Below are 135,090 nucleotides of genomic sequence, written 5' to 3' on the forward strand. Positions count from 1 at the left end.
ACCACCAGAGCAGCCATTCCCAGTGCTGGGGAAAAAATAAAAGTTGACCTAAGGAGGGAGGGAGATCAACTTAGCAAAGCCCTTCATGGCTTTCCTGAGTGCCTGCTCTTCTTGTTCAGCACTAAAACTTGAGACCCCCTTGATTGTTGCCTAAGGCCACAAGAAAAGGATTGAGCAAAGGCAGACTTGTACCGATGCACAGATAGAGTTGAAATGAAACAAACAAACAAACATAAAAGATGAACATGGAGATAGTAAAACTCCACCCACACAAGTGATGTTGTATCAGGCCTCTGTCTCATGCAGCAGCCTATTCTAGTGGGAGTTTCCACGCACATCAGAAAGAAGCCACAGGGACACAACTACATGGAGAACATATCTCCACATTGCTGCCCATGGAGTATCTGGTTTCCAGTGAAACAAAAGCTTCTCCACTCAGCAGGAAAGGGCCCCTAAGAAAGCACGGGGGGAGGAAAGATAGGCAGAATTAGAAATTGCTGAGGTATGCAGGGCAGGAGAAGAGCTCAAAACTGGGACAAAGGTCAGAAGGACATGGCGAGGAAGACGTCTGACTTCATTCTGGAACGACCACCAGAGGGGGAGGAAGTTGACGAGCCTTCATCCAATAGAAGCTACTGCACATGCACTGGGGAGGGGGACAGTATGTAAATGAATTCCCAGAAGAGTAATGAATATGTTAATGGGTCTTGGGTAACACTTCTGAATTTGTATGGATTGGCTTATAAATGTATTAGGATCTTATTCTCTGGTGTGCAAGCTAGGAGGAGTGATCCCCCTTGCACCCCGCGTGTGGCGCAGCGCTGAAATAAAGATGTACTGCTCTTATCACCTTACGTGGGTTAGAGAGTTTGATTCCGCAAATCACCATATCCATACCAGGTCCATCCCATATCCATAGCCCATCCCATCTATGCCCCATTTCCTGATATCCCATTCCGTATCCATCCCACATCCATATCCCCACACCCCACATCCCAATCCCAAATCTCAATTCCAATCCCACATCCGACACCCCAACCCCACGTCCCAACCCCACACCCTATATCCCACATCCCAACCCCAGTTCCAAATCTCATTCCCAATCCCTCATCCCAATCCCACATCCCTAACCCCGATCCCAAATCCCATCCCTAGAGCAACAGGGCGCACCCCGATCCCCTTCTTCACCCCACGCCGCTCCGACCCGCCCCCGGCCTCTCATTGGTCACGGGCACTTCCGGCCCCTCGTCCTCTCATTGGTCAGCGGCGGCTCCGGCCCGCCTCCGGTCTCCGATCGGTGAGCGGCAGTTCCGGCCCTTTCGCGCCTCTCATTGGTCAGCGGCAGCGACGCCGGCTCCGATTGGCCGAGGCGCAGCGCGCGGGAGCGGCCGTTGGCAGCCGGCTCTCCCCTCAGACGACGCCGGTCCCGCAGCCTGGGCAGCCCCGCGCGGCACCGCCGCTGCAGCCGCTGCGCGCCGGAGCTTTCCGGGCAGCACCGAGCCGGAACCGCGGCACGACGGGAGCGGTGCTGAGGACAGCGGCGCCGGAGGTGTGCGGGAGAACGGCTCCGGGCCGGGGCCGGGGAGAGGAACCGTGCGCGGCCCGAGCCGCCCCGCCCTCCGCTCCCCTCCGCTCCCCTCCCGTCCGCCGCGGGATGCGGGGATTTGGGACGGCTGAAGGACTCGGGGCCCCCACCGCCGCAGCGCTGCTGCCCGCGTCCGGGCCGTGCCCCCCCCGAGCCCTCCAGCGCTGCTCCCGGTGCCCCCGGGGCTGAGGTGGGCTGTGGGTCCGGGGGGCGGGGGGGAGATACGGGGGGATGTGGGAGGTTGGGGGAGGTGGGGGATATGGGGGGAAATGGGGGGCTGTGGGGCTACAGGGGGGGTATAGGGTGATGTGGGGATATGGGGGGCTGTGGGGGGTCTGTAGGGGTGGATATTGGAGGATACGGGGTAACAGTGGGCTCTGGGGGGATAGTGGGGGCTATGAGGAAACAGGTAGTTGTGAGGGGAATAGAGGGGATGATGGGGGCTGTCGGGGGCTCTGGGGGGATATGGGGCTATAGAAAGCTATGGGGGACTATAGAAGGGGAATAAGAGGATATGGAAGAAGAGGGGGCTGTGGGGGTAATACAGGGGATTGTGGGGGGTTGTGGAGGTATAGGGCCGATGTGGGGCTGGGGGGGCTGTAGGGAAGGTTTTAGGGCTGTAGGGGGGCAATCGGAGGCTGTGGGGCTATTGGGCTCTGGGGGGGGTATGGGGGCTGTAGGGAGCTATACAGTTCTATTGGGGAGCTATAGGGGGTTGTGGAGGGATATAGGCAGATATGGGGCAATCGGGGGGTGTTATAGGGGGTTATAGAGTTATGAGGAGTTGTGGTGGGCTGTGGGAGGTTCTGGGACGATAGGGGGTTGGGGGGCTACAGAGAGGGATGTTGTGCTATAAGGGTTGTGTTGTGAGGGGGGCTGTGGGCAGATATAGGGTGGCTGTGGGAAGCTATTGGTGGATATAGGGAGAAATGGGGCTATAGAGTGTGTATGGGAAATCTGGATCTATAAGGGACTGTGGGGGTCATAGGGTGATACGGGGCTATAGGGTGGGCTATAAGCAGATGTGGGGCTAAAAGACTCTCCCTACCTTTGCTCCCTTCCTTTGCTCCCTCCCTTTCCCCCTTCCGTAGCAGGGTGGGTGAAATGCTAGTCATGAAATTTAAATTCCAATTGAAGTTGTATTGGAATAGAATATGTTCTGTGGTCTTAAATATGAAACGTGTTTTCTCCTTGGGCTTCAGGTAGAGGTATTGTTTAATAAAGACTTTGGAGAAGGTTTCGCTATTTAGTCTCCTGATCAAGAAGAAAGAAGAAGGTTTCTGGAGGCCTTAATCACGAGTGGAGCTGCTGCTGAACCTCCACTTGCACCAAGCAAGCAGGTGAGGACGTTGTGCATCTCAGCCTTTCCTCACTGCAAGGTACCAGCGACTCGGTCTGTGCTTTGCGGTGGTTTTCCACCAGCACTTGTGCTTGTATGTGAGCACCAGGCATCCGCTGACGTTGTCTGCTGGCTTTAGGCTGGGCAGACATGGGAAGCACTGCCTGCAGCAGCAGCAGCTGAGCTCCGTGTGCCAGAGGAAGGAATGCGGGTCTGGAGGAGCAGGAGGAGGAGAGCCTGCGTGACTCTGCATGTTCTGCAGGGCCGTTCCTCACAGACTGCCACTGACAGACGTTTGGGGCACTGCAGAGCCTGTTGGTGCGGAGGAGGTAAAGCGGTGTTGATCTGTAATGCCATTTGATCTGCGTGCATGCAGAATTTCCCTGTGTTTGTAGTTCTCAGAGTTTGTGGCCGTGGTTCTGTACAAAGATGTCAGACCTCCACACGTCTTGGTTCCCCCTCCAGCCAGTTCTGATGAGCCCTTCCATTTTTGAGAAGGCTGTGGGTTTAGTTCAGCATCTCCAGATGTGTCACACAGATTCAGGGCTTTCAAGAAGTCACTTCTTTGAAGTGTTGAAGATGGTGAATTCTGCTAGACAGAGCGCTTGTCTAATCAAATTCTGCTAGACAGAGCGCTTGTCTGATCAAACCTCTTAACTCCAAGGTTTGTTCTGCAGGTCCCGATGATGGCACAGGCATTAAGCAGCCCAGAGCTCGTCACTGGGGAGAGGCTGCGCATTGTGTTGTGAAGGGAGAGATGGAGGAGGGGTTTGAACGGCGTTGTGCAGGAATGGAAAGCTGGTAAGAGAAGAGGTGTGTGTTCTGAGAGCAAGGGCTGTCCGGCTCATCTCTGTGTTCTAACAGGAAATGCAAGGCAGAGCTCTCTGCTCCCTGTTCTTTCTTGCAAGGTTACTGCCCTTCCAAGTGCGCTGCAGATGGGCAGCACGATGACAGCCCAAGGATGGCAGCAGGAGATGCAGCACAGCCCTCTCCAGCAGCAAGGTGCATTTATCTGTCTTGCTAATTCTTGAAGTAGAAGGTGTGTTTAGCTTCCAAAGTCGGTGGCAAGATAGCATGTTCTGAAGGCTTTGGGGCTCTTCCTCTGTTATTCACATCCTAAGGCAGTGAAGGACTTCCCTTGCTGTGTAGGAATGGTTCCCGTGCAAGGGCATGGTCGTCTGCCTGGAACAGATACTGAAGGTGAGGTTTTGTGACTGCAATTATGGAGTTGGCTTTTTAATGGCAATTGCAGCCCGCTAACGTGCAGCTCTTTCTGACACAGGCAGGAGACGGGCAGCGGTACTGCAGCTCCTCTGGCAGTTTTGCAGCTACGTCAGGAAGCAGAAGATGTGGATTGGAAAGAACTCAGTTCCTGGGACGTTCCCCAGTTCTTCCCCTAGCTGTCCCCTTGCCTCAGCCTGGATTCCCTGGCAATCCAGTGCGTGTCCCTTCCATCCCCCTGGCTGCCCCTTGCTTTCCCCAAGGTAACCCATTACCTTTCCATTACAGCCCACCCATAATTCCCTCAGAGCACCGATACCTCCCTCAATACTTTCCCTGCAAGACCCCAGTAGCCACCCTACAGCCCACCACAGAACCCCATTGCCCCTTAATGACCTCCTCAGACCTGGTACTTCTCCACCATAGCTGGCCCAAAACCTCACAGACCTCCGTAGTCCCCAGCAGCACCCCATATCCCCCACTAGACCCCAACTGAACACCATTATTTCCTCTCTCAAATCTCCCTTACCACCTCCAGGGCTCCTTAGCAACCTCAGAGAACCCACAGGTCCCTGACAGGACCCCTGTCACTATTCCAGGTCCCCAAAAGCCCACCTGGGGCCCCTCCTCACCCCCTTCTCCCTCCAGCACCCAAACAACCGAATAGTACTGGGGCAGGGGTGGCTGCAGCAGGAGAGGAATGTGGAGCTGGAGCAGCACCTACACAACACAGATGTGGGTGAAAGTGATGTGGGGGCACTGGGGATGTGGGCCACAGGCAGCGGGAGCAGAGTGCTGTGCAGGAGAAGGCAACGTGTGAGGTAAAGGTGGGACTTGTGGCTGTGGGGACGTGGGTTGGCGTGGGGATGTAGGGGGTCTGGGGGCACGTGGGGAGGGGTTTGGGTGAGAATGGGGGATGTGGGGTGGTATTGGAATGTATTTATTGATTCCTTCCTGAGAGGGGATTGGGGTTCCCTGTGGCCCAAAGGTGGGGTCCTGATCCAAAACCCCATATGACCCCATAACCCCACATAACTCGGCGTGACCCCAAGGCTCCACATGACCCATAACCCTGTGGACACCATAACCCCAGATGGGGCTGTGGACAGTGATGGGTCTGTTTTTGGGTCGTTCAGGGGACACTCTAGGGTGGCTCTGGGGTCGCTGTAGATCAGCTGCCTATAACATCTGCTGACCCCCAGCTTGCCCCCATCTTGCTGGGCAAGATGGGCGTCCAGGGGGCGATGGGGGGCTATGGGAGAGGTTCCATGATCAGAGCAGATTCACCGCCAGCTCCGTGTGGGGGAACATCAACCCCACTGAGCTGTGGCTGTGTTTCATAGCTGCCCCATAGCAGCCCCAGAGCCATCCTAGAGCAGCCCAGAACAGCCCCATCGCTGCCCACGGCCTGTGGCCAGCAGCAGTTCCACCCCCAGCGGTGTGTTGGCTAAAGGCAGCTCCCAGGTGTAGCTCTGCCCCATAGCTGTCCCAAAGTGCTCCTTTGGGGTCCTCCCATAGGTGTCCTTTAGCCGTCCCACAAGTTTGTAGGGCTTCCCCCCATCCCAGCAGATCCCCCCAGTGCCCATGGGGAGTGCGAGGAACGCTCTCATCACTGCTGTTCCACCTGGCACAGCTCGGTGCAGCAGCAAAGCTCATCTGTTCTTGCTAAGAAGATTTCCAGCAGCACACAGCTGACACACAGCCATGCTGACCACGGCAGGGTGCAGCATCTTGTTGCAGAGTCCCGTAGCGGTGGGTGACCGTGCAAAAGGGGAATCCCACCGCTGATGTTCTCCGTCCTTCTCCTTCTGCACCATGATGCATTCCTTCCTCCTTGTGCTGCGCTGCCATCCAGAGTTCTTTGTCCATTTCTCGGGGTTGTTGCAGCAACTGCTCCAAGTCCTGATGTTGGAGCCATTTCTTCACCACTGTCCCTGCTGCTGCAACAGCCCCAGTCTGGGATGCCTTTTTGTAAGGAGTTCTGCTGTTCGTTCTGCAGCTGACGTGGATTTCTTCTCCCACTGTCTCTTGAAGGAGTTGATTTGCTTCAGTCCATGCCAGCTCCATTTTTGGTTCAAGTCTCCCTCGTTGCCTCGCAGCACTGCAGCAGCCAAGTCCAGTCCCTTCCCCAGTCTCAGCGGGATCGGTTTGTTCTGTTCTCGTCCACTTAGAGAAACAGAATCTTCCTGCCCACCAGACCCTGTGACAGGTATTTCCCTACAGAAGCATTCATGTCCTTCTTCTGGCTCTTTTGGACAGTTCCCATCTCTCCAAACTGAGAGAAATGGCTGCAGCCCACCCTATGTCTTCTTTGGGGCAGCTCCAGGGAAGCTCCACCCCGAGGAGGAGATGCCTTTCCCCACACACAGCTGGTTTAATGGCCACATGGGGTGAGGTCAGGGGGTCGTGGGTCACGTGGGGGTCCTGCAGGTCACAGAGTTATGGGGTGACATAGGGTCAGATGGCATCGTACAGATTAGTGGCATCAGATGGGGTTCTGGGTCACAGCGGTGGGGTCAGAAGGGATGGTAGGGTGAGATGGGGTGATATGGAGTGTTATATGGTGGGGGTGAGGTGGAGGCAGGAATCCCAGAGTTCTGGGGCCACATGGTGTCGGGTCGCAGCATGATGGGGGTAGGCAGGGTCAGGGAGTCACAGGGTCATGTGGGGGTCACGTGCAGCCATGGTGTCACGCACATATAGGGTTATGTGGTCATCATGGTTATGGCTCCTGGGGAGTTACGGCCCGTGGCCCCACCTTTGGGCCACTGGGACGCCCGGTCCTCTCAGGAAGAAATGAAACCACACCAACAACATCCCACACACCTCCCTTCTAACTCCAACCACTCCCCACATTCTCCTGCATCCTGTATGTCCCCATCCTACCCCATATGCCAGTGTCCCACCTGCAGTGCATATCTTGCCTTCTGAACATCATTCTGCTCCTGCAGGCTCTGTTGTCATATCCATCCCAAGTCCCCCACACGTATATCCCACACATCCTCCCACAGAGCCCCATAACTCCTCAAGGACCTCCTCAGATGTGGTACTCCTCCCTCACGCCCAGCCCGGGACCTCACAGAGCCCCATAGTCCTCAACAGCACCCCTTATCCCTGCTCTGGGCTCCTCCAGATACCCCCTATTTCCTCCTTCGGACCTCCCTTACCCATTCCAGGACCCCCCTCGGATCTCACAGACCCCCACAGTCCCTGACAGGACCCCCTTCACCGTCCCAGGACCCCCACAGCCTACCTGGTGCTGCTGAACCTGGCGTCCTCACTGAATTGTGCCACAGTGCTGCACCCTGAGCCCTTGTGCAGTGCTGCAGATCCCAGGGCAGTGGGCACTGCTCTGCAGTCACCGCCCGGCCCAGGAGCGCCATCCCTGCGCTGTCTGTGAAAGTCTTGTCTTGGCTCCTGGCACAACTTCCATCTGCAGAGCACATGAGGAGCGTCCCTCAGACTGCGGCTCCGGGTTAACCCTGCGGCGTCCGAACGAGGAATCCCGCAGCAACCCGCATCTCAGGATGGGCTGCAGCTGTGCCCCAGTGCCTTCATTAAAGAGAGGAGAATGAAGGAGCGTAACGGGGCATCTTTCCTCCTGACATTTCCCATCCTCTGCACGTTGGCTGTGCCATGTGAGTGGCGTTTGGTTACAGAGCAGTGAGTGCAGGTATGTGTGCATACAGGGTGTGCAGAGATTGTAGAATCCTAGAATGGCCCGGGTTTTTACTTTTCCATGTGTGTGTGTGCGCATGGCTGTGTGCAAGGCTGCCGCTGCGCTCGTGTCTTCATGCATGTTGATGTGCAAAGGGGTGAATTTGCACACGTGCATGAACACAGTTGTGTGCATCCAGGTCTTTGCAAAAGGCCGTGTGGTTTTGCACACATTTGCATGCACGTGGATGGAGTGTGCACACAGGGCTGTGCAAGGATGTGCTTACACGTGCGTGTGAATGCACAGGTATGTGTGCGGGGAAGTCTTTGCACATGGGTGTGTGGTTCTGCACACGAATGTGCACACAGATGTGTGTGCAGGGGAGCAGTGGAGGTTCCTGGGAGAGGCGGAACTCACACGAGAGTGCTGGAGAGCACAGGGCCGGGAAGCAGAGTTCTGCAGCTCTGCGCTCTGCACAACAGCCTGCAGGATGGCCTGGAGCGCTGATAGGAGCAGGATAGAATCACAGAATCACACAGAATGGCCCAGGTTGGAATGGACTCTAAGCATCATCTTTAACACCTTCCCACCACAGGCAGGGCCACCAACCTCCCCATTTCATACCAGACCAGGCTGCCCAGGGCCCCATCCAACCTGGCCTTGAACACCTCCAGGGATGGATGGGGCATCCACAGCCTCTCTGGGCAGCTGTTCCAGCACCTCACCACTCTCATAGTAAAGAATTTCTCCCTGACATCCAAGCTAAATCTTCCCTGCCTCAGCTTCAAACCATTTCCCCTTGTCCTGCTGTTCTTTACCCTTTCAAAGAGTTGACTTCCCTCCTGTTTGTAGGCTCCCTTTAGGTCCCGAAAGGCTGCCATTCGCTCACCCCACAGCCTTCTTTTCTCCAAGTGGAACAAGCCCAGCTCCCTTAGCCTGTCTTTGTAGGGGAGGTGCTGCAGCATTCTGATCATCTTTGCGGCACTCCTCTGCACCTTCTCAACATCTCTCTGCCTTCCTTGTATTGAGGGCCCTAGACCTGGACACAGTACTTCAGAGGGGGAGTACATGCTGCCTCAGCTTCTACATGTGGGTGTCTGGGGGAGGATGCACCGAGGTGGGGACCGGGGCTAAGGGAGCCAGGGGCCACGTGCTGCTCTGCTTTGGCCCCGTGGGGCTTCTGTGTCCCTCAGGGCCTCAGCTCGGTGGCAGGAGGTGCTCTGTGTCCCCCCCAGTGGTTCGCCCGCAACCCCCGCAGTCCCTCTTTCTGACCTCCAGAGTCACACCCTCCTCTGTGGTCCCCTTCCCATCTGACTACTGGAGCACCCTCCCAACTCCAGTTCCCCCATTCTCATCCCTGCAGTCCTCCTCCACCCCCCACCTCACTGCCCCCTTCTCAGTTCCCTCCCCATTCCCCATTCTGACCCCCAGGGTGCCTTTCCTCCTCCCCTTCCCCCGACCCACCCCTCCTATTCTCCCATTCTGATGCTCCTCCTCCCCTCCTTCCTCCCTCTCCCCCCCAGCATACTCCCTGAATCCCCCATCCAGAATCACACAATCACACAATCACCAGGTTGAAATCACCAATAGCTCTCACTAATCCGCGTCCCTCAACACAACGTCTCAATGTTCCTTGAACACCTCCAGGGTTGGTGACTCCACCACTCCCAGTGCAGCCCATTCCAGCACCCGACCACTCTGTTGCAGCAGTAATATTTCCTAACGTCCAGCCTGAATCTGCCCTGGTGCAACTTGAGGCCATTCCCTCCCTTAAAGCCCAGCCCCAGCCAGAGAGGCTGGCACGAGTCCTGGGCCTAAACCTGAAGCCACAACACAAGAAGCCAGCACCAGCTTCGGGCCTGAAGCCACAGCCTGAGAGGCTGGTGCCGGCCCTGAAGTCTGAAGCTCCAGCCAGAGAGCCCAGCACCAGCCCTGGGGCCCAAAGCCAGAGGCAGAGGCCGGCACCGGCCCTGGGGCACACAGATGTGCCTTCCTGTTGGTTTCTACTGATTGCTATAGGACTCCACTGACCACTCTGAGGCCATACTGGTCCTCGCTGGTTTTTACTTAGCCATACTGGACTTTTCTGGTCCATACTGCTGTGCACTCCTCCCAGTTCCCACTAGTTCCTCTGGGACTCCACTGACCACTACGAGGCCATACTGAGTTTTTACTGGGCGGCACAAGAGTCATCTTCACTTCTCTGTTGCTTTACTTCAATTAACCCCCCTTCAATTACCCCCATTCAGCCCACTGGGCGGCCCTGGTGTTGGTTTCCTAAAATGTGGGTCTAGGAGGTGACCACTCCCTTTGCCTGTGATGAAAGCACAGAAGTGATGCGGGCACTCGCTGAGGTCACAGTCGTTGCCAGGCTGGGAGCGTTTGTGCCACAGCTGGTGAGCAGAGCTGGTGCTCTCGTGAGCGTGCTGCACGCGGAGACTGAGCTCTGTGCTTTTCTTGAGAGAGATCACCCTGTGAGAGCCCACTGGAAGCACCGCTGCGGCGTGTGTGTGAGCTGGGCACAGCTCAGGCTGAGCAGGCTGACCAGGTGAGCTGGGTTGGGTGCTGGCTGGTTGCCGGGAGGTGTCTCAGCAGAAAAGCTGGGCTGGGGAGGATTTCCCAGCTCACACAGTGCCCTTCTGGCTGTACCCACAGGAAATGGGCTCTTGTTGAGATTCCATCCCACGATTCGGTGAGGATGATGAAACGTCATTCCTCCCCTGGAAAACTGCTGCCGAGCCCCACCTTCGTGTCAGACCTTTCCAAGGAAGCAGAGCGCAGGCTCCATAGAGTGCAACTTGTGGCTCACTGCTCCATGGATTGCTTGGTGTGCCATACCCAGCAGGTGTTTCCCCAAACCGCGCTGCAGTCACAGCAGAGAGCCAGCTGCTCAGCTGTGGCCGTGGACGATCAGCACAGCTGTGGGGGAAAAGGGGACCTGGGGGCACTTGCTGACAGAAGCCATGGCAGTCAGACACAAGCTGGAGCTAGTGATGGGCAGCTGTTGCAGCCAGCTGATGTCCAAGCATTGCCCTCCTCCAGAGGCTACATTGCATGGCAGAAGAAAGCTGGGAAAACGCTTCTTCCTCATGATTTTTCACTTGTTCATACTTTGTGTAGGGTTCCTGTCCAAAAGGAGAACTCAGGAATCAAGGCAGCTGAAGACTGCAGTTGCAGTGCTGTAGGCGATGTCAAGTAAGCATCCGTTTGGAGTGCAGGAAGGGGCAGTGAGAAGAGTTTGTGTCAGTTTGTGTTTGGGCTATCAAAGTAGCATCTTTCTGTTTTTGGGGGAGACGTGGGCTTACTGGACAATACTTCTCTGCCTGCTGGTGTCTGTGAAATCAACATACGGTCTGTTGTTGTAGGGACAAAACCAGTGCATCTGTGGAATGGTGCGGGGCAAGGGGGGAAACGGAAAGCCTCCGCAGGGAAGAAGCTCTTGTGAGCTGCGGTGTGGGTACCTGCCTCTAAACAGGGCTGCGTGCAGGGCTGTGTGTGATGGAGGAGAGAGGAAAGGACACTGCAGTTCTGTGCTGACTGCAGAAGTGGCACAAGGCTGCAGCAGCAGAATGGCCAACTGACAAAACTGCTCTTGAAGACCAGAAGTTTGTGGTTGGCAGTGCTCCAATCTTCCTCCAAAGAGATGCTCTTCATGTCTGTCTTGTCTCTTTGCTGTCAGAAGCTGATGCAAGTGGCCTTCCTCTGAAGCGCAGCCAGGTGGAAAGCCAGGGCAGGAGCACGGAGTGTGGCACAGCACCCAAGAGAGGTGCGGACACACAACAGGCATCGGGGTTTGGTGCACTGTCTTTCTCGTTAGGCTTTCTGCCTGTTCTTTCCTGGGACTGTTCTCATTGCGTGTTGCTTGGGGTCTTAATCCCTGGGATTTACAGTTACCTTTCCTGTCCTGATTTATAATGGGAAGCCGATGTTCGTCCTAGATCCCGTTCTGTGAACATGGTCCGGGAGAGCTGGCATTCACTCTTTGGGATTTTTTTGCTTTTCCCTGCAGTGGCGACCAGCTCAGATGTGCCGGAGGACATCACGGACATCCAGGGTTTGCTGTCTTGGATCGATGGTGAGTTTGGGGGCTGCAGAGCTGCAGGTGCGTGTTTGCGCAGAGCGGGTGTGGGAAGGCTATCATCGCCATTGTTGGGGATGTTCTTGCATTTTCAGACGTGGCAAGAGCTGTTGAGGTCCCCCATGAGAACCCCAGCAGCCCTGCCCCAGGATGCTTCATGGCTGAGCTCCCTGACAACCCCAGGGACAGCAGAGAGCTCAGCACACAGGCTGCCTCCGGGACGCCCGCCGACCCCTTCTGGGGGCTCCCACCATCCCCCGGGTTCCTGCCTGAGCTGCACTGTGGGTTGTCGCAGCTGCGCCCCATCACGGCACCTGCGAGTGCCCGGCTCAGTCCACGGCCGACCGCCTTGGCTGTCACCACGCCTCCCTCAGCCCAAAGCGCACAGCCCACCGAGGAGGTGCAGCAAAGGGAGCCGCAGGTGGGTGAGGCTCACTCGCCCCCGTCACCGGGCTCTGTCCCCAGCCGGGTGGCAGAAAAGAAGAAGAGGGGCAGCACCAAGCGGGCCAAGCGCCCTGCGCCTGCCGGCACCCCCCAGAAACGGGAGAGCTCCCAGCAGGAGCAGCCCACCACCAGCGCTCCAGCCAAGAAAAGGAAGCTGCCGCCGCGCAGGGAAAGAACAGAGAGAAAAGGCCGCAAAGGCCCGTGCCAAGCGGAGCTGTCTGGAGCCAGCGCAGGAGCCAGCAGCAGCGGGCAAGCGGGCACTGCCAGCGAGCTGCGCGTGCACTTGTGTAAATCCATCCAGGTCGTGCACCCGCTGGGGCAGAGGGTGACTGTGGTGGGCCCGGCGCGCCAGCCACCCTCCGTGCAGCCCCAACCCTCAGCCAGCACCGGCCCTGCTGCCCTCCGGCCCCAGCACAGCGGCACAGACCAGGCAGCGCCGGCATCTCCAGGCAGCACGGGGCAAGAGGGGGGCACTGCCGAGAAGACGGCGCCGAGCTGCCTGCGCCCGTCCCCGCAGAGGAGCTCACCGCTGCGGAGGGACCCACCATCACCACCACCACCACCACCACCACCAGCAGTGCTGCACCAGCAGCAGCCTCGGCCGCAGCGCCCCGGGGACTTTGTGCCCTGCGTGGGGCCACGGGCGGGCGGCGGTGCGGTACCCATAGTGATGGAGGAGTCGCTGCCCATCACAGCCGAGCAGCGGCCCGAGCGGGAGCGCATGAAGAAGCTGGCCCAGGAGGAGCGGCAGCGGGCGGCCCAGCAGATGAAGATCGGCCCCGTGCAGTTCCTGGTGCAGCGGGAGATAGACATGGCCATAGCCGACCAGTATGGCTACCCGTAACCCTGCGCTCCTCGCTGGCCCCACAGCACCAGGCAGCAGTGGCAGCGTTCCAGAGGCACCGCCAGCGGCCCCATCCCTCCTTTCCAGAACCAAGCTGTCCTCCGGAGTCATCGTGGCAGTGGGATGGGACGTCATCTGGCAATGAACTCTTGTGGGATGGGAATTTTAGGGTTATCGTCCTTACTGTTACTCCTTGTTTTCTATGTTACGTTATTAAAAGCTTTGTGCTCCCTTTGCTGTGTCCCTCTGCCTGCAGTCATTTGTGCTGTGTCACAGCCCCCCTGCTCCCCATACCCGCCTCTGGGGCAGGATGGGGCACCACAGATGGCCGTGTCCCTCAGCTGCCACCACCAGCCCCAGCGTTCCTCTCTCCCTGCACTCCTTTGTGCAGCAGGATGCAGAGGGTGTTTCACACAGCTCGCCTGTGCTGCCCAGTACCATGCATTGCTGTGGGGATGGGCAGCAGGCACGGGCGGATGGAGGGGAATTGCCCTGGCTCACTGTGCCAGAAGAGACTCCGGCAGGGGCATTTCCCATGGAGGGGTGAAGCAGGGGCAGCTGGGCCTGATGTGCAGATAGGCACAAAGATAGCTCCCATGCCATGGCTCTTCTGCCCCCACCTTGTTTGGGTCCTGCCAGTTTTGTCTTCAGACAGGGACCCAACCAACTCCGTACACACACAGCAGGATTTGCCATCTGGCTGCCGCTCACGAGTGCTGCCCCCCAGGGCTCAGCACTGGGGCTGCTCCTATTGAGCACCTTTACCAATGATCTTGATGAGGGGATTGAGGGCACCCTCAGTGCGTTCACAGACAGCACCAGGCTGGGAGGGAGCGCTGATCTGCCGGAGGGAAAGGCACTGCAGAGGGACCTGGATAGACCCGATCGATTGTAGGGTTGGATTCGGTGATCTTGAAGCTCTTCGCCAACCTGAGTGATTGTACGGTTCTATGATCCCATATCCATTCCAAGTCTGTCCCATATCCAGAGCCCATCCCATACATATTCCCATTCCTGACATCCCATATCCATATTCCCACAGCCCAGTCCCAAATCTCACATTCCAAGCCCACATTCAACATCCCTGTCCCACATCCTATAGCCCACATCCCAATCCCAGTTCCAAATCTCATTCCCAATCCCTCATCCCAAACCCATCACCCACCCGTCAATCTCAATCCCTCATCCCAATCGCAATCCCACATCCCCGATCCCAATTCCGATCCCAATCCCATCCCCTATGGCAATAGAGAGAACCCCGAGGCCCCTCCCCCACAGTCTCTCCGCCACGCCCCCAGCCCCTCATTGGTTAGGAGCACTTCCGGTCCGTTTGTGCCTCTCATTGGTCGGCGGCAGTTGTGGCCCGCCTCTGGTCTCTGATTGGTCAGAAGGCAGCGGCCGCAGTGCGCGGCGTTACAGGGAAGCGTTCTGAGTGCTGCCCAGCTTGGCGCTCCAACTTTGGCTGTAGTCAATAAAAAACAGCCACAATTAGAGATTGACAGAGAGCGCACGGCCTGATTTGTCCAGTGGCATTCCGTGAGCTGCTGCACTACTGCTGGTCCGGAGTAGAAACTACGCAGCTTTGGACCACCAAGCTGCCATCCTGGCACTGCTCTTGTTGGAGGCAGTGCTCCAAGTTCTCCTGCTGTTGCTGACACCTGATGTTGCCCAGGGAGGACTCGGCCACTGCGCTCTGCTCCACCCCCTGTGCCACACACACGTGTGCAGCCCACCACCCTTCCACCCGCTGTGCAAACACACCGTCCCATCTTGCACGCTTCAGCCACGTTGCCTTCCTCCTCCTCCCCCCACCAGTTCCCATTCCTGCTTCCCTTCCCGTGCCCCCCCGCTTCGTTGCTGTGGCCCCAATAGCCTGCCACCCCCCGCAGCCCTCCGGTTTGCACGAGGCTTTGCATCGCTTCCTTTGTGCACAACCTGCCATCGCTGTGCCCCTTGTTGCACCCCTCTTTTGCAGCACAGTTTAGCCATCCCCCCCTACTAAAAGTACAGATAGCTCAGAAATCCAGGTTGTTTTTAATAGGCGTTTTTAATTAAAACACAACCTTGCAGCCAGTGCTGTGAATCTTTATCACTGGACTGTGAGCTACTCCTGGCAGGGAATTCTCTCTCTGTACCACTGGTTCTGTAGCAGTCACTGTTACCTTTGCCTCAGTATCCCTCTGGGTTCTCTGTACGTGTCCCTTTCTGGAATCTTACTTCTCATTGGGAAACCCCTCACAACCTTTCCTCTTTGCTTTTGTGTATGGAACATCCGTATTTTACCCTCCTTTATATGAACTTTATTATAACCTTTGGGCTGCAATACCCCTGACAATGAAAACACAAATTGCATTTTAAAGTGACGCTGCTGTGTTTTGTACCAATTTCCAAATTTTTATTTTATTATCATTATGTTTTAATCAGGACACATTATACCTGGTGTGGAGCACTGTGGCTCCACAGCGGTACAGCACAGCATCTAAGGGACAGCTTTTATTTAGCTGGCAGGTGTAACTGCTTCCTGAGGAGCTGTAAAGCCATAAAAGGCATTCCAAAGCATCTCTTACTCTTACATCATTGACCTCATCTCACTGCCATGTTTAACTTCTAGAGCCAACAGGTCTGTCCAACAGCTCTGCTCAGAGGAGAACCAAAATTTGTTTCAGGCACGTGTCCTGAAATGCTGGAAAACCCCGATGGTTCCAGTGCAGGCAGTGCAGGCAAGGATAGAGTCAGATGGCTGCCTGCCTAACCAGGAAGGAACAGCACCACTGTGTGGCTAAACTGAGCCCATCGGGCAAATGTCTGTTAGTTGAGTCCTCGGAGTCCAAAGCGAGTGGAAATTCACTACAACACTCCAGGCACAATTAGGGTAACTTAGTTCCAGCAAGTTTTGTGTTTCCAATAATGGAAAAAAAAAACAACACCCAAACAATTATGATAGGTGCTGCAAAAGAAACTCCTCTTCAGATAGTCAACGACTGCGTGCAATTTCTCCTGTAAAACCGTGGCGCCTTCTTCCACTTCAGTGTCTCTGCTGTCTGACACAACGGGAGAGCTGCTGTGGCCTCGTGTCCGTGCCTGTGCCTCCTCCGGTGTGAGCAGCTTTGTGGAAGGAGAAGACAGGGACTTGGCCGTAATAAAGAACTGTGTCCTGTAAAGGAAAACCACAGATAAGAGGGAGGATCAGCAAGCAGCAGCACAGCCATGGCAGATGTGGGGGAGGTGCTGTATTTTTCCAAGTCTTGGCTACCCTAGCCACTGGAAGATGATGTCAAAATAACCATTCTGTTTTACAGATTCACCCTTTGGAACTCTCTAAAAAACCCAATTTAAACAGAAAGAAGACCAGAAAAGCTGTGCAGATGTATGTGTACGTGACAGGCCGTGCCAAGAGGCCCAGGGAAGACGTAGGTGCTTTCATTGCCTTGTGCTTACTGAGAACTTCTCATACGGTCAGCAGGGGGTTTGGGAGCTCCCTGAAGTACATTTTGCAGAGGGAGCTCACGCTGCAAATGTCAAAGACAGAGCTGTGCTGGGTTAGGTCAGGAATCTGCTCGGAGTCGAATCCAGGGCTGGAGAGAAGGACACAGCAATGGGCAGAGGGGGTGAAAAATAGGAAAACTACAAGTGAAAAGCAAATACAAAATACAGTCAAGAAAAGGAAGGGGTTCCTGACTTACAGGAAAAAACAAACACTTAGGCACCAACACCACATGAGCCGTGCCAGATGAGGTGTTTCCAAAAGGAGACCTTTTCTTTTTGCTAAGGCATTTCCAGTTACCCTGACAACTGGCCGCCTCGTCTACAATCGCACCCCCGGATCCCAAAGCAGCAAGGAGAATCAGGGGCTGCTCAGAAGGACTCTGCAAACAGGAGGGAACTGGAACGAGAGCTGACAGAGGTGACGCCGCAGTCCCACAGCCTTCCAATGCTCCATCCCGAAGGAGGACTTCCTGCACCAGCAAGTCTACTGAGCACCCTGTGTTCTATGGAACAGCGGCAAGCCGGGCACAGCACCGCTGAGTGCACACTGCCTGCACAGAGCTGCCCCACAGCGCAGGCCTCTGAACGCACAGCACATGGCACGTGCCCCATTCCAGCCCTGCTGACAGCTGTGCCAGTCGCAGCCCTCTTACTGCAGGTTGTGGATGCTGGACGCGACGCCGGACAGGCGGTACATCCCCTGCACCACGCCGTGCTGCTCAGTGCATCCAGCGCCGCTCTGCAGGACCTGGGGGACTACAGAACAAGTGCCAGCCTTTGGTTGAGCTCGTTATTCAAGTCCTGGTTCAGACTGTGCTCTTCTCACTTCCCATCCACCAAGCCCAGCCGGGCTACTGCTTGGTTCTTCCCTGGAGGAGAAAGCTGTCAGAGATGTCACTGCAGGAGCTGGTGAGAAAACTGGACGCAGATGTGTACTTGGCTTTAGAGAAGTGCCAGGACCCAGGAATCAGCCTGGAGAAAGTAATTCTGGGGAAGCCAGAGACACTGCAAGTCTCAACGCAGCTCCCACAAGAGCGGTGGTGTTAAATCGCACAGAATCATAGAATTGCTCAGGTTGGAAAAGACATTAAAGATCACCGAGTCCAACCGCAAGCTGACCATACTCCCCCCCTCTAACAACCCACCACTAAATCATGTCCCTGAGCACCACAGCCAGACGTCTTTTGGACGCATTCAGGGACGGTCAGGGACACATCCCCGCTTAGCCAGGGCTGCTGAAGGACGATGGAGAGCGGCTTTGCAGCCACATCTGCCAACGCCCTCAGCACCCCAGGGTGCAATCCATCCGGCCCCATGGACTTGTGGGTGTGCAGCTTTCGGAGCAGGTCCAAAGCCATCTCACCGTGGGTTATGCCTGTTCTGTTCCCCATCCCCATCTACCAGCACAAAGGGCTGTGTGCCCAGGGAACAACCCGCCTTACTAGGAAAGACTGAGGCAAAGAAGGCACTGAGTACCTCAGCCTGATCCTGATCCTTGCTCACTGCGTTCCCCCTGCGTCCAACAGGGGAGAAGGTTCTCCTTTCTTCCTTCCCTTCTGTCTTTTCCTTCTTTCTCTCTCTTTCTTTCTTCCTTTCTTTCTTCCTTTCTTTCTTCGACTCCCTTCCCTTCCCTTCCCTCCCCTCCCCTTCTCTTCTTTCCTCCCTTTCTTGTCTTTCTTTGCCCTTCTTGCTTCTCTTTTTACTTTCTTTCCTTCCTTTCCCTGCTCCCTTTCAGCCTAGCTCTCACCGTGTTGTCCAGATCCCGGTGCTCCTTTTCCCATATCTCCACGTTCTGCCCGGATCCCGGCGTTCCACTGCGTCTCCCTGCGGATCTCCCACCCCACAGCCCCACTCCCTCCGGGCCGCCATCCGCGGAGCTCCGCCCTCTCCCTTCCCCTCCCCCAGCTCCGCAGGAGATCCCTGAGGGCTCTCCGTTCCCCCCCACTCATCTCCGCCCCCCGCCGTCCCTCGAGCCCCACTCAGGCTTCACGCCGCGTTGCCGTGGCGACGGCGCGCCCTCCCTCGTTGCAGCGCGCGAAGCGACAGCGCATGCGCGGCGGCGTCGCCATAGCGACGGCGCCTCAGCGCGCCTGCGCCGCTCCGTTGCCGTGGCGCCGCGCCGTCCGCGCCGAGTGACGTCATCAGCGCCGCGACCCGAGCCGGAGGCGGCCGTGCGGAAGCGGGGCGGGGCACCGCGGGGCTCCGAGCGCCGCCTCGGCTTCGACGGGTGGGTGTTCGGGGGGGGCACCGGGGCCGGGGTGAAGGGGGTTGGGGGCCCCGTGGGGTCTCCGTGGTGCTCGGGGCTTCCGCTCGGCGGGGGCGGCTGCCCTGTGCCTCCCCGCCTCCCCCACCCCGCGTGTTTCACTGCCCTCCTCCCCTCCCCCTGCCGCTGGTCGCCCACAACCCCCCCGTCCCTCTGTGTGACCCCCGGGGTTGCGCCTCTCCCCCCCCCGTTTGCCCCCCTTCCAGTTCCCCATTCTGATCACTGTAGTCCTCTTCCACCACTCCGAGCCCCCCCCATTCTGACCCCCAGGGTCCACCTGTCTGCACTCCCCCCCCCCCATCCCTCCCTAGCCCCCCGTTCTGGTCCCTAGTGTCCCCCCAGCCCCTCACGAGTCTCCCCATTCTGTCCCCTAGAGTCCCCCCACTTTCCCAGTCCCCTCTATCTGACCCCCAGAATCCCCTCTCCTCCCCCCAGGTGCTCCCACTCCAATTCCCCCATTCTGATCCACAGAGTCTCCTACCACCCCCTATTCCCCTCTCTTTCACCGCCAGGGTCCCGTGTCCTCTGTTGTCGCCCCACCTCCTGACCCCTTTTTCTGACCCCTAGAGTCCCCTGTACCCCCCCGTGTACTCCTCCCTGACCCCTGGAGTCTGTTTCCCCCACTTTGACCTCCAGTCCCCCCCAGCCGGACTCCTTTTCTGCCCAATAGAAGCCCCCCACAACCCCTGTCTCTCTCTTCCCACCCCTCCCTCCAGCCTCAGATGCACTTTCTGCCTTGTAGAGGCTCTGTTCACCCCTTTCCCTTCCACAGCCCACTAAGTCCCCCTCCAACTCTTTTTCAACCCCATAAGGCAGCCCACTCCCCTCTTCTCCCCCCAAATAGTCCCCTGAGGTCTACCCCAGACTCCCCTTCCAACCCGTAGAAGCCCCCCACAACTCCCCAGATTTCCCCTGCCACCCCGTCTCCACTCCTAGACCCCCTTTCCTCCCAGTAGAGACCCCACTCACCTTTCTTTCCCCCTCACAATCCCCCATCCACTCCCAGACCCCCTTTTCTGCCCTACAAAAGCCCCCTTTTCCCCTTTCAACCCCTCAAGTTCCCCTCCATACTATTCCCCACCACAATGTACCTCTCCACCCCCAGGCCCCCTTTCCACTCACAGAAGCCTCTTTCTCCCCTTTCCCCCTCAAAATCCCCTCTCTCTACCCCCAGGCCCCCTTTCCACATCACAGGGCTTCTGGCTCACTACAATCCCCCAGTTTCCCTGTTCCACCCTTTCTCCAACTCCAGACCCTCTTTCCACCTGGTAGAAGCCTCACTCACACCTTTCCCCCCGTAGATTCCCTACACCCCCCCTGTCCACCCACAGACTTTCTTTCCACCCATAGAAGCCTCACTAACCCCTTTCACCCCCACACAACCTCCCCTATCCAGCCCTGGAGTCATGCAGAAGAATCTGGAGATGTCCTAGAGGGGTTTGGGGCATGCGGGGTGTCCCCAGGTGGGTCCAGGGAGTGCTTGGATTCATCCAGAAGGGTCTGGCCATGTCCCAGAGGGGTGTCGGGGTGACCAGAGTGTCCCTAGTGGTTCCTGATGTGCTCCAGAGTTCTCGAGTGGGGAATTTTAGGATAGCCTCACGTAGTGACACGTTCTCGGGCTACTTTGTCCCCATGAGATCGCCCCCAAAAATGTCTGTTTCCATTAAAATAAATTCTATGTTAATTTTGTTGTATTTTTTTCCCTACTTCCTTTCAGAAATGGATGTTTCTTGCCAATCCCCTGTGCTAGGCACCACGGAAACAACTCTCCCCAGGCCATCGGGTGACACCAGCACAACCACTGGCAGTGCCAGCAGTGGGACAACCGCCTGTCCCCAAAGTTCTCCCTGTCACTGTAACCGTGGAACCCGGGGCGTACCAACGTACCTCGAGAGCCCCATCAGCATCCTGCAGCTCCTGGAGCTGGGTGACACTGTCACCCTGGCTGTCCATGACTGTCCCCAGCTGTCTCCCCTGCCATGGTGGCACAACTGCAGCGCGGTGACATCCTCATTGAAGAGGTGACGAGGAGGGGTTCAGGGAGGGGGGCTGGGGGCATTCGGGGGACACGTGGGGTGTGACATGGGGTTGGTGGCGTCACCTTCACTGGATGGCACTGGGTGTCACTATCACTGTCTTCAGGTGACACCGTGACACAGGGTGACCTCGATGTGGAACAGCCGTGACGCTGTTCCACATCAAAATACAATAAAATACAACAAAATTGACATAGTATTTATTTTAATGGAAACAGACGTTTTTGGGGGCGATCTCATGGGAACAGAGCAGCCCGAGAACGTGTCACTATGTGAGGTTGTCCTGAAAATCCCCACTCGAGAACTCTGGAGCACACCAGGAACCACTAGGGACACTCTGGTCACCCTGACACCACTCTGGGCCATCTCCAGACCCTTCTGGATGAGTTCAGGACCCCCCTAGACACCCCGAGACCCCTCTGGGACATCCCCAGACCCTTCTGGATGACTCCAGGACCACTCAGCCCCACACAACGATTCTCTGGACCCTACCAGACTCTACTGGTGGGACATCTCCAGATCATCCCAGTGGCTCCTTGGAACTCCTGGCCCATCCTCGGTGCTTCCAGATCCTTCAAGGGATCCCCGGGACTATCCTGGAGACCCTCTGGACGCCCTCAAGACCCTACCTGGACATCTCCAGACCCTTCTGGATGAATCCAAGCACTCCCTGGACCCACCTGGGGGCCCGCCGCATGCTCCAGATCATTCTAGGACATCTCCAGATTCTTCTGCATGACTCCAGGGTTGGACAGGGGAGGTTGTGGGAGGGAGAAATGAGTTAGTGAGGCTTCTATGGGTGGAAAGAAAGTCTGGGGGTGGGTAGGGGGGTTGTGGGGAATCTACGGGGGGAAAGGTGTGAGTGGGGCTTCTATCAGGTGGAAAGAGGGTCTGGAGTTGGAGAAAGGGTGGAACAGGGAAACTGCGGGATTGTGGCATGCACCGTCTGCACGGGCTCTGCAGCATGCGTAGCGCAAGCAGGGGGAAGCGGCGCGGCGGTGGCAGCACTGCGGGGAAACCCGCTGTGCCGCAGCGCGAGCCTCCGGTCCTCTGCTGGGCACCGCCGGGCGCAGCCCGGCTCCGTCCTCGCCGCACCTCCGTGCGGGGACCGATGGCCGCGCCCGGGATCCCCCCGAGCCTCTTCTGCAGGCCGAGCCGCCCCAGCTCTCCCGGAATCCCACCCAACATTTCCCACGCGGTGCTGAGGAGGGCAGGGGACGCGGGGGGAGGAACGGCGCCGGCGGTCGCAGTCCTACGACACGGCCGTTTGTGCTGCCCGTCCTTCCCCAGCGGTGGGCACGGGGACGGGGGGGTTAATTGGAGCTGCAGGAACGACCGCGGGCAGAAACGTAGCAAAACGAACGGTAAACATTGAATCGCTTAACACACAGAGCAACCAACAGAGAAATGACCGCATTCCCAACCGGCTCCCATCCGAACGATCGTTGCCCCCTCACAGCTTCCCTCCTCGGGGCCAACACGAAGCGGCTCCACGTCGGCTTCACGCAGCTCCGGGAGCTCCGCGCGGGGACAGACGGACAGACGGAAAGCGGCGCTTGGAGACGGCAGCTGCGGGGCAGCAGCTCAGCACGGCGCTGCCGACGATCGGAGCCGAGCGAGAAGCGAAGGCGCCCGCCGGACTCCGTGCCGGGCTCGAACGCGAGTCGATCCGTGGGATCGCTCCCTCTCTTTCGGGGCCGCCCGGCTCAGCCGGGAGCCGCTCCCGGGCACCGGGCGGGTCCCGCCGCTCGCGGTCAGCCGCCGCTTCTCGCAGCCCGGCAGCGCCTCGCCGCCACGACGGAGGGCGGCGCGGTTCCCCCTCCGAGAACAGCTGGGGACGGACGGGGGCGGTGGCGGTGCCCGCGGCCGCGGCCGCCATTGGCGGAGAGCCCGCGCTCGGCCCCGCCTCCTCCGCTCTGCCATTGGTCGGCGTGCCGAGCGGGGCGTGTGCTGCGCGCGGGGTCCTTTCCGTCCGCGGCCGCGCCGTCATTGCGTCATCACCGCGCGCCCCGGACGGCCCCGGCGCGGCTGCCCGCGGCGATGCCTGCGGTCGTCGTGTTGCAGGAACTCGGCGCAGCTTCTCTGGAAAAAGGATTTTTCCAGGTAAGCTCTCTGGGCGAACTGCTCCCTCCTGGTTCAGCCCACAGGGTTCCGCCCATGCAGTGGTTATTCCTGTGCCTGTTTTCCAAAGCCCCGGCGCCGTGAAGGCAGCACTGTTTCGCTGTTATCTTTGTTGGAACAGCTGTGGATCGTAGGAGGCAGTGCGATCCCACAGAGATGCGCCGAGCAGGAGGCAGGAGAAACCCGTTTGTGAATGGCCGTTTTGAGCCAAACACAGCACGTCGCGGTGCGCTGTGGAAGCACAGGATGGCTGATGATGGAAGGGACCTCTGGGTCCATCTGGTCCAGCCCTGCTCCAACAGGACCACCAGAGCTGGTGCCGGGACACATCCAGATGGGTTTGGAGATCTCCAGGAGGAGACACCGCAACCTCTCTGGTCCCTGTGGCAGTGCTGCGGCGCTTACAGTGCAGGAGTGCTCCTGATGTTTGGTGGCAACCTCTGGTTCTGGCACTGGGCTCCACTGGATGCAGCCTGGCCCCGTCCTCTCTGCCCCTCCCTGCAGGGCTTGATGGCCGTGGGTGGGATCCCCCTGAGCTGCCCTTCTCCAGGCTGAGCAGCCCCCTCTCTCTCAGCCTCTTGTCATGGCAGAGGTGTTCAGTCCCTTCACCACCTTGGTAGCCCTCCATTGGACTCTTTCCAGTACGTCCAGCTGTCTCTTGTACTGGGAGCCCAGACCTGGACGCTGTTCTCCAGGTGCAGCCTCACCAGTGCCGAGCAGAGCAAAAGTAATGGTGCAGAATAATGGTCCTTACCTGCTACAAGTCAGGACTGGGGCTATGATGGGAGCACACTGCTTTATGATTGACATGGAGAACTGCTAGGAAGAGGGCCTGGTGGGACTGAACACAGATGGCAGGTGGTCCAGCTTTTGTTTCACTGGAAACCAGATACTCCATGGGCAGCAATGTGGAGATATGTTCTCCTTGCAGTTGTTCCCCTGTGGCTTCTTTCTGATGTGTGTGGAAACTCCCACTAGAATAGGCTGCTGCATGAGACAGAGGCCTGATACAACATCACTTGTGTGGGTGGAGTTTTACTATCTCCTTGTTCATCTTTTATGTTTGTTTGTTTTATTTCAACTCTATGTATGTGTGCATTGGTGCAAGTCTGCCTTTGCTCAATCCTTTTCTTGTGGCCTTAGGCAACAATCAAGGGGGTCTCAAGTTTTAGTGCTGAACAAGAAGAGCAGGCACTCAGGAAAGCCATGAAGGGCTTTGCTAAGTTGATCTCCCTCCCTCCACAGGTCAACTTTTATTTTTTCCCCAGCACTGGCAAGGGCTTCTCTGGTGGTTTGTTAGAGGGAAGCGTAGCTGCTTGCATTGCTCTGCTGCACAACTGCCCTAAAAATCGTTGGAAAGTGGAAACAGAACTGCCCTTCATGTCCCGAAATGCAGCTGCTCTGGTGGTGTGGGTCGTGGCACTTTGTGTGCATAGCTGTAGTCCTGGGGCTGTTGAGAGCTGGCTGTGTAGGGGACTGGAGGTGGCCCAAGAGCAGAGGGCACTTGTGATTCTTGTGCAAGCAGCCTGACTAGCTTCCATTTGTTTCTTGCAGGCACGGATGAAGATGCCAGCATTGATGTCTTGACCAAACTAAATGTTTCCCAACATCAGTGAGTTCTGATCACCTATAAGAGCACCAGTGGCAGGGTAGGTGGTCTGCAGAGATGTGTGAACGTGGTTGTGTCACTTGGGTGAAAAGCGAAAAACGACCCCATCTCCATAAGAGAAAGGTCAGCAGAGACTTTGCCTGACCAAGGCTGTTTGGTTCTTGTTCAGTTCAGAGCAGTTGTTGATGCAAGGAGGGTTGGAGCCTGAAGGGAAGTGGTGAACAGCTCAGTTCCTTCTGTCCTCGAAGGCCGTACCTTCTGCCAACTCCTTTCTCCTCTCTTGGCCTTCTAGGATTTGACTGATGACTTGAAGTCGGAGCTGAGTGGGAGTTTTGAGAGGGTGATCACTGGAATGATGACTGCCACCACCACGTATGACGTGCACAAACTAAGGAGGGCTGTGAAGGTTTGGAAGTCTTCCTTTCGTGTTGCTTAAGTTCTGGCCAAGGACTTACTGCTTTGTTATGTATGTCTTCTTATTTTATATTAACTCTTAAAGAAACTCTTAAAGAAACTCTTAATGTTTTTTTTTCCTTTGTATTTAATCCAGTTCTAATCTGTGGCACTCTGCTTGATGTTCTTCTTAGCAGCCTGCTTTCTGATTAAATTAAAATATTTATGTGGCTGCTCTGAACTAGAAAAACTGGGAAGAGGCTTAAAAGTTCAGGCTAGCGCATTAGTCATACACATCAGAGAAATGACTATACTGAAAGTCAACAAGTGTTTGGCAGGAGTCTGGTGGACTGTGTTGCTTTCTCACACAGAAAATGTCCTAACCAGTAAAATTTTGACTTTGATTCTGAAGGTGAATGGGGACATTTTCAAAGGGAGAATGATAAATGTAGTATGCTTGCATTTCATTTTTTCTTCCGTTTAACCTTTAAAACTAGAAATATGGCAGGGTCTTTAAAAAACACTACTGTTGCATTTCAAGACTTGCTGGTGATGTAGTGAGGCAGATAAATCTGAACAGAGACAGTTCACGCTGATAAGCTGCTGGAATCTATGCCATGGCTTCAGACTAAGAAGCAGTGTTGTTGGGACAGATCTTTAGAACATCTGCCTTTCTAATGCACATAAATAGTTTACTAACTTTTCTTAGAAGCTGGCTGAACATCAGTGATGCAAGTTTTGCCCACCTTTGTCTCATGAAAATGGACTGCAACACAGAGCAGACTGCAGTTCTTCCTATAGAGATACACCCCTGCTCTATAAGCATTAGGTATAGTACATAAAAACAGTACTTGAAGTTACTTAGATCTCAAATAAATGAAACATTGTTGTCTGTAACAAAAGACAGTAGAAGCTTTGGCTATCAATCCTTCCTTTGTGCTGCAGAAGTCAAAGGTATTTGCTTCATGGCTCGGGAGTGCAGAATGTTGTTCTATTGACCCTGTCAGTAGAGTGCCACAGGATGGCAAACTGGAAGTCTTATCCTGAGACCTTTTCCTTTATAAGGTTACAAGGTTTGAACGTGGTGCGAAAAATCATCTCGGTGTATGGAAAAGTGATATGAGCAGCTGATATTTTTCATTGTTTACTTTTTTTGAACTTGAAATGTAGGGCTTCTGTAGCCAGAAAATATTGTCATGCTGTGGCCTAGTGAATTAATTGGTTTTAATCACTGTAAGAATTCCAGAACTTTTTGTTGTTGTGTTTTCATTTTGTAAAGCTGGAGCATTACAAGTACTTCTATTTGTTCTAGTGCACTTAAGTTTTTCATATAGCTGGAAATATTTGTGCCTTCTCTAGAACTGGATGGAAGATTTAGTTAATAATATCCTAGCTTCTAGAAACAGCAGTTCAGTACATTCTGAAAGATAATGAGGAAAAATTCAGTTACTATTCTTGTTTGGCCCATCACCAAGGGAAAAAAAAAAAAAACCAACCAGCTTCTGAAGAGTGTAACTGTTATGTTTTTTCAAATTATATGTTCCAGATGTATTAATGAATGTTTTTGAAGCATCGTTGCACTCTTATCAAGTTGGAGGGCTGGGTGGAAATTGCCTAGGCATGTGTGATACACCAGCACAACTGTCTGAGAATTTTGAGGTATTTATGGACACCTAGGAGATGTGATTAAAAGCTGGCTCTGTACTCAAACTTTGAGGTTTGTCCTGATCAGTATCTGTAGGAATTCCTATACTGAGTAATGGAAGAACTACGTATTTTATTTAAAAAAACGAATACTTGGCAGGGTAGCAATATGAACGTGTTCAAACAAGCTCTTGAATTGTTTGTTGATATGTGCAGGAGCCAGGTCTTTTCAAAGAGAATCGGATGTTACTGATGTGTTCTTAATTCTACTTGTTGATTGAGGCAAAATTGTTTAACACAAATATTTTTGTAAGTTCACAAACATTCATTAAACATGGAGATAACAAAAATAAAAGATGGTCTGTTTCTTTTTTGTTATAAGCCTACTGCGTGGAAGTCTGTCTCTTAAATATTGAAGAAAGTCTGAATGTATAAAGAAAGGTTGAGGGAACTGGCCTTGTTTAGCCTGGAAAAGAGAAGGCTCCAGGGAGACCTCATTGTGGCCTTCCAGTACTTGAAGGGAGCATATAAACAATAGGAGGAATGACGGTTTATGAGGGTGGATGGTGATAGGACAAGGGGGAATGGTTTTAAACTGAGACAGGAAGGCTTAGGTTAGATATTAGGAGGAAGTTTTTCATTCAGAGGGTGGTGACGCACTGGAACATGCTGCCCAAGGAGGTTGTGGATGCCCCGTTCCTGGAGGCATTCAAGGCCAGGTTGGATGTGGCTCTGGGCAGCCTGGTCTAGTGGTTGGTGACCCTGCACACACTACGGGGGTTGAAACTAGATGATCATTGTGGTCTTTTTCAACCCAGATTTATGAAACCTGGTTGCACGTCACGAGCAGTTGTTGGTACCTTAAATCTTGCCTTGGCGATTCCCTTGGGAGCAGGAACAGATGAAGGTTGCCTGATTGAAATTGTGGCTTCTCACACCAAGGAAGAGATTCGTCGCATTGATGAGAACTACAAGCTGTAAGTAGAGCAAAAGGCCAGGCCTTGTCCTGCTGTCTGACAGGCAGTCTGCGTGTGTGCAGGCAGACGTGAAGAGGAAGGAGTCTGGGGAGCTTTTAGGTGTGACGCACTGGCCAACCTGGGTGTTGCTGCTGGTCCAGAGAGAAGCTAGACTAGAATTTCACCAGCATCTGAGCTGGTGTAAATAAAATGGGGAGGAGCATTCTGTCTGTCAGCAGGACGTGTGGCTCTCTTGCCAGTTTCTTACTGTCTGCGCTTCTTAATTGGAGGCTGTAGCACTACTGATGATGGCTGCAGTGCTGCAGTGATGCTGAGAGCCCTGGGCCCAGTTCTGTACTTAGCAGGTTATGGCTGGCAAATGCTGTGGGCAGCACCCGGGTGGTGGCCCTGCTCCTAGCAGATGCTGTGTGTGTGTTCTTGCTAGAATGTGGCTGCTCCCTTGAGGATGACATTGTATCTGACACATTGTCCATGTTTCAAAGGGTCCTCGTGTCCCTCGCAGCAGTGAGCCACGCTGAGGGGAGAAGGGGGTGAATCTTCAGAGCTGTGGGCACAGCTCTGCACTCAGTGGTGAGGATCTCCAGGCTGGCTTTTTCACATGGGACCCTGTGTATCCCATGGCCTGCTCCTCTAACCCAGCTTCTGCAGGGTGAGGAGTCTGACTCCGACTCTGGGTGTGCGTGAATGCCTTGGGCCCTTTTTAAACATCCCAGTAAAGTGGGTTGCTGCTTGTTTCAGAAGGAAGCCCAAAGCACACCTGAGCTGTGTTGGCTGGCGGGAGTGCAAACCATCAGGTGTGTGTGTCAGCCTTTGCTCTCAGGTAATTGCTGTCACTGGAATGGTACCTATTAAAGACTGACCTGTCCATAAGGCACGTCTCATCAGCACTGCCTGATGCCTCATGCTGAGCTGCCTTGTGCTGGGGTCATGTACCAAATGTGCCAGCACCTCCTGCTGGGACTCCTGGATAGCACTGCTGTTAGAAACCCTGCTCGTGGTGCCTTTGTGTGATGTGAAATTCTCTACCAACCTCTGAGATACAACTTTCTCCTAAGCCCTACGCTCCTGCCTGCTAAGCTGTGCGTCCTTATCACTACAGAACATGGTTCTTGTTTGCTTTTGCAGCTGCTTGTAACTGGTGGTGATGTTGGAAATATCCAAATAATTTTCCAGGATGGTATCTCTGATAAAGCAGATTTTAGTTGTAATTGCCATGTTGGCCTCCTGCAAGCAGGAGCGCACAGAAAACAATGTTCCACCTTTTATCCCCTATTGCCCGACCTCTTGCTGATCTCTTTCTGCCCTGGTTCCTCATTGGCTGAGTACTGCAGGTTCACAGTGTTTCATGATGCTTCACTAATCACACATATGCCAAGTGAACACAAATTTTTGCCATCCAAACACAAATACCTTAATTGGTTAATTGCCTTCTAACCATGGCTTTCTTAACAAACATCTGGTCATAACTTTTGGATGCCTGCTTTACTACAGAAGCATAAACCTAACCTCTTAATTATTTAATTCCCCCCTAGCATTTGTGCCCTTTACACTGGGTCATTGTTCTGGCCATCTGTCTGTCCTTGTATAGAGATAAACTTGGAGGGAGGATGGAGGGGAGTATCCTGGAGTCTGCCTGTGGCAGCCTGACATTGCCACAGAGTAGGACAGTTCTGCTTTGTGTAAAGGCCCTGGTTCCTTGAAGGCTGTTGAATGTATTTCACTTTCGCTGGCTTAACAATCTTCCAATAGGTTTTCTAGTTCAGAATACTATACCTACATTGTTTAAGGCATTTAAAATCTACTGCAACTCTGTGAGAAAGAGTTTGTCGCATAGCTCAGTAATTATGTTTCTCAAATACGTTGTTAATATGTATGTGATACTTCTACTCTTCACATCAGCTGCTCCTAAAGACAAGGTACAGAATGCAAACATGTTCTGGTCCACTTCTTTACATCAGTTGTCCATCTTAATACCCAATGCAGAACCAACATGTCATTCCCACAGTGAACAACGCTGTGAAGGCATCACAGAGCGCCTGCTTGTCTCCGCAGTGCTCAGGGGCTTTTCTGAGCTGCAGGCCCTGCACTGCAGCCCCACGGCACAGCCTCACAGCTGGTGATGGACTGAAGCTGGAGAAGCCTGGCAGCAGAGGACGCTCCTGCCCCACAGAAGGGCTCGCAGCTCCATCGCAGCTCCAGTGCCCTCAGTGCTGGAGAGGAGGCTGAGGTGCCTCCAAGCGATGGATGCGGTCCACCCAACCTTCCAGCTCGTGTGGTTCACTGTGCAAGGCCAGCAGGAAGAAAGGTGGGCACAGGTCACACTGCATCCAGAGTGACTGCAGAGCTCTCGGGCTGGTAGTCCAGGCTGGGGGGGCCCAGGTGGTGCTGTGGGACAGGAGTGAAAGGAGGGCACTGGTGGTGCGTGCCAGTCCTTGGCTGCAGGACTGGTGCTGGTGGCAGGGCCTTGGGTTCTGTGTCTGCAGCACCTATTTGTGGATTGGTGTCTGCTTGGAAGGGATGGGACCCACCTCCTTAAGGGAGGTGAGGATATTTTTGTCAGTAGGATGGCAGCCTCGCAAGGGAGGCTTTAAGCTAAGAATGGGGAGGGCTGCTGAGCAAAGGGATGGGGTGATGCAAGGGAGAGGGACCAGAAAATGAGCACTTGCAGGGTGGCAAGGAAATGCCTGAAGGCACCACTATGGGGAGATCCCCCAAAGCTCCAGAGGAGGTTCTGGTGGGTAACAGGGGGAGGCTGCTGGGAGCGAGGAACAGATGGACAGAGGGACCAATGGAGGAGGGATGGTTGGAAAAAGGGATTGAAGAATCATTGGATGGACGGAACAATTGTTGGATGAAAGGATGGATGCAAATACAGGTGGATGGAGGGATCAACAGGAAAATATGATTTCTGCCTCAAAGAGCAGTGTGCCCCCAGGCCCCACTCCCTCCATGTGCACCAGTGGGGGTGGCCCTGGGGGTACAGGACCCACGTCCCATTGTCAGGAGCCACTCCCTGGGCTGCTACAGAACCCTGAACATGTAAAATGAGTTACACTGTAAAAGGAGGTCTCTTCCCAGGCTAAAACCCCTCCCGCCTACATTGAGATAAAGCAAATTAGTCACCGACTCATCTTTTCTTTAGGAGTTGAACTTTCAGTCCTGCACTTTCCTTGACAGTGCAAGTAGTTCCCAGGCATCTTGGAGTAACCTCCTGTAGCAATACTTCAGTTACCTCCTGTGCCTTATTAGTTCTACAAGGGAATGCCTGCAGCCACCCTAAGAAGCTACCAGTACCAACACACAGCAATACCCCCCTTGTCTTGGGAGTTCCGAGAAATCAATTTGCCATTGTTGCCCCAGAAGGTTCCCTTTCCCAATAGGCCCACTTGTGCCCTGTTCCTGGTACTAGGATTGTCCTTTGTAGTGTCTGTTCCCCGAGTATGTTTTATCATTTTCCCTTAGAACCCACTCCCATAAGATACTGAAGGGCACAACAGTGTGTTCATCTGGGCGTGCACCCCTCTGTCAGCTTGCTCTCTTCCCCCCTATATCATTAATTAGATTCCTGTCCTCCCTGGAATATTTTACAGGTTCCGCCTCAGGTTCAGAGATGTTAAGTTTGCCATCTGGAATTAAAGCCTTTGCCAACTGCCTGTTCTCTCACCTGGTCCATCATCTTATTTCCAGTTGCCTGCCCAGAGCCTTGTCTTGACTAAGATTACTTTTAGTAGAGCAAAAACTTTGAATCTCCTTTAAAACACAGAGAAAAAAATAATACTGTACTATTTTTTGTTATATTTTCATATTGTTATTACCAGGTCAAGAGGCAGACATGTCACATCTCAGAAACGACTTGATTTCAGTGGCCTTAAAGGGTCCCTCTGTGATGGTTATCTTCTTACTGACTCGCTGTCAAACACAGCCAGTGGATCTCTGTACGTGCAGTTTGGAGCTCCTAGCTTAAATGAATTGCATAAATGCAGATTACAAATATTCTTAGCACACTTTTGAGATGCAATTGCAATGCTCCAAGACCTTCAATCTACTGTTTTAATCTGACCCAGCTGGAAAACTTCACTACAGTTAGTTTCCTTGATTCCTGTGCAATTTTATTTCAGAACTGAAGCTCGATTTAATTTAAACCATTTTCTGCAAAGTCTGTAAGGAAAGTTGCATTTTTGCTTATATCTAGCCGCTTTGATCCACGGTGAGTGGAAGTCACAAAACAGAGTATAAAGGGAGTTTCTAAACTGCCTGTTGTTGAGTGCCTTGAAGGCAACAGGAGAGCCCAGAATGTGACCTGTGAGAGTAGATGTGCCTCTGCTTCTTACTGAGTTTTGTATTGCACTTTTCTGGGTGTGCATTTCTTCTGACTCAGAAATACGAGTTACAATGAAGGTGAGGTACTTCCCAGTACATTAGAGATCTTCAACAAAAATGCATTTAGAAAACACATTATAAGCCTAAACAATGCAGTAGGACACTGACTATGATTCTATTTAAGGGCAATAGATTCTATCTTTGCACACAGCCAGAAAATCCTCTGTCTACATTTCAGAATTGATTCCAGACTGTCATCTTCTCCATTTTCAGCATTTACAGAGAACAGTAGGGGGGGAAGTCAGACTCCCTCATTTGTTCACAGCAGCTCCAAGCAAGAGGGATCATGACAGTGCAGGGCCCAGCAGTACACAGTCCTTTCTACTTGGCTCCTAGTGTGAATTCACTCTCCAACAACAGCCAGCAAGCTAAACACAACAACAAACTATTCCACCCAGAGGTTCCCAGACTCTTCAGGTTATTACCAACTCCAACAGCATAAAATTAAGAACAATAATAAAACATACCCTCTTCATTTATGGCATCTTTAGGCAGAATCAGCAATGCATTTATTTACTCACATAGTCATTAAACAGCACGGAGCTGCCTGCTACACTTTCAGCCCCAGTTTGCTTTAACTATTTTAGCCTACACAACACAGGCAGTCATCAGCACAACGATCTTCAGGTAAGAGTAGAAGAGGGAAAGAGACAAAAGTCCCACGAAAGAACAAACAGAAAGCCTAGGCAGACAGACAGTGCTACAGCACTGCAGCTCACAACACCTCCTTACCCACAGAGGCTCTCCCTTCCCCCCCTTCCTCAATACGATTCAATCAAATCCCAGGCTCCTCCCCTAAAATGAGCTACAATTAATCCATGTCACAGAAAACAGTTGCCAATACAAGGCACTTGCTGTCAGCTCATGGCACCAACAGTCCCTCCAACACAGCATTTCCACTGCCAAACCTAACTGATTTCTCAACTGCAGTGCCCTTTCAGAAGGTATTACCCCCAAAAGGAAAAGAACTCAATCCAGAACACAAAGACAACACTGCTTAACCCATTCTGAAGACCAGGCACACACAACACAACAAAGAACACACCTCCATGCAGAGAGCCCTTACAGGGGGCAGCCAGCCCTGAAATGAGGTTAGGGAGGGGTGGCACCAGGCTCCACCCCTTTGCCAGACAGGTGAATTGCTTCCACCTGTCCTCCCCAGCAGAACAAGGGCTCATGAAGATGAAAGAGCAGTTGGCTGGGGAGGGGGACCTACATTGGCAGCTTGGGCTGGGCTGATGTGATCTTTTCTTCTTAGTCCTCTGCCTGAGGAGTTTGAGTGATCCACAAGGCAGATGTGGCAGCCCTGGCTGGTCTGCCTTGGGGCTGCGTGGAGCGGCTGCACTCAGCCCTTGAGGGAGATCCGGAATCTTTGGTAAAGCTGGCTGACTGGCTGGGGAACCCTTCCGAGGCCTGAAGCCTCCTGGCCGGCCAGTTGGGCCAGGCCGAAAGCCGGCTGGCCGGTCAGAAAGGCACTGACAGGCCAAAAGCTGGCAGACCAGCTGGCCTGGGAGGCCTGGCCAGGCCAATAGCCAACCGACCAGGGGGACCCTGCCAGGAAAAGAGCCGGCTGGTCGGCCTGAGACCCTGCCAGGCCAATAGCTCGCTGGCCCGCCAAAATGGGGAACCCTGCCAGGCCAAAACCTGGCAAGCTGACTGACTCGGGTTGCCCTGCCAGGCCATAAGACTCCCGGCCGGCCGGGGGGCCCTGCCAAGCCGAAAGCCGGCTGGCCTGTCAGATCCTGCTTGCAAAAAGCTGGCAGGTCGGCCAGGGGGGCTCAGCCAGGCCAAAAGATGTCAGGCCGACTGACCCAGGTAGTCCTGCCACGCTATCCCGGCCGGCTGGGGGAACGTACTAGGCCAAAAGCTGGCCAGCCAGGGTCCCAGCCAGGCCAAAAGCAGGCCAGCGGCTTGAGAGGGCCGTGCCGGGCCAAAGGCTGGCCAGCCAGCCCAGCGGATGCTGCCAGGCCCAAAGCCGGCCAACCGGCTGGCCGGGGGGGCCCTGTGAGGTTTAAAACGGGCTGGCCCTTGAGGCCCTGCCAGGCCAAAAGCTGGCCGGCCAGGTCAAAAGCTGGACCAAGGCATGGGTAGGATGTGTCCTCCCTGTGGTCAGGGGCTTTGGTCTTCAGAGGCTGACACTTGGCAGACCCCGTTTCTTCTCTTATGGGTGGCAGCAATCCAGAGCGGGTGATGCAAGTCTCCTCAGGCAGGCTGGTTTCCCCACGAAGTGGTGATGCTGCCATCTGCTTCAGTGCATCCAGCACTGGCCTGATCTTCCTTACCCTTTGCCTGAGAAGTTTCGCTGAGTTGCATGCCAGAAGTGGGAGCCTGGATGGTCTGCCTTGAGGCTCCGTAGACAGGCAGGACTCAGCCCTTGAGGAAGATCTTCTTGACTCATTTATGAAAGCTGTTGTCTGCCTCAAGGTGACCCGAGGGTGTGAGGCCTTGGCTTTCTGCAATTTGGGCACAGCACCCTCACAGTGGGATTTTTCTGCTCCCTGGTCTTCACCAGGGAAGCTCACACGTTTTGCAGCCCTGGGAGCCCCGGCCAGGCCAATAGCTGGCCAACCGTGGGGACAATAACGGGAAAAAAGACGGCTGGCCAGCCAGACACCCTGCCAGGCCAATAGCTGGCTGGCCAGCTGGCCGAGGAAGCCGTGCCAGGCCAAAAGCTGGCAAGCCAACTGACCCAGGTAGCCCTGCTAGGCCCTGAGCATGCCAGCCAACCTGGGGGTACCTGCCAGGTTAAACGCCTGCTGGCCGGGCGGGGGGGGCCAGCAGGGTTAAAAGACAGTTGATCGGCTGGCCTGGGTAATCCTGCCTGGCCAGAAGCATCCTGGCAGCCCGGGTGTGCCCTACCAGGCCAATAGCTGGTTGGCCAGCCAAAATGGGGTAAGACCCACCTGGCCAAAAGCCGTCCTGCCAACTGACCCAGGTAGCATTGCCAGGCCAGAAGACTTCCAGCTGACCAGGATGCCCTGCCAGGCCAGAACCCACCAGGCTGGCCTGTGGGGCCCTGCCAGGCCGAATCCCCTTAGCCCTCTGCCTGAAAAGCTTCAGTGATTCGGAAGCCGGAAGATTCAGCCTGCATGGTCTGCCCTGGGATTCCGTGTACAGGGTGGACTCGGCCCTGGGGAAGATCCGGAATCCTTGTTATAAACTGGCTAGGTGGTCGGAAGGGCCCGACCAGACCAAAGGCCAGCTGGCTGGCCCAGATGGCCCTGCCAGGTTAAAAGCTGGCAGGCCAGTCGGGGGGCCAGAAGACTCCCAGCCGGCCTGGGGGGCCCTGCCGGGTCAAAAGCCGATAAGCTTGTGGCCCAGATAGGACAAAAGAGACGCTGGATTTCCTTTGGCATCAAGTAAAGCACCGTGAGACGCTCTGATGCCCTCTCACAATTCCTTCTCCCTCCACCAGCACAAGAGCTGGCGTCAAAAGACGCAATGACACTGTCACAGGCGTTCTGGAGATTTTTAAGGGATAGGCCATGGTAAGGCTTTATTGACAGTTTTGCCCCTCTACATTTCACCCTAGATCTCCTTGTTTGGCCTGGGGAAGGGAAGGCAGCGGGGTGACCTCATTGCAGCCTTCCGTTACGTAAAGGGAGCCTACAAACAGGAGGGGAGTCAACTCTGTGATAGTGTAGCTACTGTCAGGCCAAGAGGAAGCGGTTTTGAGTTGAGGATGTCAGATTGGCTTGTTCTTTCCAGAGAGAGTGGAGAGATGCTGGAAGCGGATGCCCAGAGATGTCAGTTGTGGATGCCCCGTCCCTGGAGGTGTTCAAGGCCAGGTTGGATGGGGCCCTGGGCAGCCTGGTTTAGGAGTAGATATGATGCAGATGGGATTGATGCATCTGTGTTGCAGCCTCCATTGTTGCTCTGTCTGTCCTGGGCACCCCATGCCCGCATCAGCGTGGGTAGGGTGTGTGTGCCCTTCCTGCGGAGTGGGGCTTTGGTCTTCAGAGGCTGACACTTGGCAGACCCCGTTTCTTCTCTTATCGGTGGCAGCAATCCAGAGCGGTTGATGCAAGACTCCTCAGGCAGGCTGGTTTCCCCACGAAGTGGTGATGCTGCCATCTGCTTCAGTGCGTCCAGCACTGGCCTGATCTTTCTTGCCCTCTGCCTGAGAAGTTTCGCTGAGTCACATGCCAGAAGTGGGAGCCGGGATGGTCTGCCTTGAGGCTCCATAGACTCAGCCCTTGAGGAAGATCTTCTTGACTCACTTCTGAAAGGTGTTGTTGGCCTGAAGGTGATGTGATGGGGTGAGGCCTTGGCTGTCTGCAGTTTTCGCACCGCACGCTCACGATGGGCTTTTCCTGCTTCCTGCACTTCATCAAGGAAGCGCACATGTTTGGTTCCCGGTGCTCGGCGCAGGTCTTGTTGGCTTGATGTGCCTGCTTCCCCCTGCAGGTCAGAACGCTGAGGGGAGGCAGCCATTTCTCTGCCTCTCTTTATCCCTTCCCTACAAGTCGCCCAGCTGCAGTGTTTTGCTCCTAAGCTATGCCAGCACCTCCCCAAAAGCCCTTGTCTTCCCACCAGGGATCTAAAGGAGCAGCGAGCTGGAAGGAAAAAGTCTCCTCTCTGGCCTCACACTTAGCTACACCTTTCAGCTGCTGCAAAACCGTGGGCTTTGCTATGCTCTGCGTGTCACCGGAAGAGAGCACCGCATTGGAAAATGAGGAACTCGGGGTCCCAGGGCTCCAAGGAACGTAGCCACCCCATCTGTCAGAGCCAAGGGGTCTTGGAAGAGTCCCCATCGTCCCTCTGCTTCTCTTCAAGGAGATGGCACTGTCTCGCTGCTATTATCAGAGCGAGAGGAGCTGCTAATCTATGTATACCTGACGGCGAGATTGATACACAAAGGGTAGATGTTAGCCCGTCCAGTTTATTGCAAATGCTGGTCATCTGGGGAGATGGGGAAGGGAAGACGGGCGATAGAAAAGATTGTTCAGATGTTGATCTCCAGATGTTGATCTTCAGTGGTGGGTCTTGAAGGGTTGCTGTTTGGTTGACGACTGCACAAACTTATTTCTAAGTCCAAAAGTGGTTGAGTCAGCCTTCCTTAGAGTGGCAGCTTCTGGCCTTAGGATCTCAGCAGAAACTCCTTTGTTCCCACCTCCCGGGCCTTGCCAGCAGATCAGATGGAGCAGGGAGGTGCCCACCTGCATCCTGTTTTTCATGAGATACGATGGTGTCCTTCCCCACTTCTCCCATACCAAGCTGGAGTTTCTGGTCACAGGCCAGATATTCTGCCAATAAACACTCCTGAGCCCTCTTCTGAAGGCAAACAGCTCCCAAGAAATGCTTTGAAAGGTAAAATTGTCCACAAATGGATGTTGGTTGCTGCCACACGGACACTTCTCATCTCCTGTAGAAGAAGGAATTGCAAACCTGTCTGTCAGTCTCAGGTGGGGCTCTGCTCCTCCTGGGCACCCCACGCCCTGCTCAGCGTGGGCAGGACTGGACAGGACATCCCCCGCCTGGGGAGCTCCACTTTGATTGGTGGCAGAGTCTGCAGAGATCCAGTCCTCTTGTGCATCTTTGATCCTCTTCTTACGGTGGAGCACATTCCCTTCTCTTCCTGGGGCTCCTCTTGGGCAGAAGATGCCCCCGGGATCGCTGGCAGCTGACTGAAAGGACAGAGTGGGAGAGGTCTGCCTGAGTGGGGGATGGCTTTGGGGCCGTATCCTGCAACCCCGAGGCAGGACCCCTGGATGCAACGCAGCCTTCAATACACATAGCTCTTGGGTTGCACTGGTGCTTTCCTGAGGGCTGGAGAGGGGCCAGCCCTGTGAGCTGGGGACTCCCAGCAGCCCCATCCCACCCCTCCACTGCTGCATTCATGTGCCCTGAACAGTGCCTGCCTGGCGTTGGGGAATGGGCTCTTGTCGGGGTGGGGAAACACAGCGTGCAGATCTGTACCCTGAGCCTGCAGTCTCACCTTGCCTTCCTCTTGTCCTTGCTTGTTCCCTCCTCAGACTCCACTACAGAGGTGACGTGGATCCAGCTGGGGAGGGGATGCAGTTCAGGAAATTTCCCTGCAATTGAAAAGGACAGATCTCGTCAGAGGAGACTGACTGTGGACCTGCTGGCCCGGTGACACGCAGGGGTGCTCAGTCTCCCAAAGCACCCAAGAGGGCTGCTCTGCCCCCCTTGCAGATGCAGTCTCCCTCTGTGCCCTCTGTGCCTTGTGCCCAGCTCCTCCTCCCCAGGCTGCAGCTCCGTTTTGGGACTGCATTAAGGGCTTTGCTTTGGGAAAGAGGAGCTGGGTGGCGCCTGTGCGGTGACAGTGTCTTTTGGGGGCTCATTTCCTGGGGGAAAGGACAGGGCCGAGGACCCCCCCTGCTCTTGCCATCCCCTGGGATGGGAGCACTTGTAGGAACGTGGCAGCCAGCATCTCAGATTTGATGAGGACGACGTGTGGTCGGGAGGAGAGGCAGTGCTGAGCTGGTGCGAATGGTTTCACAAGTCAGAGCCTTTGGGTGATGGTGGGATGGGGATTTTGCCATCACGTGTTGGTTGCGTGTGGTATGGAGAGGGACTGGCAGCTGCTTTACCTTCCTTCCCCCGGCCAAGACGTAGCAAAGGGACTTTTGAGGCCTTGCAGGGTTTCCCGGGCGGTGGTTTGGGCGCAAACTCCCGTTTAAACCTGTACAAAAGGAGAAGGCGGTGTGAGCCAGGGCTCCGGCGGCCCTTTCTGCTGGCTGGGATCACCCTGCTCACAGGCAGATTCTCACATCGCCTGAAGGCCATCCTTCCCCAGGATCGACTGAGCCCCAGTACCAAGGACTGTCCTGGGAAACGGAGTCACCCGGCCACGATGGGATGAAAATGTCACCTACATCCCTTCATCTCTTCCCCCAGATCTACCTCTCGAGAGAAGGTCAGCCTTCCCTGAGTTCCCTAAGCACCGTGACCTGTGACCTGAGGTGTTAGCGAGCACCAGGGGAGCCTGGCACGCTGCCTCTAAGAAAGCATGGAGTGTGGAGCAGGGTGGATTCCCGTGGCCACATTCCATGACCGCCCTGCAAGGATGGGGACTTGATGACACTATTGGAGCAGATAAGCTACCCTGTTTTCCTGGCCCACCCTGAGCCAAGGCTTTCCACCTTACATGTTTTCAAGTACACTCTGCTGGACAAAGGTATATTTGACTTGGGAGACTCAAGCTCTACCCGAAAGTAAGAAGTGGTATAAAACGGCATGAGAGAGAAGGAACAAGGGGGGGTGGAAGGATGCCGTAGGCAAGTGGGGAAGCAGGGGCTGCAGCCACAAACATCCTCACCTGGGAAAGACGATGACTCGGCCTGAGGAGGTCAGCGAGGCTACAGCTGCCATCCGGGACACCAGCATGTTCAGCAGCCAGGGGACCTGCAGGGGAGGAGCAGGGAGGATGCGGGACGTCCTCGTCATGGCTGAGGCACTGGGGACACGAGGAGCTGACGGCAGCACAGCTCTCGCATGGCCCAAGCAGCCGGCCAGCGCCTGGTGAGCCATGTGCAGGCAGCTCTGGGCTCGTGGGACTGCCCAGGCCACGGAGAAACCTACAGCTCACCTTGAAAACAACTTTCTCTAGGTTCTCCTTCCCGCTGATCCTCTCCAGGAAGTCATAGTAGAACTTGACATGGACTCTCGTTCCCTCGATGAGGAGCACTCCGATGTCCTTCAGGACAAAGGCGATGTTCTCCCCCTTCTTCAGGCAGTGGGAGACGAGGGACGTGGTGCCGAATATGCAGGCCTTCACAGTCTGCCGGCTCACAGATGCGGCCGCGGCCACCTGAGAGTATTTGAGGGCCTCCACCTCCTTATGGCCTGGAAAATCACACGGCAGAGTTTGTCATGCGGCGGCTCTTCCACGGCTGCTTCCCAAGTGCTGCTTCTAGCAGTCACCACCCAGGACAGCCCCATATTTGCACGGACTCCATGCAGGGAGGGTGAGGTTTGCTTTTGCAATGGATGGCTCCATTCGTCCTGTCTGTGCAGCAAGAAGGGGTTTAAGCCTCCTCGTACCTGGCAGGTAATCCTTGTTATCCGCGAGGTTACGGATGCCCGCAAGGTTCCTGGCCAGGTGAAACGCAGGCCACTGAAGAGTCATGGTTCCACCCTCAGCCTCGATCCGCTCGGAGGCAATGCTGAAGGAACCGAGGGTGGGAATTCGGACTCCCTGCACGTGGAAGAGAAGGGAAGGGCTGAAGTGTGAAGGCTGGAGGAAGAGCTGAAGGTTGCCCCGTCCACGGACGGTGCTTTGGGTCCTGCTGTGCCCTCTCCCACTGTTCGGAAGCTCAGGCAGGGCGGTGGGAGAGCTTTGGGAAGGAGCTGCCCGCTCCTCCCCCTCCCTTCGCCCTCCAAAAACGCGGCACAGCAGTCAGGGCAGAAGCAGCCTCGTGGAATCCAGAAGCTTGCAGAGCTTGTGATCAGCCCCAGCACACTTGGTGCAGTCATACCACGCATGCGGGAGGCCCACTGGTACCCGAGAGGCATTTTGGGGGTGAATAGCCTGCTTTCCGTGGAGGGGAAGAGTCATTGCGTTCTGTGGCCCAAGGCGAGGGGACTCCCCACCCCTGCAAGCAGACAAGTGGGAAGAAGGCGCCGACCCACCTTGCGCAGCAGGAGCTGCTCTTGGACATAGACGGCCACCGCATCCCAGACAGCAACTTGCTCTGCAGGGCAAAGGAAAAGCAGGTCACGCTCTGCTTCTGCCGCTTCTCCTGCTGGCTCAGGGCAGGAGGGAGGTGGCAGATGGAAAATGTCGTCCCTGTCCCCAGCCCCACACGGAGGCAGCCCTGAGACGGTCCCCGTGCTGGCTGTGGGCCCGCGTACCTTTGGCGGTGACCTCTGGCATTCTGTAGCCCCGCTGTGTGGCGGGGCCATCCTCCCAGAATTTCATCTCGGTCTGCTTCACACCAGCACGATGCTCCCTGTTGGCAACAGCCATGCCGGAGCTCATCCTTCAGATGCGTCTGCTCTCTGCCAGATGCTCCTTCAGGATGCAGGACCCACCTCCGTGCTCCGCCTTCATACCCCTCCCAGGCGGCCGTGTCACAAACGTCGCCGTGGTGACACGGTGACAGCGTGGCCCGTGCTGCCTGCTGCCCATTATGATGCTGGCACAGCAGCCTGCTGCCCGCCCTGCCGCAGCAGGAGCCCAGCTCTGTGCCTTGGTGGCTGGCAATGCCCAGACCCGGAGCCCCGGTGTGCCAGCAGCACCACACCAGAGGTGTTGCCGGCGGCCCCTCGGGCAGGCTGGCCTCACTGTCAGATGCTGAGTCTGCAATCTTCGGAGGTTCTCCCTGTGCTGGCCTGAACTCCTTCACCCTAAACTTCAGGCATTTGGCTGAGCTGGAGCTCGGTGGCTGCAGCGCTCGCTTGCTCCCTCTGGGCACCGAGGGCAGGCTGGCCTTCGAGCTCCATAAAGACCACGGGGTGGGTTTGGCTGCCTTTACTCAGTGCAGGTCTGCTGCTTGGCCTTGGGTTCCACGTTAGTTTGGCTGGATGCTTTTCAGGCAGCAGACCGCCCCGGAACACCCGCGCCCTCTTAGAGATGGCCAGCTGAATGGCTGGAGAGTGGGGGAGAGAGAACCAGCATTTCCAGGGAGCTTGGCAGCAGGCGCCTGTTCTCTGTTTTCCTTCTAAAGGCACTTCTTGCAGTAAGACGCTGACTTCTACAGGAGATGAGAAGTGTCTGTGTGGCAGCAACCAACATAAATCTGTGGACAATATTACATTTCAAAGCATTTCTTGGGAGTTGTTTGCCTTCAGAAGAGGGCTCAGGAGTGTTTACTGGCAGAATATCTGGCCTGTGACCAGAAACTCCAGCTTGGTATGGGAGAAGTGGGGAAGGACACCATCGTATCTCATGAAAAACAGGATGCAGGTGGGCACCTCCCTGCTCCATCTGATCTGCTGGCAAGGCCCGGGAGGTGGGAACAAAGGAGTTTCTGCTGAGATCCTAAGGCCAGAAGCTGCCACTCCAAGGAAGGCCGACTCAACCACTTTTGGACTTAGAAATAAGTTTGTGCAGTCGTCAACCAAACAGCAACCCTTCAAGACCCACCACTGAAGATCAACATCTGGAGATCAACATCTGAACCATCTTTTCTATCGCCCGTCTTCCCTTCCCCATCTCCCCAGATGACCAGCATTTGCAATAAACTGGACAGGCTAACATCTACCCTTTGTGTATCAATCTCACTGTCAGGTATACATAGATTAGCAGCTCCTCTCGCTCTGATAATAGCAGCGAGACAGTGCCATCTCCTTGAAGAGAAGCAGAGGGACTCTTCCAAGACCTATTGGCTCTGACAGATGGGGTGGCTACGTTCCTTGGAGCCCTGGGACCCCGAGTTCCTCATTTTCCAATGCGGTGCTCTCTTCCGGTGACACGCAGAGCATAGCAAAGCCCACGGTTTTGCAGCAGCTGAAAGGTGTAGCTAAGTGTGAGGCCAGAGAGGAGACTTTTTCCTTCCAGCTCGCTGCTCCTTTAGATCCCTGGTGGGAAGACAAGGGCTTTTGGGGAGGTGCTGGCATAGCTTAGGAGCAAAACACTGCAGCTGGGCGACTTGTAGGGAAGGGATAAAGAGAGGCAGAGAAATGGCTGCCTCCCCTCAGCGTTCTGACCTGCAGGGGGAAGCAGGCACATCAAGCCAACAAGACCTGCGCCGAGCACCGGGAACCAAACACGTGCGCTTCCTTGATGAAGTGCAGGAAGCAGGAAAAGCCCATCGTGAGCGTGCGGTGCGAAAACTGCAGACAGCCAAGGCCTCACCCCATCACATCACCTTCAGGCCAACAACACCTTTCAGAAGTGAGTCAAGAAGATCTTCCTCAAGGGCTGAGTCTATGGAGCCTCAAGGCAGACCATCCAGGCTCCCACTGGCTTGGGACTCAGTGAAACTTCTCAGGCAAAGGGTAAGGAAGATCAGGCCAGTGCTGGACACACTGAAGCAGATGGCAGCATCACCACTTCGTGGGGAAACCAGCCTGCCTGAGGAGACTTGCATCAACCGCTCTGGATTGCTGCCACTGATAAGAGAAGAAACGGGGTCTGCCAAGTGTCAGCCTCTGAAGACCAAAGCCCCCAGACCACAGGAAGGACACATCCTACCCACGCCGTGGTCCAGCTTTTGACCTGGCCGGCCAGCTTTTGGCCCGGCAGGGCCCCAAGGGCCAGCCCGTTTTAAACCTCACTGGGCCCCCCTGGCCAGCCGGTTGGCCGGCTTTGGGCCTGGCAGCATCCGCTGCGCTGGCTGGCCAGCCTTTGGCCCGGCACAGCCCTCCCGAGCTTCGGGCCGGCTTTTGGCCTGGCTGGGACCCTGGCTGGTTTATGGCCTAGTACTTTCCCCTCACTGGCCACAATAGCGTGGCAGGACTACCCGGGTCAGTTGGCCTGACATCTTTTGGCCTGGCTGGGCCCCCCGGCCAGCCAGCAAGCATTTTGCAAGTAGGGCCCCACAGGCCGGCCGGCCAGCTGCCTATTGGCCTGGCAGGGCCCCCTGGTCAGCTGGAAGTCTTCTGGCCTGGCAATGCTACCTGGGTCAGTTGGCAGGACGGCTTTTGGCCAGGCGGGGCTTACCCCATTTTGGCTGGCTAGCCAGGTATGGGCCGGGCAGGGTGTCTGGCTGGCCAGCTGTCTCTTTTCCTGGAAGTGTCCCCACGGTTGGCCAGCTATTGGCCTGGCCGGGGCTCCCAGGCTGGCTGCAAAACGTGTGAGCTTCCCTGGTGAAGACCAGGGAGCAGAAAAATCCCACTGTGAGGGTGCTGTGCCCAAATTGCAGAAAGCCAAGGCCTCACACCATCACATCACCTTGAGGCCAACAACACCTTTCATAAATGAGTCAAGAAGATCTTCCTCAAGGGCTGAGTCCTGCCTGTCTACGGAGCCTCAAGGCAGACCATCCAGGCTCCCACTTCTGGCATGCCACTCAGCGAAACTTCTCAGGCAGAGGGCAAGGAAGATCAGGCCAGTGCTGGACGCACTGAAGCAGATGGCAGCATCACCACTTCGTGGGGAAACCAGCCTGCCTGAGGAGACTTGCATCACCCGCTCTGGATTGCTGCCACCCATAAGAGAAGAAACGGGGTCTGCCAAGTGTCAGCCTCTGAAGACCAAAGCCCCTGACCACAGGGAGGACACATCCTACCCACGCCTTGGTCCAGCTTTTGACCTGGCCGGCCAGCTTTTGGCCTGGCAGGGCCTCAAGGGCCAGCCCGTTTTAAACCTCACAGGGCCCCCCCGGCCAGCCGGTTGGCCGGCTTTGGGCCTGGCAGCATCCGCTGGGCTGGCTGGCCAGCCTTTGGCCCGGCACGGCCCTCTCAAGCCGCTGGCCTGCTTTTGGCCTGGCTGGGACCCTGGCTGGCCAGCTTTTGGCCTAGTACGTTCCCCCAGCCGGCCGGGATAGCGTGGCAGGACTACCTGGGTCAGTCGGCCTGACATCTTTTGGCCTGGCTGAGCCCCCCTGGCCGACCTGCCAGCTTTTTGCAAGCAGGATCTGACAGGCCAGCCGGCTTTCGGCTTGGCAGGGCCCCCCGGCTGGCCGGGAGTCTTATGGCCTGGCAGGGCAACCCGAGTCAGTCAGCTTGCCAGGTTTTGGCCTGGCAGGGTTCCCCATTTTGGCGGGCCAGCGAGCTATTGGCCTGGCAGGGTCTCAGGCCGACCAGCCGGCTCTTTTCCTGGCAGGGTCCCCCTGGTCGGTTGGCTATTGGCCTGGCCAGGCCTCCCAGGCCAGCTGGTCTGCCAGCTTTTGGCCTGTCAGTGCCTTTCTGACCGGCCAGCCGGCTTTCGGCCTGGCCCAACTGGCCGGCCAGGAGGCTTCAGGCCTCGGAAGGGTTCCCCAGCCAGTCAGCCAGCTTTACCAAAGATTCCGGATCTCCCTCAAGGGCTGAGTGCAGCCGCTCCACGCAGCCCCAAGGCAGACCAGCCAGGGCTGCCACATCTGCCTTGTGGATCACTCAAACTCCTCAGGCAGAGGACTAAGAAGAAAAGATCACATCAGCCCAGCCCAAGCTGCCAATGTAGGTCCCCCTCCCCAGCCAACTGCTCTTTCATCTTCATGAGCCCTTGTTCTGCTGGGGAGGACAGGTGGAAGCAATTCACCTGTCTGGCAAAGGGGTGGAGCCTGGTGCCACCCCTCCCTAACCTCATTTCAGGGCTGGCTGCCCCCTGTAAGGGCTCTCTGCATGGAGGTGTGTTCTTTGTTGTGTTGTGTGTGCCTGGTCTTCAGAATGGGTTAAGCAGTGTTGTCTTTGTGTTCTGGATTGAGTTCTTTTCCTTTTGGGGGTAATACCTTCTGAAAGGGCACTGCAGTTGAGAAATCAGTTAGGTTTGGCAGTGGAAATGCTGTGTTGGAGGGACTGTTGGTGGCCATGAGCTGACAGCACAAGCCTTGTATTGGCAACTGTTTTCTGTGACATGGATTAATTGTAGCTCATTTTAGGGGAGGAGCCTGGGATTTGATTGAATCGTATTGAGGAAGGGGGGGAAGGGAGAGCCTCTGTGGGTAAGGACGTGTTGTGAGCTGCAGTGCTGTAGCACTGTCTGTCTGCCTAGGCTTTCTGTTTGTTCTTTCGTGGGACTTTTGTCTCTTTCCCTCTTCTACTCTTACCTGAAGATCGTTGTGCTGATGACTGCCTGTGTTGTGTAGGCTAAAATAGTTAAAGCAAACTGGGGCTGAAAGTGTAGCAGGCAGCTCCGTGCTGTTTAATGACTATGTGAGTAAATAAATGCATTGCTGATTCTGCCTAAAGATGCCATAAATGAAGAGGGTATGTTTTATTATTGTTCTTAATTTTATGCTGTTGGAGTTGGTAATAGCCTGAAGAGTCTGGGAACCTCTGGGTGGAATAGTTTGTTGTTGTGTTTAGCTTGCTGGCTGTTGTTGGAGAGTGAATTCACACTAGGAGCCAAGTAGAAAGGACTGTGTACTGCTGGACCTGCACTGTCATGATCCCTCTTGCTTGGAGCTGCTGTGAACAAATGAGGGAGTCTGACTTTGAAGTAAACAAAGTCATTTACCTCTAAGAAAGTATAAGCGGGGAATGTTTAAAAATAAAAGGTTATTTAAGCGGATTTCAGTGGTGCAAGTCTTGTTGGAGGCCACGAATGACAGGAGTTCCTGAGAGGTCAGTAGTGGGTCCTGTTCTAATATCTTCCCTCAGGATCTGGATAGTGGGGCAGTGAACCCTCAGGACGTGCCAGCTGTCCCAAAAGTGGGGGCAGTGACTGACTGACCAGAGGGCCATGCAGCCATCCAGAGTGCACTCAGCAGGCTGTGAGGTGGCTGACACAGGATCACGGAATCGTAGAACTGTAGGGGCTGGAAAGAACCTCTGGAGACTGCCTAGTCCAACCCCCCTGCTAAAACAGGATCCCTCCAGGGGTAACTTCATTATAGAGAGTCTCATGGAGTTCCTTGAGAAGTGCAGAGTCCTGCATCTGGGGCGAAACCAGCCCAGGCACCAGTGTATGCTGGTGGCACTCGGCTGGAGAGCAGCTCTGCAGGAAAGAGCCTGGGGCTCCTGGTGGACACCAAGTGGAACGTGAGCTAGCACTGTGTCCTTGCCGCTAAGAAGGCTGATGGCTTCCTGGCTGCATTAGGCAGAATATTGCCTGTGAGTGCTGGGAGGTGATTCTTCCCCTGTGCTCAGTGTTGGTGAGTCTGCACCTGAAGCACTGGGTCCAATTCTGACTCCCCCATATAACAGACACGAACAAAAAAGAAAGACTCCAAAACAGGGCTACCAAGGTGATGAAAGCCCTGGAGCGCCCCTTGTAGGAGGCAAGGCTGAGAGAGCTGGGATGTCTCCGTGTGGAATGTCTATAGAGGCCTGAAGAGAGCGTGCAGAGAGGTCAGAGACAGGCTCATTTGGGTGGTGCCCAGTGCCAGGACAAGAGGCAGTAGGCACAACCTGGAACACAGGTTCTGTCTGACCAGCAGGAAGCACTTCTGTGCTGTGCAGATGTCAGAGCAGTGGCAAAGGTTGCCTGGAGAGGTTGTGGGGTGGATCCGTGGGGATCTCCAAAAGCAGTCTGGACGTGGTCCCAGGAACCCTGCCCTGAGTCTGCTGAGCACATGGATCCAGAGGTGTCTCCAACCTCAACCATTCTGTGATTCACTTATTTTTATTGAGTACTCAAAAACCCATATGTTTGTTGGCAGAGTTGGTTTTCACAGCCGTGTTTAAAGCTTTGTGTCTCTATGTGGTCAGCTCTTTAGAAACCAGTTGTACAATTTCAAATTCACTCATCCTCGAGCTTTCAAAGATAAGCACCTGAAGCCCTTTTCTTTCTGGATTGCTGAAATATCCTGGGGAGTCTGCAGGGAGAGGAAGGGAAGGAAGAAAAATACAACAGAGAAATAAAAAAAGAAAGAAGAAAGAAAAGAAAAACACCTATGGAAGACACAGGTAAAGGAATCTGTCAAGTTACCTAGCTCAAATTTTCATTGAGAAGGAAATAAATACTGGGAATAATTTCAGTTTATTTTCTTAGCTTCTATTTGTGCAAAAAGGGAATCCAAGCGTGCATTTGGTTTGCCTGTGCGCTGGAAGCTCTGTTGCTGCTTTTTTGCTTCCAACATAACCTCTGTTCACGTTTCTGGTTGCCCTTCAGAACCTGCTCTGCATAAGTAAAACAGAGCCAGCACGTTGGATTCAGTCTCTAACCAAAGAGGCCTTAAGCTGACCAGAAGCAGCAGTGGAGGCATTTCATGGCGAGTAGGCACAGAAGTACAATTCTGTGCCCAGGTGTTAAGGGCACGTAACAACTTTTCAGAAGTTACATACCTTAAGTGTGAATGAAGAGCTTCGCACTGCTTCTGGATTTTGCTGCGTGATTCAGGAACTTGTGTCTGATGGCAAACTCCTGCATGTTAGATTCCATGGTCGTTAGGTACCGTGTCTGTTTGCCAGGTACTGTACTCTCCTTCAAATCCCTCTCTAAAACCCACGTCTGTCAGAAAGCTCTAGAAGTAAACTAATTGAAATGCTACTGTGAAATAATCCTGCTCCTGATTAAACAGAGGCAGGAAATTCTTGTATCAGTACGATACTGCAGCATTTTAAGCCCGGCTGTCCATCATCTCAGCTTCGCTGGACTCTTGAGTGGAGTTCAGAACTACAGTGCACAAATCTTAGGTGCCTTTCAGATCCCTAGGGCAGCTGTGGTCCAGACGTGATCTCTAGTACCAACTAATGGAAATGTAGTTGAGTATTTCAGAAGTGAATGTCTCTTTATTAATATCAGTCAATTAATATAATGTGTGTTACATTTAGCTTCATCACTTTTGTACTTATTTGACGTATAGAAGATGAATGCTTCTATTTATTTTCTCACAGTCTCTCAGCTCTCAAACTGCTATTGTAAACTTTAATCCGTTTGGCAGAGCAGCGAGCAGAGCAGGCAAGTGTTGAGATTGGGCATCAAGGTAGCAGCAAAGGCCAAGAGCATCAAGGAGGAGGAAGTGAGGAGAAGGTAAGTGAAAGGCAGAGAAGGTGATGGTAGGCTAAGGCAGGGGGAAGGGGAGGAGCAAGGGAGGTGAGGGTAAGGGAGAAAAGAGGGGAGGGGATGGGAGAAGAGGAAAAGGTCGGAGACGGGAATAAAGGAAAACCTATGATTTAAAAAAAAAAAAAGAAAGGAAATAAATGAGAAAAAAAATTAAAACAGAAAAGAAATAAAGAAAAAGACAAAAAGAGAAAAAGGAGGAAAAAAAAAAAGAAGAATACTATATGAAAAAAGACAAAAAGCAAAACTGAATAAAGCAAAGAGACAAAAGGTAAAGCGAAAAGAAGAAAAAAGTCAAGTAAAAAGTAAAGAATACCACCTAAGAAAAGAATGGGTGGCAACAAATAGAGAGCAATGCATGGCACTGCAAAGGAAAGCAAGGCGAGAGTAGCAGCAAAAGCCAAGAGAGTCAAGAAGTCAGTGAAGAGCAGGAAAGGTAACCTGGGGCTTGGATGGGTATTGGGTGGGAAGGGTTGTTAAAAAAAAAAAAAAAAAAAAAAAAAATGAAAAAAGCGTTAAGTGAAGAAAGAAATGAGCTGAATAATAACAATTAAAAACAGTGGATTGCAACAAATTCAGGGCAGGCAAATATGGAAGCTTACTGTGTAGCAGTTACCTGAGGCCCCTGACTGATGAGTGATCCTGGGATGGAAGAAGGAGTTTTGCCAGTTTGATGGGGGCTGATAGTTGTAGCTGTAGTCACAAATAACTGGTTCTGTAGTGAGAGCTGAGCTTGGCAGTTCATCTTGTTGGTGCCAAGACTTGTTTTGCAAGCAGGTTTTCCAGGTTGGTTCTGTATGATGCTTTGGATGAGAGGGTATGGAGTGGAAAAAACCCTGCAGAGCCAGGTGAGAACCAAAGCAGGAGAGAGGAAAAGTGCCCTTTGCAGCAGGGATGCCGTGGTCCTTCTCTGTCCAAGCACGTGAGCCAAGCACGTGGCCTGGTGCGTGTCCCTCCCTCCTTCCTTGCTCTCCATCCCTCCCCTTATCCATCCTTTCACTTCTGTCCACCCCTCCTTCCACGTTCTCCATCCATCCTCTTCTCCGTCCATCCTTTCACCCCTCTTCTCCATCCCACTCTCCTCCCCCCCATCCTAGGTGGGCCTCCAACCCCTACATGCCCCACTCCAACCCTTCCATCTCCCCATCGCCCATTGCGCCCCATTCCCTCCCCACCATCTCCTCCTCCTCTGGCTTTAACACAAACTGGGAAAAACAAGGTTGTACCCCCAGAAGTTACCAAGATCTTAAATGCTAAATTACTTAGGAGTGTGGCTATCAGGGATGCCTGGCAGAGCCAAAATGCAGCCCCAGAGGAAGTGAAGTTAAAAGCAGGAGCCAGCCCAGTCAGCGTAAAGCAGTGCCCTCTGAGGATACGAGACTGTAGAAGGATAGAAATCATAAATAACTTTTGGAGTTTGGATTGCTAACTGAATGTGAGTCCAAACACAGCACCCCAATCCTGCCGATGAAAAACTGGATGGCAAGAGCTGTAGTTTGGTACAAGACTTGAGGGCAAGTGATAGGACTGCTGAATGTATGCACCCAGCGGTAGCAAATCCATACACTTCATTAACCAACTTATGAATGAGGAGGTGGAGTTTCCCTTCTGGATTTGAAGGATGCCTTTTTATTATTTTATTTTTGCCTGCTTTGACCAAACCTAAAACCATTTGCCTTGGAAGAGGAGAACCCCAATACGGGGAGAAAAGAGCCAGTTAACCTGGACAGTGTTAGCCAGGGCTGTGAGAACAGCCCAGTGATCTGTGAGAACTGGTCAACTCGTGAGCCTGAGACTTGGGTGCCTCCATCCCAGGGTGGAACCTTACTGCAGTTTGTGGATGACACAGCAACAGAAGAGGACTGTGTGCATGGACTGTGAATTTCCTCCAATTCTTGGTGTAAACGATTATCAAGCTTCTCACCAGACAGCCCGAGTGATCAAAAGGAAGGAAGCAATCTGCTGAATGCCCAGAGTGCTTTTCTCCCACACACATGTGGAGGTGCATGAAAAAGGTAGCTTTTAGTTCAGGGCTGACTGACTTGAGTGTGTGTGGTGAGCGAGGCCTTGGTTCTTCTTTTTCTTTGCTTGGGGGTTGGGTAACTGGGTGGGCCTTCCAAAGACAAGGGTTTGGACTCTTGTTTTTCAGGCTGTTGGAGCTCCTGTGGTTCTGAAATGGTAGAAAGTACAACAAACATGCCAGCAGGACAGACATGCAAGAAGATGAACGCAGAATCTGTTTCCTGTGCTTGTGATTCAGTTCTGCTGTCTCATTTAGCTTTTTCAAGTGCATATCTAGAGTTCATGATAATCCTATGAAAGTGACAATAAGATGCATTAAGTATTAAATTGGAAAGCATTCTAAGCAGGAATCTGTTCTCACCATTCCTCCCTGTTCCACTGCTGTTACTAGCAACGTTCTGCAGATTCTGAGATGTTTTGCTGGAGAACAAATGCCTATTCAGCAGTGTTGAAACCAGGCTGTAAATTAGCTGACAAAATCCATGAGCATTCCGTGGTTTCCAGGATTACAGCAGCACTTTGGCAGTGTACTGCTATTCCAGTGAACCGATGGGCTGATCCCTAGAGGTGCTGACATGGTGATCAATGAAATGCAGAAAGAGCATTTTCCAGCTGTGTGCAAAGATAGAATCTATTGCTCTTAAATAGACTCCTAGTCAGTGTCCTTCTGCAGTGTTTAGGCTTATAATTTGTTTTCCAAATGCATTTTTGTTGAAGATCTCTAATGTACTGGGAAGTACCTCACCTTCATTGTAACTCGTATTTCTGAGTCAGAAGAAATGCACACCCAGAAAAGTGCAATACAAAACTCAGTAAGAAGCAGAGGCACATCTACTCTCACAGGTCACATTCTGGGCTCTCCTGTTGCCTTTAAGGCACTCAACAACAGGCAGTTTAGAAACTCCCTTTATACTCTGTTTTATGACTTCCACTCACCGTGGATCAAAGCGGCTAGATATAAGCAAAAATGCAACTTTCCTTACAGACGTTGCAAAAAATGGTTTAAATTAGGTCGAGCTCCAATCCTAAAATAAAATTGCACAGGAATCAAGGAAGCTAACTGTCGTGAAGTCTTCCTGCTGGTCAAATAAAACAGTAGACTGAAAGTCTTGTAATTGGAATGCTCCATCTCAGAAGAGTGCTGAGATAAGAATATCCGTAATCTGCATTTACGCAGTCTGTTTTAGCTAGGAGCTCCAAACTGCACGTACAGAGATCCACTGGCTGTGTTTGACAGCGAGTCAGTAAGAAGATAACCATCACACAGGGACCCTTTAAGGCCACTGAAATCGTTTCTGAGATGTGACACATCTGCCTCTTGACCTGACCAGATGTTTGTTCAGAAAGCAATGGTTAGAAGGCAATTAACCAATTAAGGTATTTGTGTTTGGATGGCAAAGATTTGTGTTCACTTGGCATATGTGTGATTAGTGAAGCATCACGAAACAGTGTGAACCTGCAGTACTCAGCCAATGAGGAACCAGGGCAGAAAGAGATCAGCGTTGGGCAGTAGGGGATAAAAGGTGGAACACTGTTTTCTGCGCGCTCCTGCTTGCAGGAGGCCCAACATTGCCATTGTAAATAAAATCTGCTTTATCAGAGATACCGTCCTGGAAAATTATGACAAGCTGGAGCTTTGCAAGGACGTGGAGATCACTTGGTGATCTCTGCTTTCCATGCTGGAGCTGCAGCCAGGTGTACTTAGGTTTCTGAAGTCCCTTTCAGTCTCAGGAGGGAATAAAACAGCCCGAATGGAATGGGTGCAATGGGGCTCTCTCCAGGACACCTGCTGCCTCAGAGGAGTTCCCATCTACTGAACACCTACGGAGCTCCTACAAAAGCACCACGCACAAACGAGGAAGGAAAGAAAAACCCAGGACACGGCAGAGGGGTCCTACCTCTCAGTAGGTGATCCCTGTTCCGTGTACAGAGGATGGACCTAACTGCACCTCATCTGTTCCCCACTTCTTCTCCCCCGCTTCGTACAGGCACTTACAGACATCATGGATGGCAAAGTAAGGCTCGTGGAGAAGACTGGGTGTACAGGAGATCTTTAATTCCTCGGAGCTAGAGCACTGCTGGCCCGTACTTGTCTAGATCATGGGTATTTTCCAACAAGCATCAAGCAGGCACAGCAACCCACAACCAAAAGTCATTGCCCCTGCCAAGTAACCAGCCTGGCTAAAGACCTCTCATTAGAGACTTGGAAACAAGACTAGAACCATTATTCCCATTTCACACGTTGTCTTCTCTTCACTATGCATCACGCAGACACAAACAGGTTGGAAGTAAGCATGTTACTACACACCTGAGCATCCTGCTGAGCAAAGGCATCATCCACACGCATTCCCTCAACTCAGTTTCCCTGCAAAGACACAAGGATAGAAGACTCAGTTCACCAGAGCATCTACTGGAAACAACTCCTGAGAACTCCCCATTCAGGAACAGCTGCTGGAGATGGATAATGGAGTCTGTCAAAGGGAATACCAGCTTACAAACACAGCGAAACACAGCTCAGGTGTGCTTCGGGCTTCCTTCTGAAACAAGCAGCAACCCACTTTACTGGGACGTTTAAAGAAGAGCAGCCACATTCTAGCAAGAACACACACACAGCATCTGCTAGGAGCAGGGCCACCACCTGGCTGCTGCCCACAGCATTTGCCAGCCATAACCTGCTAAGTACAGAACTGGGCCCAGGGCTCTCAGCATCACTGCAGCACTCCAGCCGTCATCATTAGTGCTACAGCCTCCAATTAAGAAGCGCAGACAGTAAGAAACTGGCAAGAGAGCCACACGTCCTGCTGACAGACAGAATGCTCCTCCCCATTTTATTTACACCAGCTCAGATGCTGGTGAAATGCTAGTCTAGCTTCTCTCTGGACCAGCAGCAACACCCAGATTGGCCAGTGCATCACACCTAAAAGCTCCCCAGACTCCTTCCTCTTCACGTCTGCCTGCAAACACACAGACTGTCAGACAGCAGGACAAGGCCTGGCCTTTTGCTCTACTTACAGCTTGTAGTTCTCATCAATGCAACGAATCTCTTCCTTGGTGTGAGAAGCCACAATTTCAATCAGGCAACCTTCAGCTGTTCCTGCTACCAAGGGAATCGCCAAGGCAAGATTTGAGGTACCAACAACTGCTCGTGACGTGCAACCAGGTTTCTTTAAGAGTTAATGTAAAATAAGAAGACATACATAACAAAGCAGTAAGCCCCTGGCCGGAACTTAAGCAACACGAAAGGAAGACTTCCAAACCTTCACAGCCCTCCTTAGTTTGTGCACGTCATACGTGGTGGTGGCAGTCATCATTCCAGTGATCACCCTCTCAAAACTCCCACTCAGCTCCGACTTCAAGTCATCAGTCAAATCCTAGAAGGCCAAGAGAGGAGAAAGGAGTTGGCAGAAGGTACGGCCTTCGAGGACAGAAGGAACTGAGCTGTTCACCACTTCCCTTCAGGCTCCAACCCTCCTTGCATCAACAACTGCTCTGAACTGAACAAGAACCAAACAGCCTTGGTCAGGCAAAGTCTCTGCTGACCTTTCTCTTATGGAGATGGCGTCGTTTTTCGCTTTTCACCCAAGTGACACGACCACGTTCACACATCTCTGCAGACCACCTACCCTGCCACTGGTGTTCTTATAGGTGATCAGAACTCACTGATGTTGGGAAACATTTAGTGTGGTCAAGACATCAATGCTGGCATCTTCATCCGTGCCTGCAAGAAACAAATGGAAGCTAGTCAGGCTGCTTGCACAAGAATCACAAGTGCCCTCTGCTCTTGGGCCACCTCCAGTCCCCTACACAGCCAGCCTAAGGCCACAAGAAAAGGATTGAGCAAAGGCAGACTTGTACTGATGCACAGATAGAGTTGAAATGAAACAAACAAACAAACATAAAAGATGAACATGGAGATAGTAAAACTCCACCCACACAAGTGATGTTGTATCAGGCCTCTGTCTCATGCAGCAGCCTATTCTAGTGGGAGTTTCCACGCAGATCAGAAAGAAGCCACAGGGGAACAACTGCAAGGAGAACATATCTCCACATTGCTGCCCATGGAGTATCTGGTTTCCAGTGAAACAAAAGCTTCTCCACTCAGCAGGAAAGGGCCCCTAAGAAAGCACGGGGGGAGGAAAGATAGGCAGAATTAGAAATTGCTGAGGTATGCAGGGCAGGAGAAGAGCTCAAAACTGGGACAAAGGTCAGAAGGACATGGCGAGGAAGACGTCTGACTTCATTCTGGAACGACCACCAGAGGGGGAGGAAGATGACGAGCCTTCATCCAATAGAAGCTACTGCACATGCACTGGGGAGGGGGACAGTATGTAAATGAATTCCCAGAAGAGTAATGAATATGTTAATGGGTCTTGGGTAACACTTCTGAATTTGTATGGATTGGCTTATAAATGTATTAGGATCTTATTCTCTGGTGTGCAAGCTAGGAGGAGTGATCCCCCTTGCACCCCGCGTGTGGCGCAGCGCTGAAATAAAGATGTACTGCTCTTATCACCTTACGTGGGTTAGAGAGTTTGATTCCGCAAATCACCATATCCATACCAGGTCCATCCCATATCCATAGCCCATCCCATCTATGCCCCATTTCCTGATATCCCATTCCGTATCCATCCCACATCCATATCCCCACACCCCACATCCCAATCCCAAATCTCAATTCCAATCCCACATCCGACACCCCAACCCCACGTCCCAACCCCACACCCTATATCCCACATCCCAACCCCAGTTCCAAATCTCATTCCCAATCCCTCATCCCAATCCCACATCCCTAACCCCGATCCCAAATCCCATCCCTAGAGCAACAGGGCGCACCCCGATCCCCTTCTTCACCCCACGCCGCTCCGACCCGCCCCCGGCCTCTCATTGGTCACGGGCACTTCCGGCCCCTCGTCCTCTCATTGGTCAGCGGCGGCTCCGGCCCGCCTCCGGTCTCCGATCGGTGAGCGGCAGTTCCGGCCCTTTCGCGCCTCTCATTGGTCAGCGGCAGCGACGCCGGCTCCGATTGGCCGAGGCGCAGCGCGCGGGAGCGGCCGTTGGCAGCCGGCTCTCCCCTCAGACGACGCCGGTCCCGCAGCCTGGGCAGCCCCGCGCGGCACCGCCGCTGCAGCCGCTGCGCGCCGGAGCTTTCCGGGCAGCACCGAGCCGGAACTGCGGCACGACGGGAGCGGTGCTGAGGACAGCGGCGCCGGAGGTGTGCGGGAGAACGGCTCCGGGCCGGGGCCGGGGAGAGGAACCGTGCGCGGCCCGAGCCGCCCCGCCCTCCGCTCCCCTCCGCTCCCCTCCCGTCCGCCGCGGGATGCGGGGATTTGGGACGGCTGAAGGACTCGGGGCCCCCACCGCCGCAGCGCTGCTGCCCGCGTCCGGGCCGTGCCCCCCCCGAGCCCTCCAGCGCTGCTCCCGGTGCCCCCTGGGCTGAGGTGGGCTGTGGGTCCGGGGGGCGGGGGGGAGATACGGGGGGATGTGGGAGGTTGGGGGAGGTGGGGGATATGGGGGGAAATGGGGGGCTGTGGGGCTACAGGGGGGGTATAGGGTGATGTGGGGATATGGGGGGCTGTGGGGGGTCTGTAGGGGTGGATATTGGAGGATACGGGGTAACAGTGGGCTCTGGGGGGATAGTGGGGGCTATGAGGAAACAGGTAGTTGTGAGGGGAATAGAGGGGATGATGGGGGCTGTCGGGGGCTCTGGGGGGATATGGGGCTATAGAAAGCTATGGGGGACTATAGAAGGGGAATAAGAGGATATGGAAGAAGAGGGGGCTGTGGGGGTAATACAGGGGATTGTGGGGGGTTGTGGAGGTATAGGGCCGATGTGGGGCTGGGGGGGCTGTAGGGAAGGTTTTAGGGCTGTAGGGGGGCAATCGGAGGCTGTGGGGCTATTGGGCTCTGGGGGGGGTATGGGGGCTGTAGGGAGCTATACAGTTCTATTGGGGAGCTATAGGGGGTTGTGGAGGGATATAGGCAGATATGGGGCAATCGGGGGGTGTTATAGGGGGTTATAGAGTTATGAGGAGTTGTGGTGGGCTGTGGGAGGTTCTGGGACGATAGGGGGTTGGGGGGCTACAGAGAGGGATGTTGTGCTATAAGGGTTGTGTTGTGAGGGGGGCTGTGGGCAGATATAGGGTGGCTGTGGGAAGCTATTGGTGGATATAGGGAGAAATGGGGCTATAGAGTGTGTATGGGAAATCTGGATCTATAAGGGACTGTGGGGGTCATAGGGTGATACGGGGCTATAGGGTGGGCTATAAGCAGATGTGGGGCTAAAAGACTCTCCCTACCTTTGCTCCCTTCCTTTGCTCCCTCCCTTTCCCCCTTCCGTAGCAGGGTGGGTGAAATGCTAGTCATGAAATTTAAATTACAATTGAAGTTGTATTGGAATAGAATATGTTCTGTGGTCTTAAATATGAAACGTGTTTTCTCCTTGGGCTTCAGGTAGAGGTATTGTTTAATAAAGACTTTGGAGAAGGTTTCGCTATTTAGTCTCCTGATCAAGAAGAAAGAAGAAGGTTTCTGGAGGCCTTAATCACGAGTGGAGCTGCTGCTGAACCTCCACTTGCACCAAGCAAGCAGGTGAGGACGTTGTGCATCTCAGCCTTTCCTCACTGCAAGGTACCAGCGACTCGGTCTGTGCTTTGCGGTGGTTTTCCACCAGCACATGTGCTTGTATGTGAGCACCAGGCATCCGCTGACGTTGTCTGCTGGCTTTAGGCTGGGCAGACATGGGAAGCACTGCCTGCAGCAGCAGCAGCTGAGCTCCGTGTGCCAGAGGAAGGAATGCGGGTCTGGAGGAGCAGGAGGAGGAGAGCCTGCGTGACTCTGCATGTTCTGCAGGGCCGTTCCTCACAGACTGCCACTGACAGACGTTTGGGGCACTGCAGAGCCTGTTGGTGCAGAGGAGGTAAAGCGGTGTTGATCTGTAATGCCATTTGATCTGCGTGCATGCAGAATTTCCCTGTGTTTGTAGTTCTCAGAGTTTGTGGCCGTGGTTCTGTACAAAGATGTCAGACCTCCACACGTCTTGGTTCCCCCTCCAGCCAGTTCTGATGAGCCCTTCCATTTTTGAGAAGGCTGTGGGTTTAGTTCAGCATCTCCAGATGTGTCACACAGATTCAGGGCTTTCAAGAAGTCACTTCTTTGAAGTGTTGAAGATGGTGAATTCTGCTAGACAGAGCGCTTGTCTAATCAAATTCTGCTAGACAGAGCGCTTGTCTGATCAAACCTCTTAACTCCAAGGTTTGTTCTGCAGGTCCCGATGATGGCACAGGCATTAAGCAGCCCAGAGCTCGTCACTGGGGAGAGGCTGCGCATTGTGTTGTGAAGGGAGAGATGGAGGAGGGGTTTGAACGGCGTTGTGCAGGAATGGAAAGCTGGTAAGAGAAGAGGTGTGTGTTCTGAGAGCAAGGGCTGTCCGGCTCATCTCTGTGTTCTAACAGGAAATGCAAGGCAGAGCTCTCTGCTCCCTGTTCTTTCTTGCAAGGTTACTGCCCTTCCAAGTGCGCTGCAGATGGGCAGCACGATGACAGCCCAAGGATGGCAGCAGGAGATGCAGCACAGCCCTCTCCAGCAGCAAGGTGCATTTATCTGTCTTGCTAATTCTTGAAGTAGAAGGTGTGTTTAGCTTCCAAAGTCGGTGGCAAGATAGCATGTTCTGAAGGCTTTGGGGCTCTTCCTCTGTTATTCACATCCTAGGGCAGTGAAGGACTTCCCTTGCTGTGTAGGAATGGTTCCCGTGCAAGGGCATGGTCGTCTGCCTGGAACAGATACTGAAGGTGAGGTTTTGTGACTGCAATTATGGAGTTGGCTTTTTAATGGCAATTGCAGCCCGCTAACGTGCAGCTCTTTCTGACACAGGCAGGAGACGGGCAGCGGTACTGCAGCTCCTCCGGCAGTTTTGCAGCTACGTCAGGAAGCAGAAGATGTGGATTGGAAAGAACTCAGTTCCTGAGACGTTCCCCAGTTCTTCCCCTAGCTGTCCCCTTGCCTCAGCCTGGATTCCCTTGCAATCCAGTGCGTGTCCCTTCCATCCCCCTGGCTGCCCCTTGCTTTCCCCAAGGTAACCCATTACCTTTCCATTACAGCCCACCCATAATTCCCTCAGAGCACCGATACCTCCCTCAATACTTTCCCTGCAAGACCCCAGTAGCCACCCTACAGCCCACCACAGAACCCCATTACCCCTTAATGACCTCCTCAGACCTGGTACTTCTCCACCATAGCTGGCCCAAAACCTCACAGACCTCCGTAGTCCCCAGCAGCACCCCATATCCCCCACTAGACCCCAACTGAACACCACTATTTCCTCCCTCAGATCTCCCTTACCACCTCCAGGGCTCCTTAGCAACCTCAGAGAACCCACAGGTCCCTGACAGGAGCCCCGTCACTATTCCAGGACCCCAAAAGCCCACCTGGGGCCCCTCCTCACCCCCTTCTCCCTCCAGCACCCAAACAACCGAATAGTACTGGGGCAGGGGTGGCTGCAGCAGGAGAGGAATCTGGAGCTGGAGCAGCACCTACACAACACAGATGTGGGTGAAAGTGATGTGGGGGCACTGGGGATGTGGGCCACAGGCAGCGGGAGCAGAGTGCTGTGCAGGAGAAGGCAACGTGTGAGGTAAAGGTGGGACTTGTGGCTGTGGGGACGTGGGTTGGCATGGGGATGTAGGGGGTCTGGGGGCACGTGGGGAGGGGTTTGGGTGAGAATGGGGGATGTGGGGTGGTATTGGAATGTATTTATTGATTCCTTCCTGAGAGGGGATTGGGGTTCCCTGTGGCCCAAAGGTGGGGTCCTGATCCAAAACCCCATATGACCCCATAACCCCACATAACTCGGCGTGACCCCAAGGCTCCACATGACCCATAACCCTGTGGACACCATAACCCCAGATGGGGCTGTGGACAGTGATGGGTCTGTTTTTGGGTCGTTCAGGGGACACTCTAGGGTGGCTCTGGGGTCGCTGTAGATCAGCTGCCTATAACATCTGCTGACCCCCAGCTTGCCCCCATCTTGCTGGGCAAGATGGGCGTCCAGGGGGCGATGGGGGGCTATGGGAGAGGTTCCATGATCAGAGCAGATTCACCGCCAGCTCCGTGTGGGGGAACATCAACCCCACTGAGCTGTGGCTGTGTTTCATAGCTGCCCCATAGCAGCCCCAGAGCCATCCTAGAGCAGCCCAGAACAGCCCCATCGCTGCCCACGGCCTGTGGCCAGCAGCAGTTCCACCCCCAGCGGTGTGTTGGCTAAAGGCAGCTCCCAGGTGTAGCTCTGCCCCATAGCTGTCCCAAAGTGCTCCTTTGGGGTCCTCCCATAGGTGTCCTTTAGCCGTCCCACAAGTTTGTAGGGCTTCCCCCCATCCCAGCAGATCCCCCCAGTGCCCATGGGGAGTGCGAGGAACGCTCTCATCACTGCTGTTCCACCTGGCACAGCTCGGTGCAGCAGCAAAGCTCATCTGTTCTTGCTAAGAAGATTTCCAGCAGCACACAGCTGACACACAGCCATGCTGACCACGGCAGGGTGCAGCATCTTGTTGCAGAGTCCCGTAGCGGTGGGTGACCGTGCAAAAGGGGAATCCCACCGCTGATGTTCTCCGTCCTTCTCCTTCTGCACCATGATGCATTCCTTCCTCCTTGTGCTGCGCTGCCATCCAGAGTTCTTTGTCCATTTCTCGGGGTTGTTGCAGCAACTGCTCCAAGTCCTGATGTTGGAGCCATTTCTTCACCACTGTCCCTGCTGCTGCAACAGCCCCAGTCTGGGATGCCTTTTTGTAAGGAGTTCTGCTGTTCGTTCTGCAGCTGACGTGGATTTCTTCTCCCACTGTCTCTTGAAGGAGTTGATTTGCTTCAGTCCATGCCAGCTCCATTTTTGGTTCAAGTCTCCCTCGTTGCCTCGCAGCACTGCAGCAGCCAAGTCCAGTCCCTTCCCCAGTCTCAGCGGGATCGGTTTGTTCTGTTCTCGTCCACTTAGAGAAACAGAATCTTCCTGCCCACCAGACCCTGTGACAGGTATTTCCCTACAGAAGCATTCATGTCCTTCTTCTGGCTCTTTTGGACAGTTCCCATCTCTCCAAACTGAGAGAAATGGCTGCAGCCCACCCTATGTCTTCTTTGGGGCAGCTCCAGGGAAGCTCCACCCCGAGGAGGAGATGCCTTTCCCCACACACAGCTGGTTTAATGGCCACATGGGGTGAGGTCAGGGGGTCGTGGGTCACGTGGGGGTCCTGCAGGTCACAGAGTTATGGGGTGACATAGGGTCAGATGGCATCGTACAGATTAGTGGCATCAGATGGGGTTCTGGGTCACAGCGGTGGGGTCAGAAGGGATGGTAGGGTGAGATGGGGTGATATGGAGTGTTATATGGTGGGGGTGAGGTGGAGGCAGGAATCCCAGAGTTCTGGGGCCACATGGTGTCGGGTCGCAGCATGATGGGGGTAGGCAGGGTCAGGGAGTCACAGGGTCATGTGGGGGTCACGTGCAGCCATGGTGTCACGCACATATAGGGTTATGTGGTCATCATGGTTATGGCTCCTGGGGAGTTACGGCCCGTGGCCCCACCTTTGGGCCACTGGGACGCCCGGTCCTCTCAGGAAGAAATGAAACCACACCAACAACATCCCACACACCTCCCTTCTAACTCCAACCACTCCCCACATTCTCCTGCATCCTGTATGTCCCCATCCTACCCCATATGCCAGTGTCCCACCTGCAGTGCATATCTTGCCTTCTGAACATCATTCTGCTCCTGCAGGCTCTGTTGTCATATCCATCCCAAGTCCCCCACACGTATATCCCACACATCCTCCCACAGAGCCCCATAACTCCTCAAGGACCTCCTCAGATGTGGTACTCCTCCCTCACGCCCAGCCCGGGACCTCACAGAGCCCCATAGTCCTCAACAGCACCCCTTATCCCTGCTCTGGGCTCCTCCAGATACCCCCTATTTCCTCCTTCGGACCTCCCTTACCCATTCCAGGACCCCCCTCGGATCTCACAGACCCCCACAGTCCCTGACAGGACCCCCTTCACCGTCCCAGGACCCCCACAGCCTACCTGGTGCTGCTGAACCTGGCGTCCTCACTGAATTGTGCCACAGTGCTGCACCCTGAGCCCTTGTGCAGTGCTGCAGATCCCAGGGCAGTGGGCACTGCTCTGCAGTCACCGCCCGGCCCAGGAGCGCCATCCCTGCGCTGTCTGTGAAAGTCTTGTCTTGGCTCCTGGCACAACTTCCATCTGCAGAGCACATGAGGAGCGTCCCTCAGACTGCGGCTCCGGGTTAACCCTGCGGCGTCCGAACGAGGAATCCCGCAGCAACCCGCATCTCAGGATGGGCTGCAGCTGTGCCCCAGTGCCTTCATTAAAGAGAGGAGAATGAAGGAGCGTAACGGGGCATCTTTCCTCCTGACATTTCCCATCCTCTGCACGTTGGCTGTGCCATGTGAGTGGCGTTTGGTTACAGAGCAGTGAGTGCAGGTATGTGTGCATACAGGGTGTGCAGAGATTGTAGAATCCTAGAATGGCCCGGGTTTTTACTTTTCCATGTGTGTGTGTGCGCATGGCTGTGTGCAAGGCTGCCGCTGCGCTCGTGTCTTCATGCATGTTGATGTGCAAAGGGGTGAATTTGCACACGTGCATGAACACAGTTGTGTGCATCCAGGTCTTTGCAAAAGGCCGTGTGGTTTTGCACACATTTGCATGCACGTGGATGGAGTGTGCACACAGGGCTGTGCAAGGATGTGCTTACACGTGCGTGTGAATGCACAGGTATGTGTGCGGGGAAGTCTTTGCACATGGGTGTGTGGTTCTGCACACGAATGTGCACACAGATGTGTGTGCAGGGGAGCAGTGGAGGTTCCTGGGAGAGGCGGAACTCACACGAGAGTGCTGGAGAGCACAGGGCCGGGAAGCAGAGCTCTGCAGCTCTGCGCTCTGCACAACAGCCTGCAGGATGGCCTGGAGCGCTGATAGGAGCAGGATAGAATCACAGAATCACACAGAATGGCCCAGGTTGGAATGGACTCTAAGCATCATCTTTAACACCTTCCCACCACAGGCAGGGCCACCAACCTCCCCATTTCATACCAGACCAGGCTGCCCAGGGCCCCATCCAACCTGGCCTTGAACACCTCCAGGGATGGATGGGGCATCCACAGCCTCTCTGGGCAGCTGTTCCAGCACCTCACCACTCTCATAGTAAAGAATTTCTCCCTGACATCCAAGCTAAATCTTCCCTGCCTCAGCTTCAAACCATTTCCCCTTGTCCTGCTGTTCTTTACCCTTTCAAAGAGTTGACTTCCCTCCTGTTTGTAGGCTCCCTTTAGGTCCCGAAAGGCTGCCATTCGCTCACCCCACAGCCTTCTTTTCTCCAAGTGGAACAAGCCCAGCTCCCTTAGCCTGTCTTTGTAGGGGAGGTGCTGCAGCATTCTGATCATCTTTGCGGCACTCCTCTGCACCTTCTCAACATCTCTCTGCCTTCCTTGTATTGAGGGCCCTAGACCTGGACACAGTACTTCAGAGGGGGAGTACATGCTGCCTCAGCTTCTACATGTGGGTGTCTGGGGGAGGATGCACCGAGGTGGGGACCGGGGCTAAGGGAGCCAGGGGCCACGTGCTGCTCTGCTTTGGCCCCGTGGGGCTTCTGTGTCCCTCAGGGCCTCAGCTCGGTGGCAGGAGGTGCTCTGTGTCCCCCCCAGTGGTTCGCCCGCAACCCCCGCAGTCCCTCTTTCTGACCTCCAGAGTCACACCCTCCTCTGTGGTCCCCTTCCCATCTGACTACTGGAGCACCCTCCCAACTCCAGTTCCCCCATTCTCATCCCTGCAGTCCTCCTCCACCCCCCACCTCACTGCCCCCTTCTCAGTTCCCTCCCCATTCCCCATTCTGACCCCCAGGGTGCCTTTCCTCCTCCCCTTCCCCCGACCCACCCCTCCTATTCTCCCATTCTGATGCTCCTCCTCCCCTCCTTCCTCCCTCTCCCCCCCAGCATACTCCCTGAATCCCCCATCCAGAATCACACAATCACACAATCACCAGGTTGAAATCACCAATAGCTCTCACTAATCCGCGTCCCTCAACACAACGTCTCAATGTTCCTTGAACACCTCCAGGGTTGGTGACTCCACCACTCCCAGTGCAGCCCATTCCAGCACCCGACCACTCTGTTGCAGCAGTAATATTTCCTAACGTCCAGCCTGAATCTGCCCTGGTGCAACTTGAGGCCATTCCCTCCCTTAAAGCCCAGCCCCAGCCAGAGAGGCTGGCACGAGTCCTGGGCCTAAACCTGAAGCCACAACACAAGAAGCCAGCACCAGCTTCGGGCCTGAAGCCACAGCCTGAGAGGCTGGTGCCGGCCCTGAAGTCTGAAGCTCCAGCCAGAGAGCCCAGCACCAGCCCTGGGGCCCAAAGCCAGAGGCAGAGGCCGGCACCGGCCCTGGGGCACACAGATGTGCCTTCCTGTTGGTTTCTACTGATTGCTATAGGACTCCACTGACCACTCTGAGGCCATACTGGTCCTCGCTGGTTTTTACTTAGCCATACTGGACTTTTCTGGTCCATACTGCTGTGCACTCCTCCCAGTTCCCACTAGTTCCTCTGGGACTCCACTGACCACTACGAGGCCATACTGAGTTTTTACTGGGCGGCACAAGAGTCATCTTCACTTCTCTGTTGCTTTACTTCAATTAACCCCCCTTCAATTACCCCCATTCAGCCCACTGGGCGGCCCTGGTGTTGGTTTCCTAAAATGTGGGTCTAGGAGGTGACCACTCCCTTTGCCTGTGATGAAAGCACAGAAGTGATGCGGGCACTCGCTGAGGTCACAGTCGTTGCCAGGCTGGGAGCGTTTGTGCCACAGCTGGTGAGCAGAGCTGGTGCTCTCGTGAGCGTGCTGCACGCGGAGACTGAGCTCTGTGCTTTTCTTGAGAGAGATCACCCTGTGAGAGCCCACTGGAAGCACCGCTGCGGCGTGTGTGTGAGCTGGGCACAGCTCAGGCTGAGCAGGCTGACCAGGTGAGCTGGGTTGGGTGCTGGCTGGTTGCCGGGAGGTGTCTCAGCAGAAAAGCTGGGCTGGGGAGGATTTCCCAGCTCACACAGTGCCCTTCTGGCTGTACCCACAGGAAATGGGCTCTTGTTGAGATTCCATCCCACGATTCGGTGAGGATGATGAAACGTCATTCCTCCCCTGGAAAACTGCTGCCGAGCCCCACCTTCGTTTCAGACCTTTCCAAGGAAGCAGAGCGCAGGCTCCATAGAGTGCAACTTGTGGCTCACTGCTCCATGGATTGCTTGGTGTGCCATACCCAGCAGGTGTTTCCCCAAACCGCGCTGCAGTCACAGCAGAGAGCCAGCTGCTCAGCTGTGGCCGTGGACGATCAGCACAGCTGTGGGGGAAAAGGGGACCTGGGGGCACTTGCTGACAGAAGCCATGGCAGTCAGACACAAGCTGGAGCTAGTGATGGGCAGCTGTTGCAGCCAGCTGATGTCCAAGCATTGCCCTCCTCCAGAGGCTACATTGCATGGCAGAAGAAAGCTGGGAAAACGCTTCTTCCTCATGATTTTTCACTTGTTCATACTTTGTGTAGGGTTCCTGTCCAAAAGGAGAACTCAGGAATCAAGGCAGCTGAAGACTGCAGTTGCAGTGCTGTAGGCGATGTCAAGTAAGCATCCGTTTGGAGTGCAGGAAGGGGCAGTGAGAAGAGTTTGTGTCAGTTTGTGTTTGGGCTATCAAAGTAGCATCTTTCTGTTTTTGGGGGAGACGTGGGCTTACTGGACAATACTTCTCTGCCTGCTGGTGTCTGTGAAATCAACATACGGTCTGTTGTTGTAGGGACAAAACCAGTGCATCTGTGGAATGGTGCGGGGCAAGGGGGGAAACGGAAAGCCTCCGCAGGGAAGAAGCTTTTGTGAGCTGCGGTGTGGGTACCTGCCTCTAAACAGGGCTGCGTGCAGGGCTGTGTGTGATGGAGGAGAGAGGAAAGGACACTGCAGTTCTGTGCTGACTGCAGAAGTGGCACAAGGCTGCAGCAGCAGAATGGCCAACTGACAAAACTGCTCTTGAAGACCAGAAGTTTGTGGTTGGCAGTGCTCCAATCTTCCTCCAAAGAGATGCTCTTCATGTCTGTCTTGTCTCTTTGCTGTCAGAAGCTGATGCAAGTGGCCTTCCTCTGAAGCGCAGCCAGGTGGAAAGCCAGGGCAGGAGCACGGAGTGTGGCACAGCACCCAAGAGAGGTGCGGACACACAACAGGCATCGGGGTTTGGTGCACTGTCTTTCTCGTTAGGCTTTCTGCCTGTTCTTTCCTGGGACTGTTCTCATTGCGTGTTGCTTGGGGTCTTAATCCCTGGGATTTACAGTTACCTTTCCTGTCCTGATTTATAATGGGAAGCCGATGTTCGTCCTAGATCCCGTTCTGTGAACATGGTACGGGAGAGCTGGCATTCACTCTTTGGGATTTTTTTGCTTTTCCCTGCAGTGGCGACCAGCTCAGATGTGCCGGAGGACATCACGGACATCCAGGGTTTGCTGTCTTGGATCGATGGTGAGTTTGGGGGCTGCAGAGCTGCAGGTGCGTGTTTGCGCAGAGCGGGTGTGGGAAGGCTATCATCGCCATTGTTGGGGATGTTCTTGCATTTTCAGACGTGGCAAGAGCTGTTGAGGTCCCCCATGAGAACCCCAGCAGCCCTGCCCCAGGATGCTTCATGGCTGAGCTCCCTGACAACCCCAGGGACAGCAGAGAGCTCAGCACACAGGCTGCCTCCGGGACGCCCGCTGACCCCTTCTGGGGGCTCCCACCATCCCCCGGGTTCCTGCCTGAGCTGCACTGTGGGTTGTCGCAGCTGCGCCCCATCACGGCACCTGCGAGTGCCCGGCTCAGTCCACGGCCGACCGCCTTGGCTGTCACCACGCCTCCCTCAGCCCAAAGCGCACAGCCCACCGAGGAGGTGCAGCAAAGGGAGCCGCAGGTGGGTGAGGCTCACTCGCCCCCGTCACCGGGCTCTGTCCCCAGCCGGGTGGCAGAAAAGAAGAAGAGGGGCAGCACCAAGCGGGCCAAGCGCCCTGCGCCTGCCGGCACCCCCCAGAAACGGGAGAGCTCCCAGCAGGAGCAGCCCACCACCAGCGCTCCAGCCAAGAAAAGGAAGCTGCCGCCGCGCAGGGAAAGAACAGAGAGAAAAGGCCGCAAAGGCCCGTGCCAAGCGGAGCTGTCTGGAGCCAGCGCAGGAGCCAGCAGCAGCGGGCAAGCGGGCACTGCCAGCGAGCTGCGCGTGCACTTGTGTAAATCCATCCAGGTCGTGCACCCGCTGGGGCAGAGGGTGACTGTGGTGGGCCCGGCGCGCCAGCCACCCTCCGTGCAGCCCCAACCCTCAGCCAGCACCGGCCCTGCTGCCCTCCGGCCCCAGCACAGCGGCACAGACCAGGCAGCGCCGGCATCTCCAGGCAGCACGGGGCAAGAGGGGGGCACTGCCGAGAAGACGGCGCCGAGCTGCCTGCGCCCGTCCCCGCAGAGGAGCTCACCGCTGCGGAGGGACCCACCATCACCACCACCACCACCACCACCACCAGCAGTGCTGCACCAGCAGCAGCCTCGGCCGCAGCGCCCCGGGGACTTTGTGCCCTGCGTGGGGCCACGGGCGGGCGGCGGTGCGGTACCCATAGTGATGGAGGAGTCGCTGCCCATCACAGCCGAGCAGCGGCCCGAGCGGGAGCGCATGAAGAAGCTGGCCCAGGAGGAGCGGCAGCGGGCGGCCCAGCAGATGAAGATCGGCCCCGTGCAGTTCCTGGTGCAGCGGGAGATAGACATGGCCATAGCCGACCAGTATGGCTACCCGTAACCCTGCGCTCCTCGCTGGCCCCACAGCACCAGGCAGCAGTGGCAGCGTTCCAGAGGCACCGCCAGCGGCCCCATCCCTCCTTTCCAGAACCAAGCTGTCCTCCGGAGTCATCGTGGCAGTGGGATGGGACGTCATCTGGCAATGAACTCTTGTGGGATGGGAATTTTAGGGTTATCGTCCTTACTGTTACTCCTTGTTTTCTATGTTACGTTATTAAAAGCTTTGTGCTCCCTTTGCTGTGTCCCTCTGCCTGCAGTCATTTGTGCTGTGTCACAGCCCCCCTGCTCCCCATACCCGCCTCTGGGGCAGGATGGGGCACCACAGATGGCCGTGTCCCTCAGCTGCCACCACCAGCCCCAGCGTTCCTCTCTCCCTGCACTCCTTTGTGCAGCAGGATGCAGAGGGTGTTTCACACAGCTCGCCTGTGCTGCCCAGTACCATGCATTGCTGTGGGGATGGGCAGCAGGCACGGGCGGATGGAGGGGAATTGCCCTGGCTCACTGTGCCAGAAGAGACTCCGGCAGGGGCATTTCCCATGGAGGGGTGAAGCAGGGGCAGCTGGGCCTGATGTGCAGATAGGCACAAAGATAGCTCCCATGCCATGGCTCTTCTGCCCCCACCTTGTTTGGGTCCTGCCAGTTTTGTCTTCAGACAGGGACCCAACCAACTCCGTACACACACAGCAGGATTTGCCATCTGGCTGCCGCTCACGAGTGCTGCCCCCCAGGGCTCAGCACTGGGGCTGCTCCTATTGAGCACCTTTACCAATGATCTTGATGAGGGGATTGAGGGCACCCTCAGTGCGTTCACAGACAGCACCAGGCTGGGAGGGAGCGCTGATCTGCCGGAGGGAAAGGCACTGCAGAGGGACCTGGATAGACCCGATCGATTGTAGGGTTGGATTCGGTGATCTTGAAGCTCTTCGCCAACCTGAGTGATTGTACGGTTCTATGATCCCATATCCATTCCAAGTCTGTCCCATATCCAGAGCCCATCCCATACATATTCCCATTCCTGACATCCCATATCCATATTCCCACAGCCCAGTCCCAAATCTCACATTCCAAGCCCACATTCAACATCCCTGTCCCACATCCTATAGCCCACATCCCAATCCCAGTTCCAAATCTCATTCCCAATCCCTCATCCCAAACCCATCACCCACCCGTCAATCTCAATCCCTCATCCCAATCGCAATCCCACATCCCCGATCCCAATTCCGATCCCAATCCCATCCCCTATGGCAATAGAGAGAACCCCGAGGCCCCTCCCCCACAGTCTCTCCGCCACGCCCCCAGCCCCTCATTGGTTAGGAGCACTTCCGGTCCGTTTGTGCCTCTCATTGGTCGGCGGCAGTTGTGGCCCGCCTCTGGTCTCTGATTGGTCAGAAGGCAGCGGCCGCAGTGCGCGGCGTTACAGGGAAGCGTTCTGAGTGCTGCCCAGCTTGGCGCTCCAACTTTGGCTGTAGTCAATAAAAAACAGCCACAATTAGAGATTGACAGAGAGCGCACGGCCTGATTTGTCCAGTGGCATTCCGTGAGCTGCTGCACTACTGCTGGTCCGGAGTAGAAACTACGCAGCTTTGGACCACCAAGCTGCCATCCTGGCACTGCTCTTGTTGGAGGCAGTGCTCCAAGTTCTCCTGCTGTTGCTGACACCTGATGTTGCCCAGGGAGGACTCGGCCACTGCGCTCTGCTCCACCCCCTGTGCCACACACACGTGTGCAGCCCACCACCCTTCCACCCGCTGTGCAAACACACCGTCCCATCTTGCACGCTTCAGCCACGTTGCCTTCCTCCTCCTCCCCCCACCAGTTCCCATTCCTGCTTCCCTTCCCGTGCCCCCCCGCTTCGTTGCTGTGGCCCCAATAGCCTGCCACCCCCCGCAGCCCTCCGGTTTGCACGAGGCTTTGCATCGCTTCCTTTGTGCACAACCTGCCATCGCTGTGCCCCTTGTTGCACCCCTCTTTTGCAGCACAGTTTAGCCATCCCCCCCTACTAAAAGTACAGATAGCTCAGAAATCCAGGTTGTTTTTAATAGGCGTTTTTAATTAAAACACAACCTTGCAGCCAGTGCTGTGAATCTTTATCACTGGACTGTGAGCTACTCCTGGCAGGGAATTCTCTCTCTGTACCACTGGTTCTGTAGCAGTCACTGTTACCTTTGCCTCAGTATCCCTCTGGGTTCTCTGTACGTGTCCCTTTCTGGAATCTTACTTCTCATTGGGAAACCCCTCACAACCTTTCCTCTTTGCTTTTGTGTATGGAACATCCGTATTTTACCCTCCTTTATATGAACTTTATTATAACCTTTGGGCTGCAATACCCCTGACAATGAAAACACAAATTGCATTTTAAAGTGACGCTGCTGTGTTTTGTACCAATTTCCAAATTTTTATTTTATTATCATTATGTTTTAATCAGGACACATTATACCTGGTGTGGAGCACTGTGGCTCCACAGCGGTACAGCACAGCATCTAAGGGACAGCTTTTATTTAGCTGGCAGGTGTAACTGCTTCCTGAGGAGCTGTAAAGCCATAAAAGGCATTCCAAAGCATCTCTTACTCTTACATCATTGACCTCATCTCACTGCCATGTTTAACTTCTAGAGCCAACAGGTCTGTCCAACAGCTCTGCTCAGAGGAGAACCAAAATTTGTTTCAGGCACGTGTCCTGAAATGCTGGAAAACCCCGATGGTTCCAGTGCAGGCAGTGCAGGCAAGGATAGAGTCAGATGGCTGCCTGCCTAACCAGGAAGGAACAGCACCACTGTGTGGCTAAACTGAGCCCATCGGGCAAATGTCTGTTAGTTGAGTCCTCGGAGTCCAAAGCGAGTGGAAATTCACTACAACACTCCAGGCACAATTAGGGTAACTTAGTTCCAGCAAGTTTTGTGTTTCCAATAATGGAAAAAAAAAACAACACCCAAACAATTATGATAGGTGCTGCAAAAGAAACTCCTCTTCAGATAGTCAACGACTGCGTGCAATTTCTCCTGTAAAACCGTGGCGCCTTCTTCCACTTCAGTGTCTCTGCTGTCTGACACAACGGGAGAGCTGCTGTGGCCTCGTGTCCGTGCCTGTGCCTCCTCCGGTGTGAGCAGCTTTGTGGAAGGAGAAGACAGGGACTTGGCCGTAATAAAGAACTGTGTCCTGTAAAGGAAAACCACAGATAAGAGGGAGGATCAGCAAGCAGCAGCACAGCCATGGCAGATGTGGGGGAGGTGCTGTATTTTTCCAAGTCTTGGCTACCCTAGCCACTGGAAGATGATGTCAAAATAACCATTCTGTTTTACAGATTCACCCTTTGGAACTCTCTAAAAAACCCAATTTAAACAGAAAGAAGACCAGAAAAGCTGTGCAGATGTATGTGTACGTGACAGGCCGTGCCAAGAGGCCCAGGGAAGACGTAGGTGCTTTCATTGCCTTGTGCTTACTGAGAACTTCTCATACGGTCAGCAGGGGGTTTGGGAGCTCCCTGAAGTACATTTTGCAGAGGGAGCTCACGCTGCAAATGTCAAAGACAGAGCTGTGCTGGGTTAGGTCAGGAATCTGCTCGGAGTCGAATCCAGGGCTGGAGAGAAGGACACAGCAATGGGCAGAGGGGGTGAAAAATAGGAAAACTACAAGTGAAAAGCAAATACAAAATACAGTCAAGAAAAGGAAGGGGTTCCTGACTTACAGGAAAAAACAAACACTTAGGCACCAACACCACATGAGCCGTGCCAGATGAGGTGTTTCCAAAAGGAGACCTTTTCTTTTTGCTAAGGCATTTCCAGTTACCCTGACAACTGGCCGCCTCGTCTACAATCGCACCCCCGGATCCCAAAGCAGCAAGGAGAATCAGGGGCTGCTCAGAAGGACTCTGCAAACAGGAGGGAACTGGAACGAGAGCTGACAGAGGTGACGCCGCAGTCCCACAGCCTTCCAATGCTCCATCCCGAAGGAGGACTTCCTGCACCAGCAAGTCTACTGAGCACCCTGTGTTCTATGGAACAGCGGCAAGCCGGGCACAGCACCGCTGAGTGCACACTGCCTGCACAGAGCTGCCCCACAGCGCAGGCCTCTGAACGCACAGCACATGGCACGTGCCCCATTCCAGCCCTGCTGACAGCTGTGCCAGTCGCAGCCCTCTTACTGCAGGTTGTGGATGCTGGACGCGACGCCGGACAGGCGGTACATCCCCTGCACCACGCCGTGCTGCTCAGTGCATCCAGCGCCGCTCTGCAGGACCTGGGGGACTACAGAACAAGTGCCAGCCTTTGGTTGAGCTCGTTATTCAAGTCCTGGTTCAGACTGTGCTCTTCTCACTTCCCATCCACCAAGCCCAGCCGGGCTACTGCTTGGTTCTTCCCTGGAGGAGAAAGCTGTCAGAGATGTCACTGCAGGAGCTGGTGAGAAAACTGGACGCAGATGTGTACTTGGCTTTAGAGAAGTGCCAGGACCCAGGAATCAGCCTGGAGAAAGTAATTCTGGGGAAGCCAGAGACACTGCAAGTCTCAACGCAGCTCCCACAAGAGCGGTGGTGTTAAATCGCACAGAATCATAGAATTGCTCAGGTTGGAAAAGACATTAAAGATCACCGAGTCCAACCGCAAGCTGACCATACTCCCCCCCTCTAACAACCCACCACTAAATCATGTCCCTGAGCACCACAGCCAGACGTCTTTTGGACGCATTCAGGGACGGTCAGGGACACATCCCCGCTTAGCCAGGGCTGCTGAAGGACGATGGAGAGCGGCTTTGCAGCCACATCTGCCAACGCCCTCAGCACCCCAGGGTGCAATCCATCCGGCCCCATGGACTTGTGGGTGTGCAGCTTTCGGAGCAGGTCCAAAGCCATCTCACCGTGGGTTATGCCTGTTCTGTTCCCCATCCCCATCTACCAGCACAAAGGGCTGTGTGCCCAGGGAACAACCCGCCTTACTAGGAAAGACTGAGGCAAAGAAGGCACTGAGTACCTCAGCCTGATCCTGATCCTTGCTCACTGCGTTCCCCCTGCGTCCAACAGGGGAGAAGGTTCTCCTTTCTTCCTTCCCTTCTGTCTTTTCCTTCTTTCTCTCTCTTTCTTTCTTCCTTTCTTTCTTCCTTTCTTTCTTCGACTCCCTTCCCTTCCCTTCCCTCCCCTCCCCTTCTCTTCTTTCCTCCCTTTCTTGTCTTTCTTTGCCCTTCTTGCTTCTCTTTTTACTTTCTTTCCTTCCTTTCCCTGCTCCCTTTCAGCCTAGCTCTCACCGTGTTGTCCAGATCCCGGTGCTCCTTTTCCCATATCTCCACGTTCTGCCCGGATCCCGGCGTTCCACTGCGTCTCCCTGCGGATCTCCCACCCCACAGCCCCACTCCCTCCGGGCCGCCATCCGCGGAGCTCCGCCCTCTCCCTTCCCCTCCCCCAGCTCCGCAGGAGATCCCTGAGGGCTCTCCGTTCCCCCCCACTCATCTCCGCCCCCCGCCGTCCCTCGAGCCCCACTCAGGCTTCACGCCGCGTTGCCGTGGCGACGGCGCGCCCTCCCTCGTTGCAGCGCGCGAAGCGACAGCGCATGCGCGGCGGCGTCGCCATAGCGACGGCGCCTCAGCGCGCCTGCGCCGCTCCGTTGCCGTGGCGCCGCGCCGTCCGCGCCGAGTGACGTCATCAGCGCCGCGACCCGAGCCGGAGGCGGCCGTGCGGAAGCGGGGCGGGGCACCGCGGGGCTCCGAGCGCCGCCTCGGCTTCGACGGGTGGGTGTTCGGGGGGGGCACCGGGGCCGGGGTGAAGGGGGTTGGGGGCCCCGTGGGGTCTCCGTGGTGCTCGGGGCTTCCGCTCGGCGGGGGCGGCTGCCCTGTGCCTCCCCGCCTCCCCCACCCCGCGTGTTTCACTGCCCTCCTCCCCTCCCCCTGCCGCTGGTCGCCCACAACCCCCCCGTCCCTCTGTGTGACCCCCGGGGTTGCGCCTCTCCCCCCCCCGTTTGCCCCCCTTCCAGTTCCCCATTCTGATCACTGTAGTCCTCTTCCACCACTCCGAGCCCCCCCCATTCTGACCCCCAGGGTCCACCTGTCTGCACTCCCCCCCCCCATCCCTCCCTAGCCCCCCGTTCTGGTCCCTAGTGTCCCCCCAGCCCCTCACGAGTCTCCCCATTCTGTCCCCTAGAGTCCCCCCACTTTCCCAGTCCCCTCTATCTGACCCCCAGAATCCCCTCTCCTCCCCCCAGGTGCTCCCACTCCAATTCCCCCATTCTGATCCACAGAGTCTCCTACCACCCCCTATTCCCCTCTCTTTCACCGCCAGGGTCCCGTGTCCTCTGTTGTCGCCCCACCTCCTGACCCCTTTTTCTGACCCCTAGAGTCCCCTGTACCCCCCCGTGTACTCCTCCCTGACCCCTGGAGTCTGTTTCCCCCACTTTGACCTCCAGTCCCCCCCAGCCGGACTCCTTTTCTGCCCAATAGAAGCCCCCCACAACCCCTGTCTCTCTCTTCCCACCCCTCCCTCCAGCCTCAGATGCACTTTCTGCCTTGTAGAGGCTCTGTTCACCCCTTTCCCTTCCACAGCCCACTAAGTCCCCCTCCAACTCTTTTTCAACCCCATAAGGCAGCCCACTCCCCTCTTCTCCCCCCAAATAGTCCCCTGAGGTCTACCCCAGACTCCCCTTCCAACCCGTAGAAGCCCCCCACAACTCCCCAGATTTCCCCTGCCACCCCGTCTCCACTCCTAGACCCCCTTTCCTCCCAGTAGAGACCCCACTCACCTTTCTTTCCCCCTCACAATCCCCCATCCACTCCCAGACCCCCTTTTCTGCCCTACAAAACCCCCCTTTTCCCCTTTCAACCCCTCAAGTTCCCCTCCATACTATTCCCCACCACAATGTACCTCTCCACCCCCAGGCCCCCTTTCCACTCACAGAAGCCTCTTTCTCCCCTTTCCCCCTCAAAATCCCCTCTCTCTACCCCCAGGCCCCCTTTCCACATCACAGGGCTTCTGGCTCACTACAATCCCCCAGTTTCCCTGTTCCACCCTTTCTCCAACTCCAGACCCTCTTTCCACCTGGTAGAAGCCTCACTCACACCTTTCCCCCCGTAGATTCCCTACACCCCCCCTGTCCACCCACAGACTTTCTTTCCACCCATAGAAGCCTCACTAACCCCTTTCACCCCCACACAACCTCCCCTATCCAGCCCTGGAGTCATGCAGAAGAATCTGGAGATGTCCTAGAGGGGTTTGGGGCATGCGGGGTGTCCCCAGGTGGGTCCAGGGAGTGCTTGGATTCATCCAGAAGGGTCTGGCCATGTCCCAGAGGGGTGTCGGGGTGACCAGAGTGTCCCTAGTGGTTCCTGATGTGCTCCAGAGTTCTCGAGTGGGGAATTTTAGGATAGCCTCACGTAGTGACACGTTCTCGGGCTACTTTGTCCCCATGAGATCGCCCCCAAAAATGTCTGTTTCCATTAAAATAAATTCTATGTTAATTTTGTTGTATTTTTTTCCCTACTTCCTTTCAGAAATGGATGTTTCTTGCCAATCCCCCGTGCTAGGCACCACGGAAACAACTCTCCCCAGGCCATCGGGTGACACCAGCACAACCACTGGCAGTGCCAGCAGTGGGACAACCGCCTGTCCCCAAAGTTCTCCCTGTCACTGTAACCGTGGAACCCGGGGCGTACCAACGTACCTCGAGAGCCCCATCAGCATCCTGCAGCTCCTGGAGCTGGGTGACACTGTCACCCTGGCTGTCCATGACTGTCCCCAGCTGTCTCCCCTGCCATGGTGGCACAACTGCAGCGCGGTGACATCCTCATTGAAGAGGTGACGAGGAGGGGTTCAGGGAGGGGGGCTGGGGGCATTCGGGGGACACGTGGGGTGTGACATGGGGTTGGTGGCGTCACCTTCACTGGATGGCACTGGGTGTCACTATCACTGTCTTCAGGTGACACCGTGACACAGGGTGACCTCGATGTGGAACAGCCGTGACGCTGTTCCACATCAAAATACAATAAAATACAACAAAATTGACATAGTATTTATTTTAATGGAAACAGACGTTTTTGGGGGCGATCTCATGGGAACAGAGCAGCCCGAGAACGTGTCACTATGTGAGGTTGTCCTGAAAATCCCCACTCGAGAACTCTGGAGCACACCAGGAACCACTAGGGACACTCTGGTCACCCTGACACCACTCTGGGCCATCTCCAGACCCTTCTGGATGAGTTCAGGACCCCCCTAGACACCCCGAGACCCCTCTGGGACATCCCCAGACCCTTCTGGATGACTCCAGGACCACTCAGCCCCACACAACGATTCTCTGGACCCTACCAGACTCTACTGGTGGGACATCTCCAGATCATCCCAGTGGCTCCTTGGAACTCCTGGCCCATCCTCGGTGCTTCCAGATCCTTCAAGGGATCCCCGGGACTATCCTGGAGACCCTCTGGACGCCCTCAAGACCCTACCTGGACATCTCCAGACCCTTCTGGATGAATCCAAGCACTCCCTGGACCCACCTGGGGGCCCGCCGCATGCTCCAGATCATTCTAGGACATCTCCAGATTCTTCTGCATGACTCCAGGGTTGGACAGGGGAGGTTGTGGGAGGGAGAAATGAGTTAGTGAGGCTTCTATGGGTGGAAAGAAAGTCTGGGGGTGGGTAGGGGGGTTGTGGGGAATCTACGGGGGGAAAGGTGTGAGTGGGGCTTCTATCAGGTGGAAAGAGGGTCTGGAGTTGGAGAAAGGGTGGAACAGGGAAACTGCGGGATTGTGGCATGCACCGTCTGCACGGGCTCTGCAGCATGCGTAGCGCAAGCAGGGGGAAGCGGCGCGGCGGTGGCAGCACTGCGGGGAAACCCGCTGTGCCGCAGCGCGAGCCTCCGGTCCTCTGCTGGGCACCGCCGGGCACAGCCCGGCTCCGTCCTCGCCGCACCTCCGTGCGGGGACCGATGGCCGCGCCCGGGATCCCCCCGAGCCTCTTCTGCAGGCCGAGCCGCCCCAGCTCTCCCGGAATCCCACCCAACATTTCCCACGCGGTGCTGAGGAGGGCAGGGGACGCGGGGGGAGGAACGGCGCCGGCGGTCGCAGTCCTACGACACGGCCGTTTGTGCTGCCCGTCCTTCCCCAGCGGTGGGCACGGGGACGGGGGGGTTAATTGGAGCTGCAGGAACGACCGCGGGCAGAAACGTAGCAAAACGAACGGTAAACATTGAATCGCTTAACACACAGAGCAACCAACAGAGAAATGACCGCATTCCCAACCGGCTCCCATCCGAACGATCGTTGCCCCCTCACAGCTTCCCTCCTCGGGGCCAACACGAAGCGGCTCCACGTCGGCTTCACGCAGCTCCGGGAGCTCCGCGCGGGGACAGACGGACAGACGGAAAGCGGCGCTTGGAGACGGCAGCTGCGGGGCAGCAGCTCAGCACGGCGCTGCCGACGATCGGAGCCGAGCGAGAAGCGAAGGCGCCCGCCGGACTCCGTGCCGGGCTCGAACGCGAGTCGATCCGTGGGATCGCTCCCTCTCTTTCGGGGCCGCCCGGCTCAGCCGGGAGCCGCTCCCGGGCACCGGGCGGGTCCCGCCGCTCGCGGTCAGCCGCCGCTTCTCGCAGCCCGGCAGCGCCTCGCCGCCACGACGGAGGGCGGCGCGGTTCCCCCTCCGAGAACAGCTGGGGACGGACGGGGGCGGTGGCGGTGCCCGCGGCCGCGGCCGCCATTGGCGGAGAGCCCGCGCTCGGCCCCGCCTCCTCCGCTCTGCCATTGGTCGGCGTGCCGAGCGGGGCGTGTGCTGCGCGCGGGGTCCTTTCCGTCCGCGGCCGCGCCGTCATTGCGTCATCACCGCGCGCCCCGGACGGCCCCGGCGCGGCTGCCCGCGGCGATGCCTGCGGTCGTCGTGTTGCAGGAACTCGGCGCAGCTTCTCTGGAAAAAGGATTTTTCCAGGTAAGCTCTCTGGGCGAACTGCTCCCTCCTGGTTCAGCCCACAGGGTTCCGCCCATGCAGTGGTTATTCCTGTGCCTGTTTTCCAAAGCCCCGGCGCCGTGAAGGCAGCACTGTTTCGCTGTTATCTTTGTTGGAACAGCTGTGGATCGTAGGAGGCAGTGCGATCCCACAGAGATGCGCCGAGCAGGAGGCAGGAGAAACCCGTTTGTGAATGGCCGTTTTGAGCCAAACACAGCGCGTCGCGGTGCGCTGTGGAAGCACAGGATGGCTGATGATGGAAGGGACCTCTGGGTCCATCTGGTCCAGCCCTGCTCCAACAGGACCACCAGAGCTGGTGCCGGGACACATCCAGATGGGTTTGGAGATCTCCAGGAGGAGACACCGCAACCTCTCTGGTCCCTGTGGCAGTGCTGCGGCGCTTACAGTGCAGGAGTGCTCCTGATGTTTGGTGGCAACCTCTGGTTCTGGCACTGGGCTCCACTGGATGCAGCCTGGCCCCGTCCTCTCTGCCCCTCCCTGCAGGGCTTGATGGCCGTGGGTGGGATCCCCCTGAGCTGCCCTTCTCCAGGCTGAGCAGCCCCCTCTCTCTCAGCCTCTTGTCATGGCAGAGGTGTTCAGTCCCTTCACCACCTTGGTAGCCCTCCATTGGACTCTTTCCAGTACGTCCAGCTGTCTCTTGTACTGGGAGCCCAGACCTGGACGCTGTTCTCCAGGTGCAGCCTCACCAGTGCTGAGCAGAGCAAAAGTAATGGTGCAGAATAATGGTCCTTACCTGCTACAAGTCAGGACTGGGGCTATGATGGGAGCACACTGCTTTATGATTGACATGGAGAACTGCTAGGAAGAGGGCCTGGTGGGACTGAACACAGATGGCAGGTGGTCCAGCTTTTGTTTCACTGGAAACCAGATACTCCATGGGCAGCAATGTGGAGATATGTTCTCCTTGCAGTTGTTCCCCTGTGGCTTCTTTCTGATGTGTGTGGAAACTCCCACTAGAATAGGCTGCTGCATGAGACAGAGGCCTGATACAACATCACTTGTGTGGGTGGAGTTTTACTATCTCCTTGTTCATCTTTTATGTTTGTTTGTTTTATTTCAACTCTATGTATGTGTGCATTGGTGCAAGTCTGCCTTTGCTAAATCCTTTTCTTGTGGCCTTAGGCAACAATCAAGGGGGTCTCAAGTTTTAGTGCTGAACAAGAAGAGCAGGCACTCAGGAAAGCCATGAAGGGCTTTGCTAAGTTGATCTCCCTCCCTCCACAGGTCAACTTTTATTTTTTCCCCAGCACTGGCAAGGGCTTCTCTGGTGGTTTGTTAGAGGGAAGCGTAGCTGCTTGCATTGCTCTGCTGCACAACTGCCCTAAAAATCGTTGGAAAGTGGAAACAGAACTGCCCTTCATGTCCCGAAATGCAGCTGCTCTGGTGGTGTGGGTCGTGGCACTTTGTGTGCATAGCTGTAGTCCTGGGGCTGTTGAGAGCTGGCTGTGTAGGGGACTGGAGGTGGCCCAAGAGCAGAGGGCACTTGTGATTCTTGTGCAAGCAGCCTGACTAGCTTCCATTTGTTTCTTGCAGGCACGGATGAAGATGCCAGCATTGATGTCTTGACCAAACTAAATGTTTCCCAACATCAGTGAGTTCTGATCACCTATAAGAGCACCAGTGGCAGGGTAGGTGGTCTGCAGAGATGTGTGAACGTGGTTGTGTCACTTGGGTGAAAAGCGAAAAACGACCCCATCTCCATAAGAGAAAGGTCAGCAGAGACTTTGCCTGACCAAGGCTGTTTGGTTCTTGTTCAGTTCAGAGCAGTTGTTGATGCAAGGAGGGTTGGAGCCTGAAGGGAAGTGGTGAACAGCTCAGTTCCTTCTGTCCTCGAAGGCCGTACCTTCTGCCAACTCCTTTCTCCTCTCTTGGCCTTCTAGGATTTGACTGATGACTTGAAGTCGGAGCTGAGTGGGAGTTTTGAGAGGGTGATCACTGGAATGATGACTGCCACCACCACGTATGATGTGCACGATCTAAGGAGGGCTGTGAAGGTTTGGAAGTCTTCCTTTCGTGTTGCTTAAGTTCTGGCCAAGGACTTACTGCTTTGTTATGTATGTCTTCTTATTTTACATTAACTCTTAACGAAACCTGGTTGCACGTCACGAGCAGTTGTTGGTATCTTAAATCTTGCCTTGGCGATTCCCTTGGGAGCAGGAACAGATGAAGGTTGCCTGATTGAAATTGTGGCTTCTCACACCAAGGAAGAGATTCGTTGCATTGATGAGAACTACAAGCTGTAAGTAGAGCAAAAGGCCAGGCCTTGTCCTGCTGTCTGACAGTCAGTCTGTGTGCAGGCAGACGTGAAGAGGAAGGAGTCTGGGGAGCTTTTAGGTGTGACGCACTGGCCAATCTGGGTGTTGCTGCTGGTCCAGAGAGAAGCTAGACTAGAATTTCACCAGCATCTGAGCTGGTGTAAATAAAATGGGGAGGAGCATTCTGTCTGTCAGCAGGACGTGTGGCTCTCTTGCCAGTTTCTTACTGTCTGCGCTTCTTAATTGGAGGCTGTAGCACTACTGATGATGGCTGCAGTGCTGCAGTGATGCTGAGAGCCCTGGGCCCAGTTCTGTACTTAGCAGGTTATGGCTGGCAAATGCTGTGGGCAGCACCCGGGTGGTGGCCCTGCTCCTAGCAGATGCTGTGTGTGTGTTCTTGCTAGAATGTGGCTGCTCCCTTGAGGATGACATTGTATCTGACACATTGTCTATGTTTCGAAGGGTCCTCGTGTCCCTCGCAGCGCTGAGCGGAGAAGGGGGTGAATCTTCAGAGCTGTGGGCACAGCTCTGCACTCAGTGGTGAGGATCTCCAGGCTGGCTTTTTCACATGGGACCCTGTGTGTCCCATGGCCTGCTCCTCAAATGCAGATTCTGCAGGGAGGAGGCTCTGACTCTGGGTGTGCATGAGTGGTGTGGGTCTTCTTTAAACATCCCAGTAAAGTGGGTTGCTGCTTGTTTCAGAAGGAAGCCCGAAGCACACCTGAGCTGTGTTTCGCTGTGTTTGTAAGCTGGTATTCCCTTTGAGAGACTCCATTATCCATCTCCAGCAGCTGTTCCTGAATGGGGAGTTCTCAGGAGTTGTTTCCAGTAGATGCTCTGGTGAACTGAGTCTTCTATCCTTGTGTCTTTGCAGGGAAACTGAGTTGAGGGAATGCGTGTGGATGATGCCTTTGCTCAGCAGGATGCTCAGGTGTGTAGTAACATGCTAACTTCCAACCTGTTTGTGTCTGCGTGATGCATAGTGAAGAGAAGACAACGTGTGAAATGGGAATAATGGTTCTAGTCTTGTTTCCAAGTCTCTAATGAGAGGTCTTTAGCCAGGCTGGTTACTTGGCAGGGGCAATGACTTTTGGTTGTGGGTTGCTGTGCCTGGTTGGTGCTTGTTGGAAAATACCCATGATCTAGACAAGTACGGGCCAGCAGTGCTCTAGCTCCGAGGAATTAAAGATCTCCTGTACACCCAGTCTTCTCCACAAGCCTTACTTTGCCATCCATGATGTCTGTAAGTGCCTGTACGAAGCGGGGGAGAAGAAGTGGGGAACAGATGAGGTGCCGTTAGGTCCATCCTCTGTACACGGAACAGGGATCACCTACTGAGAGGTAGGACCCCTCCGCCGTGTCCTGGGTTTTTCTTTCCTTCCTCGTTTGTGCGTGGTGCTTTTGTAGGAGCTCCGTAGGTGTTCAGTAGATGGGAACTCCTCTGAGGCAGCAGGTGTCCTGGAGAGAGCCCCATTGCACCCATTCCATTCGGGCTGTTTTATTCCCTCCTGAGACTGAAAGGGACTTCAGAAACCTAAGTACACCTGGCTGCAGCTCCAGCATGGAAAGCAGAGATCACCAAGTGATCTCCACGTCCTTGCAAAGCTCCAGCTTGTCATAATTTTCCAGGACGGTATCTCTGATAAAGCAGATTTTATTTACAATGGCAGTGTCGGGCCTCCTGCAAGCAGGAGCGCGCAGAAAACAGTGTTCCACTTTTTATCCCCTACTGCCCAACGCTGATCTCTTTCTGCCCTGGTTCCTCATTGGCTGAGTACTGCAGGTTCACACTGTTTCGTGATGCTTCACTAATCACACATATGCCAAGTGAACACAAATCTTTGCCATCCAAACACAGATACCTTAATTGGTTAATTGCTTTCTAACCATTGCTTTCTGAACAAACATCTGGTCAGGTCAAGAGGCAGATGTGTCACATCTCAGAAACGACTTGATTTCAGTGGCCTTAAAGGGTCCCTGTGTGATGGTTATCTTCTTACTGACTCGCTGTCAAACACAGCCAGTGGATCTCTGTACGTGCAGTTTGGAGCTCCTAGCTAAAACAGACTGCGTAAATGCAGATTACGGATATTCTTATCTCAGCACTCTTCTGAGATGAGCATTCCAATTACAAGACCTTCAGTCTACTGTTTAATCTGACCAGCAGGAAGACTTCGCTACAGTTAGCTTCCTTGATTCCTGTGCAATTTTATTTTAGAATTGGAGCTCGACCTAATTTAAACCATTTTTTGCAAAGTCTGTAAGGAAAGTTGCATTTTTGCTTATATCTAGCCGCTTTGATCCACGGTGAGTGGAAGTCACAAAACAGAGTATAAAGGGAGTTTCTAAACTGCCTGTACATTAGAGATCTTCAACAAAAATGCATTTGGAAAACACATTATAAACCTTAACACTGCAGAAGGACACTGACTAGGAGTCTATTTAAGAGCAATAGATTCTATCTTTGCACACAGCTGGAAAATGCTCTTTCTGCATTTCATTGATCACCATGTCAGCACCTCTAGGGATCAGCCCATCGGTTCACTGGAATAGCAGTACACTGCCAAAGTGCTGCTGTAATCCTGGAAACCACGGAATGCTCATGGATTTTGTCAGCTAATTTACAGCCTGGTTTCAACACTGCTGAATAGGCATTTGTTCTCCAGCAAAACATCTCAGAATCTGCAGAACGTTGCTAGTAACAGCAGTGGAACAGGGAGGAATGGTGAGAACAGATTCCTGCTTAGAATGCTTTCCAATTTAATACTTAATGCATCTTATTGTCACTTTCATAGGATTATCATGAACTCTAGATATGCAGTTGAAAAAGCTAAATGAGACAGCAGAACTGAATCACAAGCACAGGAAACAGATTCTGCGTTCATCTTCTTGCATGTCTGTCCTGCTGGCATGTTTGTTGTACTTTCTACCATTTCAGAACCACAGGAGCTCCAACAGCCTGAAAAACAAGAGTCCAAACCCTTGTCTTTGGAAGGCCCACCCAGTTACCCAACCCCCAAGCAAAGAAAAAGAAGAACCAAGGCCTCGCTCACCACACACACTCAAGTCAGTCAGCCCTGAACTAAAAGCTACCTTTTTCATGCACCTCCACATGTGTGTGGGAGAAAAGCACTCTGGGCATTCAGCAGATTGCTTCCTTCCTTTTGATCACTCGGGCTGTCTGGTGAGAAGCCTGATAATCGTTTACACCAAGAATTGGAGGAAATTCACAGTCCATGCACACAGTCCTCTTCTGTTGCTGTGTCATCCACAAACTGCAGTAAGGTTCCACCCTGGGATGGAGGCACCCAAGTCTCAGGCTCACGAGTTGACCAGTTCTCACAGATCACTGGGCTGTTCTCACAGCCCTGGCTAACACTGTCCAGGGTAACTGGCTCTTTTCTCCCCGTATTGGGGTTCTCCTCTTCCAAGGCAAATGGTTTTAGGTTGCATTTGGTCAAAGCAGGCAAAAATAAAATAATAAAAAGGCATCCTTCAAATCCAGAAGGGAAACTCCACCTCCTCATTCATAAGTTGGTTAATGAAGTGTATGGATTTGCTACCGCTGGGTGCATACATTCAGCAGTCCTATCACTTGCCCTCAAGTCTTGTACCAAACTACAGCTCTTGCCGTCCAGTTTTTCATCGGCAGGATTGGGGTGCTGTGTTTGGACTCACATTCAATTAGCAATTGAAACTCCAAAAGTTATTTATGATTTCTATCCTTCTACAGTCTCGTATCCTCAGAGGGCACTGCTTTACGCTGACTGGGCTGGCTCCTGCTTTTAACTTCACTTCCTTTGGGGCTGCATTTTGGCTCTGCCAGGCATCCCTGATAGCCACACTCCTAAGTAATTAGGATTTAAGATCTCGGTAACTTCTGGGGGTACAACCTTGTTTTTCCCAGTTTGTGTTAAAGCCAGAGGAGGAGGAGATGGCGGGGAGGGAATGGGGGGCAATGGGCGATGGGGAGATGGAAGGGTTGGAGTGGAGCATGTAGGGGTTGGAGGTGGGAGGATGGGGGGGAGGAGAGTGGGATGGAGAAGAGGGGTGAAAGGATGGACGGAGAAGAGGATGGACGGAGAACGTGGAAGGAGGGGTGGACAGAAGTGAAGGGATGGATAAGGGGAGGGATGGAGAGCAAGGAAGGAGGGAGGGACACGCACCAGGCCACGTGCTTGGCTCACGTGCTTGGACAGAGAAGGACCACGGCATCCCTGCTGCAAAGGGCACTTTTCCTCTCTCCTGCTTTGGTTCTCACCTGGCTCTGCAGGGTTTTTTCCACTCCATACCCACTCATCCAAAGTGGAAAACCTGCTTGCAAAACAAGTCTTGGCACCAACAAGATGAACTGCCAAGCTCAGCTCTCACTACAGAACCAGTTACTTGTGACTACAGCTACAACTATCAGCCCCCATCAACTGGCAAAACTCCTTCTTCCATCCCAGGATCACTCATCAGTCAGGGGCCTCAGGTAACTGCTACACAGTAAGCTTTCATATTTGCCTGCCCTGAATTTGTTGCAATCCACTGTTTTTAATTGTTATTATTCAGCTCATTTCTTTCTTCACTTAACGCTTTTTTCATTATTATTATTATTATTTTTTTTTTTAACAACCCTTCCCACCCAATACCCAAGCCCCAGCTTACCTTTCCTGCTCTTCACTGACTTCTTACTCTCTTGGCTTTTGCTGCTACTCTCGCCTTGCTTTCCTTTGCAGTGCCATGCATTGCTCTCTCTCTATTTGTTGCCACCCATTCTTTTCTTCGGTGGTGTTCTTTACTTCCTACTTGACTTCTTTTTTCTTTTCGCTTTACCTTTTGTCTCTTTGCTTTATTTGGTTTTCCTTTTTGTCTTTTTTCATATATTATTTTTCTTTTTCTTCTTTCCTCTTTTTTCTGTTTTTCTTTTTTTTTTTTCCCATTTTTTTCCATTTTTTTTTTTTAATCATAGGTTTTCCTTTAAGCCCCCCTTCATTTCCTCTTCTCCCATCCCCTCCCCTCTTTTCTCCCTTACCCTCACCTCCCTTGCTCCTTTTCTTCCCCCTGCCTTAGCCTACCATTACCTTCCCTGCCTTTCACTTACCTTCTCCTCACGTCCTCCTCCTTGATGCTCTTGGCCTTTGCTGCTACCTTGATGCCCAATCTCAACACTTGCCTGCTCTGCTCGCTGCTCTGCCAAGCGGCTCTCAGCTCTGCTCACAGCTTCACGCCTACTGCCTGCCCTTCTCTGTTCCCTTCTCGTGCCCTTCAGGCTTTTCCTCCCCTTGCTGAGCAAGCCCATGCCCGGTAGCTCCCCTTCAACCTCCTCCGCCCTTTGCCTCCTCCACAGAGATGCTTGCTTGGCCAGCACTCCTGCCCACCACCTAGCCCACAGCCTGCATCTCTTGGGGAGGCAGCAAGGTGGCCTGGAGCTACCCACACCTCCTCCCGGGCACGGCTTCTCAGCTTTGCTTCAAGCCCACAACCCAAAGGATTAAAATTTACAATAGCAGGTTGAGAGCTGTCTGAGAGACTGTGAGACAATAAATAGTAGAAGCATTCATCTTCTATACGTCAAATAAGTACAAAAGTGATGAAGCTAAATGTAACACACATTATATTAATTGACTGATATTAATAAAGAGACATTCACTTCTGAAATACTCAACTACATTTCCATTAGTTGGTACTAGAGATCACGTCTGGACCACAGCTGCCCTAGGGATCTGAAAGGCACCTAAGATTTGTGCACTGTAGTTCTGAACTCTATTCAAGAGCCCAGCGAAGCTGAGATGATGGACAGCCGGGCTTAAAATGCTGCAGTATCATACTGATACAAGAATTTCCTGCCTCTGTTTAATCAGGAGCAGGATTATTTCACAGTAGCATTTCAATTAGTTTACTTCTAGAGCTTTCTGACAGACGTGGGTTTTAGAGAGGGATTTGAAGGAGAGTACAGTACCTGGCAAACAGACACGGTACCTAACGACCATGGAATCTAACATGCAGGAGTTTGCCATCAGACACAAGTTCCTGAATCACGCAGCAAAATCCAGAAGCAGTGCGAAGCTCTTCATTCACACTTAAGGTATGTAACTTCTGAAAAGTTGTTACGTGCCCTTAACACCTGGGCACAGAATTGTACTTCTGTGCCTACTCACCATGAAATGCCTCCACTGCTGCTTCTGGTCAGCTTAAGGCCTCTTTGGTTAGAGACTGAATCCAACGTGCTGGCTCTGTTTTACTTATGCACAGCAGGTTCTGAAGGGCAACCAGAAACGTGAACAGAGGTTATGTTGGAAGCAAAAAAGCAGCAACAGAGCTTCCAGCGCACAGGCAAACCAAATGCACGCTTGGATTCCCTTTTTGCACAAATAGAAGCTAAGAAAATAAACTGAAATTATTCCCAGTATTTATTTCCTTCTCAATGAAAATTTGAGCTAGGTAACTTGACAGATTCCTTTACCTGTGTCTTCCACAGGTGTTTTTCTTTTCTTTCTTTTTTCTTTTTTTGTTTCTTTGATGCATTTTTCTTCCTTCCCTTCCTCTCCCTGCAGACTCCCCAGGATATTTCAGCAATCCAGAAAGAAAAGGGCTTCAGGTGCTTATCTTTGAAAGCTCGAGGATGAGTGAATTTGAAATTGTACAACTGGTTTCTAAAGAGCTGACCACATAGACACAAAGCTTTAAACACGGGTGTGAAAACCAACTCTGCCAACAAACATATGGGTTTTTGAGTACTCAATAAGAATAAGTAAAACACAGAATGGTTGAGGTTGGAGACACCTCTGGATCCATGTGCTCAGCAGACTCAGGGCAGGGTTCCTGGGACCACATCCAGACTGCTTTTGGAGATCCCCACGGATCCACCCCACAACCTCTAAAGGCAACCTTTGCCACTGCTCTGACATCTGCACAGCACAGAAGTGCTTCCTGCTGGTCAGACAGAACCTGTGTTCCAGGTTGTGCCTACTGCCTCTTGTCCTGGCACTGGGCACCACCCAAATGAGCCTGTCTCTGACCTCTCTGCACGCTCTCTTCAGGCCTCTATAGACATTCCACACGGAGACATCCCAGCTCTCTCAGCCTTGCCTCCTACAAGGGGCGCTCCAGGGCTTTCATCACCTTGGTAGCCCTGTTTTGGAGTCTTTCTTCTTCGTTCACTTGTCTGTTATATGGGGGAGTCAGAATTGGACCCAGTGCTTCAGGTGCAGACTCACCAACACTGAGCATAGGGGAAGAATCACCTCCCAGCACTCACAGGCAATATTCTGCCTAATGCAGCCAGGAAGCCATCAGCCTTCTTAGCGGCAAGGACACAGTGCTAGCTCACGTTCCACTTGGTGTCCACCAGGAGCCCCAGGCTCTTTCCTGCAGCGCTGCTCTCCAGCCGAGTGCCACCAGCATACACTGGTGCCTGGGCTCGTTTCTCCCCAGATGCAGGACTCTGCACTTCTCAAGGAACTCCATGAGACTCTATAATGAAGTTATGGCCTCCAACAAGACTTGCACCTCTGAAATCCTCTTAAATAACCTTTCCTTTTAAAACATTCCCTGCTTATACTTTCTTAGAGGTATATGACTTCGTTTACTTCAAAGTCAGACTCCCTCATTGGTTCACAGCAGCTCCAAGAAAGAGAGATCATGACAGTGCAGGTCCAGCAGTACACAGTCCTTTCTACTTGGCTCCTTGTGTGAATTCGCTCTCCAACAACAGCCAGCAAGCTAAACACAACAACAAACTATTCCACCCAGAGGTTCCCAGACTCTTCAGGTTATTACCAACTCCAACAACATAAAATTAAGAACAATAATAAAACATACCCTCTTCATTTATGGCATCTTTAGGCAGAATCAGCAATGCATTTATTTACTCACATAGTCATTAAACAGCACGGAGCTGCCTGCTGCACTTCCAGCCCCAGTTTGCTTTAACTATTTTAGCCTACACAACAACACAGGCAGTCATCAGCACAACGATCTTCAGGTAAGAGTAGAAGAGGGAAAGAGACAAAAGTCCCACGAAAGAACAAACAGAAAGCCTAGGCAGACAGACAGTGCTACAGCACTGCAGCTCACAACACATCCTTACCCACAGAGGCTCTCCCTTCCCCCCCTTCCTCAATACGATTCAATCAAATCCCAGGCTCCTCCCCTAAAATGAGCTACAATTAATCCATGTCACAGAAAACAGTTGCCAATACAAGGCACTTGCTGTCAGCTCACGGCACCAACAGTCCCTCCAACACAGCATTTCCACTGCCAAACCTAACTGATTTCTCAACTGCAGTGCCCTTTCAGAAGGTATTACCCCCAAAAGGAAAAGAACTCAATCCAGAACACAAAGACAACACTGCTTAACCCATTCTGAAGACCAGGCACACACAACACAACAAAGAACACACCTCCATGCAGAGAGCCCTTACAGGGGGCAGCCAGCCCTGAAATGAGGTTAGGGAGGGGTGGCACCAGGCTCCACCCCTTTGCCAGACAGGTGAATTGCTTCCACCTGTCCTCCCCAGCAGAACAAGGGCTCATGAAGATGAAAGAGCAGTTGGCTGGGGAGGGGGACCTACATTGGCAGCTTGGGCTGGGCTGATGTGATCTTTTCTTCTTAGTCCTCTGCCTGAGGAGTTTGAGTGATCCACAAGGCAGATGTGGCAGCCCTGGCTGGTCTGCCTTGGGGCTGCGTGGAGCGGCTGCACTCAGCCCTTGAGGGAGATCCGGAATCTTTGGTAAAGCTGGCTGACTGGCTGGGGAACCCTTCCGAGGCCTGAAGCCTCCTGGCCGGCCAGTTGGGCCAGGCCGAAAGCCGGCTGGCCGTTCAGGGGAGCCTTGCCAGGCGAAAGGTGGCCGGCCGGCTGGCCCATGGAGCTCTGCATTTCCAGACCTCTCCAAGCCAGCCAAAGGGGCCCTGCCAGGCCAAAAGCTGGCTGGCCAGCCAAAATGGGGAACCCTGCCAGGCCAAAACCTGGCAAGCTGACTGACTCGGGTTGCCCTGCCAGGCCATAAGACTCCCAGCCAGCCGGGGGCCCTGCCAAGCCAAAAGCCAGCTGGCCTGTCAGGCCCTGCTTGCAAAAAGCTGGCAGGTTGGCCACGGTATCCCGGCCGGCTGGAGGAATGTACTAGGCCAAAAGCTGGCCAGCCAGGGTCCCAGCCAGGCCAAAAGCAGGCCAGCGGCTTGAGAGGGCCCTGTGAGGTTTAAAATGGGCTGGCCCTTAAGACCCTGCCAGGCTAAAAGTCTCCTGGCCAGCCGGGGGGGCTCTGCCAGGCCAAAAGCTGGCCGGCATGAACGTGGGGACCATGGCAAGTTAAAAGACAATCGGCTTGTGATCCAAAGTAGACAAAAGAGACGTACCAGAAGACTCCCGGTCAGCTAGGGGCGCCCTTGTAGGCAAAAAGCTGGCCGGCTGACTGACCCAGGGAGCCCTGCCAAGCCAGAAGCATCCCAGCCGGCCTGGGAGGCCCAGCCAAGACAATAGCCAGCCTACTGTGAGGACACAACCTGGAAAAAAGCTGACTGGCCAGCCAGAGACCCTGCCAGGCCAATAGCTGGCTGGCCAGCCGGCCCAGGAAGCCCTGCCAGGACAAAGGTTGGCAAGCCAACTGACGCGGGTAGCCCAGCCAGGCCAGAAAACTCCCAGCTGGCCTGGGGGACCCTGCCAGGTTAAAAGCTGAGTTGCCAGCTGGCTGGGTAATCTTGCCTGTTAGAAGCATCTGGGCTGAGCGGGGGGCCCTGCCAGGCTAATAGCTGGATGACTAGCTAAATGGAGGAAGCCCTTCCTGGCCAAAAGCTGTCCACCCAACTGACCCGGGTAGCCCAGCTATGCCAGGGTGGCCCTGCCAGGCCAAGATCTGGTTGGCCGGTCAGAAGGTCCCTCCTCGGCCAAAAGCCGCACGGCCGGTCGGGTTGGCCCTGCCATGCCAGAACCCACCAGGCTGGCCTGTGGGGCCCTGCCAGGCCTAAAGCCAGCTGGCTGGGTGGGCCCTGCCAGGCCGAATCCCCTTAGCCCTCTGCCTGAAAAGCTTCAGTGATTCGGAAGCCAGAAGTTTCAGCCTGCATGGTCTGCCCTGGGATTCCGTGTACAGGGTGGACTCGTCCCTGGGGAAGATCCGGAATCCTTGTTATAAACTGGCTAGGTGGTCGGAAGGGCCCGACCAGACCAAAGGCCAGCTGGCTGGCCCAGATGGCCCTGCCAGGTTAAAAGCTGGCAGGCCAGTCGGGGGGCCAGAAGACTCCCAGCCGGCCTGGGGGGCCCTGCCGGGTCAAAAGCCGATAAGCTTGTGGCCCAGATAAGACAAAAGAGACGCTGGATTTCCTTTGGCATCAAGTAAAGCACTGTGAGACGCTCTGATGCCCTCTCACAATTCCTTCTCCCTCCACCAGCACAAGAGCTGGCGTCAAAAGACGCAATGACACTGTCACAGGCGTTCTGGAGATTTTTAAGGGATAGGCCATGGTAAGGCTTTATTGACAGTTTTGCCTTGGCTGCAACGCAGCCCTGCCCACAGACAGCTCAGCGGCTGACCCGTGGCTCTCCTGAGATGCGGAGAGGGGCCAGCCCTGTGAGCCGGGGGGCTCCTGGCGTCCCCATCCCAGCACGGTGGCTGCTGCGTTCAGCACTGTTGGGCGGCCACCAACAGTGACCCTTTGGGGCTAGGGAACAGGCTCTCGTTGGGTCACCCCCATGCACATCCCAGCCCAGAGCCTCCAGCCTCACCTGGCCTTGAAGCTCTCCTTCAGCAGCAAGCTCCTTATCCTTCTGAGTTGTCCTCCATCAACTGTCTGTGCTGTCTGTGCTGTCTGAGCTGTCTGTGCTCAAGTGTTTGATGAAGGTTGGACGGTCAGCAAAGCTCACTGGAATGGAGAAGGCAGAGGAGATTCACCGTAAACCCTTTGGCTCACTCACAAGGGGCTCTCAGGCCTGTTCCCAGAACATCCGAGAGGGCCGCTCTGCTACCGCCACTGCTGACATCTGCACCGCCCTCGGACCCTCCCTGACACCATCCCTGGCCCCACTCCTCCTCTCTGCAATTCAGCCCTGTTTTGGGACTGCATTAGTGACGTCGGCTTTGGGAAAGAGGAGCTGGGTGGTGATGATGAGGTGGCAGGGTGGCTTTTGGGGACCATATCCTTCTGCTGGGGGTGGGCAGGGCCTAAGATCTGCACACCCTCCTGCCATAGCCAGGGATGAGGGCACGTCACACGCAGCGCCTTAGTTTGGGAGAGGCCAACAATTCCTCATGGGAAGAGGCCGTGCTGAGCTGGCGTGAAGCTTTGACACAAGTCAGAGCCCTTGGCTCATGGTCAGCAAGGGATTTCCCATCTCAAGTATGTTGCCCGTGCCGCGGAAAGGAGCTGGCAGCTGCTTTACCTTTCTTGCCCTGGACAAGAGGTGGCAAAGTGTCTTCTTTCTTTGGTTTCTCCTGACCAGGGATGCTTCCCGAGGACCTGCGTTTTATTGCGGGCGGTGGTTTGGGTACAAACTCCATTTGAAACCTGTACGAGAGGAGAGGACAGCAACCGGTGTGACGCAGCGCTCCAGCAATCCTTGTTGCTGTCTCTGATTGTCTGCTCCCAGGCATTGTCATGCTGCATGAAGCACACTACTTTCTACAGTCTTTAGCAGGGTCAGTCGAGATAGGTGAGGGGGAAAGAGTTTCAAACAGCAGGAGGGAAGATTTAGATTGGAGATAAGCTTTTGACAGAAGGGTGGCAGGCACCGGAACATCTTGCCCAGACAGGTGGTGGGTGCCCGGACTGGCATTCAAGGTCGGGCTGGACCAGGCTCAGAGCAACCTCATCTGGCTGCAGGTGTCCCTGTTCCCTGCAGGGGAGTGGGACGAGGTGCCCTTTCGGGGTTCCTTCCAGCTCAAAGCATTCTCTGATTCTGTGACATATGCTGATGGGCAGGACAGTCACGGACACAAGGAAGAAGCGCTCCAGAACGAGAGCTGAGCAGCTGCATCAAGCAGCAGCTGCAGCCGCCAACATACTCACCTGGGAAAGACGACAACGCAGCCAGAGAGCACCAGGGAGGCCACCGGTGCCACCCGGGACACCACTGTGTCCAGCAGCCAGGGGGCCTGCAGGGGAGAAACGGGGAGGATGTGGGACGTCCTCTCACGGCTGAGGCACTGGGGACATGATTACAGGGAGACAAAGGCACTGTGCTGGTGGCTGTGATGCTGAGAACAGCATCCTTTGTCTTATGAGGCAGAAAGGCCAAGCCCTGATGCCTGGGCCGTTGGAAGGGAGATCCTGTCCCCTATGCAGGATCGAGACTATTCCTGGGGCAGTGGGAGCCTTTGCACGGGGCACAAGGAGGCCACGAGAGCCCAGTGCCACGAGGACAGCGTGTCCCCTCACAGTTCTCTGTAGCACGGACACCACCCACAGCCTGCTGGACAAAGACCTTGGCTCTGTCAGGGCCTTCAGCGTTGCCAGCCCCTCAGCCATCTCCACCACGTGCTGTCCTACACTGTCCCATGCAGTCTGCACCTGTTTCCCTGCAGGACGTAGGCACCAAGCCTGCTTCCCACCGCAGTGTCGTGGGCTACAATTGCACTCATGTGAGCTTCTGCTTCACCAGGCCTAAGCCCAGGCCTCTCTGCTTGCTTACCCCTGGCCCCAAACAATCCTGTTGCAAACCTCTGTTGGATCTGCCCCAGGTCCTTCCCACTCTTCCAAGGCGAAGAGCCCCACGCTGGCTCACACTCTGACCAATGTTGCCATGCTGGTCCTGAAGCAAGGGCTCTATCAAACACTGTTACTGGGCTCTTTGTATCTGTTGTAGTTTCCACGGGAATAAGTAGGAGGCCTTACTTCCTCCAACGGGGAACCTTCCTATACAGAAAAAGTCCTCTGGACATCTGTGAGTCTCTTCGTCACTTCCTTTTCCAACCTGTTTTCCTATGATTGTTCTTCTAGAAAAGCTTCCTGCCAGTTGACATCCTGAAGGCATGACCTGTACCAGCAGGAAAGACAGGATAGGGTCATGCACCTCACTCGGCGCCTGCTGTGTTGCGTGCTCTGCATGCAGTTTGTACACTGGTCCCATCAATTCTGTTTGTTAGCATCCCAACGCCAGGAGAACCTTACAATCAGAATCATGGGATCACAGAATGGCCAGGGTTGGAAGGGACCTCAAGGATCACGAATCGCCACCCCCCTGCCACACGCAGGGCCACCAGCCTCCCCATTTCATACCAGACCAGGCTGCCCAGGGCCCCATCCAGCCTGGCCTTGAACACCTCCAGGGATGGACGGGGATCCACAGCCTCTCTGGGCAGCTGTTCCAGCACCTCATCACCCTCTCACTGATAAATTTCTCTCTGATACCTAACTTAAATCTCCGCTCCTTTTGTTTAAAACTCTTCCCCTTCGCTCTGTTGCTCTATCCCCGTGTTAAGAGCTGACTTCCCTCCTGCTCATAAGTTCCCACTTAATTACTGGAAGGTCACATCAGGTGTCCCCAGACTATTCTCTTCTCCAGACTGAACAAGCCCAGCTCTCACTGCTGGCTCAGGTGAGGTTTTATGTCCGCCAGCACGCCTAAGTTCTTCTCAGCAGGGCTGCCCTCAATGAATTCTTCTCCCATTCTGGACATATACCTAGGATTGCCCCGACCCAGGTGCAACACCCTACACTTGACCTTATGAAATCTCCTTAGGTTCACGTGCTCCCTCCCAGATGAAGATTTTGAAACAGCTTTGTGAAGAAATGCAAGAACCTTGAAAGCAACGAGAGTTCTTGCAGGCTGGACGTTAGGAAAAACTCCTGCAAAAGAGTGGTTGGGCAGTGGGACAGACTGACAGAGTGCCCAGGGAGGGACTGGAGTCAGGCTCCCTGGAGGTGTTCAGGAAACGTTTAGGTGTGGGACTGAGGATGACGAGTGATGTGGAACAGGTTTCTTTGGAATTGTTTCAGAACGGCATTTCACTTAATTATGAACAAGGCAAGAGGGTGTAGAATGAACAGAGGAAAACAGAGGAAAACAGGGAGGGATGTCGAGGGGGGGTGAGCTGAGGAATGCAGCCTTGTCTCTCTCTGGCACCAGGCACTCATGCACATGTATTGGTTCAGACTGCGACTTAGGAATTCCACTGCAAGTCACAGTAACTCAGCAATAGGGGCGGATGATATGATAATAACTTCTTGGAAACAGTTGTGATATCCCCTCCCATTCTAATTGTAATATCAGAATACTCTACGCCTAGTTGTTGGAACCAATGTAATTATCCCCTCCTCTTCTTGCGTATGTATAACTTGTCTCCAAAAATATCCTTAAGCTGCCACTTTGTGGTGTGCAAGCTAGGAGGGGCTACCCCCTCTGCACCCAGCGTGTGTGTGTGCAGCACTGTAATAAAAATATGCACCTGCTTTGGAACTACTTTGTGGGTTTTTGGCTTCTCTTTTGCTTTGTAAATGAGGAATTGCAATTGTTTCACTTGGAGCCTGCGTTTCAGGGAGAAGAGCATCCCTGTAAGGCTGATGGATCTTGTTCAGTGCACCGATGATGGGAACGCAGCAAAGGACCGTTTTCTGCAAGACCTTTCTTGCATTTTCTTCCATCTCTTTCCGTGTGGTCCAACAGCCAATGGGTTTCCGTACAAGAAGAGAAACTCTTCTCAAAAAATAGGGCGGTTCTTCTCCCGGATGCAGACCCTGGGGATGGTTTGAGGTCAGAACGCTGAGGGGAGGCAGCCATTTCTCTGCCTCTCTTTATCCCTTCCCTACAAGTCGCCCAGCTGCAGTGTTTTGCTCCTAAGCTATGCCAGCACCTCCCCAAAAGCCCTTGTCTTCCCACCAGGGATCTAAAGGAGCAGCGAGCTGGAAGGAAAGAGTCTCCTCTCTGGCCTTACACTTAGCTACACCTTTGAGCTGCTGCAAAACCGTGGGCTTTGCTATGCTCTGCGTGTCACCGGAAGAGAGCACCACATTGGAAAATGAGGAACTCGGGGTCCCAGGGCTCCAAGGAACGTAGCCACCCCATCTGTCAGAGCCAAGGGGTCTTGGAAGAGTCCCCATCGTCCCTCTGCTTCTCTTCAAGGAGATGGCACTGTCTCGCTGCTGTTATCAGAGCGAGAGGAGCTGCTAATCTATGTATACCTGACGGTGAGATTAATACACAAAGGGTAGACGTTAGCCCGTCCAGTTTATTGCAAATGCTGGTCATCTGGGGAGATGGTGGAGCACGTTCCCTTCTCCTGAGCCTGCAGTCTCACCTTGCCTTCCTCTTGTCCTCGCTTGTTCCCTCCTCAGACTCCACTACAGAGGTGACGTGGATCCAGCTGGGGAGGGGATGCAGTTCAGGAAATTTCCCTGCAATTGAGAAGGACAGATCTCGTCAGAGGAGACTGACTGTGGACCTGCTGGCCCGGTGACACGCAGGGGTGCTCAGTCTCCCAGAGCACCCAAGAGGGCTGCTCTGCCCCCCTTGCAGATGCAGTCTCCCTCTGTGCCCTCCGTGCCTCATGCCCAGCTCCTCCTCCCCAGGCTGCAGCTCTGTTTTGGGACTGCATTAATGGCTTTGCTTTGGGAAAGAGGAGCTGGGTGGCGCCTGTGCGGTGACAGTGTCTTTTGGGGGCTCATTTCCTGGGGGAAAGGACAGGGCCGAGGACCCCCCCTGCTCTTGCCATCCCCTGGGATGGGAGCACTTGTGGGAACGTGGCAGCCAGCATCTCAGATTTGATGAGGAAGACGTGTGGTCGGGAGGAGAGGCAGTGCTGAGCTGGTGTGAATGGTTTCACAAGTCAGATCCTGTGGGTGATGGTGGGATGGGGATTTTGCCATCACGTGTTGGTTGCGTGTGGTATAGAGAGGGACTGGCAGCTGCTTTACCTTCCTTCCCCCGGCCAAGACGTAGCAAAGGGACTTTTGAGGCCTTGCAGGGTTTCCCGGGCGGTGGTTTGGGCGCAAACTCCCGTTTAAACCTGTACAAAAGGAGAAGACGCGGTGTGAGCCAGGGCTCCGGCGGCCCTTTCTGCTGGCTGGGATCACCCTGCTCACAGGCAGATTCTCACATCGCCTGAAGGCCATCCTTCCCCAGGATCGACTGAGCCCCAGTACCAAGGACTGTCCTGGGAAACGGAGTCACCCAGCCACGATGGGATGAAAACGTCACATACATCCCTTCATCTCTTCTACCAGATCTACCTCTCAAGAGAAGGTCAGCCTTCCCTGAGTTCCCTAAGCACCGTTACCTGTGACCTGAGGTGTTAGCGAGCACCAGGGGAGCCTGGCACGCTGCCTCTAAGAAAGCATGGAGTGTGGAGCAGGGTGGATTCCCGTGGCCACATTCCATGACCGCCCTGCAAGGATGGGGACTTGATGACGCTATTGGAGCAGATAAGCTACCCTGTTTTCCTGGCCCACCCTGAGCCAAGGCTTTCCACCTTACATGTTTTCAAGTACACTCTGCAGGACAAAGGTATATTTGACTTGGGAGACTCAAGCTCTACCCGAAAGTAAGAAGTGGTATAAAACGGCATGAGAGAGAAGGAATACGGGGGGGTGGAAGGATGCCGTAGGCAAGTGGGGAAGCAGGGGCTGCAGCCACAAACATCCTCACCTGGGAAAGACGATGACTCGGCCTGAGGAGGTCAGCGAGGCTACAGCTGCCATCCGGGACACCAGCATGTTCAGCAGCCAGGGGACCTGCAGGGGAGGAGCAGGGGAGGATGCGGGACGTCCTCGTCACGGCTGAGGCACTGGGGACACGAGGAGCTGACGGCAGCACAGCTCTCGCACGGCCCAAGCAGCCGGCCAGCGCCTGGTGAGCCATGTGCAGGCAGCTCTGGGCTCGTGGGACTGCCCAGGCCACGGAGAAACCTACAGCTCACCTTGAAAACAACTTTCTCTAGGTTCTCCTTCCCGCTGATCCTCTCCAGGAAGTCATAGTAGAACTTGACGTGGACTCTCGTTCCCTCGATGAGGAGCACTCCGATGTCCTTCAGGACAAAGGCGATGTTCTCCCCCTTCTTCAGGCAGTGGGAGACGAGGGACGTGGTGCCGAATATGCAGGCCTTCGCAGTCTGCCGGCTCACAGATGCGGCCGTGGCCACCTGAGAGTATTTGAGGGCCTCCACCTCCTTATGGCCTGGAAAATCACACGGCAGAGTTTGTCATGCGGCGGCTCTTCCACGGCTGCTTCCCAAGTGCTGCTTCTTGCAGTCACCACCCAGGACAGCCCCATATTTGCACGGACTCCATGCAGGGAGGGTGAGGTTTGCTTTTGCAATGGATGGCTCCATTCGTCCTGTCTGTGCAGCAAGAAGGGGTTTAAGCCTCCTCGTACCTGGCAGGTAATCCTTGTTATCCGCGAGGTTACGGATGCCCGCAAGGTTCCTGGCCAGGTGAAACGCAGGCCACTGAAGAGTCATGGTTCCATCCTCAGCCTCGATCTGCTCGGAGGCAATGCTGAAGGAGCCGAGGGTGGGAATTCGGACTCCCTGCACGTGGAAGAGAAGGGAAGGGCTGAAGTGTGAAGGCTGGAGGAAGAGCTGAAGGTTGCCCCGTCCACGGACGGTGCTTTGGGTCCTGCTGTGCCCTCTCCCACTGTTCGGAAGCTCAGGCAGGGCAGTGGGAGAGCTTTGGGAAGGAGCTGCCCGCTCCTCCCCCTCCCTTCGCCCTCCAAAAACGCGGCACAGCAGTCAGGGCAGAAGCAGCCTCGTGGAATCCAGAAGCTTGCAGAGCTTGTGATCAGCCCCAGCACACTTGGTGCAGTCATACCACGCATGCGGGAGGCCCACTGGTACCCGAGAGGCATTTTGGGGGTGAATAGCCTGCTTTCCGTGGAGGGGAAGAGTCATTGCGTTCTGTGGCCCAAGGCGAGGGGACTCCCCACCCCTGCAAGCAGACAAGTGGGAAGAAGGCGCCGACCCACCTTGCGCAGCAGGAGCTGCTCTTGGACATAGACGGCCACCGCATCCCAGACAGCAACTTGCTCTGCAGGGCAAAGGAAAAGCAGGTCACGCTCTGCTTCTGCCGCTTCTCCTGCTGGCTCAGGGCAGGAGGGAGGTGGCAGATGGAAAATGTCGTCCCTGTCCCCAGCCCCACACGGAGGCAGCTCTGAGACGGTCCCCGTGCCGGCTGTGGGCCCGCGTACCTTTGGCGGTGACCTCTGGCATTCTGTAGCCCCGCTGTGTGGCGGGGCCATCCTCCCAGAATTTCATCTCGGTCTGCTTCACACCACCGCGATGCTCCCTGTTGGCAACAGCCATGCCGGAGCTCATCCTTCAGATGCGTCTGCTCTCTGCCAGATGCTCCTTCAGGATGCAGGACCCACCTCCGTGCTCCGCCTTCATACGCCTCCTGGGTGCCCGTGTCACAAACGTTGCCACAGTGACGTGATTACAGTGTGGCCGGTGCTGCCTGCTGCCCATTATGATGCTGGCACAGCAGCCTGCTGCCCGCCCTGCCGCGGCAGGAGCCCAGCTCTGCGCCTTGGTGGCTGGCACTGCCCAGACCCGGAGCCCTGGTGTGCCAGCAGCACCACACCAGAGGTGTTGCCGGCGGCCCCTCGGGCAGGCTGGCCTCACCGTCAGATGCTGAGTCTGCAATCTTCGGAGGTTCTCCCTGTGCTGGCCTGAACTCCTTCGCCCTAAACTTCAGGCATTTGGCTGAGCTGGAGCTCGGTGGCTGCAGCGCTCGCTTGCTCCCTCTGGGCACCGAGGGCAGGCTGGCCTTCGAGCTCCACAAAGACCACGGGGTGGGTTTGGCTGCCTTTACTCAGTGCAGGTCTGCTGCTTGGCCTTGGGTTCCACGTTAGTTTGGCTGGATGCTTTTCAGGCAGCAGACCGCCCCGGAACACCCGCGCCCTCTTAGAGATGGCCAGCTGAATGCCTGGAGAGTGGGGGAGAGAGAACCAGCATTTCCAGGGAGCTTGGCAGCAGGCGCCTGTTCTCTGTTTTCCTTCTAAAGTGAGCTTCTCTAAGAGCAAGAGGAAGGAAATTTCATCTCAAAGAGCGCTTCACAGGAAATGCGATACCTTGAAAACCAGTTTGGACGTGGGACTAGTTTTTGGTCACAATACAGTTTAGAAGAGAAAAATGCAAACGCTTCTATTAAGTGCTAAAGTGCAGTTATTCTCCATGGAGCCTGCGTGTCAGGGAGCCTGCGCCTTCCCACCAGTGCCCCGTTCCATGGTGTTGCCATGCGACAGATGGGGCAATCTGACAAACTGGCACCTGGCATGGAAGTGTGTGTGGAGCAAAGGTGTGGACCTGAGCTCCTTCGTGCAGAAAAAATGGCACCCACTGACCTTCACTGATGTTCACGGAGACAAAACAGTAGATGTCGGCTTTGGCATCACGTAGAAGTAGCACGGAGTGCACTGTGAAGAGCTGCAACCTTGTAATGAAGAACAGATAGCAAGGATTGCAGCCTTTCAGTACCTAAAGGGAGCCTGCAAACAGGACGGGAATCAACTCTTTGGAAGGGGAGATAACTGCAGGACAAGGGGAAATGGTTTGAAGTTGAGGGAGGGGAGATTTAGGTTGGATGTCAGGGGAAATTCTTTACAGAGAGAGCGGTGAGGTGCTGGAACAGCTGCCCAGAGAGGCTGTGGATCCCCGTCCATCCCTGGAGGTGCTCGAGGCCAGGCTGGATGGGGCCCTGGGCTGCTGGTCTGGTATGAAATGGGGAGGTTGGTGGCCCTGTGTGTGGCAGGGGGTTGGAGATCCGTGATCCTTGAGGTCCCTTCCAACCCTGGCCATTCTGTGATTCTGTGATTTTTGTGCTTTTGGTTAGGAACACAGAGGCAAAATCCTTGGCATCAAAATGCATAGAATGATGGAATCACCACGGTTGGAAAAGACCTCCAAGACCATCCGGTCCAACCACCCCCCTATCACCAATATTCACCACTAAACCACGTCCCTCAGCACGGCATCTAAACTCTTCTTGACCACCTCCAAAGATGCTGACTCCAATTCCTCCCTGGGCAGCCCGTTCCAGCCCCTGACCACTCTCTCGGAGAAGTTTTTCCTAACATCCCACCTGAAACACCTCTCTTTTCTTAAAGGTTCTTTAATTCCTTCACAAAGGTGTTCACAATCTTCATCTGTTTCTTCCCTCTCAATAGAATATGCAGTAGCTCTCAAAGAATAAGCTCAAAGAATAAGACCTGCAATTTTACAGTTAGAACTATTTTCCCCCAGCCAATGAATTTCTTGTGATCGCATAGGAAACCTTTACTCTTTTCATAGGTGAGTTTGGGAGGTTATCTCAGTGAATGCTGTTAGCATAACAACGCAAAAGTTAATCACTAAAGTGTCGTGGTTTTATGACACGGCTCCCCAGCCGTCTTGCCTTCAGCTTTAGCATAAAGCCTTTGGTTCTGGACACTCACCCTCTCATTCATTCGGTTTATTAGGGAGAAGCAGGCAGCTCAGCACCACGCAGCCATTCACCCGCTCTCCACAGTGAGATGGGGGACAGAATCCAAATTAAATGTGTAAAAACCCGTGGGCTGAGATGAAGAGAGTTCATTATGAGAGAAAAGGCAGATAACTAATAGTAAGAAAAACAAGGAGGGTGATCATCATTGCAAGAAGAGTAAGAATGATGAAAGAATAATATTGGGAACAAGAGATGCACAGTGCCATTGCTCACCATCTGCTGAACTGCCCAGCCAGTTCATGAGCCCCGTTCTACTGTTCAGCCTGGTGCCATGTGGTGTGGAATATTGCTTTGGCCCTTCTGGGTCGGCAGTCCTGGTTCTGTCCCCTCCCAGCTCCTCGTGCCTCCCCAGCTCCTCACTGGCAAGGCAGTCTGAAGAGCTGAAGACGCCTTGGCTGAGTGGAAGAACTGCCCAGCAACAGCCAAAGCATCGACATTATTCTCATACAGAATCCAAAGGACAGGAAGCACACACAAAGAAACAGGGTCGGTTGGGTTTATGCCAAGGTTTTGGTAGCAGGAGGCTGAAGGTATGGCTTCTGGGAGAAGAGACCAGGACCAACCGTTCCTGCAGACTCCTCCAAAACCCCTTGGCCATTGGCACGTGTGATGGATGTATTTCACAGAATCATCACAGAACCATAGAATGGCCTGGGTTGAAAAGGACCTCAAAGATCATCTCGTTTCCACCCTTGCAGGGTCGCCAACCACCAGACCAGGCTGCCCAGAGCCACATCCACAATTTGCTGGCAGTTCTTTGTGTGCACAATGGCCACAAATCCAATCAGGTCCCTTTAGTGCTACTGATCAAAGGGTCCATCCCATTCATCAGCCAGTTTATGAGCTTGAAAGTATGTGGTGGTGAGAGGTCCAAAAGGACGTCCTGCCACATTGCAGTTCCAGCCATGACCAGTATCACTCTCATTCCTGCTCCACTTTCACCTCCAAGCTCCCTGGAGGCGTCAGGCCTCCAGGAGCATCTCATACCTCCAGCTTCAGTCAACAGGGTGTTGTTGGCGGAGGACTAGAAGTGAGAGAACCCTTGTCCCAGTCCCAACTGATTGTATGTACCACCCCCATTGATGCACAGTGGGGCTTCCTGCTCGAGGTCCCTTTTCAAAACCCATTTTACGATAAACCCAAGTGCAATTGCTTGTCCCAACGTAGATACCACCTGGCTGAGTACGATTCAGACAAAAAAACCCCACAGTGGGATTTTGCATTGGCCATGGAGATGGATTCTTCCCAGCGGGTAGCGCGGTTGATTCTGCTGTAGCTGCTTGCCAGCCATTTAGGGGCGATAGGAGTTGAAACCCAGGGTCAGGTTTCAAGTCCCATGGGTCCTCCGCAGACCCAACAGTTACTCAGCCTATAGACATTTGCTATTTGCTCAGCCAGTTGGAAGAAAAAGGGTTTTTTCTATCCCACCCCTTCCCATCCCTGAAGTTTTGGGGAAGATGACCAACTGTGACAGGAGTTGCAACACATACTATCCAGCAAAATAACAAAAATGACATTTTGGTCAAACGTTGCAAGACTAATCACCAAAGCACCAATGATTAAAGTCAGCTGTCGGCCTCCCTGTGTTCAGTCACGGTCCCTCAGGAGTCTTCTGTAAAATAAAACAGACATCGGCTTGCCCTTTTGAGCTTTGTTAATACGGTTAAAATGAGGGAATAATCCAGCGAGTGTTAATTTTATATTCCTGTTCCTGGACATCGTTAGCCTTGCAAGCATATTTATTATTCCGTTAGGGTCAGGGGGACTGGCCCCACACTAGGCAAGTCAACCAACACAGGCTGGCCAGGGAGATAAGAGGGCTTCCCTGGCTTATCTGCATCTGGATCGAGAGTGACGGGCAAGAGTGGTGGGGCCTTGGGACAGAAGGCATTAAATCGAGGACAGCCATTAATTCCCCAGCAATCGTTAATTCTTCTGACTGCCTCAGAGGTGCTGGTGGTCCAATGGGGTTCTTCCAGTCTCAGGAATTTCTGAAGGAGGACGTTGGATCATTCCACAATGCCACTAGCTTGGCTGTAGCAGGGGATGTGAAAGATCCAACGAATGCCTTCCTCTCTGGCCCATTCTCCTACACCTCTGCGGTGAAATGGGAGCCATTGTCTGATTGGAAGGCAGCCGCTGCCTTCTGACGCTCCTCCTCTCGGTCCTTCAGCTGCAGCTTCTGCATCATCTCCACAAGGCTTTTCGTTGCACAGGACTGGAAAGAAACAAGGCGAGTGTAGGAAGAGGACACCACTTCCCTCGGGAAATCTCTTCCGTGTCCGACAGACGGAGGCCCTGGGAACAACAGGAGCCGTGTCTGTGCTCACCAAGGACTCACCTCTGCTCGTGCAGTAGCAGCTCTCTGAGAAGCCTTCTTCAGTTCCACGCTCCTCTCTTTTCGTCGCTGTCTTCTTGCTGTAAGGCAAGAGAAAAGATGAATTTGTTTTGTCGACAGCAAAACTGCAGAAACATGGGTACCGTAAAAGCAGATGGCAGAAAAAAGACAAAGGGAGTTGGACTAGGAAGCCTCTCAGTGAATGACATTTCCATGGGACGTGCAGACCACCACCATGGAGCTAACGGAAAGAGGCGGGCTTGCGCATTCTGGCACCTCACTGCCCTTGGACTTTGTAGCCTTCAACCCATTGCCCCCGTACAGAGAAGGAAAAAGCAAAGCAAACCCTAAGCAAACTCGGGGTGTTTGAAAAGGGAAGCAGCTCAGCACGGCGGTACCACAGCACCTGCTCACCTCTTCGCCTGGAGCTCCGCGCTGCGGCAGGCCCAGGCTGTGCTGCTGGAGCCGGCACGCTGTCTCCGCTCTGACCCCTCGCTCTCTTTTTGGCAGGCAGCTGCGCTGCTGTTGGTCTCCCTTCTTCCAAGCCCTTGCGTTTACATCCAGCCTGGGCCTTGGAGACGGAGCGGGGGCACACAGCAGGGGAAGGTCTTCCCCCTGTGCTGGACCTGCTCTTCTAGGAAGCCCTCCAGCCCGGAGAGGAGCTTCAGCTGCTGTTTGGTGACAAGCTCTCTCAGAACGCACCTGCTGCACCACTTTCACAGAGATATTGCCATTTGGCTCAGCACCAATCTCTGTTAAGAAAGGAGAAGCAACAAGATTTAGCAAGAGCCCAACGCTACTTTCAGTCTGCAAAATGGGCCACAATGCTAGGACATCTCATCTGGAGTGTTCACGGTCATGGATCTTAGGATCTCGGGTGAACCGTGGTTCACATTTCTAATCAGTACAGGAATGCTAATGTGATTATGACCACAGCCAACACACGACAAAAACAGTCCCAGCAAGGGACAGACAGAAAGCCTAACTAGAAAGACGGTGCACCAAACCCCGATGCCTGTTGTGTGCCTGGACCTCTCTTGGGTGCCATGTCACACTCGGTGCTCCCCCTCTGCCTTTCCGCATGGCTGCGCTTCAGAGGAAGGCCACTGGCATCAGCTTCTGACAGAAAGAAAACAAGGAAGACATGAAGAGCATCTCCTTGGAGGAAGACTTCAGCACAGTCGCCACAAACTTCTGGTCCTCAAGCGTAGTTTCTTCAATTGGCCTTTCCGCTGCTACAGCGTTGTGCCACTTCTGCAGTCAGCACAGAACTGCACAGAACTGCCCTTTCTTCTCTCCTCCATCACACACTGCCCTTCATGCTGCCCTATTTAGAGGCAGGTACCCACACCACAGCTCACAAGAGCTTCTTACCTGCGGAGGCTTTCCGTTTCCCCCCATGCCCAGCACCATTCCACGGACACGCAGGCTCCGTCCCTACAACAACAGATCGTGTGTCGATTTCACAGACACCAGGAGCAGCATTGTCCTGTGAGCCCACGTCCACCCCGCAAAAACCAAAGGACACTGTTCTACAGCCAAAACAGAAACTGATGTTTAAACTGCAGTGCGCTCACACAAAGCATTACTGCTCTCATTCCTGCTCAGAGGGCAGCAGAGGAACCCCGGTCTGCCTGGCAGCTCTGCATTCTGCAGAGCAAAGGGGCACCAGCAAACAGAAGGTGCAGAAGCTGAGGAAGGTATTTTTTGGCCCTAAAAGGAATTCACCCAGCTCTGAGCACCACGGTTTATGCACAAACATCTGTCTCACTACTGCCATCCACTGCCACTGTTGGCGTCTCTAATGTAAAGTAACAATGGTCACTTGACATCCCCTACAGCACTGCACCTGCCCAGAAGTAATACTCAACATTCATTCCTACATACTCCATGACACAGGACTGAAGAAACTCACTTTTGCATGGCAGTAAGGACGGCCCGTCCCCATCGCGTCCCTCTGTGCCCAGCAGTGGATTTCCAAGGCAGTAATGACATTTCATCGCCCTCATCGCATGGTGGGATGGAATCTCAGCAAGAACCCATTTCCCCCGGAAACAGCCGTGCTGAGGGGCACCGCTGGAGCTGGGAACTCCTCCCCAGCCCAGCTTTTCTGCTGAGACACCTCCCGGCAACCAGCCAGCAGCAAACCCAGCTCACCTGCTCACTGCTCAGCCCGAGCTGTGCCCAGCTCACACACACGCCGCAGCGCTGCTTCCGACGGGCTCTCGCAGGGTGATCTCTCTCAAGGAAGGCTCAATAACAGCTCAGTCTCTGCGTGCAGCACGCTCACCAGAGCACCAGCTCTGCTCACCAGCTGTGGCACAAACGCTCCCAGCCCAGCAGCCACTGTGACCTCAGCGAGTGCCCGCATCGCTTCTGTGCCTTCATCGTAAGTGAAGGAGATGGACGCCTCCCAGATCCAAATTCTAGGAAACCAACACCCTGGTCACCCAGTGGGGCTATGGGACGTAAAATAACGGAGAAGTGAGGATGACTTCTGCGCAGCCCAATAAAAACCGGGAAAGGCCAGTACGGCCTCCCGTGGTCGATGGAGTCCCAGGGGAACTAGCAGGAAGCAACAGGAACGCACATCTGGATGCCCCAGGGCCGGTGCTGGCCTCTGACTGTGGCTTTAGGCCCAGGGCTGGTGCTGTCTGGCTGGCTGTGGTTGGAGCTTTAAGCCCAGGGCTGGTGCCGGCCTCTCTGTGGCTTTAGGCCCCGGGACCCTTCCAGCCTCTCAGGCTGTGGCTGTGTCTCTTCACCCCAGGGCCTGTGCCGGCCTCACTGGCTGTGGCTGTGCCTTCAGGTCCTGGGGCCAGTGCCAGTCTCTCAGGCCCCACGACTGGTGTTGGCCTCTCAAGCTCTGGCTTTAGGCACTAAAGCTTGTGCCAGCCTATAACAACGTGCATTTCAAAATAGTTCATGTCAGTAAATGAAAGCAGGAGAGCACTGAGCTCTTCTGGGTATTTCTAGAACTGGGACAGAGACAGGAGAGCGTGCTTGGTTGAATACAGCAATCTCTACAAAAAGAAAAAGTACAAGGTAATAGTCGTGTTTTTTTCTTCTAGTCAGCATGCCATAACTAAACCTTCCATACTAAGGCTTATACCTTGATAGGGATGTTCCCTTCACCTCACACCTTTAGCACAACACCTTCTGTTGAGATTCCCACCAGTGAAGAAGTATTAGTGCCACTCCTTGCTCCTTGCTGCTAGGATGGGCTGTTTGAAGACTGATGCACGTGCTGTGATCAAATCTCTCTTGCGGGAATAAAGTGCTGAGCAAAAAGAATGTCTGGGCCAGGTGACCTCAGAAGTCTGGCTTTTCTGGATGATGGCAGCTGATGGCAACAGGTATTCTTGTGACTGTTCAGCTTTTAACACGAGTCAGGTGTGCTGCAGCAAGAACCATCAGGCTCTGAAATGCCTTTAAACACGCACACTACCTGTTTCTGTCCTGCCGTGCCATCTTTGTTTCTTATTGTGCAGGTATCTTTACCAGCATGTATTGGGCTTGTTTGCTTGTGGAAGGAACAACGTTATGTGTAGTTTTCACAGTGAACTTCTGTTATGATTTCTGTGTACATTTAATCCTAAGTATCACGAGTGCTGCAAGAAAGGGCCCTGCCAGTGCCAGTGAGGTCCTCTGCGTGACGGACCCCATGTGGAGGGAAGCGTAAAGGATGGCAGCTCAGAGTCCTCTCTTGCCAGCTTCACGTGTTGGATTTTGAGCTTTTGAAGCGTGCTCTGTCTTTCTGAGGTGTTCCCTTCTGTTTCAGAGGAGAAGGGCTGCAGGGTGATATTTCTCTTGTGGCTTGCAGATGCGCTCCTTGGCACAGACCCCTCTCGGCCTGCAGCATTGTTTCCTTGGGCAAACCATTTTGCAGACTGTGGCTGTCCCAGATTCAGCCTTCTATTTCTCTGGTCTGACAAATACTTTACTCGGAGGAGGAAAGAGAGAATGTAGTTTAATGAGAACAACATTTGAGTGCTAATGCAGCGAGGTGAATGAGGTGTTGCCACAGGGGCAACTTGGTGCTGTTGAAGCACTGCCCAGTGACGAGGTCGGAGGTAACACCTGCTGGCAGAGGAGGAAAATGCTTTGGGACCGAGGTGAGGAGAGAATAAAACACGATGACTGAGCTGCCTGCAAAGGGCTGCTGGGAGAAGCTTGGTGCCAACGCTGAATTCATCTGATAACCTCCTGTGCACGTTCTACGTTTATTCCACCCTCCATCTTTCCCACAGCCATCCACGGGGCTCTGGGCAGCGGGCGTTTCTGTTGCTGGGGGTCCTGCTGCCACCTCGAGGTGCTGAGCCAAACTGCCACCTTCCGTGTGAAACTTGAGTTAAAAACGCAATTCTGAACCCGCAGCACCTCCAAGTCCCTTCAGGAGCCCCCAGCTACTGCCCTGAGCCCTCCGGTGTTTCCTGCTGCCCCTTAAAAACCTCGGGAGTGCCAGCAGCACCTCGTGCCTTAGGATGCCCGCTGGATTTCACGAGGATGCACTCATCTCCTGCGCCGTGATCATCGGCAGAAATATCCAACGGCGCTGACCCGAGCTGGGGGCTCAGCGGTGACATACAGGGAAACCTGAGCTGGACGAGCTGCAGCTCTCGGCTTGTAGGAAATATCCAAATAATTTTCTAGGACGGTATCTCTGATAAAGCAGGTTTTATTCGCAATTGCAATGGCGGGCCTCCTGCAAGCAGGAGAGCCCCGAGAAAACAGGGTTACATCTTTTTATCCCCTACTGCCCGACACTTACCTCCTTCTGCCCTGGTTCCTCATTGGCTGAGTACTGTAGGTTCACGCTCTTCGCGACGCTCCACTAGTTATACAAATACCGAGTAAATACAAATCTCCTGACGCCTAAACATATATCTTAATTGTTTAATTACCTTCTAACAGTTGTTTTCTCAACAGACATTTGGTCACGGTTTTTGGATATCTGTTTTATAACATAAACATAGCCCCTTGATTGTTTTATGACCCCCCCTTTAACATTTGTACCCCTTTACACTAAGTCATTGTTCTGGTCATTCATCTGTCCTTCCATAGAGATAAGCTCGGAAGGAGGATAGAAGGGAGTATCCTGGAGCCTGCTTATGGCATCCTGACATTCCCACAGAGTGTGACAGTTTTGCTTTGTGTAAAGGCCCTGACTCTTTGTAAGTTTGTTAAATGTATTTCACTTCTGCCGGTCTAATGAACAACGTTACAATATATTCTCTAGTTCCAAACACTATACACACATTGTTTAGAACATTCAAAATCTGCTGTGAGAACGAATTTGTTAGGTAATTCAGTAATTAAGTTTCTAAAAATGTTACCAATATGTGTATATTATTCTTACTTTTCGTACTAATTATTTCTAAGAATATGCTACAACTTAATTCTTTAGATCAATTGCCCTTCTCCATTGTTCACTGCAGAAACAACACTTTCACTTTCCACAGGCTCGCAGCAACCACCCCAACGTCCCCCAGCTGCCGGACGTGCTGCACGGGACGGGCGCCTCTGGGTGCGCACCGTCTGCACGGGCTGCGCAGCCTGCCTAGCGCAAGCAGGGGGAAGCGGCGCGGCGGTGGCAGCACTGCGGGGAAACCCGCTGTGCCGCAGCGCGAGCCTCCGGTCCTCTGCTGGGCACCGCCGGGCGCAGCCCGGCTCCGTCCTCGCCGCACCTCCGTGCGGAGACCGATGGCCGCGCCCGGGATCCCCCCGAGCCTCTTCTGCAGGCCGAGCCGCCCCAGCTCTCCCGGAATCCCACCCAACATTTCCCACGCGGTGCTGAGGAGGGCAGGGGACGCGGGGGGAGGAACGGCGCCGGCGGTCGCAGTCCTACGACACGGCCGTTTGTGCTGCCCGTCCTTCCCCAGCGGTGGGCACGGGGACGGGGGGGTTAATTGGAGCTGCAGGAACGACCGCGGGCAGAAACGTAGCAAAACGAACGGTAAACATTGAATCGCTTAACACACAGAGCAACCAACAGAGAAATGACCGCATTCCCAACCGGCTCCCATCCGAACGATCGTTGCCCCCTCACAGCTTCCCTCCTCGGGGCCAACACGAAGCGGCTCCACGTCGGCTTCACGCAGCTCCGGGAGCTCCGCGCGGGGACAGACGGACAGACGGAAAGCGGCGCTTGGAGACGGCAGCTGCGGGGCAGCAGCTCAGCACGGCGCTGCCGACGATCGGAGCCGAGCGAGAAGCGAAGGCGCCCGCCGGACTCCGTGCCGGGCTCGAACGCGAGTCGATCCGTGGGATCGCTCCCTCTCTTTCGGGGCCGCCCGGCTCAGCCGGGAGCCGCTCCCGGGCACCGGGCGGGTCCCGCCGCTCGCGGTCAGCCGCCGCTTCTCGCAGCCCGGCAGCGCCTCGCCGCCACGACGGAGGGCGGCGCGGTTCCCCCTCCGAGAACAGCTGGGGACGGACGGGGGCGGTGGCGGTGCCCGCGGCCGCGGCCGCCATTGGCGGAGAGCCCGCGCTCGGCCCCGCCTCCTCCGCTCTGCCATTGGTCGGCGTGCCGAGCGGGGCGTGTGCTGCGCGCGGGGTCCTTTCCGTCCGCGGCCGCGCCGTCATTGCGTCATCACCGCGCGCCCCGGACGGCCCCGGCGCGGCTGCCCGCGGCGATGCCTGCGGTCGTCGTGTTGCAGGAACTCGGCGCAGCTTCTCTGGAAAAAGGATTTTTCCAGGTAAGCTCTCTGGGCGAACTGCTCCCTCCTGGTTCAGCCCACAGGGTTCCGCCCATGCAGTGGTTATTCCTGTGCCTGTTTTCCAAAGCCCCGGCGCCGTGAAGGCAGCACTGTTTCGCTGTTATCTTTGTTGGAACAGCTGTGGATCGTAGGAGGCAGTGCGATCCCACAGAGATGCGCCGAGCAGGAGGCAGGAGAAACCCGTTTGTGAATGGCCGTTTTGAGCCAAACACAGCGCGTCGCGGTGCGCTGTGGAAGCACAGGATGGCTGATGATGGAAGGGACCTCTGGGTCCATCTGGTCCAGCCCTGCTCCAACAGGACCACCAGAGCTGGTGCCGGGACACATCCAGATGGGTTTGGAGATCTCCAGGAGGAGACACCGCAACCTCTCTGGTCCCTGTGGCAGTGCTGCGGCGCTTACAGTGCAGGAGTGCTCCTGATGTTTGGTGGCAACCTCTGGTTCTGGCACTGGGCTCCACTGGATGCAGCCTGGCCCCGTCCTCTCTGCCCCTCCCTGCAGGGCTTGATGGCCGTGGGTGGGATCCCCCTGAGCTGCCCTTCTCCAGGCTGAGCAGCCCCCTCTCTCTCAGCCTCTTGTCATGGCAGAGGTGTTCAGTCCCTTCACCACCTTGGTAGCCCTCCATTGGACTCTTTCCAGTACGTCCAGCTGTCTCTTGTACTGGGAGCCCAGACCTGGACGCTGTTCTCCAGGTGCAGCCTCACCAGTGCTGAGCAGAGCAAAAGTAATGGTGCAGAATAATGGTCCTTACCTGCTACAAGTCAGGACTGGGGCTATGATGGGAGCACACTGCTTTATGATTGACATGGAGAACTGCTAGGAAGAGGGCCTGGTGGGACTGAACACAGATGTCCCGAAATGCAGCTGCTCTGGTGGTGTGGGTCGTGGCACTTTGTGTGCATAGCTGTAGTCCTGGGGCTGTTGAGAGCTGGCTGTGTAGGGGACTGGAGGTGGCCCAAGAGCAGAGGGCACTTGTGATTCTTGTGCAAGCAGCCTGACTAGCTTCCATTTGTTTCTTGCAGGCACGGATGAAGATGTTCCTTCTGTCCTCGAAGGCCGTACCTTCTGCCAACTCCTTTCTCCTCTCTTGGCCTTCTAGGATTTGATTGATGACTTGAAGTCGGAGCTGAGTGGGAGTTTTGAGAGGGTGATCATTGGGGTGATGACTCCCACCACCACGTATGATGTGCACGAACTAAGGAGGGCTGTGAAGGTTTGGAAGTCTTCCTTTCGTGTTGCTTAAGTTCTGGCCAAGGACTTACTGCTTTGTTATGTATGTCTTCTTATTTTATATGAACTCTTAAAGAAACCTGGTTGCACGTCACGAGCAGTTGTTGGTACCTTAAATCTTGCCTTGGCGATTCCCTAGGGAGCAGGAACAGATGAAGGTTGCCTGATTGAAATTGTGGCTTCTCACACCAAGGAAGAGATTCGTCGCATTGATGAGAACTACAAGCTTTGTAAGTAGAGCAAAAGGCCAGGCCTTGTCCTGCTGTCTGACAGTCAGTCTGTGTGTGTGCAGGCAGACGTGAAGAGGAAGGAGTCTGGGGAGCTTTTAGGTGTGATGCACTGGCCAGCCTCGGTGTTGCTGTTTGTCCAGAGAGAAGCTAGACTAGCATTTCACCAGCATCTGAGCTGGTGTAAATAAAATGGGGAGGAGCATTCTGTCTGTCAGCAGGACGTGTGGCTCTCTTGCCAGTTTCTTACTGTCTGCGCTTCTTAATTGGAGGCTGTAGCACTACTGATGACGGCTGCAGTGCTGCAGTGATGCTGAGAGCCCTGGGCCCAGTTCTGTACTTAGCAGGTTATGGCTGGCAAATGCTGTGGGCAGCACCCAGGTGGTGGCCCTGTTCCTAGTAGATGCTGTGTGTGTGTTCTTGCTAGAATGTGGCTGCTCCCTTGAGGATAACATTGTATCTGACACATTGTCCATGTTTCGAAGGGTCCTCGTGTCCCTCGCAGCAGTGAGCCACGCTGAGGGGAGAAGGGGGTGAATCTTCAGAGCTGTGGGCACAGCTCTGCACTCAGTGGTGAGGATCTCCAGGCTGGCTTTTTCACATGGGACCCTGTGTGTCCCATGGCCTGCTCCTCACATGCAGATTCTGCAGGGAGGAGACTCTGACTCTGGGTGTGCATGAGTGGTGTGGGCCCTTCTTTAAACATCCCAGTAAAGTGGGTTGCTGCTTGTTTCAGAAGGAAGCCCGAAGCACACCTGAGCTGTGTTTCGCTGTGTTTGTAAGCTGGTATTCCCTTTGACAGACTCCATTATCCATCTCCAGCAGCTGGTCCTGAATGGGGAGTTCTCAGGAGTTGTTTCCAGTAGATGCTCTGGTGAACTGAGTCTTCTATCCTTGTGTCTTTGCAGGGAAGCTGAGTTGAGGGAATGTATGTGGATGATGGCCTTGCTCAGCAGGATGCTCAGGTGTGTAGTAACATGCTTACTTCCAACCTGTTTGTGTCTGCGTGATGCGTGGTGAAGAGAAGACAACGTGTGAAATGGGAATAATGGTTCTAGTCTTGTTTCCAAGTCTCTAATGAGAGGTCTCTAGCCAGGCTGGTTACTTGGCAGGGGCAATGACTTTTGGTTGTGGGTTGCTGTGCCTGGTTGGTGCTTGTTGGAAAATACCCATGATCTAGACAAGTACGGGCCAGCAGTGCTCTAGCTCCGAGGAATTAAAGATCTCCTGTACGCCCAGTCTTCTCCACGAGCCTTACTTTGCCATCCATGATGTCTGTAAGTGCCTGTACGAAGCGGGGGAGAAGAAGTGGGGAACAGATGAGGTGCAGTTAGGTCCATCCTCTGTACACGGAACAGGGATCACCTACTGAGAGGTAGGACCCCTCTGCCGTGTCCTGGGTTTTTCTTTCCTTCCTCGTTTGTGCGTGGTGCTTTTGTAGGAGCTCCGTAGGTGTTCAGTAGATGGGAACTCCTCTGAGGCAGCAGGTGTCCTGGAGAGAGCCCCATTGCACCCATTCCATTCGGGCTGTTTTATTCCCTCCTGAGACTGAAAGGGACTTCAGAAACCTAAGTACACCTGGCTGCAGCTCCAGCATGGAAAGCAGAGATCACCAAGTGATCTCCACGTCCTTGCAAAGCTCCAGCTTGTCATAATTTTCCAGGACGGTATCTCTGATAAAGCAGATTTTATTTACAATGGCAGTGTTGGGCCTCCTGCAAGCAGGAGCGCGCAGAAAACAGTGTTCCACCTTTTATCCCCTACTGCCCAACGCTGATCTCTTTCTGCCCTGGTTCCTCATTGGCTGAGTACTGCAGGTTCACACTGTTTCGTGATGCTTCACTAATCACACATATGCCAAGTGAACACAAATCTTTGCCATCCAAACACAGATACCTTAATTGGTTAATTGCCTTCTAACCATTGCTTTCTGAACAAACATCTGGTCAGGTCAAGAGGCAGATGTGTCACCTCTCAGAAACGACTTGATTTCAGTGGCCTTAAACGGTCCCTGTGTGATGGTTATCTTCTTACTGACTCGCTGTCAAACACAGCCAGTGGATCTCTGTACGTGCAGTTTGGAGCTCCTAGCTAAAACAGACTGCATAAATGCAGATTACGGATATTCTTATCTCAGCACTCTTCTGAGATGGAGCATTCCAATTACAAGACCTTCAGTCTACTGTTTAATCTGACCAGCAGGAAGACTTCACTACAGTTAGCTTCCTTGATTCCTGTGCAATTTTATTTGAGAATTGGAGCTCGACCTAATTTAAACCATTTTTTGCAAAGTCTGTAAGGAAAGTTGCATTTTTGCTTATATCTAGCCGCTTTGATCCACGGTGAATGAAGTCATAAAACAGAGTATAAAGGGAGTTTCTAAACTGCCTGTTATTGAGTGCCTTGAAGGCAACAGGAGAGCCCAGAATGTGACCTGTGAGAGTAGATGTGCCTCTGCTTCTTACTGAGTTTTGTATTGCACTTTTCTGGGTGTGCATTTCTTCTGACTCAGAAATACGAGTTACAATGAAGGTGAGGTACTTCCCAGTACATTAGAGATCTTCAACAAAAATGCATTTGGAAAACACATCATAAGCCTAAACACTGCAGAAGGACACTGACTAGGAGTCTATTTAAGAGCAATAGATTCTATCTTTGCACACAGCTGGAAAATGCTCTTTCTGCATTTCATTGATCACCATGTCAGCACCTCTAGGGATCAGCCCATCGGTTCACTGGAATAGCAGTACACTGCCAAAGTGCTGCTGTAATCCTGGAAACCACGGAATGCTCATGGATTTTGTCAGCCAATTTGCAGCCTGGTTTCAACACTGCTGAATAGGCATTTGTTCTCCAGCAAAACATCTCAGAATCTGCAGAACGTTGCTAGTAACAGCAGTGGAACAGGGAGGAATGGTGAGAACAGATTTCTGCTTAGAATGCTTTCCAGTTTAATACTTAATGCATCTTATTGTCACTTTCATAGGATTATCATGAACTCTAGATATGCAGTTGAAAAAGCTAAATGAGACAGCAGAACTGAATCACAAGCACAGGAAACAGATTCTGCGTTCATTTTCTTGCATGTCTGTCCTGCTGGCATGTTTGTTGTACTTTCTACCATTTCAGAACCACAAGAGCTCAAACAGCCTGAAAAACAAGAGTGCAAACCCTTGTCTTTGGAAGGCCCACCCAGTTACCCAACTCCCAAGCAAAGAAAAAGAAGAACCAAGGCCTCACTCACCACACACACTCAAGTCAGTCAGCCCTGAACTAAAAGCTACCTTTTTCATGCACCTCCACATGTGTGTGGGAGAAAAGCACTCTGGGCATTCAGCAGATTGCTTCCTTCCTTTTGATCACTCGGGCTGTCTGGTGAGAAGCCTGATAATCGTTTACACCAAGAATTGGAGGAAATTCACAGTCCATGCACACAGTCCTCTTCTGTTGCTGTGGCATCCACAAACTGCAGTAAGGTTCCACCCTGGGATGGAGGCACCCAAGTCTCAGGCTCACGAGTTGACCAGTTCTCACAGATCACTGGGCTGTTCTCACAGCCCTGGCTAACACTGTCCAGGTTAACTGGCTCTTTTCTCCCCGTATTGGGGTTCTCCTCTTCCAAGGCAAATGGTTTTAGGTTGCATTTGGTCAAAGCAGGCAAAAATAAAATAATAAAAAGGCATCCTTCAAATCCAGAAGGGAAACTCCACCTCCTCATTCATAAGTTGGTTAATGAAGTGTATGGATTTGCTACCGCTGGGTGCATACATTCAGCAGTCCTATCACTTGCCCTCAAGTCTTGTACCAAACTGCAGCTCTTGCCGTCCAGTTTTTCATCAGAAGATTGGGGTGCTGTGTTTGGACTCACATTCACTTAGCAATCGAAACTCCAAAAGTTATTTATGATTTCTGTCCTTCTACAGTCTCGTATCCTCAGAGGGCACTGCTTTACGCTGACTGGGCTGGCTCCTGCTTTTAACTTTACTTCCTTTGGGGCTGCATTTTGGCTCTGCCAGGCATCCCTGATAGCCACACTCCTAAGTAATTTAGGATTTAAGATCTCGGTAAGTTCTGGGGGTACAACCTTGTTTTTCCCAGTTTGTGTTAAAGCCAGAGGAGGAGGAGATGGCGGGGAGGGAATGGGGGGCAATGGGCGATGGGGAGATGGAAGGGTTGGAGTGGGGCATGTAGGGGTTGGAGGTGGGAGGATGGGGGGGAGGAGAGTGGGATGGAGAAGAGAGGTGAAAGGATGGACGGAGAAGAGGATGGACGGAGAACGTGGAAGGAGGGGTGGACAGAAGTGAAGGGATGGATAAGGGGAGGGATGGAGAGCAAGGAAGGAGGGAGGGACACGCACCAGGCCACGTGCTTGGCTCACGTGCTTGGACAGAGAAGGACCACGGCATCCCTGCTGCAAAGGGCACTTTTCCTCTCTCCTGCTTTGGTTCTCACCTGGCTCTGAAGGGTTTTTTCCACTCCATACCCACTCATCCGAAGTGGAAAACCTGCTTGCAAAACAAGTCTTGGCACCAACAAGATGAACTGCCAAGCTCAGCTCTCACTACAGAACCAGTTACTTGTGACTACAGCTACAACTATCAGCCCCCATCAAACTGGCTGAACTCCTTCTTCCATCCCAGGATCACTCATCAGTCAGGGGCCTCAGGTAACTGCTACACAGTAAGCTTTCATATTTGCCTGCCCTGAATTTGTTGCAATCCACTGTTTTTAATTGTTATTATTCAGCTCATTTCTTTCTTCACTTAACTCATTTTCATTATTATGTATTTATTTATTTTTAACAACCCTTCCCACCCAATACCCATCCAAGCCCCAGCTTACCTTTCCTGCTCTTCACTGACTTCTTGACTCTCTTGGCTTTTGCTGCTACTCGCCATGAAATGCCTCCACTGCTGCTTCTGGTCAGCTTAAGGCCTCTTTGGTTAGAGACTGAATCCAACGTGCTGGCTCTGTTTTACTTATGCACAGCAGGTTCTGAAGGGCAACCAGAAACGTGAACAGAGGTTATGTTGGAAGCAAAAAAGCAGCAACAGAGCTTCCAGCGCACAGGCAAACCAAATGCACGCTTGGATTCCCTTTTTGCACAAATAGAAGCTAAGAAAATAAACTGAAATTATTCCCAGTATTTATTTCCTTCTCAATGAAAATTTGAGCTAGGTAACTTGACAGATTCCTTTACCTGTGTCTTCCATAGGCGTTTTTCTTTTCTTTCTTCTTTCTTTTTTTGTTTCTTTGTTGTATTTTTCTTCCTTCCCTTCCTCTCCCTGCAGACTCCCCAGGATATTTCAGCAATCCAGAAAGAAAAGGGCTTCAGGTGCTTATCTTTGAAAGCTCGAGGATGAGTGAATTTGAAATTGTACAACTGGTTTCTAAAGAGCTGACCACATAGAGACACAAAGCTTTAAACACGGCTGTGAAAACCAACTCTGCCAACAAACATATGGGTTTTTGAGTACTCAATAAAAATAAGTGAATCACAGAATGGTTGAGGTTGGAGACACCTCTGGATCCATGTGCTCAGCAGACTCAGGGCAGGGTTCCTGGGACCACGTCCAGACTGCTTTTGGAGATCCCCACGGATCCACCCCACAACCTCTCCAGGCAGCCTTTGCCACTGCTCTGACATCTGCACAGCACAGAAGTGCTTCCTGCTGGTCAGACAGAACCTGTGTTCCAGGTTGTGCCTACTGCCTCTTGTCCTGGCACTGGGCACCACCCAAATGAGCCTGTCTCTGACCTCTCTGCACGCTCTCTTCAGGCCTCTATAGACATTCCACACGGAGACATCCCAGCTCTCTCAGCCTTGCCTCCTACAAGGGGCGCTCCAGGGCTTTCATCACCTTGGTAGCCCTGTTTTGGAGTCTTTCTTCTTCGTTCACGTGTCTTTTATACTGGGGAGTCAGAATTGGACCCAGTGCTTCAGGTGCAGACTCACCAACACTGAGCATAGGGGAAGAATCACCTCCCAGCACTCACAGGCAATATTCTGCCTAATGCAGCCAGGAAGCCATCAGCCTTCTTAGCGGCAAGGACACAGTGCTAGCTCACGTTCCACTTGGTGTCCACCAGGAGCCCCAGGCTCTTTCCTGCAGAGCTGCTCTCCAGCCGAGTGCCACCAGCATACACTGGTGCCTGGGCTGGTTTCGCCCCAGATGCAGGACTCTGCACTTCTCAAGGAACTCCATGAGACTCTCTATAATGAAGTTACCCCTGGAGGGATCCTGTTTTAGCAGGGGGGTTGGACTAGGCGATCTCCAGAGGTTCTTTCCAGCCCCTACAGTTCTACGATTCCGTGATCCTGTGTCAGCCACCTCACAGCCTGCTGAGTGCACTCTGGATGGCTGCATGGCCTCTGCTCAGTCAGTCACTGCCCCCACTTTTGGGACAGCTGGCACCTCCGGAGGGTTCACTCTGCCCTGCTATCCAGATCCTGAGGGAAGATATTAGAACAGGACCCACTACTGACCTCTCAGGAACTCCTGTCATTCATGGCCTCCAGCATGACTTACATCACTGAAATCCTCTTAAATAACCTTTCCTTTTAAAACATTCCCCGCTTATACTTTCTTAGAGGTATATGACTTCGTTTACTTCAAAGTCAGACTCCCTCATTGGTTCACAGCAGCTCCAAGCAAGAGGGATCATGACAGTGCAGGGCCCAGCAGTACACAGTCCTTTCTACTTGGCTCCTTGTGTGAATTCGCTCTCCAACAACAGCCAGCAAGCTAAACACAACAACAAACTATTCCACCCAGAGGTTCCCAGACTCTTCAGGCTATTACCAACTCCAACAGCATAAAATCAAGAACAATAATAAAACATACGCTCTACATTTATGGCATCTTTAGGCAGAATCAGCAATGCATTTATTTACTCACATAGTCATTAAACAGCACGGAGCTGCCTGCTGCACTTCCAGCCCCAGTTTGCTTTAACTATTTTAGCCTACACAACAACACAGGCAGTCATCAGCACAACGATCTTCAGGTAAGAGTAGAAGAGGGAAAGAGACAAAAGTCCCACGAAAGAACAAACAGAAAGCCTAGGCAGACAGACAGTGCTACAGCACTGCAGCTCACAACACGTCCTTACCCACAGAGGCTCTCCCCTCCCCCCCTTCCTCAACACGATTCAATCAAATCCCAGGCTCCTCCCCTAAAATGAGCTACAATTAATCCATGTCACAGAAAACAGTTGCCAATACAAGGCTTGTGCTGTCAGCTCACGGCACCAACAGTCCCTCCAACACAGCATTTCCACTGCCAAACCTAACTGATTTCTCAACTGCAGTGCCCTTTCAGAAGGTATTACCCCCAAAAGGAAAAGAACTCAATCCAGAACACAAAGACAACACTGCTGAACCCATTCTGAAGACCAGGCACACACAACACAACAAAGAACACACCTCCATGCAGAGAGCCCTTACAGGGGGCAGCCAGCCCTGAAATGAGGTTAGGGAGGGGTGGCACCAGGCTCCACCCCTTTGCCAGACAGGTGAATTGCTTCCACCTGTCCTCCCCAGCAGAACAAGGGCTCATGAAGATGAAAGAGCAGTTGGCTGGGGAGGGGGACCTACATTGGCAGCTTGGGCTGGGCTGATGTGATCTTTTCTTCTTAGTCCTCTGCCTGAGGAGTTTGAGTGATCCACAAGGCAGATGTGGCAGCCCTGGCTGGTCTGCCTTGGGGCTGCGTGGAGCGGCTGCACTCAGCCCTTGAGGGAGATCCGGAATCTTTGGTAAAGCTGGCTGACTGGCTGGGGAACCCTTCCGAGGCCTGAAGCCTCCTGGCCGGCCAGTTGGGCCAGGCCGAAAGCCGGCTGGCCGGTCAGAAAGGCACTGACAGGCCAAAAGCTGGCAGACCAGCTGGCCTGGGAGGCCTGGCCAGGCCAATAGCCAACCGACCAGGGGGACCCTGCCAGGAAAAGAGCCGGCTGGTCGGCCTGAGACCCTGCCAGGCCAAAAGCTCGCTGGCCCGCCAAAATGGGGAACCCTGCCAGGCCAAAACCTGGCAAGCTGACTGACTCGGGTTGCCCTGCCAGGCCATAAGACTCCCGGCCGGCCGGGGGGCCCTGCCAAGCCGAAAGCCGGCTGGCCTGTCAGGCCCTGCTTGCAAAAAGCTGGCAGGTCGGCCAGGGGGGCTCAGCCAGGCCAAAAGATGTCAGGCCGACTGACCCAGGTAGTCCTGCCACGCTATCCCGGCCGGCTGGGGGAACGTACCAGGCCAAAAGCTGGCCAGCCAGGGTCCCAGCCAGGCCAAAAACAGGCCAGCGGCTTGAGAGGGCCGTGCCGGGCCAAAGGCTGGCCAGCCAGCCCAGCGGATGCTGCCAGGCCCAAAGCCGGCCAACCGGCTGGCCGGGGGGGCCCTGTGAGGTTTAAAACGGGCTGGCCCTTGAGGCCCTGCCAGGCCAAAAGCTGGCCGGCCAGGTCAAAAGCTGGACCAAGGCGTGGGTAGGATGTGTCCTTCCTGTGGTCAGGGGCTTTGGTCTTCAGAGGCTGACACTTGGCAGACCCCGTTTCTTCTCTTATCGGTGGCAGCAATCCAGAGCGGGTGATGCAAGTCTCCTCAGGCAGGCTGGTTTCCCCACGAAGTGGTGATGCTGCCATCTGCTTCAGTGCATCCAGCACTGGCCTGATCTTCCTTACCCTCTGCCTGAGAAGTTTCACTGAGTCGCAAGCCAGTGGGAGCCTGGATGGTCGGCCTTGAGGCTCCATAGACTCAGCCCTCGAGGAAGATCTTCTCGACTCGCTTCTGAAAGGTGTTGTTGGCCTGAAGGTGAACCAAACACGTGCGCTTCCTTGATGAAGTGCAGGAAGCAGGAAAAGCCCATCGTGAGCGTGCAGTGCGAAAACTGCAGACAGCCAAGGCCTCACCCCATCACATCACACCCTACCCACGCTGATGCGGGCATGGGGTGCCCAGGACAGACAGAGCAACAATGGAGGCTGCAACACAGATGCATCAATCCCATCTGCATCATATCTACTCCTAAACCAGGCTGCCCAGGGCCCCATCCAACCTGGCCTTGAACACCTCCAGGGACGGGGCATCCACAACTGACATCTCTGGGCATCCGCTTCCAGCATCTCTCCACTCTCTCTGGAAAGAACAAGCCAATCTGACATCCTCAACTCAAAACCGCTTCCCCTTGGCCTGACAGTAGCTACACTATCACAGAGTTGACTCCCCTCCTGTTTGTAGGCTCCCTTTACGTAACGGAAAGCTGCAATGAGGTCACCCCGCTGCCTTCCCTTCCCCAGGCCAAACAAGGAGATCTAGGGTGAAATGTAGAGGGGCAAAACTGTCAATAAAGCCTTACCATGGCCTATCCCTTAAAAATCTCCAGAACGCCTGTGACAGTGTCATTGCGTCTTTTGACGCCAGCTCTTGTGCTGGTGGAGGGAGAAGGAATTGTGAGAGGGCATCAGAGCGTCTCACGGTGCTTTACTTGATGCCAAAGGAAATCCAGCGTCTCTTTTGTCCTATCTGGGCCACAAGCTTATCGGCTTTTGACCCGGCAGGGCCCCCCAGGCCGGCTGGGAGTCTTCTGGCCCCCCGACTGGCCTGCCAGCTTTTAACCTGGCAGGGCCATCTGGGCCAGCCATCTGGCCTTTGGTCTGGTCGGGCCCTTCCGACCACCTAGCCAGTTTATAACAAGGATTCCGGATCTTCCCCAGGGCCGAGTCCACCCTGTACACGGAATCCCAGGGCAGACCATGCAGGCTGAATCTTCCGGCTTCCGAATCACTGAAGCTTTTCAGGCAGAGGGCTAAGGGGATTCGGCCTGGCAGGGCCCACCCAGCCAGCTGGCTTTAGGCCTGGCAGGGCCCCACAGGCCAGCCTGGTGGGTTCTGGCCTGGCAGGGCATCCTGGTCAGCTGGAAGTCTTCTGGCCTGGCAATGCTACCTGGGTCAGTTGGCAGGACGGCTTTTGGCCAGGTGGGTCTTACCCCATTTTGGCTGGCCAACCAGCTATTGGCCTGGTAGGGCACACCCGGGCTGCCAGGATGCTTCTGGCCAGGCAGGATTACCCAGGCCAGCCGATCAACTGTCTTTTAACCCTGCTGGCCCCCCCCGCCCGGCCAGCAGGCGTTTAACCTGGCAGGTACCCCCAGGTTGGCTGGCATGCTCAGGGCCTAGCAGGGCTACCTGGGTCAGTTGGCTTGCCAGCTTTTGGCCTGGCACGGCTTCCTCGGCCAGCTGGCCAGCCAGCTATTGGCCTGGCAGGGTGTCTGGCTGGCCAGCCGTCTTTTTTCCCGTTATTGTCCCCACGGTTGGCCAGCTATTGGCCTGGCCGGGGCTCCCAGGGCTGCAAAACGTGTGAGCTTCCCTGGTGAAGACCAGGGAGCAGAAAAATCCCACTGTGAGGGTGCTGTGCCCAAATTGCAGAAAGCCAAGGCCTCACACCCTCGGGTCACCTTGAGGCAGACAACAGCTTTCATAAATGAGTCAAGAAGATCTTCCTCAAGGGCTGAGTCCTGCCTGTCTACGGAGCCTCAAGGCAGACCATCCAGGCTCCCACTTCTGGCATGCAACTCAGCGAAACTTCTCAGGCAAAGGGTAAGGAAGATCAGGCCAGTGCTGGATGCACTGAAGCAGATGGCAGCATCACCACTTCGTGGGGAAACCAGCCTGCCTGAGGAGACTTGCATCACCCGCTCTGGATTGCTGCCACCCATAAGAGAAGAAACGGGGTCTGCCAAGTGTCAGCCTCTGAAGACCAAAGCCCCTGACCACAGGGAGGACACATCCTACCCACGCCTTGGTCCAGCTTTTGACCTGGCCGGCCAGCTTTTGGCCTGGCAGGGCCTCAAGGGCCAGCCCGTTTTAAACCTCACAGGGCCCCCCCGGCCAGCCGGTTGGCCGGCTTTGGGCCTGGCAGCATCCGCTGGGCTGGCTGGCCAGCCTTTGGCCCGGCACGGCCCTCTCAAGCCGCTGGCCTGCTTTTGGCCTGGCTGGGACCCTGGCTGGCCAGCTTTTGGCCTAGTACGTTCCCCCAGCCGGCCGGGATACCACGGCCAACCTGCCAGCTTTCTGCAAGCAGGGCCTGACAGGCCAGCTGGCTTTTGGCTTGGCAGGGCCCCCTGGCCGGCCAGGAGTCTTATGGCCTGGCAGGGCAACCCGAGTCAGTCAGCTTGCCAGCTTTTGGCCTGCCAGGGTTCCCCATTTTGGCTGGCCAGCCAGCTTTTGGCCTGGCAGGGCCCCTTTGGCTGGCTTGGAGAGGTCTGGAAATGCAGAGCTCCATGGGCCAGCCGGCCGGCCACCTTTTGCCTGGCAGTGCTCCCCTGAACGGCCAGCCGGCTTTCGGCCTGGCCCAACTGGCCGGCCAGGAGGCTTCAGGCCTCGGAAGGGTTCCCCAGCCAGTCAGCCAGCTTTACCAAAGATTCCGGATCTCCCTCAAGGGCTGAGTGCAGCCGCTCCACGCAGCCCCAAGGCAGACCAGCCAGGGCTGCCACATCTGCCTTGTGGATCACTCAAACTCCTCAGGCAGAGGACTAAGAAGAAAAGATCACATCAGCCCAGCCCAAGCTGCCAATGTAGGTCCCCCTCCCCAGCCAACTGCTCTTTCATCTTCATGAGCCCTTGTTCTGCTGGGGAGGACAGGTGGAAGCAATTCACCTGTCTGGCAAAGGGGTGGAGCCTGGTGCCACCCCTCCCTAACCTCATTTCAGGGCTGGCTGCCCCCTGTAAGGGCTCTCTGCATGGAGGTGTGTTCTTTGTTGTGTTGTGTGTGCCTGGTCTTCAGAATGGGTTCAGCAGTGTTGTCTTTGTGTTCTGGATTGAGTTCTTTTCCTTTTGGGGGTAATACCTTCTGAAAGGGCACTGCAGTTGAGAAATCAGTTAGGTTTGGCAGTGGAAATGCTGTGTTGGAGGGACTGTTGGTGCCGTGAGCTGACAGCACAAGCCTTGTATTGGCAACTGTTTTCTGTGACATGGATTAATTGTAGCTCATTTTAGGGGAGGAGCCTGGGATTTGATTGAATCGTGTTGAGGAAGGGGGGGAGGGGAGAGCCTCTGTGGGTAAGGACGTGTTGTGAGCTGCAGTGCTGTAGCACTGTCTGTCTGCCTAGGCTTTCTGTTTGTTCTTTCGTGGGACTTTTGTCTCTTTCCCTCTTCTACTCTTACCTGAAGATCGTTGTGCTGATGACTGCCTGTGTTGTTGTGTAGGCTAAAATAGTTAAAGCAAACTGGGGCTGGAAGTGCAGCAGGCAGCTCCGTGCTGTTTAATGACTATGTGAGTAAATAAATGCATTGCTGATTCTGCCTAAAGATGCCATAAATGTAGAGCGTATGTTTTATTATTGTTCTTGATTTTATGCTGTTGGAGTTGGTAATAGCCTGAAGAGTCTGGGAACCTCTGGGTGGAATAGTTTGTTGTTGTGTTTAGCTTGCTGGCTGTTGTTGGAGAGCGAATTCACACAAGGAGCCAAGTAGAAAGGACTGTGTACTGCTGGGCCCTGCACTGTCATGATCCCTCTTGCTTGGAGCTGCTGTGAACCAATGAGGGAGTCTGACTTTGAAGTAAACGAAGTCATATACCTCTAAGAAAGTATAAGCGGGGAATGTTTTAAAAGGAAAGGTTATTTAAGAGGATTTCAGTGATGTAAGTCATGCTGGAGGCCATGAATGACAGGAGTTCCTGAGAGGTCAGTAGTGGGTCCTGTTCTAATATCTTCCCTCAGGATCTGGATAGCGGGGCAGAGTGAACCCTCAGGAGGTGCCAGCTGTCCCAAAAGTGGGGGCAGTGACTGACTGAGCAGAGGCCATGCAGCCATCCAGAGTGCACTCAGCAGGCTGTGAGGTGGCTGACACAGGATCACGGAATCGTAGAACTGTAGGGGCTGGAAAGAACCTCTGGAGATCGCCTAGTCCAACCCCCCTGCTAAAACAGGATCCCTCCAGGGGTAACTTCATTATAGAGAGTCTCATGGAGTTCCTTGAGAAGTGCAGAGTCCTGCATCTGGGGCGAAACGAGCCCAGGCACCAGTGTATGCTGGTGGCACTCGGCTGGAGAGCAGCTCTGCAGGAAAGAGCCTGGGGCTCCTGGTGGACACCAAGTGGAACGTGAGCTAGCACTGTGTCCTTGCCGCTAAGAAGGCTGATGGCTTCCTGGCTGCATTAGGCAGAATATTGCCTGTGAGTGCTGGGAGGTGATTCTTCCCCTGTGCTCAGTGTTGGTGAGTCTGCACCTGAAGCGCTGAGTCCAATTCTGACTCCCCCATATAACAGACAAGTGAACGAAGAAGAAAGACTCCAAAACAGGGCTACCAAGGTGATGAAAGCCCTGGAGCACCCCTTGTAGGAGGCAAGGCTGAGAGAGCTGGGATGTCTCCGTGTGGAATGTCTATAGAGGCCTGAAGAGAGCGTGCAGAGAGGTCAGAGACAGGCTCATTTGGGTGGTGCCCAGTGCCAGGACAAGAGGCAGTAGGCACAACCTGGAACACAGGTTCTGTCTGACCAGCAGGAAGCACTTCTGTGCTGTGCAGATGTCAGAGCAGTGGCAAAGGCTGCCTGGAGAGGTTGTGGGGTGGATCCGTGGGGATCTCCAAAAGCAGTCTGGACGTGGTCCCAGGAACCCTGCCCTGAGTCTGCTGAGCACATGGATCCAGAGGTGTCTCCAACCTCAACCATTCTGTGATTCACTTATTTTTATTGAGTACTCAAAAACCCATATGTTTGTTGGCAGAGTTGGTTTTCACAGCCGTGTTTAAAGCTTTGTGTCTCTATGTGGTCAGCTCTTTAGAAACCAGTTGTACAATTTCAAATTCACTCATCCTCGAGCTTTCAAAGATAAGCACCTGAAGCCCTTTTCTTTCTGGATTGCTGAAATATCCTGGGGAGTCTGCAGGGAGAGGAAGGGAAGGAAGAAAAATACAACAAAGAAACAAAAAAAGAAAGAAGAAAGAAAAGAAAAACGCCTATGGAAGACACAGGTAAAGGAATCTGTCAAGTTACCTAGCTCAAATTTTCATTGAGAAGGAAATAAATACTGGGAATAATTTCAGTTTATTTTCTTAGCTTCTATTTGTGCAAAAAGGGAATCCAAGCGTGCATTTGGTTTGCCTGTGCGCTGGAAGCTCTGTTGCTGCTTTTTTGCTTCCAACATAACCTCTGTTCACGTTTCTGGTTGCCCTTCAGAACCTGCTGTGCATAAGTAAAACAGAGCCAGCACGTTGGATTCAGTCTCTAACCAAAGAGGCCTTAAGCTGACCAGAAGCAGCAGTGGAGGCATTTCATGGCGAGTAGCAGCAAAAGCCAAGAGAGTCAAGAAGTCAGTGAAGAGCAGGAAAGGTAAGCTGGGGCTTGGATGGGTATTGGGTGGGAAGGGTTGTTAAAAATAAATAAATACATAATAATGAAAATGAGTTAAGTGAAGAAAGAAATGAGCTGAATAATAACAATTAAAAACAGTGGATTGCAACAAATTCAGGGCAGGCAAATATGAAAGCTTACTGTGTAGCAGTTACCTGAGGCCCCTGACTGATGAGTGATCCTGGGATGGAAGAAGGAGTTCAGCCAGTTTGATGGGGGCTGATAGTTGTAGCTGTAGTCACAAGTAACTGGTTCTGTAGTGAGAGCTGAGCTTGGCAGTTCATCTTGTTGGTGCCAAGACTTGTTTTGCAAGCAGGTTTTCCACTTCGGATGAGTGGGTATGGAGTGGAAAAAACCCTTCAGAGCCAGGTGAGAACCAAAGCAGGAGAGAGGAAAAGTGCCCTTTGCAGCAGGGATGCCGTGGTCCTTCTCTGTCCAAGCACGTGAGCCAAGCACGTGGCCTGGTGCGTGTCCCTCCCTCCTTCCTTGCTCTCCATCCCTCCCCTTATCCATCCCTTCACTTCTGTCCACCCCTCCTTCCACGTTCTCCGTCCATCCTCTTCTCCGTCCATCCTTTCACCCCTCTTCTCCATCCCACTCTCCTCCCCCCCATCCTCCCACCTCCAACCCCTACATGCCCCACTCCAACCCTTCCATCTCCCCATCGCCCATTGCCCCCCATTCCCTCCCCGCCATCTCCTCCTCCTCTGGCTTTAACACAAACTGGGAAAAACAAGGTTGTACCCCCAGAACTTACCGAGATCTTAAATCCTAAATTACTTAGGAGTGTGGCTATCAGGGATGCCTGGCAGAGCCAAAATGCAGCCCCAAAGGAAGTAAAGTTAAAAGCAGGAGCCAGCCCAGTCAGCGTAAAGCAGTGCCCTCTGAGGATACGAGACTGTAGAAGGACAGAAATCATAAATAACTTTTGGAGTTTCGATTGCTAAGTGAATGTGAGTCCAAACACAGCACCCCAATCTTCTGATGAAAAACTGGACGGCAAGAGCTGCAGTTTGGTACAAGACTTGAGGGCAAGTGATAGGACTGCTGAATGTATGCACCCAGCGGTAGCAAATCCATACACTTCATTAACCAACTTATGAATGAGGAGGTGGAGTTTCCCTTCTGGATTTGAAGGATGCCTTTTTATTATTTTATTTTTGCCTGCTTTGACCAAATGCAACCTAAAACCATTTGCCTTGGAAGAGGAGAACCCCAATACGGGGAGAAAAGAGCCAGTTAACCTGGACAGTGTTAGCCAGGGCTGTGAGAACAGCCCAGTGATCTGTGAGAACTGGTCAACTCGTGAGCCTGAGACTTGGGTGCCTCCATCCCAGGGTGGACCCTTACTGCAGTTTGTGGATGCCACAGCAACAGAAGAGGACTGTGTGCATGGACTGTGAATTTGCTACAATTCTTGGTGTAAACGATTATCAGGCTTCTCACCAGACAGCCCGAGTGATCAAAAGGAAGGAAGCAATCTGCTGAATGCCCAGAGTGCTTTTCTCCCACACACATGTGGAGGTGCATGAAAAAGGTAGCTTTTAATTCAGGGCTGACTGACTTGAGTGTGTGTGGTGAGTGAGGCCTTGGTTCTTCTTTTTCTTTGCTTGGGGGTTGGGTAACTGGGTGGGCCTTCCAAAGACAAGGGTTTGCACTCTTGTTTTTCAGGCTGTTTGAGCTCTTGTGGTTCTGAAATGGTAGAAAGTACAACAAACATGCCAGCAGGACAGACATGCAAGAAAATGAACGCAGAATCTGTTTCCTGTGCTTGTGATTCAGTTCTGCTGTCTCATTTAGCTTTTTCAACTGCATATCTAGAGTTCATGATAATCCTATGAAAGTGACAATAAGATGCATTAAGTATTAAACTGGAAAGCATTCTAAGCAGAAATCTGTTCTCACCATTCCTCCCTGTTCCACTGCTGTTACTAGCAACGTTCTGCAGATTCTGAGATGTTTTGCTGGAGAACAAATGCCTATTCAGCAGTGTTGAAACCAGGCTGCAAATTGGCTGACAAAATCCATGAGCATTCCGTGGTTTCCAGGATTACAGCAGCACTTTGGCAGTGTACTGCTATTCCAGTGAACCGATGGGCTGATCCCTAGAGGTGCTGACATGGTGATCAATGAAATGCAGAAAGAGCATTTTCCAGCTGTGTGCAAAGATAGAATCTATTGCTCTTAAATAGACTCCTAGTCAGTGTCCTTCTGCAGTGTTTAGGCTTATGATGTGTTTTCCAAATGCATTTTTGTTGAAGATCTCTAATGTACTGGGAAGTACCTCACCTTCATTGTAACTCGTATTTCTGAGTCAGAAGAAATGCACACCCAGAAAAGTGCAATACAAAACTCAGTAAGAAGCAGAGGCACATCTACTCTCACAGGTCACATTCTGGGCTCTCCTGTTGCCTTCAAGGCACTCAACAACAGGCAGTTTAGAAACTCCCTTTATACTCTGTTTTATGACTTCATTCACCGTGGATCAAAGCGGCTAGATATAAGCAAAAATGCAACTTTCCTTACAGACTTTGCAAAAAATGGTTTAAATTAGGTCGAGCTCCAATTCTCAAATAAAATTGCACAGGAATCAAGGAAGCTAACTGTAGTGAAGTCTTCCTGCTGGTCAGATTAAACAGTAGACTGAAGGTCTTGTAATTGGAATGCTCCATCTCAGAAGAGTGCTGAGATAAGAATATCCGTAATCTGCATTTGTGCAGTCTGTTTTAGCTAGGAGCTCCAAACTGCACGTACAGAGATCCACTGGCTGTGTTTGACAGCGAGTCAGTAAGAAGATAACCATCACACAGGGACCGTTTAAGGCCACTGAAATCAAGTCGTTTCTGAGAGGTGACACATCTGCCTCTTGACCTGACCAGATGTTTGTTCAGAAAGCAATGGTTAGAAGGCAATTAACCAATTAAGGTATCTGTGTTTGGATGGCAAAGATTTGTGTTCACTTGGCATATGTGTGATTAGTGAAGCATCACGAAACAGTGTGAACCTGCAGTACTCAGCCAATGAGGAACCAGGGCAGAAGGAGATCAGCGTTGGGCAGTAGGGGATAAAAGGTGGAACACTGTTTTCTGCGCGCTCCTGCTTGCAGGAGGCCCAACACTGCCATTGTAAATAAAATCTGCTTTATCAGAGATACCGTCCTGGAAAATTATGACAAGCTGGAGCTTTGCAAGGACGTGGAGATCACTTGGTGATCTCTGCTTTCCATGCTGGAGCTGCAGCCAGGTGTACTTAGGTTTCTGAAGTCCCTTTCAGTCTCAGGAGGGAATAAAACAGCCCGAATGGAATGGGTGCAATGGGGCTCTCTCCAGGACACCTGCTGCCTCAGAGGAGTTCCCATCTACTGAACACCTACGGAGCTCCTACAAAAGCACCACGCACAAACGAGGAAGGAAAGAAAAACCCAGGACACGGCAGAGGGGTCCTACCTCTCAGTAGGTGATCCCTGTTCCGTGTACAGAGGATGGACCTAACTGCACCTCATCTGTTCCCCACTTCTTCTCCCCCGCTTCGTACAGGCACTTACAGACATCATGGATGGCAAAGTAAGGCTCGTGGAGAAGACTGGGCGTACAGGAGATCTTTAATTCCTCGGAGCTAGAGCACTGCTGGCCCGTACTTGTCTAGATCATGGGTATTTTCCAACAAGCACCAACCAGGCACAGCAACCCACAACCAAAAGTCATTGCCCCTGCCAAGTAACCAGCCTGGCTAGAGACCTCTCATTAGAGACTTGGAAACAAGACTAGAACCATTATTCCCATTTCACACGTTGTCTTCTCTTCACCACGCATCACGCAGACACAAACAGGTTGGAAGTAAGCATGTTACTACACACCTGAGCATCCTGCTGAGCAAGGCCATCATCCACATACATTCCCTCAACTCAGCTTCCCTGCAAAGACACAAGGATAGAAGACTCAGTTCACCAGAGCATCTACTGGAAACAACTCCTGAGAACTCCCCATTCAGGACCAGCTGCTGGAGATGGATAATGGAGTCTGTCAAAGGGAATACCAGCTTACAAACACAGCGAAACACAGCTCAGGTGTGCTTCGGGCTTCCTTCTGAAACAAGCAGCAACCCACTTTACTGGGATGTTTAAAGAAGGGCCCACACCACTCATGCACACCCAGAGTCAGAGTCTCCTCCCTGCAGAATCTGCATGTGAGGAGCAGGCCATGGGACACACAGGGTCCCATGTGAAAAAGCCAGCCTGGAGATCCTCACCACTGAGTGCAGAGCTGTGCCCACAGCTCTGAAGATTCACCCCCTTCTCCCCTCAGCGTGGCTCACTGCTGCGAGGGACACGAGGACCCTTCGAAACATGGACAATGTGTCAGATACAATGTTATCCTCAAGGGAGCAGCCACATTCTAGCAAGAACACACACACAGCATCTACTAGGAACAGGGCCACCACCTGGGTGCTGCCCACAGCATTTGCCAGCCATAACCTGCTAAGTACAGAACTGGGCCCAGGGCTCTCAGCATCACTGCAGCACTGCAGCCGTCATCAGTAGTGCTACAGCCTCCAATTAAGAAGCGCAGACAGTAAGAAACTGGCAAGAGAGCCACACGTCCTGCTGACAGACAGAATGCTCCTCCCCATTTTATTTACACCAGCTCAGATGCTGGTGAAATGCTAGTCTAGCTTCTCTCTGGACAAACAGCAACACCGAGGCTGGCCAGTGCATCACACCTAAAAGCTCCCCAGACTCCTTCCTCTTCACGTCTGCCTGCACACACACAGACTGACTGTCAGACAGCAGGACAAGGCCTGGCCTTTTGCTCTACTTACAAAGCTTGTAGTTCTCATCAATGCGACGAATCTCTTCCTTGGTGTGAGAAGCCACAATTTCAATCAGGCAACCTTCATCTGTTCCTGCTCCCTAGGGAATCGCCAAGGCAAGATTTAAGGTACCAACAACTGCTCGTGACGTGCAACCAGGTTTCTTTAAGAGTTCATATAAAATAAGAAGACATACATAACAAAGCAGTAAGTCCTTGGCCAGAACTTAAGCAACACGAAAGGAAGACTTCCAAACCTTCACAGCCCTCCTTAGTTCGTGCACATCATACGTGGTGGTGGGAGTCATCACCCCAATGATCACCCTCTCAAAACTCCCACTCAGCTCCGACTTCAAGTCATCAATCAAATCCTAGAAGGCCAAGAGAGGAGAAAGGAGTTGGCAGAAGGTACGGCCTTCGAGGACAGAAGGAACATCTTCATCCGTGCCTGCAAGAAACAAATGGAAGCTAGTCAGGCTGCTTGCACAAGAATCACAAGTGCCCTCTGCTCTTGGGCCACCTCCAGTCCCCTACACAGCCAGCTCTCAACAGCCCCAGGACTACAGCTATGCACACAAAGTGCCACGACCCACACCACCAGAGCAGCTGCATTTCGGGACATCTGTGTTCAGTCCCACCAGGCCCTCTTCCTAGCAGTTCTCCATGTCAATCATAAAGCAGTGTGCTCCCATCATAGCCCCAGTCCTGACTTGTAGCAGGTAAGGACCATTATTCTGCACCATTACTTTTGCTCTGCTCGGCACTGGTGAGGCTGCACCTGGAGAACAGCGTCCAGGTCTGGGCTCCCAGTACAAGAGACAGCTGGACGTACTGGAAAGAGTCCAATGGAGGGCTACCAAGGTGGTGAAGGGACTGAACACCTCTGCCATGACAAGAGGCTGAGAGAGAGGGGGCTGCTCAGCCTGGAGAAGGGCAGCTCAGGGGGATCCCACCCACGGCCATCAAGCCCTGCAGGGAGGGGCAGAGAGGACGGGGCCAGGCTGCATCCAGTGGAGCCCAGTGCCAGAACCAGAGGTTGCCACCAAACATCAGGAGCACTCCTGCACTGTAAGCGCCGCAGCACTGCCACAGGGACCAGAGAGGTTGCGGTGTCTCCTCCTGGAGATCTCCAAACCCATCTGGATGTGTCCCGGCACCAGCTCTGGTGGTCCTGTTGGAGCAGGGCTGGACCAGATGGACCCAGAGGTCCCTTCCATCATCAGCCATCCTGTGCTTCCACAGCGCACCGCGACGTGCTGTGTTTGGCTCAAAACGGCCATTCACAAACGGGTTTCTCCTGCCTCCTGCTCGGCGCATCTCTGTGGGATCGCACTGCCTCCTACGATCCACAGCTGTTCCAACAAAGATAACAGCGAAACAGTGCTGCCTTCACGGCGCCGGGGCTTTGGAAAACAGGCACAGGAATAACCACTGCATGGGCGGAACCCTGTGGGCTGAACCAGGAGGGAGCAGTTCGCCCAGAGAGCTTACCTGGAAAAATCCTTTTTCCAGAGAAGCTGCGCCGAGTTCCTGCAACACGACGACCGCAGGCATCGCCGCGGGCAGCCGCGCCGGGGCCGTCCGGGGCGCGCGGTGATGACGCAATGACGGCGCGGCCGCGGACGGAAAGGACCCCGCGCGCAGCACACGCCCCGCTCGGCACGCCGACCAATGGCAGAGCGGAGGAGGCGGGGCCGAGCGCGGGCTCTCCGCCAATGGCGGCCGCGGCCGCGGGCACCGCCACCGCCCCCGTCCGTCCCCAGCTGTTCTCGGAGGGGGAACCGCGCCGCCCTCCGTCGTGGCGGCGAGGCGCTGCCGGGCTGCGAGAAGCGGCGGCTGACCGCGAGCGGCGGGACCCGCCCGGTGCCCGGGAGCGGCTCCCGGCTGAGCCGGGCGGCCCCGAAAGAGAGGGAGCGATCCCACGGATCGACTCGCGTTCGAGCCCGGCACGGAGTCCGGCGGGCGCCTTCGCTTCTCGCTCGGCTCCGATCGTCGGCAGCGCCGTGCTGAGCTGCTGCCCCGCAGCTGCCGTCTCCAAGCGCCGCTTTCCGTCTGTCCGTCTGTCCCCGCGCGGAGCTCCCGGAGCTGCGTGAAGCCGACGTGGAGCCGCTTCGTGTTGGCCCCGAGGAGGGAAGCTGTGAGGGGGCAACGATCGTTCGGATGGGAGCCGGTTGGGAATGCGGTCATTTCTCTGTTGGTTGCTCTGTGTGTTAAGCGATTCAATGTTTACCGTTCGTTTTGCTACGTTTCTGCCCGCGGTCGTTCCTGCAGCTCCAATTAACCCCCCCGTCCCCGTGCCCACCGCTGGGGAAGGACGGGCAGCACAAACGGCCGTGTCGTAGGACTGCGACCGCCGGCGCCGTTCCTCCCCCCGCGTCCCCTGCCCTCCTCAGCACCGCGTGGGAAATGTTGGGTGGGATTCCGGGAGAGCTGGGGCGGCTCGGCCTGCAGAAGAGGCTCGGGGGGATCCCGGGCGCGGCCATCGGTCCCCGCACGGAGGTGCGGCGAGGACGGAGCCGGGCTGCGCCCGGCGGTGCCCAGCAGAGGACCGGAGGCTCGCGCTGCGGCACAGCGGGTTTCCCCGCAGTGCTGCCACCGCCGCGCCGCTTCCCCCTGCTTGCGCTAGGCAGGCTGCGCAGCCCGTGCAGACGGTGCGCACCCAGAGGCGCCCGTCCCGTGCAGCACGTCCGGCAGCTGGGGGACGTTGGGGTGGTTGCTGCGAGCCTGTGGAAAGTGAAAGTGTTGTTTCTGCAGTGAACAATGGAGAAGGGCAATTGATCTAAAGAATTAAGTTGTAGCATATTCTTAGAAATAATTAGTACGAAAAGTAAGAATAATATACACATATTGGTAACATTTTTAGAAACTTAATTACTGAATTACCTAACAAATTCGTTCTCACAGCAGATTTTGAATGTTCTAAACAATGTGTGTATAGTGTTTGGAACTAGAGAATATATTGTAACGTTGTTCATTAGACCGGCAGAAGTGAAATACATTTAACAAACTTACAAAGAGTCAGGGCCTTTACACAAAGCAAAACTGTCACACTCTGTGGGAATGTCAGGATGCCATAAGCAGGCTCCAGGATACTCCCTTCTATCCTCCTTCCGAGCTTATCTCTATGGAAGGACAGATGAATGACCAGAACAATGACTTAGTGTAAAGGGGTACAAATGTTAAAGGGGGGGTCATAAAACAATCAAGGGGCTATGTTTATGTTATAAAACAGATATCCAAAAACCGTGACCAAATGTCTGTTGAGAAAACAACTGTTAGAAGGTAATTAAACAATTAAGATATATGTTTAGGCGTCAGGAGATTTGTATTTACTCGGTATTTGTATAACTAGTGGAGCGTCGCGAAGAGCGTGAACCTACAGTACTCAGCCAATGAGGAACCAGGGCAGAAGGAGGTAAGTGTCGGGCAGTAGGGGATAAAAAGATGTAACCCTGTTTTCTCGGGGCTCTCCTGCTTGCAGGAGGCCCGCCATTGCAATTGCGAATAAAACCTGCTTTATCAGAGATACCGTCCTAGAAAATTATTTGGATATTTCCTACAAGCCGAGAGCTGCAGCTCGTCCAGCTCAGGTTTCCCTGTATGTCACCGCTGAGCCCCCAGCTCGGGTCAGCGCCGTTGGATATTTCTGCCGATGATCACGGCGCAGGAGATGAGTGCATCCTCGTGAAATCCAGCGGGCATCCTAAGGCACGAGGTGCTGCTGGCACTCCCGAGGTTTTTAAGGGGCAGCAGGAAACACCGGAGGGCTCAGGGCAGTAGCTGGGGGCTCCTGAAGGGACTTGGAGGTGCTGCGGGTTCAGAATTGCGTTTTTAACTCAAGTTTCACACGGAAGGTGGCAGTTTGGCTCAGCACCTCGAGGTGGCAGCAGGACCCCCAGCAACAGAAACGCCCGCTGCCCAGAGCCCCGTGGATGGCTGTGGGAAAGATGGAGGGTGGAATAAACGTAGAACGTGCACAGGAGGTTATCAGATGAATTCAGCGTTGGCACCAAGCTTCTCCCAGCAGCCCTTTGCAGGCAGCTCAGTCATCGTGTTTTATTCTCTCCTCACCTCGGTCCCAAAGCATTTTCCTCCTCTGCCAGCAGGTGTTACCTCCGACCTCGTCACTGGGCAGTGCTTCAACAGCACCAAGTTGCCCCTGTGGCAACACCTCATTCACCTCGCTGCATTAGCACTCAAATGTTGTTCTCATTAAACTACATTCTCTCTTTCCTCCTCCGAGTAAAGTATTTGTCAGACCAGAGAAATAGAAGGCTGAATCTGGGACAGCCACAGTCTGCAAAATGGTTTGCCCAAGGAAACAATGCTGCAGGCCGAGAGGGGTCTGTGCCAAGGAGCGCATCTGCAAGCCACAAGAGAAATATCACCCTGCAGCCCTTCTCCTCTGAAACAGAAGGGAACACCTCAGAAAGACAGAGCACGCTTCAAAAGCTCAAAATCCAACACGTGAAGCTGGCAAGAGAGGACTCTGAGCTGCCATCCTTTACGCTTCCCTCCACATGGGGTCCGTCACGCAGAGGACCTCACTGGCACTGGCAGGGCCCTTTCTTGCAGCACTCGTGATACTTAGGATTAAATGTACACAGAAATCATAACAGAAGTTCACTGTGAAAACTACACATAACGTTGTTCCTTCCACAAGCAAACAAGCCCAATACATGCTGGTAAAGATACCTGCACAATAAGAAACAAAGATGGCACGGCAGGACAGAAACAGGTAGTGTGCGTGTTTAAAGGCATTTCAGAGCCTGATGGTTCTTGCTGCAGCACACCTGACTCGTGTTAAAAGCTGAACAGTCACAAGAATACCTGTTGCCATCAGCTGCCATCATCCAGAAAAGCCAGACTTCTGAGGTCACCTGGCCCAGACATTCTTTTTGCTCAGCACTTTATTCCCGCAAGAGAGATTTGATCACAGCACGTGCATCAGTCTTCAAACAGCCCATCCTAGCAGCAAGGAGCAAGGAGTGGCACTAATACTTCTTCACTGGTGGGAATCTCAACAGAAGGTGTTGTGCTAAAGGTGTGAGGTGAAGGGAACATCCCTATCAAGGTATAAGCCTTAGTATGGAAGGTTTAGTTATGGCATGCTGACTAGAAGAAAAAAACACGACTATTACCTTGTACTTTTTCTTTTTGTAGAGATTGCTGTATTCAACCAAGCACGCTCTCCTGTCTCTGTCCCAGTTCTAGAAATACCCAGAAGAGCTCAGTGCTCTCCTGCTTTCATTTACTGACATGAACTATTTTGAAATGCACGTTGTTATAGGCTGGCACAAGCTTTAGTGCCTAAAGCCAGAGCTTGAGAGGCCAACACCAGTCGTGGGGCCTGAGAGACTGGCACTGGCCCCAGGACCTGAAGGCACAGCCACAGCCAGTGAGGCCGGCACAGGCCCTGGGGTGAAGAGACACAGCCACAGCCTGAGAGG

General features: G+C 54.0%; 7 protein-coding genes and 3 long non-coding RNA genes across 42 annotated transcripts; 4 read left to right on the top strand and 6 right to left on the bottom strand.

The window, feature by feature from the left end:
* The first annotated feature begins 7,711 nt into the window (after window positions 1-7,711).
* On the top strand, window positions 7,712-13,200 carry LOC149913961 (uncharacterized). Of its 6 annotated transcripts, XM_090128119.1 has the most exons (6): window positions 9,339-10,351; window positions 10,459-10,648; window positions 10,924-10,998; window positions 11,483-11,569; window positions 11,813-11,878; window positions 11,977-13,200. In XM_090128119.1, the coding sequence occupies exons 3-6, from the start codon at window positions 10,992-10,994 to the stop codon at window positions 13,167-13,169; spliced, it is 1,353 nt and encodes a 450-aa protein (XP_089984245.1). In that variant the 5' UTR covers window positions 9,339-10,351; window positions 10,459-10,648; window positions 10,924-10,991; the 3' UTR covers window positions 13,170-13,200. The 6 variants fall into 6 exon arrangements, with proteins under 6 accessions (XP_089984242.1, XP_089984243.1, XP_089984246.1 ...); XM_090128116.1 differs by lacking the exons at window positions 9,339-10,351; window positions 10,459-10,648 and adding an exon at window positions 7,712-7,783; XM_090128117.1 differs by lacking the exons at window positions 9,339-10,351; window positions 10,459-10,648 and adding an exon at window positions 7,740-7,818.
* A 2,940-nt stretch (window positions 13,201-16,140) lies between these two features.
* Window positions 16,141-23,052, bottom strand: LOC149913962 (rho GTPase-activating protein 33-like). 10 transcript variants are annotated; one of them, XR_016460718.1, is made up of 4 exons: window positions 21,635-23,052; window positions 16,853-17,524; window positions 16,608-16,744; window positions 16,141-16,323 (listed from the first exon to the last, which is right to left on the bottom strand). XR_016460718.1 is itself a non-coding variant. In XM_090128024.1 (4 exons), the coding sequence occupies exons 1-4, from the start codon at window positions 18,602-18,604 to the stop codon at window positions 16,195-16,197; spliced, it is 555 nt and encodes a 184-aa protein (XP_089984150.1). In that variant the 5' UTR covers window positions 18,605-18,883; the 3' UTR covers window positions 16,141-16,194. The 10 variants fall into 10 exon arrangements, 5 of the variants coding, with proteins under 5 accessions (XP_089984150.1, XP_089984152.1, XP_089984151.1 ...); XM_090128024.1 differs by lacking the exon at window positions 21,635-23,052 and adding an exon at window positions 18,403-18,883 and having other exon boundaries at window positions 16,624-16,744; window positions 17,309-17,411; XM_090128026.1 differs by lacking the exon at window positions 21,635-23,052 and adding an exon at window positions 18,403-18,881 and having other exon boundaries at window positions 16,624-16,744; window positions 17,309-17,524.
* Window positions 23,053-23,063: 11 nt separating this feature from the next.
* On the top strand, window positions 23,064-32,455 carry LOC149913963 (uncharacterized). Of its 2 annotated transcripts, XR_016460731.1 has the most exons (4): window positions 23,064-24,724; window positions 24,977-25,090; window positions 27,540-27,698; window positions 31,289-32,455. It is a non-coding gene; the product is annotated as an uncharacterized LOC149913963 (long non-coding RNA). The 2 variants fall into 2 exon arrangements; XR_016460730.1 differs by lacking the exon at window positions 31,289-32,455 and having other exon boundaries at window positions 27,540-28,273.
* Window positions 32,456-37,479: 5,024 nt separating this feature from the next.
* Window positions 37,480-41,189, bottom strand: LOC149913964 (coiled-coil domain-containing protein 81-like). The gene is made up of 8 exons (XM_090128041.1): window positions 40,896-41,189; window positions 40,674-40,735; window positions 40,086-40,239; window positions 39,631-39,887; window positions 39,361-39,446; window positions 38,633-38,724; window positions 38,017-38,113; window positions 37,480-37,705 (listed from the first exon to the last, which is right to left on the bottom strand). Exons 1-8 carry the CDS (start codon window positions 41,020-41,022, stop codon window positions 37,480-37,482), a joined length of 1,101 nt encoding a protein of 366 aa, XP_089984167.1. The 5' UTR covers window positions 41,023-41,189.
* A 20,808-nt stretch (window positions 41,190-61,997) lies between these two features.
* LOC149913965 (uncharacterized) lies at window positions 61,998-67,458 on the top strand. Of its 4 annotated transcripts, none has more exons than XM_090127978.1 (5): window positions 61,998-62,076; window positions 65,182-65,256; window positions 65,741-65,827; window positions 66,071-66,136; window positions 66,235-67,458. In XM_090127978.1, the coding sequence occupies exons 2-5, from the start codon at window positions 65,250-65,252 to the stop codon at window positions 67,425-67,427; spliced, it is 1,353 nt and encodes a 450-aa protein (XP_089984104.1). In that variant the 5' UTR covers window positions 61,998-62,076; window positions 65,182-65,249; the 3' UTR covers window positions 67,428-67,458. The 4 variants fall into 4 exon arrangements, with proteins under 4 accessions (XP_089984104.1, XP_089984105.1, XP_089984107.1 ...); XM_090127979.1 differs by lacking the exon at window positions 61,998-62,076 and adding an exon at window positions 63,597-64,609; XM_090127980.1 differs by lacking the exon at window positions 61,998-62,076 and adding an exon at window positions 64,838-64,906.
* A 2,940-nt stretch (window positions 67,459-70,398) lies between these two features.
* Window positions 70,399-77,309, bottom strand: LOC149913966 (rho GTPase-activating protein 33-like). Of its 10 annotated transcripts, none has more exons than XR_016460713.1 (4): window positions 75,892-77,309; window positions 71,111-71,782; window positions 70,866-71,002; window positions 70,399-70,581 (listed from the first exon to the last, which is right to left on the bottom strand). XR_016460713.1 is itself a non-coding variant. In XM_090128019.1 (4 exons), exons 1-4 carry the CDS (start codon window positions 72,860-72,862, stop codon window positions 70,453-70,455), a joined length of 555 nt encoding a protein of 184 aa, XP_089984145.1. In that variant the 5' UTR covers window positions 72,863-73,022; the 3' UTR covers window positions 70,399-70,452. The 10 variants fall into 10 exon arrangements, 5 of the variants coding, with proteins under 5 accessions (XP_089984145.1, XP_089984147.1, XP_089984146.1 ...); XM_090128019.1 differs by lacking the exon at window positions 75,892-77,309 and adding an exon at window positions 72,661-73,022 and having other exon boundaries at window positions 70,882-71,002; window positions 71,567-71,669; XM_090128021.1 differs by lacking the exon at window positions 75,892-77,309 and adding an exon at window positions 72,661-73,015 and having other exon boundaries at window positions 70,882-71,002; window positions 71,567-71,782.
* Window positions 77,310-78,369: 1,060 nt separating this feature from the next.
* On the top strand, window positions 78,370-113,306 carry LOC149913967 (uncharacterized). Of its 4 annotated transcripts, XR_016460735.1 has the most exons (4): window positions 78,372-78,981; window positions 110,145-110,258; window positions 110,415-110,505; window positions 111,411-113,306. It is a non-coding gene; the product is annotated as an uncharacterized LOC149913967 (long non-coding RNA). The 4 variants fall into 4 exon arrangements; XR_016460732.1 differs by having other exon boundaries at window positions 78,370-78,981; window positions 110,145-110,505; XR_016460733.1 differs by having other exon boundaries at window positions 78,373-78,981; window positions 110,352-113,306.
* Window positions 84,895-86,155, bottom strand: LOC149913968 (uncharacterized). The gene is made up of 2 exons (XR_016460759.1): window positions 86,057-86,155; window positions 84,895-85,851 (listed from the first exon to the last, which is right to left on the bottom strand). It is a non-coding gene; the product is annotated as an uncharacterized LOC149913968 (long non-coding RNA).
* LOC149913969 (coiled-coil domain-containing protein 81-like) lies at window positions 94,693-97,636 on the bottom strand. The gene is made up of 6 exons (XM_090128042.1): window positions 96,891-97,636; window positions 96,436-96,692; window positions 96,165-96,250; window positions 95,435-95,526; window positions 94,819-94,915; window positions 94,693-94,702 (listed from the first exon to the last, which is right to left on the bottom strand). Exons 1-6 carry the CDS (start codon window positions 96,973-96,975, stop codon window positions 94,693-94,695), a joined length of 627 nt encoding a protein of 208 aa, XP_089984168.1. The 5' UTR covers window positions 96,976-97,636.
* On the bottom strand, window positions 97,791-105,971 carry LOC149913970 (uncharacterized). 3 transcript variants are annotated; one of them, XR_016460758.1, is made up of 7 exons: window positions 104,490-105,971; window positions 103,707-103,769; window positions 103,340-103,451; window positions 102,747-103,084; window positions 102,336-102,412; window positions 100,208-102,212; window positions 97,791-98,944 (listed from the first exon to the last, which is right to left on the bottom strand). XR_016460758.1 is itself a non-coding variant. In XM_090128123.1 (6 exons), exons 1-5 carry the CDS (start codon window positions 104,339-104,341, stop codon window positions 102,374-102,376), a joined length of 621 nt encoding a protein of 206 aa, XP_089984249.1. In that variant the 5' UTR covers window positions 104,342-104,483; the 3' UTR covers window positions 100,122-102,212; window positions 102,336-102,373. The 3 variants fall into 3 exon arrangements, 1 of the variants encoding a protein (XP_089984249.1); XR_016460757.1 differs by lacking the exon at window positions 103,340-103,451; XM_090128123.1 differs by lacking the exons at window positions 97,791-98,944; window positions 104,490-105,971 and adding an exon at window positions 104,248-104,483 and having other exon boundaries at window positions 100,122-102,212; window positions 103,365-103,451.
* Window positions 113,307-135,090: the final 21,784 nt, after the last annotated feature.

The sequence above is a fragment of the Phasianus colchicus genome, chromosome 32, assembly GCF_987193195.1.
Source record: "Phasianus colchicus chromosome 32, bPhaCol1.hap1.1, whole genome shotgun sequence".
In the NCBI taxonomy this organism is placed as follows: Eukaryota; Metazoa; Chordata; class Aves; order Galliformes; family Phasianidae; genus Phasianus; species Phasianus colchicus.

What these genes read in the sequence shown, in the direction of transcription:
- LOC149913961 (XM_090128116.1), top strand. An exon ending in TGGCACAGCACCCAAGAGAG is followed by an intron (nt 11,570 to 11,812) that starts GTGCGGACACAC and finishes TTTTCCCTGCAG; the next exon opens with TGGCGACCAGCTCAGATGTG. An exon ending in TTTGCTGTCTTGGATCGATG is followed by an intron (nt 11,879 to 11,976) that starts GTGAGTTTGGGG and finishes TTGCATTTTCAG; the next exon opens with ACGTGGCAAGAGCTGTTGAG.
- LOC149913965 (XM_090127978.1), top strand. An exon ending in TGGCACAGCACCCAAGAGAG is followed by an intron (nt 65,828 to 66,070) that starts GTGCGGACACAC and finishes TTTTCCCTGCAG; the next exon opens with TGGCGACCAGCTCAGATGTG. An exon ending in TTTGCTGTCTTGGATCGATG is followed by an intron (nt 66,137 to 66,234) that starts GTGAGTTTGGGG and finishes TTGCATTTTCAG; the next exon opens with ACGTGGCAAGAGCTGTTGAG.
- LOC149913962 (XM_090128024.1), bottom strand. Translation starts at nt 18,604, where the DNA reads ATGAGTGGGGGGGAACGGAGAGCCCTCAGGGATCTCCTGCGGAGCTGG. An exon ending in ACCGGGATCTGGACAACACG is followed by an intron (nt 17,412 to 18,402) that starts GTGAGAGCTAGG and finishes CTTGTTCTGTAG; the next exon opens with TCCCCCAGGTCCTGCAGAGC. An exon ending in TCCAGCATCCACAACCTGCA is followed by an intron (nt 16,745 to 17,308) that starts GTAAGAGGGCTG and finishes CCTTCTCTCCAG; the next exon opens with CCCTGGATTCGACTCCGAGC.
- LOC149913966 (XM_090128019.1), bottom strand. Translation starts at nt 72,862, where the DNA reads ATGAGTGGGGGGGAACGGAGAGCCCTCAGGGATCTCCTGCGGAGCTGG. An exon ending in TCCAGCATCCACAACCTGCA is followed by an intron (nt 71,003 to 71,566) that starts GTAAGAGGGCTG and finishes CCTTCTCTCCAG; the next exon opens with CCCTGGATTCGACTCCGAGC. An exon ending in TCCCAAACCCCCTGCTGACC is followed by an intron (nt 70,582 to 70,881) that starts GTATGAGAAGTT and finishes TTTCCTTTACAG; the next exon opens with GACACAGTTCTTTATTACGG.
- LOC149913964 (XM_090128041.1), bottom strand. Translation starts at nt 41,022, where the DNA reads ATGAGCTCCGGCATGGCTGTTGCCAACAGGGAGCATCGTGCTGGTGTG. An exon ending in GCCAGAGGTCACCGCCAAAG is followed by an intron (nt 40,736 to 40,895) that starts GTACGCGGGCCC and finishes TTTGCCCTGCAG; the next exon opens with AGCAAGTTGCTGTCTGGGAT. An exon ending in TCTTGGCCGGGGGAAGGAAG is followed by an intron (nt 38,114 to 38,632) that starts GTAAAGCAGCTG and finishes TTTCAATTGCAG; the next exon opens with GGAAATTTCCTGAACTGCAT.
- LOC149913969 (XM_090128042.1), bottom strand. Translation starts at nt 96,975, where the DNA reads ATGACTCTTCAGTGGCCTGCGTTTCACCTGGCCAGGAACCTTGCGGGC. An exon ending in CGAGTCATCGTCTTTCCCAG is followed by an intron (nt 95,527 to 96,164) that starts GTGAGGATGTTT and finishes CCTTTTGTACAG; the next exon opens with GTTTAAACGGGAGTTTGCGC. An exon ending in TCTTGGCCGGGGGAAGGAAG is followed by an intron (nt 94,916 to 95,434) that starts GTAAAGCAGCTG and finishes TCTCAATTGCAG; the next exon opens with GGAAATTTCCTGAACTGCAT.
- LOC149913970 (XM_090128123.1), bottom strand. Translation starts at nt 104,341, where the DNA reads ATGAGGGCGATGAAATGTCATTACTGCCTTGGAAATCCACTGCTGGGC. An exon ending in GAAACGGAAAGCCTCCGCAG is followed by an intron (nt 103,452 to 103,706) that starts GTAAGAAGCTCT and finishes TCTTTCTGTCAG; the next exon opens with AAGCTGATGCCAGTGGCCTT. An exon ending in GCGGAGCTCCAGGCGAAGAG is followed by an intron (nt 102,413 to 102,746) that starts GTGAGCAGGTGC and finishes CTTGCCTTACAG; the next exon opens with CAAGAAGACAGCGACGAAAA.